This window comes from Spermophilus citellus (assembly GCF_964194105.1).
Source record: "Spermophilus citellus genome assembly, chromosome: 14".
Lineage (NCBI taxonomy): Eukaryota > Metazoa > Chordata > Mammalia > Rodentia > Sciuridae > Spermophilus > Spermophilus citellus.
In genome coordinates, this window is record NC_138194.1 from 52,665,048 (window position 1) to 52,804,120 (window position 139,073).

General features: G+C 36.9%; 4 protein-coding genes and 1 pseudogene across 7 annotated transcripts; 1 reads left to right on the top strand and 4 right to left on the bottom strand.

The window, feature by feature from the left end:
• Positions 1-21,227: 21,227 nt before the first annotated feature.
• Positions 21,228-40,418, bottom strand: IMPA1 (inositol monophosphatase 1). 2 transcript variants are annotated; one of them, XM_081266559.1, is made up of 10 exons: positions 40,336-40,392; positions 39,541-39,613; positions 36,801-36,876; positions 36,317-36,450; positions 34,092-34,196; positions 32,506-32,551; positions 30,721-30,829; positions 30,293-30,401; positions 23,822-23,973; positions 21,228-23,016 (listed from the first exon to the last, which is right to left on the bottom strand). In XM_081266559.1, exons 3-10 carry the CDS (start codon positions 36,861-36,863, stop codon positions 22,901-22,903), a joined length of 834 nt encoding a protein of 277 aa, XP_081122685.1. In that variant the 5' UTR covers positions 36,864-36,876; positions 39,541-39,613; positions 40,336-40,392; the 3' UTR covers positions 21,228-22,900. The 2 variants fall into 2 exon arrangements, with proteins under 2 accessions (XP_081122685.1, XP_081122684.1); XM_081266558.1 differs by lacking the exon at positions 39,541-39,613 and having other exon boundaries at positions 40,336-40,418.
• Positions 40,419-46,440: 6,022 nt separating this feature from the next.
• On the bottom strand, positions 46,441-47,751 carry SLC10A5 (solute carrier family 10 member 5; the record flags this gene model as incomplete). The annotated part of the gene is made up of 1 exon (XM_081266791.1): positions 46,441-47,751. One exon carries the CDS (start codon positions 47,749-47,751, stop codon positions 46,441-46,443), a length of 1,311 nt encoding a protein of 436 aa, XP_081122917.1.
• A 2,746-nt stretch (positions 47,752-50,497) lies between these two features.
• ZFAND1 (zinc finger AN1-type containing 1) lies at positions 50,498-67,427 on the bottom strand. Of its 2 annotated transcripts, XM_081266573.1 has the most exons (8): positions 67,336-67,424; positions 65,310-65,352; positions 64,139-64,178; positions 61,898-62,025; positions 61,719-61,810; positions 60,855-60,976; positions 51,705-51,860; positions 50,498-51,613 (listed from the first exon to the last, which is right to left on the bottom strand). In XM_081266573.1, exons 1-8 carry the CDS (start codon positions 67,388-67,390, stop codon positions 51,443-51,445), a joined length of 807 nt encoding a protein of 268 aa, XP_081122699.1. In that variant the 5' UTR covers positions 67,391-67,424; the 3' UTR covers positions 50,498-51,442. The 2 variants fall into 2 exon arrangements, with proteins under 2 accessions (XP_081122699.1, XP_081122700.1); XM_081266574.1 differs by lacking the exon at positions 51,705-51,860 and having other exon boundaries at positions 67,336-67,427.
• Positions 67,428-81,159: 13,732 nt separating this feature from the next.
• On the top strand, positions 81,160-107,220 carry CHMP4C (charged multivesicular body protein 4C; the record flags this gene model as incomplete). Its single annotated transcript, XM_081266652.1, has 5 exons — positions 81,160-81,364; positions 101,571-101,748; positions 104,157-104,271; positions 106,812-106,965; positions 107,156-107,220. Exons 1-5 carry the CDS (start codon positions 81,175-81,177, stop codon positions 107,218-107,220), a joined length of 702 nt encoding a protein of 233 aa, XP_081122778.1. The 5' UTR covers positions 81,160-81,174.
• On the bottom strand, positions 99,942-100,381 carry LOC308633177 (small ribosomal subunit protein eS24-like; annotated as a pseudogene). The gene has a single exon. The product of its transcript is annotated as a small ribosomal subunit protein eS24-like (transcript).
• Positions 107,221-139,073: the final 31,853 nt, after the last annotated feature.

Consider the following 139,073-nt stretch of genomic DNA (forward strand, 5'->3'; position numbering starts at 1 on the left):
GAATTACTCTCTAAAGGTGAGACAATAAAACAAGTGACTTTACTTTCAATCCAGAGCACACGCTACCATATTTTGCCAAATAGCAAAGTAAATGGGGTTGAGTTTGAAATGATGAACTAAACTGGAGACTATGTAAGCAAGCCAAAATAAAATCTGTGTACTCTGATAAAAAAAAAAAGTAGCCTAAGAAATCCATCATCTTGTTAAAATCATTCATGTGCAAAATACCCACTGTATAGATATTTTTCAATATATAAACTTTCAGTGCCACAGTTGTATGTTGATATAGCATCATTTCAGGCCATTCGTATGAGATATACATTGCTAGAAGGGAGTAATCTTAGTTAGACTTAGTCTTTGGAGCTTCAGAAGCTGGGTGCATCTGGGCTCTCCATAGATAGATATGTCAAATGCAGCCCAGCCCTTCTATTACCTGAACTTTACTTTGGACTGAGCATGTTTATGATGGAACTCACTCCACAACTGACTTCAATGGAGGCTGAGTCTATCATCATCATAATAATCCCAAGGCCAAGCTACGGAGTTCACGTATTGAATTTTGCAATATTGACAAAGTTCATTTTCATAGGTTCTGGCAGATGAACTCTTGTTTCCTCTGATTGAGGTTAGTGAAAATCCTGCTTGGTAAATAGCCATCCACGGCAGAAGAACAATTGTTTACCAAAGAAGGAGAGCTGGCTGCTCCTTGGGGAAGGCTCCTGAAATTCTGTCTCTGCAGACTTTCCGGCAGTAGAAAGTCTCAGAGGTCAAGAGTCCAGCACCCACAGAAATCCACTCATAACATTAAAGGACCATTGGGGCGGGGCTCTGGGCTGCTGTGGAGTTTGAAATTTGCAAGCTGATGTTTTCTGGTTTGGCTGCTGATTTAAGAGTTAGCAATGAGAGTTATGGCTTCAGGTCACCAAACAGATGCTGGCAGCACAGCAAGAGGGATGAGGGTCAAGCCCAAGGTGATGGACTGAGGCACCCAGACGGTCAGCAGTCACCAGACGGTATCACAGCTGAGGGTTGCTCTTTTCTACTTCTAGGAAGTGGATCTCTTCAAGGAGACTTGGTCAACTAAATAGTAACTGAATGGCAAAAGATTACTTACACACACACACACACACACACACACCATGGTTCATAAGAAAGGGTCTTTGCAGGTGTGATTAAATGAAGGATCTTGAGGTGAGGGGATGTTCCTGGTTGATCTGTGTGGATGCGGAAGGCCATCATATGACTCTTCATAAGAGAAAGGCAGAGGGAGATTTTCATATCACAGAGAAGACCGGATGACATTAATACATGCTATTATCTTAAACAAATATATTTGTCTACACACACATATGTTACTCCCATACACTCAGAATTTAGGAAAAAACTGGTCCAAAAAACCACATCGGGGACTCTTCTTGTGCTGACCAAGTTTGTTTGAGAGCAGTTCTTTAAAAAATACCTTCTTGTGCTGTAATTAGTACAGATGACGAGAAGGAGTACTTTAAAATGGACAGTTTTACACACAAACTAAAGTGCTGTGCTAGGGGAAGGTATTCATTATTTAAAAGTTATTAATAGGAAATGAAGCATGTTGGATCAAGCCTGCAATTCCCCATTACTTAGAAGGCTGAGGCAGGAGGATTTCAAGATCAAGGTCAGCTTGAGAAACTTAGTGAGACCCTCTCTTAAAATTAAAAAATAAAAAGGTCTGGGGATATAATTAGTGGAAAAGTGCTCTGGGGTTCAATCCCTAGTATTGCAAATATATATATATGTGTGTATGTATATGTGTGTGTATGTATGTATATATACATATATGTATGTGTATTTGTGTGTGTATGTATGTATATATACATATATGTATGTGTGTTTGTGTGTGTATATATATATACACACACAAACACACATACAAAAATATTTTACCAGAGGATGGAGAGGGCAAAAATAGTAAGAAAATACCAGATGAAAGTGGCTTTATGCCTTTGAAGAGGGTTATTTTAATAGAATTTATATGGCACAGCTAACTTACCTTTGCTCCTTTAAAATGTCCATTTAAAAAATTTTTTTAGTTGTAGATGGACACAATATCTTTATTTATTTATTTTTATGTGGTTCTGAGGATCAAACCCAGGGCCTCAAATATGCAAGGCAAGTGCTCTACCACTGAGCTATAACTCAAGCCTTAAAACGTCCATATTTTGATACTGGGGATTGAACCCAGGGGAGCTTTGCTACTGAGCTACATTCCCAGCCCTTTTGGTTATTTTATTTTGAGACAGGGTCTTATCATGTTACTGAGAGTCTCACAAAGTTGCTGAGGCTGGCCTTGAATTTAAGAACCTCCTGCCTCAGCCTTCCAATTTGCTGGGATTACAGACGATGGGGAAGGTGTTTTTTAAAGAACTGCTCTCAAACAAACTTGGTCAGCACAAGAACAGTCCCAGATGTGGTTTTTTGGACCAGTTTTTTCCTAAATTCTGAGTGTATGAGAGTAACATATGTGTGTAGATAAATATATTTGTTTAAGATAATAGTATGTATTAATGTAATTAAGATCACTAAGGGTTTTACCAGATGGGAGGAAATCTGAGAGTTTTGCCAAGTTTGCATATCCGTTCTTACATCCTTTTCATTGAACATGTGGATCACATTTCCAAGAGCTGCCCTTAAACCTGGTCTCTGACCCCCTCTCTAGGCTTTTACCTCTAGTTGCTTTGTTTCCTCCAACAACAGTGTGAGGGCCATATTAGAATGGTTTATAATTCCTCAGACTATACTGATCCACAGAACAATCTCTATTGATCTATAGTTGCTTATATCATGATTAGAATGTTTTCAGGAGGTCCTCTCCACTTGAATCACCTACTACAATGCTAGTTTTATCAAATTAAGTGAATTCCTGTGTGCCCCCCCCCCCCTACACACACACTCATTTTACCTTATTTACTTAGTTTCCCAAGTTAGTAAACTGTTTCGTATGAGGTACACATTGCTAGAAGGGAGTAATCTTAGTTAGACTTAGTCTTTGGACTAAGTCTCCCAAGCTCCCTTGTGTGTTTTCTCTTCTCAGATTCCAAAGGAATCATGTTTAAATATAAGTATAAAATCTCGGATTGTGAAGTCCTTATCCATCTATTACCTGCTCACCTTCCTTCCTTTCTCTTTACTATCACCTGTCATTCATCAAATCTCCAGACCGGCTTGATTCCCACACCAAGAGTTCTGCTCTTTGTCTCTATCTACCTTTTCTTTATACCTCCAGTTGTTACTGTTTTTTTTTTTTTAAATCCTCCATGAAGCCTTCCCTAGTGCCCTTGACCAGAGCCACCACTCCATCAGTGAACAGTGATGTTTGTCCAGCGTGATTAGAAACTGCTGTTAACTATCAGGACCACCTAGTTCACTCTTCTCCTCACACGCCTTAGTCATTCTCAAAGAATGAAGTAGATGTTTATGGAGCAGTAAGAACCTTTCCAGGCCCCTCAACGTAAGTATTTACTTGGTGCCAAGCCCTGAACTGAAGGAACCAAGAATTCACAATAGGAATCAGATTCTACTTCCCCTATCAAAATGGTGTCTATAGAGAAGTTACCAGTGGAAATCAGGTGACAAGTATAATCAATAATAAGGATTTATTAAGCACAGTAAGATACTAGCACAAACTAGTATCTTCCCCCCAAACAATGGGAAATTAAAAAAGAAAAAGGCACATAAGTTGAAGCCTTTGCCCTGAGTGACATCATAAACAATGTACATGAAGGTGTTAGAGAGAAAAATGATGTGGTATGTGGTACGAACACATGTTGGCAAGAGAAATCCAGAGAGGAGAGATCATTTGTGGGCTGATCAGAGTGTGCTCCACAGAGGAGCTGGGTGCAGGGGTACCGAGAAGTATCACTGTTGCTTTATTAGCATTCTTGTTATCTAGTAATTTACCCCATGTGAAGCCTGTTTTATCTTTTGTGCCTCTTTTAGGCACATAGCTCAGAAGTATGTTTACATTTATTTATGTGATTATGAAAAATGTCCACCTCTGTCCCAGCTCAGATGTAAATTCCCAAGAGGGGCTGTTCAGTTCTCCCTTGTCCAGGGATCATTACTTCTTTCATGCCTCCGTCCTCACCCAGGGTGTGTTAGACCCACACTGTCTCTCTGGGGAGAGAGGGCTTACAAAACTCTTCAACTGCTTGTCCAGAGCAATGGGATTTAGATTTAAGGACAATTCACTCTCCACATTTCTTTTGCTCTGCTTCTAGTTCTCCCTGTGGAAGGTTCTCCTTTGGGCCCCATACCCACCTCTCTCCTATGCACCCTTTCCTTACCTGAGACCCAGCCTTATTTAGTCTATGGATGAGGAATTTGGCCTCTCCTTTCCATTTTACATTTGGGCTGCATCTTCCTAGGTGAACTAAGGTCACCTCCACTACCATTCCCCGGCTGGCACACTCATGTGACCTTCATCTGTTGCCTGGACCCCTATACTCCCTTTGCTGTGGTATTCCCAGCAAGCTCATAGCTCTCAATCTCACCTCTCCTTTGCAGAGAGCTCTTGGGCTGACAAGGACACAAGGAATTTGTTGCCCTTGGTCTTCCAGAAACCACAAACAGCCCTGACCCTCCTTCCCTGGCAGTCTCTGAGATGCCCGGTTGTCCAGTTAGCTTTCCCCTGCTACGGAGAGTGGGACAATCAAGAAGCCCCTGACCAAGCAGACATCTAAGGGAAAAGGGACCTTGTTTCCCTCTCCTTGGGGCAGCACCAGGCCTTAGGAAGATTTCTTGGCCCCTCTGGTTCTTTGGGTTGCTTGGGAGCAAAGCATCCCTTCTCTCTCTGCAAACTGTACTTTCTAAGACGGGCTGCCTTCTCTCCTCTCTGCAGACAGTCATGTGCCCCAGGAGAGGGCTAGCTCTCACTGGTCTCCTCTAATTAGTCTTTTGGGAGGCAGATGGCTTGAAACACAGGTGCCTCCTCAAATTTACTATTTGAACCATAGCATGACTTTTGTGCATAGCATGGAGAGCCTCTGAAACTCCAAACATGAACAGTTCCATGCAACGTGATGTTATTCCCATAAAATAAATTCCAAAGGCATTTCTAAAATTGGTCTAATTATGATAAAAACCACCTGCATTTAAGCAATAGTGTATCCTACCTGAGAATTCCAGGAAGTCACATTAAAGTCATCTGAGGAAAGCATCCCAGATTTTTACCCGCACATTATGCAGAGGCAGTACTTACCAAGAATCCCCTGAGGTTAAAGGATTTTCAGGCTCTATGAGAAGATTACTGATCTATTTATATCTCTTGTCTCCTTGTTTTCAGCATATGTTCCACCCAGGGTTTATTGTGACCATTTATATTTTACAAAATATGTCCAAGAATATAAGACAGAAAAAAATGGGCTTTAATGAAAAGCAAAATATTGTGATCTTCCAACTGTCTCAATCAAGCATGCAAGAAAACATTGCCAAAAAAATGCAAATTGGCACACTTTGATTTTGAAACAATTAAGTGATAACGTTTCCATAGTGTGAGTGCAGAAAGATTTCAAAAACAAGCAGATATTTTGCCTTGTTTGTACTAAATTTTGTTCTTTTTGCTGTTAAATGAAATAAAAATGATTTTGTTTCTTTGATTTTTATTCTTCTGGTACAAAGTTTGAAAGACTTGTAGGAATCACATTTTGATTCACTTCTTTTGCCCACCACCTATTTTGATCTGAGACCATTTTTTTTAACCCACTCAAATACATGGGATTGGTCATTAGCTCCAGTTGTTGTTCAATTAATTCATTTTAAAGGGGCTGAGTGAGAGTCACATGTGCTTGGCAAAGTCTGACATGTTCAGTACTATACTCCCTCTAGTGGATAAAGACAGAAGTACTTGACTCTATTTGAAGATGAGTTGAGTACAATTTCTGAGCATTAACTGACTCAGTCTTTGGCTTGGCTTCCTCCGCAATGTTACATTTCCATATATTTAATTTACAAAGGTGCTATCAAACAGTGTATAAGTTTTCTTTATAGTTTAATTTTTTTCTTTTTCTTTTTTTTTCTGGTATTGGGGATTGAACTTAGTGGTACTTTACCAGTGATCTACATTCATAACCTGTTTTTATATATATATTTTTTAAATGTGAGACAGCATCTCCCTAAGTTGATGAGGCTGGCCTCAGCCTTGTGATCCTCCTGCCTCAGCCTCCTGAGTAACTGGAATTATAGGCATGTGCTATTGCACCCGCCTGAAGTATAGTTTTATTTTGGCTGTTGTCTTTTTACAAAATGTTTTTCCTAACAAGACTCTTTTTATCATTAAAATCTTCCATCCAACAAATATGTATTGAGAGTCTGCCATGTGGCAGGCATGGCTCTAGGCACCAGGAATACAGCAGTGAGTGAACAAAACAAATTCCTGTCATTGGGAAACTTGAAACATTACCAGTCACCATTCTTTGTGTGCCTCCTACATGCCAGACTACAAGTTCAGTGATAGGCAATTATTATTTAACTGGATTGTCCCAACAACTCTGTGGAAACGAAGAAACTTGCCCAGGATCATAGGTAGTGAGAGACGAGAGAACCCTTCACTGAGCCTGACCACACAGTCAGTCAGACCCTGCAATGACCCTGAACCTCATGGCCTGTTTCGATTTTCATTGTGACATTTTTTTTTCAATTGTCCCCTGAAACCCAAGTGTTTATTTCATGAGAACTGGGACTGGATTTGCTTGTTCACCTCCATAACCTCAGCAGCCAGCACCTGATGTTGGGGCTCCAGAAACACTTGGCCAAATGAAGTAAGTAAGCAGAGAATTGTACACAGGACCATTTGACACCAAAGTCCTCACTGGTGTACTCTACCGCCCCCATGAGGGTCCAGAAAATAAGAAGCAACTCCGCACTGGTGGGCTTAATTGAATTACTTTGGAGCCACTGGTCTTCTTGGTTTTCTTAACGCACAGGTGAAAAAACAAACCTGAAATTAATGAAATCTGATTTGTTAGAAGATTCAAAATCTTTCAAATTTTCTTATTTGCCATCTCTCCTGAATTTCACTACTGGAGGATACAGGGAGACGTCAAAGCAGCCTCCACTGACTGCAGATTCCTCTCAAGGGGCCATTTGTACTTTGGGAGTGAAGGATGGGGATGGACCTAGGTGAGCTGCGCTTTGTGTGGCAGAACCTGCTGAGTAGAATCTAATGGCAGTATAAAGGAATCAAGTTCCACAGTATTATTTTGTTATTTATTTTTATAGTACCTATTTCTTCAATCATTGTATTCTCTCTACTGTTATTTGCCACTAACCAAGTGACTCAGGAGTGTGCTAGCCATCATTCACATCTATTAACGTTTCTTTGTGTGTTTGAAAGTCATTAGCAGTGTTCTGGCCTAAGCTGCCAATTGCCGAATAGTAAATATTGAAAGAGTCATCTTGCCATTTGAACTGCTTCTGGCTGGAATAAATGTTTGTTCGGGTTGTAGCACTGCCCAGGTAATTACTAGGTAATGAGGTGGGGTCACCTTCCACCTTCCATATATATTTTAACAAAAATTGGATAAACACAGGTTAGACTTCTCAATTTGTGATCATCAGGATTCCCCTGTTATAATATAACACTCAAATACATGGGATTGGTCATTAGCTTCAGTTGTTGTTTAATTAACTCATTTTAAAGGGGAATTATATAACAGGGGAATCCTGATGATCACAAATTGAGAAGCCTAACCTGTGTTTATCCAATTTTTGTTAAAATCCCAGGGTGGTTCTCCCTCCTTAAGTCTTTTGTGTGTGATGGGTTCCATAAGATGTTTGCCAATTTATTCTAAGCAGTTCTGCACTGCAAATATTTTTTTCTCCACCAGTTGTACTTACTTATAACTGATAACCAGCGGCCTATTTTGAGAGGTCAAGATATCAGTTTCCGATAGGGGTAAAATGCTTTGTTACTATTTTATTTTATTTTATGCATAGCAACTTCCTTGATAAACTTGTCTTAGAGAAGAGGAACCACTTTTAAAAGATCCTGCCAGGAGCATATCCTCCCCCAGGGCCACTGAGCCCTTTCTGGATGGACAGTTGACCCCAGCCAGTCAGGAGCAACAACTACCCCTCGTGGACTGTCCCAAAGTTCCCCTCCTTTTTACTGTTATCCTGCCCCCACCCATACACAGTGTAGGTTCAACGTAAACAACTTATGCTTTCCATCCCCAAAGTTCATAAAAATACTCTTAGCTTCATGTCTGGTAGACATTTTTTCTAACCGCTACCTGATTGCTGATAGTTTGTGTAAACTTATCCCAAGACCAGTTCTTTCTTTCCGGCTTTCTCTTTTAATGCATCTGTACTAAACTCTTTTATTTCAGAGACCCCTTGGTGTAGGGCAGACCCAAGATAGCTAGAGTTAGGCTCCCTTGCCCAGACTTCCAGCGGGCTATGTTTTCAGTATGCAGTCCAGGTCATGAACACCCCGATTCAGCTTATGTACTCAAGGTCAGAAACCTTTGCCTATGAGCATGAGTTCACTTATGTGATCTGTTGGCAGTGTGTCTTTTTTGTGTGTGACCTGCATATAAAATCAGCCTATGGAAGGACTGGGGAGTGGGTACTGGATGGGGGGCTGCTGCCACGTCTGAATAAAGCATGTCTACTATCCCAACTGTGCTCTCATCTTTCTTCGCTCACTGGGATTCCCAATCTGTTTCCCAGGGTCTGAATCATAGCCCAACACTTGATCTCAAGTATTGGAGTTAAACAATGGCTTTCCAATTCCTCCAGAGAGTTTTCCCTCCAAATCTCCATAGCATATTATTGGTCATACTTCCAATATACTTTCCTTATCTTCATATTCCTGGCATATAGATGTTGATATACATTTCTTATTTTCCCTTCAAACACACACACACACACACACACACACACACACACACACATACACATATTCCAATCCATGCTAGAAGATGGCACAGTAGTTAGGAGAAAGCATTTGCTTTGAATGGGTACAGCCACTTGTGTCCTTATCCACTCTTGATTTAGAACCCTTATTTGTAAGAAGGGAGTAATACACAACCTTTTCAAATTAAATTAAATGATGGACATTAACTACCAGGTACTCACTAAATGCTAGCTCCTCTTTGCTATAATTATCAGGAGGACAAGCACTCAGTGTTCCCATCCCCAAATTCTAGTAATGAACTGTCCATACTTACAGATAAACTGAGGACCTCCCTTGTCTATAGGTGTATCCCTCCTATTAATACCTCAAAATTGAGTAATGATTGGACACTGTGTTCAGTTACAAAGCACTGAAGAATATCTCCCAGCTGGATTTATCAGGCACCTGGGTTCTCAGCTGGATCAAAATGGCCTGATTTCTTTTTAAAGAAAAATTTTATTTGTTCTTTTTAGTTATACATGAAGTAGAATGTATTTTGACATATCATACATACATGGAATATAACTTCCTGTTCTTGTGATTGTACATGATATGGGGTTACACTGCTCAGGTATTCATATATAAACATAGGAAAGTAATGTCTGATTCATTCTACTGTCTTTCTTATTTTTATTCCCCCTCCCTTCCCTTCATTCACCTTTGTCTAATCTAAAGTACTTCTGTTGTTCCCTACCTGCCCCCTTATTGTGTGTTAGCATCTGCATATCAGAAAGAACATTGGACCTTTGTTTTTTGGGGGGATTGGCTTATTTCACTTAGCATGATAGTACTCTGTACCATCCACTTATTGGAAAATGCAATAATTTCATTATTCTTTATGGTTAAGTAATATTTCATTGTGTATTTTTATACCACATTTTCTTCATCCATTCATCTGTTGAAGGGTACCTAGGTTGGGTCCATAGTTTAGCTATTGTGAATTGAGCAGCTATAAACATTGATGTGCACGTGTCACTGTAATATGCTTATTTTAAGTCCTTTGGGTATATACTGAGGAGTGGGATAACTGGGTCAAATGGTGCTTCCATTCCAAGTTTTATGAGTAATCTCCATACTGCTTTCCAGAGTGGTTGCACCAATTTGCAGTCCCACCAGCAATGTATGGATGTACCTTTCCCCCCACACCTCACCAATATTTATTGTTACCAATAATCTTGATAATTGCCATTTGACTGGAGTGAGATCAAATCTCAGTGTAGTTTTAACTTATGTTTCTCTAACTGCTAGAGATGTTGAACATTTTTTTCATATATTTCTTGGCAGATTGTATTTCTTCTGTGCAGTGTCTGTTCAGTTCTTTTGCCCATTTATTGATTGGGTTATTTAATATTTTTTGGTGTTAAATTTTTTGAGTTCTTTATATATCCTGGAGATTAATGCTCTGAGGTGCAGGTTGGCCTGATTCTTATATAATTACTAAAGTTTCCTCTGGCAGGATGAAGTCCAAACATTGCTTATGTTTCAGGAGAAGAACAGTTATGTAACAAGTAAGTATCCACAGAGTCAAAACCCAACATAGGGTAAAACAAGCCAGAAAAATCTGGTATTCTCAGCATAACACATGACAGTCATCAGATAAAGAAAACAAATAGTCCCTTTGTGGTGTATTCTCAGCCTTAACTCCATTTGGAGGGATTTTTCACAGGCAGAGTGGTTGTAATATGGATAGAGGACAGAGAATGAATTTCCTTTTAGGGAAGCATTCAAAAGAAACTCTAGGTCCTCTTGACTCCCAGTAATTCACACGATCATGTTCTAAAGCTCTTAAAAATGAATGACTTTGTGGGACTTGGCCAGTAAGCAATGGTCAACCAAAAAGGGAGTAAGAGGAAATGTTGGAACCAAGCAAGAGAGGACACAAAAGAAGAAAAGTGGCATCCAATTGTGTTAGTCAGCTTAACATCATTATGACAAAATAACTGAGAAAAACAATTTAAGGGAGAAAAATTTTATTTTTGTTCATGGTTTCAGAGATTTCAGTTCCTGGTCATCTGGCTTCATTGCTATGGGCCTGTAGTGGGGCAGAGCATCATGGCCGAGATGGTGTGGTTGAGCCAAGTTGCTCACTTCATGGTCACCTGGAAGTAGAGAGGGGGATGAAGGAGGGAGTGTCTGGGGACAAAATATCCTCCAGGGCATGCCAATAAGAATCCCCCCCTCTAACTAGATTCTACCTCCTACAGCTTCTAGCACCTCCAAACAGTTCATTTAGCTATGACTCCTTCAATGGGTTAATCCATTGATGATGTCAGAGGTCTCATGACCCACTCACTTCCCAAAGCCCCACATCTGAACATTGCTGCACCTGGGACCAAGCCTTCAACACATGAGCCTTTGGGAAACATTCCAGATTCAAACCATAACAGCCCATTGAAGCATCCACGTCACTATCTAGATGAGACTTTTACACCTGGTACATGTACCCTGAGTACAATAAAGAGAAATAAAGAAGTAGCATTACTTGTTTTATTTTTTTTGGTGGTGGTGGTTCTGGGGATTGAGCCCAGGGGGGACTTTATCCATGAACTACATCCCCAGCCCTTTTTATTTTTTATTTTGAAAAAGTCCCTTGCTAAGTTGCCCATGCTAGCCACAAAGTTGAGATCTTCCTCCCTCGGCCTCCTAAGTATCTGGGTTACAGGTGTGTGCTTCACTCCCAGTTTGGTTCCATTACTGTTTGATATAAAAAGTCACTCACTGAGAAATAAGTGCAATGGTTCTCTAATCCACATGCATGACTTCTTCCTCCCTTACTCCCAGCAAGAGTGAGTGCACCTGTGCATTTTCTTTCTCTCTCTCTCTACACACATACACACACACAGCCTTCTCCTGGTCAGCCAAATGTGTTTACTCTGTATCAATTGCCAAGAATTTTTTTCTCTTCAGAATGTGTGTGTGTAATAATTACTTACATATTTGTGTGGTTATCTACTTCCTCCTTGCTATGTTGCAAAAAAGACTTAAGATGGCTTATGTGGCTATGTAATATGACAAGAATTTAAATTGGAAGTGAGGTCAAAGAAGCCAAAACAAACCAAAGATTAAAAACACAGGAGATAGTAAAAGAACTAAAAACATAATAGTCTACATGACTGCTTCCTTGAACCACAGATTTGCCTCTAAGCTTTGTAAGTGGCCAAGTTTGGTGAGAAAACTTGTCAATTACTTAATTACTGTCAATAGGAGGGATTCCCAAACTTTTGTGTGCATCTGAATCATCTGAAGAGTTTATGAAACTAGAATTACTGGGGCCCACCTACAGAATTTCAAATTTTGTAAAATGTAAAAATGAGGTTCCTTATATAAATATAAGGTGAGATCATGTTAACACGTTCCTGTTCCCACTGATTCCCTCACTCAAAATCTAAGGAAATATTCAGGTTAAGAACAATTATTGTGTGTGGGGTGTGTGTGGGGTGTGTGTGTGTGTGTGTGTGTGTGTGTGTGGTTCCAGGCATTGAATCCAAGGATGCTTAACTACTGAGCCACATCCCCAGCCCATTTTATTCTTTATTTTGAGACAGGGTCTCACTAAGTTGTTTAGGGCCTCGCTAAATTGCTAAGACTAGCTTTGAACCTGTGATCCTCCTGCCTGAGCCTCTGGAGCATCTGGAATTACAAGTGTGTGCCACCATGCCCTGCAAGAACAGTTAACTTTGATATTAAAATCAGACATTCTAGGAAGTGACAACTAAAACCTTATACAATAAACATTCTCACAGAGATGTAAGATGTTTCAGAGGTCTGCAGGCTGTTGCTTTTATTAACTTCAAAATGGGTTTTTTACAGACTTATATGTTATGTTGTTATGAGATTCAGTAAAAATTGGGGAAAGGTAAAAAAACTGACAATAATAATATAATAATAATATTCTTCAAGAATTCATTTTTGCCAATTTGGCTTGATCTAGGGTAGGAATTAAAAAGAATTCTATTCAATTCCATGTTTATTGTTTTGTTTTGGGTTTTCGATTTTTCTTTCTTTTTTCCAATGGTGGGGAATCAAGCTCAGGGTTTCACACATGCTAGGCAAGCCCTCTACCACTGAGCTATACTTTTAAGTCTTTCAATATTTTTAAACCAAGAAAAAAGTAAGAGCCCCATAGTAAATAGATGAGCAGAGTATACAAGCTTCAGGGTCTCATCAGTACCGAGGTTTATCTACAACTCTAATGTGGTTTTGAGGAAATGTAATCTAGTTAATCTTATCTGTAAAGTTTATTCTTCTCCCAGGCTTCACTTGTGATGGAGGGAGAAGGCACAGGGAGCAGGAATGGAAGGAGACTCATCCTCACCCTGGAAATTGCTCTCTGGGAAGGTCTAAGTCTGTTTTTAGTGGGCTCAAATTACCTGAAGTTCTCAGTGTGGTGAAGTACTTTCTCAATATACACAAACTTTGCATGATCACATAAGTTTCATTCATTTCACTTTTGTGGCAGAAGAGACTTAAATTTCAACATGTTTTCTTTTTCCATCTATCTTTCCCCTTTGAATTAAATCCATCAGATTTTGGGGTGTTCCCTAGGGTTTGCTCATTTTGTTTTTTAGCAAATCAATTACTAGATGGCTGGCCCTTTGCTTTTCTGAGAAAGGAACAGTTTGCAATGTTCTAGACAATCTGTTATGTGCAGGTATATGTAGTTACTGCTCTCAAACTCGAGTACAAAATTGCTTAAGGTGCTATTGGATATTGAGCTCTCATTCACTTATTTAACAAACACAGAAGATTTTGTATTTGCCAAGCATTGTGCCAGATGAGGGTAGTAACAACCGCCATCATGAGTTTATGGTCATATCCTTCCAGACATGACACAGCATGCCAAGTGTTGGAGCCCGTGTGTGTGTGTGTGTGTGTGTGTGTGTGTGTGTGTGCGCGCGCGAGCGCGCATGTGCGCGGACTGTGTATGGAATCCAGGGCCATCTACTGTATTCTGAGTGAAGAAACCACAGAACATTCAGGAGAGGAAATAAACCCACACTTGAATGTCGAAGAAAGGCTCATTTGGATGAAGTTGCATATGAACTAAAACCAAATATGTAGAAAATATACAAGCAGAAGTTAAACATGTGAAGGTGGATTGAGCCTGAGTTTGGATGGAGTTCACAATGGAAAGTGGGAGAGAGTAACAAACCAAAGACTGCTTGCCATGAATGTTTATAGAAGAAGATGCACTCAATTCACAAATGTCAAACTACGGAACCAGCCTAGGTGTCCATCAATGGGTGAATGGATAAAGAAAATGTGGTACGTACACACATGAGATTTTATTCAACCATAAAGAAAAAAATGAAATTATGTCATTTTTTCAGGAAAACAGATGGAACTTGAGACCATTAAGTTGTTAAATAAGCCACACATATATATATTTTTTCTCATGTGTGGAAACTAGAAAAGAAAATGGAAAAGAAAGTTGGGGGATGTCATGAAAAAAGAAGACAGATCAGTAGAATAGAGGAAAGGGATCAGGAGCTGGGAGGAGAAGGAGGGGCAAGTGGTGGAGAGTGATATTGGCCAAATTATATTGTTATATTGTGTGCATGTGCTTACATGTAACAACAAATCCCACCATTGTGTACAACTATAATGCACCAATAAAGAATTGTGGGTGTGGGAGAGGTTGCACTGCCGAAACTCAAGGAAAGCCTGAATTCTGGATGGAATATGTGAGATTTAGGTGAGGGTGCTGACAGAGCTGGAGAGGAGACCAAATCTTGAATGGCCTTGTAATCCATAGGAAGAAATTGAGGCTGGACTCTAAGAAAATGGAGCAGCTAGCAAACCGGTGATATTTGTCTGCATGAAGAAAGATGCCTTGAGCACCTGTGTTCTCAGACCTTATCTGTCATCTTGTGTAAAGTTGAATACGTGCTATGAAGGATTTAATACTCAAAAACCTAAGGACATAAAAGACATGTAGAACAGAGAGTGCTGTTGCAGCCTGGAAAAGCCCAAGCAGCTGCACAGGTGCACCTGGCCCTACCTGCCAGAGCATGCCAACGCGGGTGGCTGGACAAGCTGTGGCCACCTGGAGGTCTGAAATATGAAGGCACCTTGTGGGTTATGAGACTAAATCTAATAATGTTGGTATACTTTCCCTCAACATGAGTAGTATGTTGTATACTTACTTTGTTCCTCACATACCCCACCTCTACATCTCCATCATTCAAGAAGCTTCTAAGGAAAAGGAAAAGGAAACCCAGACACACGGTAGTGTCTTGGTGCCCCCTGTCTTGTACTGCTAGAAATGCCACAAACTTCCTGAGAGGTAAGCAAGATATTGGGTTAATGTTATTTTTAGTGGATCAATTATTTAACAGGAATGTTGAAATATGTTAGAGGAAAAATATCCTCAAGTATAATAGAAAAAGACAAATATTTCATTTTATATATATGTTTCATTTCATTATGATTAATGAACCACTTTTACTAACTGAATCTAGGAGACAAAACCCAGGCCATAACACATGCAGGGTACATATAGCTCTGCTTAGGGGAATGTGAGTCAATCCACAATACAATTTTAAAAGAGTTACCTTGATTTTAATTTTTTTTTTTTTTTGCAGTGAGTAGGATTGAACCTAGGGTCCTGCCCATTCTAAGCACATACAATCACTGAGCTATACCCCCAGCACTCAATATTATTAAACTAAGTATTTAGTCATGAGGTTATTTGAGAGGAACACAAAATGTTTTGAAAATGAAAATGCTGAACATAAAATTATTTCCTATGTGCCGTTTGCCATCTAGTGTTAATTTTGGGAACTAAAAAAGACTAATAACAATAATTTCCCAAGCAGGATTACCAAGTGGCAAAGGGCCCACTCAAAGTAATATTCGATTTTAAGATATCAAACTGTACCACAAAAGTCTCTGATCTGAGGATGTGGATGAGTGGGTGAATGGGCAAGTGGGCTACTTTTAAGAAATGAGTTATTTCTGGGAAACAAAATGCTTCTCAATCCTGGCTACCTGGTCATTTTACCTGGCGTTATGGTTTTGATATAAGGTCCCTCAAAAAAACTCATGTGTAAGATAATGCAAGAAAGTTTAGAAGTGAACTAATTGAGTTGTGAGAACTTTAATCAGTGGATTGATCCACTGATATGAACAAATGGGGCAGCAAGTGTAGGCAGGTGGGAAGTGGCTGGAGGGACTGAGTCACTGAGGCAGTCTTTGGGGTTATATTTTGTCATTACTGAGCAGAGCTCTCCTACTTCTTTGTTGCCATGCCCTGAGCTGCTTTCTTCCACCATGCCCTTCTGCCATGATAGTCTGCCTCATCTTGGACCCAAAGCTATGGAGTTGGCTATCTACGGACTGAGACTCTAAAACAGTGAACTCTAAATAAACTTTTCCTCCTCTAAAATTGTCTTTGTCAGGTCTTTTGATCACAGTAATGATAAAACTTCTGAGAAACTTAGAAATATAGAGAGAGTTGGGCCATACTCCAGACCTAGGAAATCAGATTGGCTCAGATGGGACCCCATCAATGGCATGTTTTAAAAGCTCCCAGGCAATTCTAATGTGCAGCCAGGGTGAGGGCCACTGAGTAGTGGATTCAGACTGTGGACTCTACTGAGCTTTATCTCTACGGGAGTTCATCACTTAGCACATTACCTCATGCAGGGAAATGGGGCTAATTATATAACACTCGTGTGCCTCAGTAAAATGAGGAAGACAACTTCTCTAGGGATTTATGTGAGAATTAAATATGATAATGAATATCAAGTGCTTAGCATAAGTGGCACATTGTACTCAATAAATGATAAACATTATTGAATAACAATAGTTATCATTAAGGAAAATATTTTATGAGCTATCTAAAAAAATAAACTTTAAAGGATATGAGCTTGTTACACAGACTGATTAGAAATTAGAACACAGTACCTGGCATTTTCTGTGGCATATTTTTATTCCTTTTAGTTCTCGGCGGACATAACATCCCCGTTGGTACGTGGTGCTGAGGATCGAACCCGGGCCGCAGGAATGCCAGGCGAGCGCGCTACCGCCTGAGCCACATCCCCAGCCCTTTTTATTCCTTTTAAACAAGTAAAAACATAAAAAAAAACAACAAATAACCTCATCAATACATGAGCCAAAGAGCTGAACAGACACTTCTCAGAACATGATATATAATCAACAAATATATGAAAAAATGTTGATCATCGCCAGCAATTAGAGAAATGCAAATCAAAACTACTCTAAGATTTTATCTCACTCCAGTCAGTATGGCAGCTATTAAGAATACAAACAACAATAAGTGTTGGTGAGGATGTGGGGAAAAAGGAACACTCCTACATTGCTGGTGGAACTGCAGACTGGTGCAACCAATCTGGAAAGCAGTATGGAGATTCCTTGGAAAACTGGGAATGGAACCACCATTTGACCCAGCTATCCTACTCCTCGGTTTATACCCCAAAGATTTAAAAACAGCATACTACAGGGACACAGCCATATCAATGTTTATAGCAGCACAATGCGTAATAGCTAAATTGTGGAACCAACCTAGATACCCTTCAGTAGATGAATGACAAAGAAAATATTATATGTATATATATATATATATACATATATATATGTATATATACATACATACATACATATATATATATATGTTTGTATATATATATATATATATATATACACACATACACACACACACACACACACACACACACACACACATACATACTCAGCAATAAAAGAGAATAAAATCATGACATTTTCAGGTAAATGGATGGAGTTGGAGAATGTTATGCTAAGTGAAGTAAGCCAATCCCAAAAAAACCAAATGCTGATGTTTTCTCTGATAATATGAATGCTGATTCATAATGGGGATGGGGGTGGGGAGCATGGGAGTAATAGAAGAACTTTAGATAGGGAAAAGGGGAGGGAGGGGAAGAGAGAGGTCATGGGGTAGGAAAGACAGTGTAATGAGAGGGACATCATTACCCTAAGTACGTGTATGAAAACATGAATGGTGTGACTCTACTTTGTGTACAACAGAGACATGAAAAAAATGTGCTCATTTGTGTAATATGAAGTGAATTGAATTCTGCCGTCATATATAACAAATTAGAATACATTTTTTTAAAAAAGAATAAAAAACAGAGACAAGAAAATGGGAAAAACTGCAGGTCAATTAAATTAAAGGCAGAAAAGATTTGGCTTCTGTAAACAAAGACATCACTGGTGACTTCAAAAAGAGTAGAACCATTGGAAAAAGAGGTTGAGCCGGATTGGAATTCATTCACATTATTGTGTAGCTATCATCATCTTCCAATGCTGCATAGCATTCATTATGTGACTATTCCACACCCTTTTAAATCCATTTTGTTGTTGATGAACTTTTGGATTGTTTTCTGTTTGGGGCCATTACAAATAATGCTGCATGAGTATAGTTGGTGGACAAAAGTATGCATACGTTAGGTATGTACCAAGAAGTGAAGATACTGCATCATTGATTTTGATGTCATCAGGGGGTTATGTGCTGCTGCTGGGATTTTGTCTAGTTTAGCCATTCTTGTGTATGTAGTCATACAACTTTATTATTTTGATTTTATGACTGATAATATTTTAATATATTGTTTATAGAGTATGAATACATACTCTATATGTATGTATATGTATCAAATACATATTTGCTTTGGAATTGGATTATCTTTGTTAATATGTGGAGGTCATACATTCAGTAGTTTGTCTCTATATTGCAAACTCTGTGGGTTATGCTTCTGAATCTCTCTCTAAATGGTGTTATTTTGATGACAGAATTATTAATGTAGCTTAAATCATCAACCCTCCTTCTCTCCCTCCTTTTTTCAGTATCCCTAAATTGCCAAGGCTGGCCCCAAACTTCAGATCCTCTTGCTAAGCCCTGAATCACTGGGCTTACAGGTATGGACCGCCATGCCCATCTTAATCCTCCTTTCATGTTTTTGTGTTTACTGTTTACCAATTCTTTGCCTACCAAGTTCAGGAAGCTTTAGGAGTCCTTTTGGGAAAAATAAATATTTTGCAAATGAAAATATTTTTAGAAGTATTGTTTTTATCTTTAACTGGCACTGGGGATTGAACCCTGGGCCTTGGGCACAGTATGCAAGCATTGTACCTCTAAGCTACATCCCCAGCCTTTTTAATATCTTGAGACAGTGTGTCACCAAGTTGTCCAGGCTGGCTTCAAACTTGCAAAGCTGAGATTACAGGCACACACTACTGTACCTGGCTTTTTCCCTCTTTGATATTTAGGTTTTATGGTCCATCTAGAATTGATGTGCGTACATGGTGCAGTAGGATCAATATTTTTCCTCCTTTAATATGGACATCCACACCATGTATTGAAAATACCAGCCTTTTCTTTACTGCACTGTGCGGCCACTTTTTATAAACTAGGTGGCTGTGTATGTATTTTATTGACATGTTTATCTAGATTTGTGCTAGTGTCACTATTAGAGTTCTGAGTCTTGAAAAGCAAACATAAAAACAGCAGTCATAACATTACTAGAATGAAATGGTGTTTTGTATAAGATGCAACAGTCTTCTCACTTTGCTCTTTTGCTTTCAGTTATATCTGCTCTGGCTCTCCACATTTCCATTAGTTGTTAACCTTCTCATTTTTTTAAAAAAGTATTTACTATTTTTTTTTAGTTGTAGGTAGACACAATACCTTTATTTTATTTTTACGTGGTGCTGAAGATCGAACCCAGTGCCCCACGCATGCCAGACAAGCGCTTTCCCTCTAAGCCACAACCGAGCCCTAACTGTCTCATTTTATCTCCTGCTAGTTTGAATGTTGACTGTCTCCCAAAGGCCCATGTTAGACACTTGGTCCTCAGGATGGCATTATTGGGAAGTGGAGGAATCTTCAAGAGGTGAGGCCTAGTGGAAGGTCTTTCTACCACTGGAGATGTGTTCTCAAAGGGGATTTTGGGAGCCTGGACTCTCCCCTTTCCTTTTTTTCCTGGCCACAGAGGTGAGCAGTTTTGCTCCAACATATCCTTTTCCCTGATGTGCTGCTTTGCCACAGACCCAAAGCAGTGGGGACAACCATTCATAGATTGAACGTATAAAACTGTGAGCCAAAATTAACCTTTTCTTTTGATGCTAATTATCTCAGATTATTTTGTTTTAGTGACTGAAAGATGCCTAACATACCTAACTCCCTCAAACATTATTGAGAATTTGACTGGGAATGTACTGAATCTTTAGATCCATTTAGCAATAATTGATATTTGAGCAATGTAGAGTTTTTCAAACCATAAACATATTATTTTTACTAATAGTAAGATCTTTAAATTTTTCTTCTCAGTAATGTTTGCTAGTTTTTCTGTGCAGAGCTGGAATGTGCACCACTGCTAAGTATCTGATGGCTTCTTTTTATATTACTGTAAATGGTGTCTACATTAAATTCTCTTATGTTTTGCCAGTTACACAAATGCAGTTGTAGTAACCTTATCTATATTGACATTACTTATTCTAAGAGATTGCTTGGAGATTCTTTTGGATTTTCTAGTTACATAGACTAAAAATGACTATATAGTCATTTTATTTCTACCAGTCAATTTTACTTAGTTTCCCTGCCTTGAACTTAAGGCTATAGATCTCAATAAAACCTTACATGCATCCCACTCATTTGAATATATATTTCAAGACAAGGGACCATCATCAGAAAGTTGAAGATGCTCAAAAATGTAAGAGACTGCCAGGTGTGGTAATCCCAGCAGCTTGGGAGGCTGAGGCAGGAGGATTGTGAGTTCAAAGTCAGCCTCAGCAATTTAGAGAGGTGCTAAGCAACTCAGCGAGACCCCGTCTCTAAACAAAACACAAAATAAAGTTGGGACATGGCTCAGTGGTCGAGTGCCCCTGAGTTCAATTGTGGAATCCCTCCCCCACCCCCCAAAAGAAAAGAAACATACATTAAAAACATCTGAAAATGAGTAATTTGAAAAGGAAAATGCAGAGGACAAAATATTTATATTATAAAAAAATACTATGAAGAATAACATATTCAGTCAATGAATAAGAACAAAGTACCTAAAAAAGTTAATGGATACATTGGAAGATAAAAATACAGATAGGTAATATACCCTGCTTTTAACATAGATGTCAGGTCCATCAAAGAAGTTCTGCTACTCAAAAACATCTTCCAATTATTATTGGATAATCCACTTTCAAACAATCCATTTTTAATATCTAAAAACTTCTAGTCACTAAGAGTATACATTCAATCATAATGGCAAATTTCAAATAATTGTAATTTACCACAGAACTCCTAAAATTAGTTTAAACTATAAACTTTAATAATGTTAATATCAGCTACATCTTTAAAGTTTTATCCATGTCATTTTAATTAAAATAAACTTAATTGAAAAAACAACCTGTCTCAGAATTACATAGTATGAGATGTTTTAAGTGCATGTAACAGTATAAATACAGTAATTATAATACCCAAAGGTTAGTAGCATACAGATTTAATGTATCATATGTACCCAACAATGAGATTAGGCCCTATCTTGAAAATTGTATACAAGCACTTTTCATTTTATCAATTACAAGGTTCATATGCACCTGTAACAAAACATAACAATCTGTTAAATGCCAAGGGAAAAGACTAAACAATAAATTAATCCTTTAAATATGTCTACGAACCAATATAATTTTCTTGTTGAGTTTGATAGGCTAAAGGCTATTAAATATTTAGAAGCAATGAAATTAAATAGAGAGTTTGGGAAGGAATCAAATAATTAAGTATCAACAGTGTATTTGTTGGCACAATCAAATCGGTGTCTACATCTTTATAAGAATATTAAATATAGTAAAATGTTATACTATATCTACTTGGATACCTGATGAGAGCTTTCTAAAGTTTCTTGTCTCTTTCACAGAGAATACATACAGGGAATCCAAGCATATGATATAACATGTGCTTTGGAAAATACATTAGTTGCAGAAATGCCCACAATAAGCAACACTATCTGATGGTATAGCAAAATGAAATGATGTAGTAATACGAAATATAAAACAGGATAATAATTTTTACTCCAACTTGAAGCAAAAATAAACAATGAGCTCATTACTTATGTATCTATTATAAAAAGGAAATGCTGCTTGAAAACATTCATTCTTGCTGGGCATGGTGGAGCACTACTGTAAATTCCAGTGACTTGGGAGGCTAAGGCAGGATGATCACAAATTTGAGGCCAGCCTCAGCATCTTAGTAAGACCCTCACCAACTTAATGAGACCCCATCTCAAAATAAAAAGTAAAAAGGACAGGGTATATACCTCAGAGGTAAAACATCCCTGGATTAAATCCCCAGTACCAACCAAAAAAGTTAAATATACGTTTTACAATGTTTATTTTGGATATGCTAATATTTGACCGGTACTTTGCTAAGTACTACAGGTACAGTGATGATAAAACAAACAAGGTTTTCTGCCAAGAAAGAAACAAAACCTAATCTAAGTAGTTGTTATATTCTTAAGGTATGGCTTTTGAAAAAAATAGAATTTTTTCCAAAAAGGTAACTTTTAATTAAATTGAGTATTTATATATACAAATAGTAATTCAAATTAGGCATGATGGCACACACCTATAATCCCAGTGACTAAGGAAGGTGAGGCAGGAGGATTGCAAGTTTGAGGTCAGTCTAAGTAACAAGAGGATCATAGTTGGAAACAAACTACTAATCGACAATTTTAATTGATAGTTCATGAACTAAAATCCTGTTTATTTTTCCCAAAGTATATTCTTACAGGCAAAATTGTTCAAAACAATGAAACAAATATTACATCTATTTTTGCATACTTATTCTATGGAAAAAGTTTCCATTTTTAATCAGGACATCAAAGACAATTTAATCAATCATATCCTCCTATATCCGAAACATATCCATCAGTGCATCGGCAAATCTGGGGAAAGCAATTGTGACTGAATACAAGGCTATTGTAATCAATCTTCATCATCTCTTTGTAAAGGTATTATCTGAATTTCTTTGGCTATCCTTTCTGCTAATGCTTTACTATTTGCAGCAATTATTCTTCGTGACATCAAATCAAATGGTCCACCTAAAATCAGATTGAGAAAACAGTTATATCCTGTATAAAAATAATTCAGAAAAAACAAGTATAGTTATATGTATCATGAACAACCTTGACATTTTAATATGTTCAGTTTTCTTAAAAAAATTACTGTCAGATAATTATAATGTTTAAACTTAACAGTATATGACTGAATCTCTAAGCATTTTGAGTAAATACCAGGGTAAAGGTGGATCTCAATTCATACCAATCTGAAAAATGTCTTCTTTTCTTTCTCTTTTGTGCATGCTTATTACCTTTTCATTGTTTGAGATCTATGAAAAAGAATCTGACTTCAATACATTTTCATACTATTGTCCTTTCTCATTTCCTATTTCTTTGCTGCTTTTTTCCCCAGGTCACTGGGGAACTCCTTAAACCCAAATTCATTCCTTAAACATTTTGCTCTCAGCTAAAAGGAGGTATTATTAAACCTCTTTAGGCCCAAAGTAGAAAATGATAATGAAGGAAGTCTACTGTCAACTATCACCATGGTCACCATTCAGAAAGCTCTTGGTAGAGCCTCAAATCCAATGACTGCCTAGACTTTCTCTACAGCCTCTCAAGAGTTCCTGATACACTTGAAGGGGTGTAGCCATTTGTCACTGTTAGTCGAACATTACCATTAGTTCTAATCCTTGCTTCTATCTACTATTTTTTAGACTTTGCATCAAATTGTATAGCTTGTTTTTGCCTTAAAAGCTGAAAATTTAACATGTATCAAACATTTTTTAAAAACCCTATATGGAGAGGAAAGTACACAGAAAAATGCTTTATTGTCCCATAATTTTACCTGTTACATCCATTAGCACTCCACCAGCTTCACTAACAATGATGCCAGCTCCTGCCATATCCCAGCAGTGAATTCCCATTTCATAATATGCATCTGCTCCTCCAGTTGCCACAAGGCACATATTAATAGCTGCCGTTCCAACGCTCCGGATTCTAACATTTGAAAATAAGATTGGAAAAATCGTCCTCTCAAATACTGTATTCCTCCTTACTTTCAGTTTACTTTAAGTGTTGACAGACAACCTGAACCATCTAGAGGATGCAAGTAAAAAACAGTGGTCTCTGATTTTGAAATAGAAGACATAAAATTTAATTATCTTGGTGTACTATATAAATCAAAAAACTAATCCTCACAAAGCAATCATTTAATAAGATAAAGATAAAAACAAGGATTTTTTAAAAAAAAATTCTGAAGAATACACTGAAAGTCTACTATGATAGCATTCATGTGTATTCACATGTGTAAACCTAGGCACTAGTTTATTTTACATACATACATACATACACACACACACACACACACACACACTCGCTCTATAGTGTAAATAGTCTTTAGGAGATATAAAACATCATGCTATTGGTCATCCCAACTGGGTGTGCATCACACATGTATCTGAAGGAATAATATTAGCCTTGTCTGGAATCTGCAGAGACCTCGGCCTGTCATGGAAGATTACTTTGGGTTTGTCTTCTCACAGTAACTCTTCCTTAGAAATATACCAAGTTAAGATATAAGTACTGGTACTACTTGATAGCCACTATAGTATTAACTGAGTCATGACAGAATCAAAAAAAAGCTAAAATTAATGCCAGGAGCAGTGGAGCACACCTATAATCCTAATGACTTAGGAGACTGAGGCAAGAGGATTACAAGTTTGAGCCCAGCCTGAGTAACTTAGTGAAACCCTGTCTCAAAATAAAAAATAAAAAGGGTTGGAGATATAGCTCAGTGTAGAGTGCTACTGGGTTTAGCCCCCAGTACAAAAAAAAATAAATAAATAATTTAAACAAAAGAAAAACTATGCCAAAATTAACGGGCAAGTTTGATGTTTATGTAGTATCAAAGTATCTTCCCACAAGACACATAATAATTGCAACAGGAAAAATATCATTTTTATAATGTTCTACAGTTCCCAAGGTATCAATGTTAACATTCACAATGGAAAACAGGACCATGTACCTCCTGATAAGATGCCTTAAGAAGAAAAGAAGATAAAACTTCTGTGGCATTCTTGCCAAAAAATGCAGAATCTAAACAAACAAGAGGAAATCAAACCCACCCAAGCAAGGAGACAAACTACAAAACATGTGGCCTATAATTCTAAAAATATTCAAGATCAAAAAGACAAAGACTATGCAAATGTTCTACACTAAAGAAAACTGAGGAGAAAGGACAACTAAATGCAATGCATGCTCCTGAAATGGACCTTGGTTTAGAATTGTTTCAAATTTTGAATAAGACTTCTATATTAGGTTATGTATCAAAGTTAACTGATTTTTTTGCGGGGGTGGGGTGTACTGTTGAACCCTGGAATGCTTAAGCACTAAGCCACATCCCTAGCCCATTTTATTTTTTTTTTATTTTGAATCAGGGTCCTGCTAAGTTGCTTAGGTCTTCCATAAGTTGCTGAGGCTGGTTTTGAACTTGTAATCCTCTCCTACCTCACCTTCCTAGTCCACTGGGATTACAGGTTGTGTACCACCACACCCAGCCAAATTCCCTGATTTTTATAAAAATTTTTACCGTTTTTATGTTACAGAATGTTCCTTTTATTATTAAAGAAATGGATATGTTTGTGTGTATTTAGAAAAAGATTCATCATGTCTGCAAGTTACTTTCAAATTTTTTTACTGAAAACTCTTTTTAAATCATTTAACATCTGGAAATAAGGCAGTGAGTTCTATCCACCAAAATCTTTCAAAAAAACTTTAAAAAAATTCATAGGGCTGGGGATGTGGCTCAAGCGGTAGCATGCTCGCCTGGCATGCATGCGGCCCAGGTTCAGTCCTCAGTGCCACATACAAATAAAGATGTTGTGTCCGCAGAAAACTAAAAAAATAAATATTAATTAAAAAAAATTCATAAAGGTGTTTTTTTCCCCTTCTCACATGGGATATAATTCATAGTAAAGGTATTGTTATCTCATGCTCTGAAAAGAACACACCAAGATCTTTTACAAATAATCCTTTGATATTCCATTAAGGGACTGACCCCAAGTTAGAAGAACAGCTATGATGGCTAAATCTTGGGTCCTCTTCTAGTGAACATCTGAGTTCTCAAGCAAGGAGTTTAAGAGTCAAGAAGAGTATATTCTTCTATGGACAAATATTTTCAAAGGATTACCAAAAAGGTTACATGATTATCAAATAATAAGGCCATGACCCCAATTCTTAATTTTGTGTCTGAATCCTTAGTCTGGCAAAGAGTAAGGACTGTCTATGGTATCACAAAGATTTGAGTTTGCTCCCATGCCCAGCTGCTTAAAAACTAAAATTGTGAAAAAGTCTGATTTTAGCTTTCTGGATATCAAAATAACAATACCAATTTACCTTGGATGACTACTGTAATGACTACAAATACCCTAAGTTAAGCACTCACAGAGTGCCTAGCACAGAAAAGGTCTAGTGAAAAATAGTTATGTTTATGAAGAAACTTTCCCTAAACCATTGTCAAACACAATCTAAAAGAGACACAGTAAATGAATTCCTCAAAATTAAATAAAGTAAAATGACTGTGGGCCAATTACCTTTATTTCTCATAAATAGTATTCCCTAGTTAGCAACCTATTAGACTATTCTTTTTGTTTAAGACATTCAACCAGATTATGATTCTCTTGGTCTCATTTTGTTTTGTATTAGTAATTCTGAAGTCACATTCAAGAATCAGCTAAATCCACAGACCATTAAAAATATAAAAATAAAAATAAAGAAATCAATCTATATCCCTGGTAAATCAATATATACCCTGGTTAAACTATTGAAAACATCCTAAAGTAAAAATTGTATTTTACTTAAGACAATGGCAAAATAAATGGTCAAAGTTGTAAACACTTGCAGCTTTTTTATGGCTAACAGACATTTTAGTGTTCAATGTTAAAGTGCTTCCTTCAAAAGAGCTGTGGCAATAGATTTTTAAAATCACAGTGTTCCTGCCTGAAGGAAAACATTCTGGGAGGTTCTACAGCCACATGACAGTGATTCTCTTACTCATTACCATTATGGACCACAGATTTACAGCCTACAATGACGGTTTGTACCATGGTCAAACTATATTTTTAATGTCTAGACTCCTAAAAGAGAAGTCGAATTCTGGAGAAAGAGAAAGATCTAGAGGCTAGGGTTGTAGTCTTATCTCCATCTAGCTGTCTGATCTCAGAAAACCACTTCATCTCACTGTGCCTCAGTCAACTAGACCTACAAAATAATGGCTTATTTAATGATCTTTTTGACTAGTGCCAAAAGTTTTAAAAGTTAGTAACAATATTTTCAGGGAAAAAAAGGTAGAAAGGTAGGAACAGTTGGCAGTAAAATAAAATCATAAAAACATACTATTATTCCATAGCTTTTTACACATGATTTTTCATTCAAACTAACTACAATAAATGTCAGAGAAATGCTACTTAATATAGTCATAACCTATAATAAGTTAAAGAACGTCAAACCTCCAGATCTGCCCAAAATATTAAGGAAAAATATAAAAATAAATATCTTAGAAAACTAAAGCATCAATTCAATTTGAATTAAATATCCTATCAATATCCTCAAATACTTATAAATATGAAAGGAAATGCTAAATCATAAAAACAGAAACCAAGAGCAGAAATGGACCCAAATAAATAAAAAGTTTTTTTTAAAAAAATCTAGATGATTAAACTTATATAAGAATCAAATAATAAATTACAAGGTTCCCAAAGAAAAACTTAGCGAGTAAAATAAGAAAGAATTTAAAAAGGACAGAGAGAAAATGGTGAAATGTAAGACACAAAGGATGTAACATTCCTACTGGTGTCTTAGAAGAAAAAAAATGGGAACAGCAGAAGTGAAATGGCATTTAAAACTAACTCAAGAAAATGTTCCAGCAATAGACATAAATCTACACACTGAAACAGAAAACTAATCCAGAACGAGCTATTCTAAGATAAATCCTTGCAAAAATATTAGCCTTCAAGGGTTTTTTTTTTTGGGGGGGGGGGGCTGGAAAGGGTGATTCTCAGAGCCTCCAGTGAGATGAAATAACTTAAAAGCCAAGAAAATTAGATTGACATCTTATTCAAAAACAATACAAAAAGCAAGGCAACAGTGAAATAGCATTTTCAAGAAATAACGTAGTTCATACTTTCATATCCAGCCAAGCTGCCTTTGATGTTTCAAGGCCACAGAAAAAGTGTTTGGAAAATGTCAAAATTCAAGAAATACTCTGCATACATGCCCTCTCCAAGGAATCTACTACAGGATGCACTTCATCTAATCAAAAGGTGACTGGAAAACTTTACCAAGTTTTATGGAACTGTGAATTGAAGAATCCATAAAATTGATGTTTTGACAAAGTAGAAAGAATTCCAACTTAAAAATGGGAAGAAACTGAGAAAATGGGAAAAGAAAGTAAATTTCTGTTATATATGTAACAAATGGAAGTAAAAAAATCTTGGGACCTATACAGATAGTTAGTGGATAAGTGAAAAAAAGAATATTAAAATCACCATAAAAAGTTTTAATGCCCAAGAAGTTCACTAGAATAAAATTTAATTTTATACAAATACAAAAAGAAAGTTAAAAAAAAAAAGGAGAGAGAACTTACCAAATAAACATTGTAACTATAAATAATATACACAGTAATTACAACATTAGATAATACAGCAGAATTGAGGTCAAACAAAATAGTCCTATCAATTCACCAATAGTACTCACTTGTCTATTCAAAAGATTTTAAAATTGACTTATAAATAAAAGCTCCACTTATGTTGTATAGAAGATATACATTTAAAATGCAGGAATTTAAGAGGGCTAAAAAGAAATGGGGGTGGTATACAAAGATTTAAAAGGCAAATGAGAACAGTAAAAAGGCAGGGATGGCAATTCTGATGTCAAAGTAGACTTCAAGCTAAAAAGCATAAAATAAGACAAAGAATACTTTACAATATTAAAATTATAAAATGAAGGTATAACCATTACAAACAGGCATCAAATGACATCTTCCAACTATATAAAAGCCACAAGAGTCATGAGAAATACAGACACACACTAACAGAAGGCTTTAACACAACACTCTCAATGTAAGACAATAGACAAAAATACAAATAATATGATTAAGATAGACCTTTGGCTATGCATTAAATATTATACCCTGAAAATAGAGAATATACTTTTTTTTAAAAGTATATATGGAATCTTCACAAAAATTGATCACAGACTAGGGCACAAAGAACTCTAGTGGGTCCTTTAATGAAAAATTACTACAGTTCAATAAAGCTACTGATTAAAAATGATAAAAAAAAAACCCTTCTCCTTATGGACATTTAACAATATAACTCCATGCCAGGTGGGTGGTACACCCAGCATCTGGAGCCTGAGGCAGGAGGATTACAAGTTCAAAACCAGCCTCAGTCACTTAGCAAGACCCTGCCTCAAAATGAAAAAGAGAAAAAGGCTGAGGGGATGTGGTTAAGCAGCCTTAGGTTGGATCCCTAGTTAGATAAAAATGTATTTATTAAGAAAGTAACTAGGGGCTGGGGATGTGGCTCAAGAGGTAGCGCGCTCGCCTGGCATGCGTGCGGCCTGGGTTCGATCCTCAGCACCACATACCAACAAAGATGTTGTGTCCGCCGAGAACTAAAAAATAAATATTAAAAATTCTCTCTCTCTCACTCTCTTTAAAAAAGAAAGAAAGAAAGAAAGTAACTATACCTATTCCTAGGAAATAAACTGAAAAATTTAGGAGTAAAAAGCCACAATGTATGTAACTTACTCTGAAATGGTTCAAGGAAACACACACACACACACACACACACACACACTCTCTCTCTCTCTCTCTCTCTCTCTCTCTCTCTCTCTCTCTCAGGATAAAATGTAAGGCAAGTGGGATAAAGTGTTAACAGGTGAATCTGGGTAAAAAGTATACTATTTTTCTTTGTACCATCTTACTTCTACTTTTTGTTAAGTATAAATTATTCAAAAGAATTTCAAAATTATATTACAAAAAGTTTTCAAAATTGTATTACAAAGGGCTGAGGCGGTAGCTCAGGGGCAGAGCACTTGCTTAGCATGTGTAAGACACTGGGCTTGATACTCAGCACCACAGGAAAATAAATAAAATAAAGACATGCTGTTCATCTAGAACTACAATATTTTTTAATTGCATTACAAAATTAGAATTATGGTACTGATTCTGTGTTTTAATAAAAATTATTAATTTCTAAAGAAAAACACTATTTTAAAAAAATACTACATTGTCTGGAAAATGAAAAGAGCTTACCCATGAATGGGAATGGAAAAAAGCTTTTCCATGTTAGAAAGAATAATTCGTACAGTCTCTGGTGTTCTGGAAGAGCCCAACTCAGTCACCAAGAGTGATTTGGTAATATCTGAAAAGGAAATGTTTCAGATAATCACTAGATTTTAATATTAGAATTCTAGCAAAAATGTGACATTTCCAATCCAAACTATAATAGGACATTTTAATACCTCTTCCTAGCTTTATCAAATGTCTTTCTAAGCCTTAAATGTTAAAATACTGATATACTTATCTTCAAGTGATGATTTTAATAAGCAAAGATTCTAATTTCTTAGACTATTACCTAAAATGTATAGAATATAACCGGTTTACGTATGGGTCTGAAATAAACATTTAAAAAATATAAGTACACAAAATCAACTCCACCAAAAATTAGAAGACAAATCTACCTTCTTGTTTTGAAACCTGCAGTTTTTGGCCATTACAAAAGGCACCTTTTCCTTTCCTGCCAGTATACATCTTATCTTCTACACAACTGTACACAACTCCAAATTCCATCTGTGGAGGAAAAAACAGTTTTCTTTATCAACCTGAGTATTTTTCTTTATTAAATCAGTATTTTTTTTCTAAAAAAGGAACTGAAAAATTGTAGTATAGTGTAACAATGTATTCAAATGACAAAACTGTGGAATACTTAAAATGCTCATTTCCAGTCTAGATAGAAAAAGAGGTTATCAAGCCTGAAATCCTCAACTTTCCTTCCACCCAAGTCTAGACAGAGCCCCTACTTTCCCTCTCTCCCTTAGTTTTAAATGCAGACAGCTCTTTCCAATTTGCTAGGGTGAAAATGCTCTCCTGTGTTTCTACTTTCTCGTCCATTCTCTGAAAAACTCCTCAATCAACTGATCCCTAATCTTATTCTTACTGACCAAATGCCTTATCTACAGAATTGGAGGTTGCTAGCTATCATCAATACTTCGATACTTAGTCTGACACCTGTGTGCTCCTGGCTCTCTTGTTTGTACCTCACTCACAAATCCATCCCAGTGTCATGATTTTATAATCTTCTCCCTAAAAGCTGTGTAACTGGGGTGTTTCCATACCTAGGGTATTTCCCCAACTTCCATTACTTCCTTTGCCCTTTTAGCTCTCCATATTCTTGCAGATTGGTCCATTTCAATTGACAAATTCAGCTACCACTAAAAACTTTGGTTCCCATCAACCCATCACTATAGACTGAGAGCATATGCTTTCACACCTTGTCTTACAGAAACCTCAGGGGTCAAAAAAATCACTTAAAAATCGCTTCTTCAACCTCTCCAAACTATTGTTTCTGATTGAAATGCTTTCCTTTTCTTTTTTATTTGGCAAATTTTTAATTTTCTAAGTAGCAACTCACATAACTAACTACTAAGACCCCTTCTGGTAGAAATATTTCCCCAACCCACAACATGCAGAATTGTTCATATCTTCTTGTGTGTCCCACTGCCCTGAAGTATGAGTTCAATAGCAGGGTCAGCATATAGCCCCAAAGCTAATTATATGCTCTATGCTCAAATAGTTCCTTTGGGATGTTCTCACTTTTTAATACAATCCTGTAGCTAAGATTTCAACTAATTTGTGTTTTTATTTTCAGAAATTTCTTAACTGTTTTATACATGCTGATATAATATACAAGCTCCTTGAAGATAGATGTCAGTACATATCCTTTACTATTTGGATAGTCAAGGAGTCAATCAGCAAAGAAAGGCTATAGCTATGGATTTTACTCAATTGAGTTCTGGATGTAGGTATTCAATGATGTTTAGGTCCACATTTTCCAACCATGCTTTGGCTCTTGCTCCTTTCTAGACTTTGAATATCTCTATTCACTAGTACCTACTAAAGTATTCCTAGCTCCCAAACCTCACCTCTTCCAGGCAGCATTTAAGATCACATCAACTGCTATCATTATCTGATTCTATCACACATATAATGGTGATTAGATACTAAATTGAATTTCATTTACTTGTGTCCATTTTCTCCTTACAATTCCTGCTTCTAAGAAAACATTAAATTTTCTTCACTGGAAATGGATTATGAAAATTTTAATAGTTCTATAGTTTACATTCAAAGTTAAACAATTATATAAACTGAATCTAGAGACAAATCTGAACTATTAAAGAGATACACTGACTCTTCCTCAGAATATGATAGCAAGGCATTTTATGAATGGTACATTTAAAACAACATACCTTTTTATTTACAACAAAGCCAATCGAAACAGCTACAAAAGGAAATCTTAAAAAAAGAGACAAAACCCACAAATTTACCAAGACAGAATTTAATTTTAATAAAATCTACCTTTTTCATAAGTGCTTACAAAGTTTTTCATACAAAGGCTCATCCCTCTTTCCCCAATTAAGTTTATAGAGTATGTAAATAGGAGGAAGGGAAGAAGCAGTATATATACACATATATTTATATTCATACATACAGAAAGCCTCTGCAGGCATGAAACATATCTGTAAGGAATCACAAGAAACTGATGATAACTGTCATTTGCAGAAACAGATATTGAGAAATCAGGGAATAAAGTGTGAAGTACACTTTGCACTGCATGCCATTTTCCATTTGATGAAGGTCAAATACCATGAATATAGTAAGTATGTAAAATATTCTTTTCATAAAATAAAAATAAATTGGAAAAAAGTTTAAATTGATCCTGGTTAAAAGAAGGGGCTGTATGCTCAGCCCTTTTTTTTGTTCATTTCCCTCACAGCCTGAACCTGTGATAAAACCAATTCTACAGAATAAATAGTTGTTGCTTATCTGTAATCCAATGCCAAGCTCAGAGCTTCACGTTTAAAAAATAAACTGCTGGCCACAGTGATTACTTATGGCTGCTAACAGTTTGAACAGAGGGGTTCTAATATCTTACTCATAAGAGAATCAGAATTAATAACAAAATAGGTTCAATGTAACTACTGAAAATAAAAACTCTCAAGTATTAAATACTTGAATCCCATTGTATGCACTGTATTATCTTCTTATGTTACATTATATTATGAGCTGCTTTCCACATTTTAAAGATACAACATTCTATCACATTTAGATTCTAGACCTTAACTTTATATTTAACAAGATTCAGTATGTGGTACAGACACAGCAGCTACAAGACAAGTTCAAATACAACATTTATTTATGTGCAATCCCATCAAACTAGGTACTAACTTTAACTCTCCAATTTCATCAGGCTTTCTTCTAATGATAATACACTAAGCTGCAAAATATTTACTAAATTCTTTTATAAACGAACTACTCAGTGAATCCCAACAACAAAGAGGTGCCATTAATATAAAAAAGGAAATCTTTAAAAACTGAGGCTTACAAAGATTAAGAAAGATTTAAAAGAAATCTTTTAAAAATTGAGGCCTACAAAGATTAACTATCTTGCCTATGGTCATAAAAAGAATTTAAAAAGCACCAGAATTCAAGTCCAAGTCTGTTGATTCTAAAATTTGTGCACTTTTAACACTGTTTTCCCTCTTGAACTGAATTCATTCTATACGGACAACACTCCATTAATGACCTTTCATTAGTTTTCTACATTGCACTTTCTACAAGTCTACAAAATTTTTACTGTTTCTTCATCTCCTCTATATATGATTAAAAGTCCACATAATACGTTTTGCTCTACTATTAACATATACATTTCTTTAGAATAAAGAAGCATAAACAAATTATACAACTCCCTAAAGTATGTATGTTTCTCAGAATATTCTGAAGTTCCACCCAGTTAATATACAAACAGTAATTATATTAAAAATTAAAAACATACCTATGTACAAAGTTAGTTGTTCCATCAATAGGGTCAATGATCCATGTGGGGTTATCAGTCAAGATACTTTTTTCCCCAGCTGCCACAGATTCCTCACCAATGAAACTAAAAGTAAGAAAGACAAACTTCTAATCTCTACATTGTTTCCAACAGTTATCAAACAAGAATATTTCTTTAGCACAAGAATGGACTATAAAACATAACCAAAACTGTACATTATTTTTCCACTGTTGCTTCTTTGTTCTTTCTGTGAAACCTAATAAAAGTGACAAAGCTTTATTTCTCCCAGAGCAAAGGCATATGAAGTTACAGATTCAATAGAAGTTCATTGGATTAGACAAAAGGGAATGAAGGGAAGAAAGGGGGGGATAGGAATAGGAAAGACAGTAGAATGAATCAGACATAATTTTCCTATGTTCAAATATGAATATACAACCACTGTAACTCCACATCATTTACAACCATGAGAAGATATACACCATGTGTGTATAATATGTCCAACAATACTCTACTGTCATGTATATCTATAAAGAACAAATTTTAAAAAAGAAAAAAGTTATATTCAAAATTCTAAAATAAAATGGCAGGGTATATAATGGCACACACCTGTACACACACATAAGCACCTAAAAAGGACATTTATTTATTTATTTATTAAAAGAGAGAGGGAGAGACAGAGAGAGAGAATTTTAATATTTTATTTTTTTTTTTAGTTTTCGGCAGACACAACATCTTTGTATGTGGTGCTGAGGATCGAACCCAGGCTGCACGCATGCCAGGCGAACACGCTACCACTTGAGCCACATCCCAGCCCCAAAAAGGACATTTATTGCAGATGAGAAATCATTAGGAAATATAATTTTACAATTAAGTCTATAAATTCTCTACTCATTTTTTTGAGTGTGAGCTGGGCACAGTGACTTGTTTCTAACTAACAGAATAAAGTAAAAGTGACAGTGAACAACTTTGAAGACTTCTCACAAAATGGCCCTGTGATTTCCATCTTTGAGGACAAACCTGTTGTGTTATGAGCTGCTTAGAGAAGAGGCCCACATAGTGAGGACCTGAGGGAAGCTGCTAGACAACAAACCACAAGGCGCTGAAGTCTGCCAACAACCACAGAAATGAATGGATCCTTCAGCCCTAGTCCAGCCTTGCGATGACCGCAGCTTTGACTGACACTTTTGACTGTAGCTTCATGAGACCTTGGCCACAACTTAAGTACAATAGGATAAAAATGTCTAGAGCTTTAAGTTTTTAGAGTAATTTCCTCTGCAGTAATAAATATCAGAGGATATTAAATACATTAATGAGAAAGTAAATCACCCATAAAAATTGCTGTGTATACATGCCTTCTTAAAACAACTATACAAGAAATCTTCGGTAAATTTCACAAGTGATGTCTGAATTTATTGGTATACTTTATTCCTATTTTATTATTTTCCATTTTTCAATACTGAACTATCCTAACAATCACTTGTCATGTTTTCTTTTTTAATCTTTTTCTGTTAACTGTAAACCTTTTTACTGGAGACATTATCTTTAGCCACAGCTTTAATGTTTAAGAGACCAGGAAAGGCCAATAGCATGACTAGGAAAAAGTACAGAAGCACAGTGGACTTTAAAGTAAGTACAGTGCTATAACTTAAAAATGATGAAAATGTCTCTACTATATTTCTGTACCTGAGAGCCCTGATTTTAGGATTTTCTTTTAAGCTCCCACAAGCTACCACTACTGTAACATATAAAGAAGTTTACAATATAGAAAACATAACTGAGCTTTAAAATCATGCCTATAGCAGATTTTTGCCTCCTAACATTCAAATGTTCCTCTTATTATGAAAGAATCCAAATTTCTTCCCTTTTCCCTGATCTCTGGCACTTAGAGCACAAACAACCTAAGCTTAATAATCACATGCTGCTGCCCAGAATTTGTAATCTTAAACCAATGAGGTAAAGACATAAGACTGGGTAGAAAGTATTCAAAACCATCAGTCAAGGGTAAGGCAAGAGATACCCTAAACAATGGTTGCTGTATTATCTGTAAGTATGCCTTCTTCCCTCTCCACGGTCCTGGCCTGAGCTGCCCAAAACCCTCAAAATAAATTCCTTTTCAGATTAAATTAACTAAAGTCAGGTTCTGTGTCTAGAATTAAAATTTTTGTCTAATATATTAACTCCAACCTAGGCTTCTTATTATCATTGGAAATTGATATAAGAAATACCTGTGAGATGGATACTTTTCCTTTATGGAAGAGATAAGCATTTTTTCAACTTTTTGGTCTGTAGCAGTTACCAAATCAGCCGGAGAACTTTTAATCATAACATTCATTTCACATTTTAGAGCTTCACAGATCACCTAAAAAGATTTTTTGGAAAGCAAACAGAAAAGTCATAAGTAATTTTAAATCAAACAAAAAGATAAAATACTGTAATAGGATTTAAAACATTCACTTACAAAAATTGTTATAAAATAACTCTTTAATGGCTATGACCTTCTCAGCACAAACTTATATAACCTTACCTCCTATTTTAGATTCATAACTGTCATCACAGAATGTTTAATGATATAAACTGAAATAGTCTCTCTATTTAAAAGAGTTCATTAAAATGAAAGCAAATGTAAAATAATCAAAATACATGTTTTATCTAACAAGGCAATCATGCTCTACTATATCTCATTTTGGTAGACAAAATTTTAATTTGTACCTCTCCAGCTTGTCTTGCTAGGGTTACTGCATAATCCATGCATTCCTGCCACGGATCAGCCATCTTCTGATTATATCTAACACATAGAAAGACATAGTAGTTACTAATCTCTGATAATTTTAATCATATAACAGTTAGTTTACAAAAGCATCTCAATTAGCAGAAGATTTTCATTCCAAGATTCACCCCCTCCCCTATTTTAAAGTTCATTTTTTGCCAAAAATTTACTTGTAGGTCCAGTAAAAATCATTTTTTATCTAACACTTCACATCTATCATAGAAACATTTTTATCACAAAAAACAGACTATGATACCATCTCCCTAGGTGTCCATACCATATTAGATTTAAAAAAAAAAAAAACAAACAAAAACCTTAAAAAACCTACTGGTTTGGAGAATGAAAAAGAGAGGTATATGGTTGGGTGGAGAACAAAAATAAGAAAAAAAAGAAAATACTTAAATAAAAGAAGCTTTGAAAATAAGGAACAAAAGGCACACGTATTAACAAAAGCCAGACAGGTGCTTAAAACAACAATTTTTTAAAATAAGGTTTTTGTAAAGATAAAAAATTTAAGGTTCAGAGGTGAGAAATAATTCTTAAGACTATATAGAAAGATGATAAAGACAGAAATTGATTTCAATTCTGATTTTAAAGTCGACTTCTCTATTTGGATTCTGAGAGAAGATTCCAGGACTAAAAATATAATTTAAAAAATTAAATTTATTTCCCTGAGTTTTACAGAGAGGAAAAAAAATCACATAGTTTTGTATTGTGACCTGTCCAACTTTCCACTGACTTCTGAAGATTCACTACTGCTTGACCACACTCCAAAGTGGTCAAGTGGTCTGCCTAGCACAGAGAAGCATTTTAAGCTGACATACTCAGAAAATCTGGCACTCATTATGAGCAATTTTAAATTTTTCCTCTTTTAAAATTGAGAACAGACTTAGTTTCATCTTGAATACTACTCAGAAATCCATATTATATTGTTTACATTACAGGAGAAGTGTAACAAGAACAGGGGAAGGCAAGGGACATATAGGGCTTCTGCTGGTTGTTTTTTCTTCCTGAGATAAACATTTAAAGAATTTTTAAAAGGAGGTCACTTTTTGAGTTATATAAGTAACTGCTTAGAAGTCAAGAAAAGTATCCAAACTTTATTCCACTCCCCCTCCCACTCTCTTTTCTCATCAGAAGTAGAATCCTTGGGCTGTGTGTGTCTACTTCCTCCCATTACTTTGCTCAAGTCTCCCACTTCACCTTCTGATTGCACTAATATTGTATCAAGAGCTCAGATTCTTCACTTTTGTCTGCAAATGCTGGATGGGTTGCTAAAAACAGGATTAAAGAGTTGGAATCTCTGCCTCCATTTTGTATCCTTCTTTTAGGATGAGTCACCTAGGATTCCAGGAAGAAGTTCAGATCAATAAACACCTTGTGAAAAGATGAAGCCACAAAGCCCTCCCTGATCAAACCTGATGTGTTGGTGGACTAGACCACAATCCCTTTAGCAGCTGTGAAAAGGCTCCAGCTATGCAAACCCCCAACCCCTGCCCTCATTCCCCTTTCTATAAAACCTCAAAGTTAGCCCCTAGGAGACAGGACTAAACACTGGTTACATCTGATTGGTTGAATCCCCAGAAATAAGTCTCTGGCCTTGGACTCTGGTAAAATCTAATTCTTATTCAATTCCTCAAGGCTCACTTAAAAAGCTACCTTTTCTTTTAGGAATTCTCCACCCAGAAGTTGTTTAATCATTCCACAAACAATTGATGAATACCTATTATATGCTGTATACACACTATGGTGAGTAAAACCAGGTCCCATTCATTTACTTTCTAATGGGGAGTCAATGTCAATTTAAAAAATCACAGACTACATGAAAAATCATAAATATTATACAAGCTAAGCAGAAGAAATAAAATGAGAAGCATATAACAGGGGGGCTTTGACTGAACTTAGGTATCCAATAAGGCTTCCCTGAGGATATGATTAAACTAAGATATAAAAGACAAGTGAATAGGCATCAACTAACTCAACTCAGGTCTCTTGATGCATGAAACATGTACCCAAACATGACAGCTCAGAGATCCAAGGAAATAAGAGCTAAGGCTAGGGGAGGCAGTAGAATCACTCCTTACTTAATATGACAGCCATGAAGAATCATTTCAATGTGGCTACTAAACAGAATGAATTGGATGGTAAAGGGAAAAGCAAAGAATGAATGTGTACAAACATGTTAGGACTTTTAGTTTCAGGATGCAAGAGTCCAGAGGAGACCCAATGGTTGGCTTAAACCTAGGGAGAGAAGTTTTACAGGCAGAGAAACTGGAGAATCAAGAGATCTGCTTTGTGGAATAAAACTAGGGAGACTTGGTAACAGATCAGACATGGAGTGTGAGGACAGAAGAGCTGAAGAATGTCCACTTTTCACTCTGGCAACTGAATAGATAATGAGGACACCTACTGAAAAGGGAAGTCAAGTTCAGGAGTTAGGAGACCAGAAGATTAAGAGTTTAATTCGTGTGGCAGAAGCACTTCTGTGAAATCCAGTGACAATGACAATTAGCTAGTTAAACCCTGAGCTCAGAGAATATGCCCTGAAGATATAAATGTAAGTCATTTGAGTAAGCAGCAACTGAGGTTCTGAATCTTAATGAGAATCCTGGAGCCTTGGCCTGGAAGAACCCACAAAACTTTGTATATCATTTTTAGGGCACTCAACAATGTCTTCCTTACATTTGTATGCATACTGTATCTTCTCAACCAGTTTGAGTACATTTCTTGGTGCAAAGGGAAATTCTGAGATGACCTAAAATTTATTAGAAGAGCCAGAAAGGAGAAGAGATAATCACAGTTAATTAGTAAACGGTTTGGGGATGTGTGTGAAAACAACAATCTAAAAATTCTCTTAACTCTAGGTCCCAGGGAAGTTTTTTCCAACCTAGCCTCGTTGCTGGTAATTTTAAGAAACTTTTCCCAGGTCCTGGTCCTTTTTCCGGTGAGCAACTATAAATGGCTCAATAAATCCTTTTGTTTTAGAGATCTCTGGGTTTCAAGAATACTGGTTTCACAAGGGCTGGATTTTATGACCCTTCACTTTCTCAAAGCTTTATATACCTGAAACGTTTCACCACACCAATTTACTGCCACCTGTCCCCAGCAGCGCGACCCTGGACAGCACAGGAGCTGTGGCCAAGCCCCCCTCGCTTATGCTCTTGACTATACGACTCTGGCAATGTGCCAGGTCTGGGAGCTCCTTTGAAGTCCGTGAAAATGCGAACTGAGCAATTACCCTACATAAAGTGCCTCAAGGATTAAGTAAGATTGCGCAGACGAAGCCACTTCACTAATGGTGTGGCTGTTTCTGCTTTCACTCAGAGGCGGCCCGGGATAACGGTGCAGCAAAGAGGTGGCCTCAGCTGCGGCCTTCGCCTGGGGCGCTGAACCCGCGCCGGAGGCCGGGAGAGAGAGGCCGCTCCGAGTCCTCCCAGCCCTCAGCGCCCACCCAACCCGGAACAAAAGCGGTCTCACCTCGTAAGGTGGTAGGGCGATCTCCTCTCTCAGCAGCCGGCTACCTTGGACGCGGCTCAAGTCTTCCGGATGTGGAGTGGCTGCCCACGACAGGAAGTCCCGCCTTCATAAGGCCTGCCCGTGGGGCGTGGTCTCCTTGATGCCCCGCCCCATCGCTGCAGCTCTGCCTCTAGCTACGCCCCCGGGAGGCCAGCCTGGGAGCGACGGATCTGGCCTCTTCTAACTGTATCCTGCTTGCCCCATCCCCCCCCTTTTTTTTTTCCTGAAAACTCCTTTTTTCTTTGCTTCCCACTCATTCTTTTCGTCTTCTGTTCGTTCACATTTTCCCACTTCCCTTTATTGCTCCTCTCATTTATTTCTTACTACTTTGGCCAAACATAAATAGGAGCTGTGACTCCACTCTTATTTGCTACACCTGTGCTTGGTAAGCCTACAGATTTCTTTTGGTTTGTTTTAAATAACTGATTACCACAACCAACTGCGCTCCTGTTCTCAATAATTCGTTTAAATACCATTTGTTGAGGACTTACCATGCTTCGGGCAGTTGTGGTTTTGTATGTGTTGTTTAATAAATTTTAAAACAGTTTCATAAGCAGTTTCATAATTTGCTTCATCATACAAATGAGGGTTAGCGTTGTTAAGTGATTTGTCCTCTGGTCACACAGTAGAGACAGGAACACACTGACTCCAAAGTCCACCATACAGGAATATATACAGCACAATGAGGTCCAGGGCTAATCTGTGGTCTTTGAAATGCTTCCTCTTCTTGAAATAACAAATTTAGTACCATTTTATATGTATATCACTATGATGCAAAAAGTGTTGCAAAGATAGAAATCATCCTAACTACATCAGGACCAGAGAAGTGAATTGTCTGGCTCCTTGCTTGTGAAGTGATTGTTTCCCTTAGTTTAATCAAAAGAATGTTATCACCAGTGTGAAACAGTTCTCAAAGAATGATTTGAATGGTGGATTCAATTCTCAAAGCTTGTGAAGAGCCAGAGACTTGTCTTTGTTCTTCTGAAGAAGATACCTTAGGAACCTGATTTGAATACCTCTATTTGTATATGAAATGATACTTTGGGCTTCTTGATTTTAAAAACATCTTCAGAAACTAGGGAAAAAAATTGGTTCTCCATTGTCAAGTTAAAATTAAAATCTTGCCTAGTATATATGACAAGTATTGATTTGTAACTACATAAAATTTTCCAGGCATGTGCAGAACTATCATCAGAGTCATCTTTAAACCTTTTTTAAACAAACATGGTCCCACCAATTTGGCAAAGCTGCTAAAATCAGTATAAGCAATTCAAAGTAAGATGAAGGATCAATATCTTTCTCCTTCAAATTAAAACCATTTCATGCTTCCTAAGCCAGATGAGCAAAAGTCCAATTTTTTTCTAGAGGCCTCAGCTGCTACTTCACAATTGAGTTGTTCTCAGGTAACTCAGTTTTTTTCTTTCTAGAAAGGCCATTCTGCTTCCAAACGCTTTCTGAAACTGAAGTAATGAATGTGCCAGGGCTAGGGAGTCTAGCGTTCAGATTCATTTGTGGCCCTGTTACAAACTGGTCCCACACAGCCAAAAGATCTTTATTGGGTACTGTGAATGTAGTTCAAGTGGCAGCAAGACCTCAGTACATAACAGGAGGAAAATTCTGAGATGTTTAAAAAAAAAAAAAAAAGGAAGAAAGAAAAAGAAAAACAAACAAGAAAACAAAAATTGCTCCACGCTTCTAAACAAAGACTGATAACTCTTGAGGTCTAACTTCCAGGTGCCATCACATTCTGCCTATAGTGCCAACCAATCAGGGAGCAACACTAACTCCTTAAACACTATCCTCCTATGCCAAAACTTTGCCTGCTTTGCTTTGTCCCATCCTCTTATCTATGATCAATGTAGGTTCATTGTAAGTAATTTATACTTTCTTTGCCCCCATTTTTTATTATACAACACTCCCACTATTTAGATCTGGTAGACATTTTCCCGGCTGCTATCTAGCCTTGTTGGTAGTAGCTCAAGGCACTTAATCTTAAGACTGATCTTTTCTTTCTGACTAGTAGCTATGTAATGGCTCAATAAATTTTTTTTTTCAGAGATCTTTTGGTCTCAAGAATTTTGATTTAATAATGAGTCTTCACTCTTAAGTTCTCAAAAGGGCAGTTTTTCAAGCTGCAGTCACATCTGCAGTCCGTGCTTCCAATACCAAAGAACGTGTGCTGTGCGAGAGTGGTTGGTGAGGGGCAAGGAGGAGACAGGGTCCAGTCTCAGCTATGCACTGTGACAGGGCAAAATCTGCTTCCTGGTATTGTCCACACCATCATGTTTCTATTCTTGATCTCTAAGGACAAGTTCCCCCTTGGAGGCCTTTAACATTCTTTTCCTGCCAGCTGACTTCCATCTAGAGAGGTTTTAATTATGTCAAACCTCAAAATGGAAGAGAAGTGAGGTCCAATATACCTGACTCTACACAAAGGAATTCTGGAAAAGGATGGCCATTGTCAAGCCAGGCAGTAGTCTGGTCAACTTTCACCATGGACAATAGGTGACCATTTGCCCTATATTTGCATAATTAAGAGGGGCATCCCCTGGGATACCTTCCCCAGAAATTGAGGGCACCTTGCTAGTTAGTTTCTGGGACTGATTTCCTTTACATGGCAACTTTTTTCACTAAAAACAAAAAACAAACAAACAAACAAACAAACAAACCTCAGATTCAACACACCAAGACTTTGTTAACTAACAGTTATTTCCTTAGTAGTAGTTTTTGATTTTAAAATGATCAAACTTAGAACCAAGCACAGTGGTGCATTCCTGTAGTACCAGCTACTCAGGAAGCTAAGAGGGGAGAATCACTTGAGCCCAGGAGTTTGCAACCAACCTGGGAAACATAGCAAGACCCCATCTCAACAACACAACAACAACAACAACAAGAAGATATTAAAAAATAATCAAACTTATGTACACACTATACAGCTGCTCAGGAGCAGTCTCCATGCTACTTAAGAAGATTTCATGTTAGAAGTTGGAGTTGCAAACTTTGGTTAAAACTTCTAACATTCTCCTATAATACTAACACTTTCTCAGTTATAAGAATATGTATCAGATGATTGTTATTCTTAGAATAGTTTATCATAACATCATCTCTCTAAAGGACTGAAAAAAAACTTTAAGAAATAAGTCCAACAAACTCTCATTCTTAAAAAAATAATAATAATAAAATAATGGGTGATTTCATCCCCATCTCACATTTCAGGCAAGTTTTATTATGCAAAATCTATCTTCCATGACATATATATAAAATAAATAAAATACACTTAAAATTTTATCCATGTACTTCCAATGGCTTTTTAAGTTAATATTTGATATAAATAAGCATAGAGTAACATTAATAATAGTAAAATTTACTAAGTATTAGACACTGTTCTGAGGATCTTGTTCATATTAACTTACTTAATCTTCACAACAAAACCAGGATATGGCACTATCATTTTTAATCCCCATTTCCCACATAAATTTAAACAGAGAGAAATTAACATAACCAGTGTCACCCAATAGTAAATTGAAAGGGCTAGGATTGCTGACATAGGCATAGATTTGGCTCTTGAGTGTGGGATTCTGACCTTTACAGATACTACTGATAAGTGATTTAATAAATGTTTAGTGAATACCTACTTTGTTTAATGCATCATGTAAACACTGTGGGTAATTCAAAATGTAGTATGTGGTTCCTGCCCTCAGGAAGCTCATATTTTGGTTGTTCCTTAATCAGAAAGCAGCAGCATTGTGTACCTATTCTCATCATCCTGAACCTTCTACTCTACCCCATCATCCTACCCATCATGCAAGGTTTTATTCCTTAAAATCAGATGCTATTTTTTTTGCTAGAATCATTAACTTGAGTTGAGTGAGATCTTAAACCTCAACTACATCTCTATTTTACAGATTTGAGAACTAAAGTGTGGAGAAGTGTCACAAGGTCAATGATAAAATAAAACTAGAAAGACAGGCTTCTTGTTTCTCAGTTAGTAAAATATGCTCATTAAAATATATAGAAATTAAATTCATGCACATTTACTTATAATGTAAACATGCAAATGAAGATTTTTGTTTAGAGGAGGAAAATAGTCCACATAGCCAAATATTGTTTTAGAGACTGGGATATGTCATTTATCCACCACCAGGTCAGTTATGAATCATGGTATCCATACACTAGATTGGGTGACATAAAATAATACAGTTGTCTTTTCAGTTGGTAAGTAAATAAAAATTCCTAATAGTATGGGCAAAATTGGATGAATAATTTCAAATCAACAAATCAGGATCAAAATTTGAGGCTTTGATATAATAATAGCAGCTAACATTGTGCTTGCTATGTGGCAGGTGCTCTTTTAAGAACATTACATTTAATTTAATTCCTCTTTTAATTCCCAGACCAATCTGATGGAGGTGACACCATTATCTATATTTTCAGGTAAGACAACTGGACTGTAGGGAATCAAATAAATTTCCTACAAACAGAAGGCTAGGAAATAGGAAATATAGGATTCTTAAGAGTCATATTTCCTATTCTTGGTGCTCATACTTTGTTTGGAGAAGAACATAGACTGGATGTAGATAGAGGATCATAGTCTATGATTCAACACTTTATTTAAATAACTCATAGGAAATGTTATGCTGGGCATTTCAGGGAATGTCAAAATGAATAAACATAATTCTTACGTTCAAGGACTTACAGCAAAATAAAAAGGATAAAATAGGAACAGAAATAGCTGTGAAACAAGCCAAGTTGGCTCATTGAAAGGCATATTTTTATGATATTAAGTCCTTCTGCTCAATTGGAGCAAAAATTTGTGTGTAAAGAAGTGGAAAAGAAGAAAAACTGGAAAGATAAGTCAGAGAGTAAAGTGTAATAAATGTCTCATTAAGGAATATAGAGTTTATTTAAAAGGAAAAAAGGCTTCCTTGAAGAAAAATTACATGATATGTTAGATATTTAGAAGATTAATATGAGAATGACTGGAGGGTGAAGAGACACCAAAAGTCAGTTTGGTGAAGTTTAGGGAAGGAGCAATTGTAGGGTAGAAGAAAAGGGCAAAAGGGATAGAATGGGGAGCAAAAAGGAGATTGATGAAAAGGTACAGGTAATTATTTATTTACAGGTTATTATTATTATTTGGTACCTGGGATTGAACCCATGAGCATTTAAACCACTGAGATATATCCCCAGTCCTTTATTTTTATTTTTATTTAGAGACAGCATCTCATTGAGTTGCTTACAGTCTCACTAAGTTGCTGAGGCTGGCTTTGAACTTGCAATCCTCCGGTCTCAGCCTCTCAAGATGCTGGGATTATAGGTGTGTGCCACCTCACCTGGTTTATAGGTTATTTTTTAAAAAAACTACAAAGATAAATAAAAAGAGGGAAGACAGAATAAGAGGGAGAAGAAATGATCCTGTGTTTCAAGGCAAATGATAATGCTACTGTGGGAGGTACACAGGACAGAAAGATGTACAAAAAAATATGTTGCAGGGTGCAGGGGCACACACAGTAATATCAGCTGCTTGGGAGGCTGAATCAGGAGGATCACAAGTTGGAGGCCAGCTTTTGCAATTTAGGGAGACCATCTCAAAATAAAATAAAAAGTCTGGGGATGTAACTCAATGGTAGAAGATCCTGGGTTCAATCCCCAGTACTGGGGGTAAAAAACAAATAAACAAACAAAAACAAATGAACAAGCAGAGATGTCACATTTAGTTTAAGACATGTGTGTCCATTAACTTTGCATTTACCAAATGTGTACCATGTGGACATACCTCCCTTAATATTTAGTCTTGATTATATTTATTAGTGAAGGAATTTGCTTTTTCTCAATGTGAAGTATTCTATCCAAACTAACACAGTGGAAAATTTGTCTCTGTCCTCTAAATTCCTGCATATTTTGCTGTTTGTACCACACTAAGCATGTGATACATACAAACTCCCCACATCCCCCGGTCAAATTTTAACCAGATCATAAGTGGCTTAAGAGTAGGCATTATTTTGTGTATTTTTTAATCTCCCACAGTACCTAAGCCAGAGTGGGAATTGAGTAACGCTTTAATTTTTAGAGTAGAAAAGATTTTTTGTCTTCTCTGATAGAGATACATCTTTTTTTAGCCTTGTAGACCAGAAGGATCAGTAACATTTCACATCCAGAACACATGGCTACTGTGAAGGGAGCTAGCGAAGCTAAGTTGGCCTTGGACTGTGATAGAGACAGCTGAATGATGGCAAGGGCTAAGAAACTGTTTAATATCCCACTTTCGATAGCAACAGTTTTACAAACAGGAAGAGGCAGCATACAAATTTTACTAAAGGAGTACCCGAACAACAAACCCAAAGTGGGGACTGAGAGACCCAAAAGAAGCACCTCTAAGTTAGCTGTTTTTAGAAACATCAATCCCATTCTGAAAGTCAAATAAATCCCTACAAACATTAAAATAAAACTCAGAGGTCGAATTATTTTCTCTAAGAGGTTTGCTTTTTCAGGTATTCTACGCTTGATGATTATTCCAACTGATATTGGTATAAGGATGAACAGGAGTGTGGACACAATTTTAAAAACAGGAATATGAAATATACCTGATAACCCTAATATCTTACTGTATATATAAGAATTGATAGGCATCATTATCAGGGCCAGTAATGTTGACGTGCAAGTCATCAGAATGGCCAAAGTGACATCTCCTTCCAGAAGCAGAGCAAAGAAATAACCCCCACCCCCTCCAGGGCATGTGCAGGTCATTATAAATCCAAACGCTTGTGCCTCAGGCAAGGCCAAAATCTGAGACAGAAGAAAACCGCAAAAGGGCATAAGAAAAAACTGTGTAACTGCCCCAAGAATTACGGGCAAAGGTCTCTTCCATACTGTTTGAAGCACCTGTAATTCAATCTTGCAACCAAAGGCACATTTATTTAGCAGTATCAGTGGTAAAATAAGCATTAGGATCTTTTTATCGACATGCATTGATGCCTGGAAAAGATTCTTTTTTGTTTGTGTGCAAACTTTGACTTTGATATTCTTTATTTCTTCGATGAGTCTTTCTTGCCTACCTTCAGAATCCCAGAGTTGAATGGTCAAATTGGTCTCTCCTTCTTCATCTGCTCTTAGGTTTATGGTAAAGTTGGTAGCATCCGAGGAGGTCTTGGTCACATTCACCACATGCAACATTTTAGGATCTTCTAATTGCACAAAGAGGTAGCTGGAGTTAGGCCGTTTACCTTTGTAACTTGACTTTACAATAACAACTTCTTCAGTCTTTGTGAAAAATAGTATTTCAGTCTTTTCTGTGTTCTGAAAACTGAGAAATGACTTCCTTGCTTCTCCCAGAGTCACAAACAGCGAAAGTAGGATCATAAAATTTTTTCTAATCATTTTGAAGCCGTAAGTAAATCACATACAGCAAATCGCTTTTTAAAAATGAAAGAACATTCTTCCCACTGGTGTTCAGAGATGGTATAAGGTTCAGTTGGGTGAGTTGTTTTGCTGGATCAAAGTCCAGTAGGAGGGACTGCTGTACTTTTCAAACTGATATAAAAGCTCTCTCTTGAGTGACACAACCTGTTTAACTTGTAGTTAATACAATTTATGGCATTTACCAGGTTCAATTTACCACAAATAGAAACCTAATCTCCTTCTTCCTGACCTCCTTGTTTCTGCTAATAGGGAAAGGAGGGGGCGGGAGCTCAAAACAAAAAACCAAGTCCTATTTATCTGAAGTTAAAAATCTTGGTATCATCAGTTTTTAGTTCTTTTCTATACTAAGAAAAATTCGCCAGACACAGTTGTGCATGCCTGTAATCCCAGAGGCTTGGGAGGCTAAGGCAGGAGGATCGAGAGTTCAAAGTCAGCCTCAATAAAGCTAAATTACTATAAATAAAATACAGGAAAGGGCTTCATGTGGTTCAGTGGTTAAGTGCCCCTGAGTTTGATCCCTGGTACAAAAAAAAAAAAATCTAAAATGTATATTGAAGAGGCCTGAAGGTCTGTATCAAGTGAAAACCAAACAAGCATTTACTGAATACCTTGCTGGAGCACTGAAATAAGACCTGGTTTACACCATGGTGATCAAGCCAAGTGCAGTTTCTGCTCATTTAGGCTTAGAGAAAGAACTACAGAGCCCATAGCCTGGCCTTATACTACTGATAGCTTTATGACACCTGAGAGTGACTGTATGGGTCAAGCAAAAAATGGAAACTATTTTGATGTCCTTAAATACGAAAATAATTTCCTAGAGGGTTAACAGATAACTTGGGAACATAGGGAAAATAGGTGGCTGCTATTATTGGTAAAGGGTATATCCTAAGGGGCTGCTGCTATTGGGTACTTGAAACCTTATACATAGGGCAATGGAAAAACACTGACACTAATTCTAAATGTCTTATTCCTTCTTTTTTAACACTAATCCCTATCAACAGTTAGGGACCATGGACATTAACTAACCTAACTTAGGTCATGTCTGTCCCTCAGTTGCCAGGGATAAGGAAAAGCATCAGTCTTTTTACACTTCAACCCACAGACACACACAATTGTGTAATTTCCCAAACAAGGTGATGAAGTTCTGATTCTAAGCAGGCAAGAAACAAAACAAAAACAAACCCCCAAACACTACAACTGTCTACTATTGAGCCTGCAGATCTAGTAGTTGCTTGTGGCCATTTCAGAAGATGCTTAATGTAATTATGATGCAATTTGTTAAATGAAGACAATATGTATAATTTTAGATCATTTATGATCCTCAAAGAACACCAAAGCCATTTTTTAAAATTTTGATAAATTTTTTTAAAAGTCTATCATTTATATAGGTTAATCTTTCAAACACAAGACTTTAGATGTCATAAATTTTATTTCCACGTAGAACACTAAGAAAAACAAAATTCTCAATGTTGAGAATAGAGAAATGAACAAATCTGTTCCAGACACTTCAACTAAATTGCCAAGGAACTTAGTTTAATGACAAAAATAAAACAAACATAAAACAAAACTATCTTTATAGTTTCCTGATCAAATATCTTAGTTCACAATTTTTATTGCCCAGGTCCAAGATGTGTAGTATGTAAATTTTCCCACTCCAATGCCTTTATATACAACCTTCTTCCTTCTTCTTCAGGTTCTCCCAAGTTTTCCTATTTGAAAACTGTGGAGTACAATATCTGATAAAGCTAGAAAAGATCTGATAATCTCCCATTTACGTGTATATGCTGTCTGATTAAACTGAAGCTTATTTGTATTGCAGAATTATTTTACCTATTTACCTAATTTTAAAACACTTTTTTTCTTTGTGGATTTTCAGTCATCTGTAAGCAAGTGAAGAGAAACTAGGGTGAGATGTGAACAGTGTAATACTAAAATTATATTAGGTGTATAAAATTCTCACCAAAAAGTCTGAGAAAGTTGAACTCAAGTAAATTGGAAATAGGGAGCTAGAGAAACTAGATTCCTTCTTTCCCACACTGGTTGTCTTTAGAGAACAGGAAAGGGCTTCACATGGTGCTGGAGCCACCAGTCCCTAGTACTGAGGATGCTGGTACCTATGCATCCTCCACAATAGTTCTACCATCTGAGACCTGACCTAATTCGCCACCAGTATGCTTACTGATGTCTTTTTTTCTCTGTTCATTCATTAATAGGAGCATTTCTTATTTTGCCTGGATTTGTATCTATCCCTGCTAGCCTTATTTCCCTCTTCTCAATAGTTGGGTTTTTTTTGGGCATATTTAGTTTTAGTTCACTTAAGTGGCTGACCACCTACTATGTGTAAGTAATTATGACAGACACTAAGGTACTGGTTTGCATTACAACTTTCTGGTATCTTTCTATTATTAATCCTTTAATTTAAGGATTATTTCTACCTCTGGTTTATGGTTTCTGATAAAAGAGCTGTTGGAACATGGCTATACTGCCTACTAATCTGCAACTTGCTATCCTACTTTGTATTACCATTAAAAGATTGCATAAATATCTTCATTGTATTTACTGTGACAATTAGAAACCAATCCTTATATTTAATAGGTATTCAAATAATTATGTTAATAGATAAATGCATAAGCTCCTGATAAAAGCTGAAAATTATTGTCATCCTTCATATGAAAATAATATGAATAACACAGTAGACCAAATGAACATTGTTTATTGTTTTAATTAAATTTAAAGTCAGTGTATAGGTCCATGATAATTAGCATAGAAAACAAAGAACACAGAAATAATTTATATTCCTTCTGCATAATAGTACTTTGTTAAGCGTAACAGAAAACATTAGTTAGAAACATTAAATTCAATTTGTTGGCAAAGTGTAGTTATTTGTGGCAGGTGTTTTGCCATGGTACAGAGACTATAATAAAGTTGGGCTATTCCATCATCCCTCTCATTTGTAATACATTCATACAAACAATGGGGGAGGTTATCAGAAACATACCCTAATGCAGTTAGGTGATACCAAGGCAACAAGTTTCTCTTCTTAGGTCTGAGATTCCTCATCCAAAAATTTAGAAGACTGAGACTGAATGAGGTGATCTCTAAATCCACATAATTCATGTATACACATCAATGTATACATCATGATGTAGGCAAACAGTAAATCTGTACTTTTGGGCCCTATAACACCAGGCGTAAGCATGTGACTTCTTAAAGCCAAAATAACACAAGAATCTTTTAAGAGCTGACCTCATATCTACCATCTCCTTCTGCCATAAGAATGGCAAAGTCCCAAAAAGGGGGTTATTACTTCAGCTTGGATTCTGGAGTGAAGATGGGATGGAACAGTGTCACAGCCAATCAATAGCTGACATTAACCAAATGGGAAACACACTTCTACTGATGTTTCTACAGTATAAACTAATAAATCTAATTTTTAAAAATTGCTAACAATTGAGTATCAGCACATAAACTTTAAAACATAAAAACCCCAATTAAGTAGAAAACTGATAATATAAATTATGACAGAATGGAAATAAATTAAAAAGCATCTTTTAAAAATTGAAAAAAAAAGTATCTATAGTAAAAGAAATTAACTTAAACATGCACATAAAAATTTTCCTTGTGATTTCTGGTTTGAATTCTTGAGTGACTATTCCAAATAAGAATCAACATTTTTTAAAGACTGTTCTTCATCACTAAGATATTCCAAAATAATATTTCCACCATTATATAAAGGACAATCCTCCTTAGTAATCCAGGTTTCCAAAGCATGATCCAAGGGTAAGGCTTCTCCTGAAGTAATATGACATAGCCTTAATTTCTGTTGAGAGAGAAATTAATCATGCTGTAATATACGCTTGTATAGATTATCCTAAAACTTTTAGAGAAAATTAATCATAACCATATGTTACCTTAGCTGTTAATTTGTTATTGTCATTTTTAAGACTGGCTAGAGAAGCTGCAAAGTCTATGACCTTTCCAATGCTCCATCTGTGGCAAAAGAACATGGGTTTGCTTTTTTCTTTGCTCCCCTTAGGCAAGAAAACCTGAAAGTAAATTCTTTCTGTCTGTAAAATAAAAAGTTAAAATACAGGTTATATATATGAAGTAAAACATTATGTTTTAGTCTGGTGATATCCTTTCTTCTCTTCCTCTGGTTAGAGGATTACCCTCTAATGAATTAACTCTTAATGGGAAGACAAATTATGGTAGCTTCAAATCTAACTAATTGTATGGGTATGGCCATGGCTATCTATGCATAACTTAGGCCAATCGGGCTCTTTTTCTTAAGATTTTATGTTCAAAAGCTGAGGGGGAGTTCTTCTTTTTTTAATTTGCTGATTTAAACATGGAGCTGCTGCAGTGAGTCCTCATACTCCTTTAGTCATTCCTGAACCAATGTGGTAAAAGAAGCCTTAAAGAGAAAAATCAAGAAAATGGATGAAATGGATGAACTCTTTCAACATAATTTGGCACTCAATGAGATAATACATAACTCTCCGTTACATGAGAAGGCTAAAAATTTTTTTCTTTCCTGTTTCTTGGGAGGTACCAGGGATTGAGCCCAGGGGTGCTTAACCACTAAGCTATATCCCTAGCCCTTTCTAATTTTTTATTTTAAGACAGACCAAGCTAAGTTGCCAAGATTGGCTTTGAATTTGTGATCCTCCTGCCTTGGCCTCCCAAGCTGCTGGAATTACAGGTGTGTGCCACAGTCCCCAGCAACAAATCTATTTTACTTGTACTACTTGGGAGTCAAGTTTCAGCCACTTGCAAGTAAAGGATTCTTTGAACACGAAGCATTTCTTTTTGTGTAAAAGACCCCACTACTACATTTTTAGAGACAGTAGGACTTTTTAGAACAAAGAAACTTAAAACCAAAAAATTAAACTATAAAACCCCAGAAAAAATTTATTAATAAAACAGGAATTCAGAGATGGTTTCTCTAGTATTCTATATACTACTTACCTCCTTATACTCTATTTTCTTGCTTAATTAGCAAATGAAGGAAAGAAAATAGGATCTTTACTGATTAGTTGGAGCTTCTCTATGTTGTTGGAGAAAGTATTTAAAATAACACTTCCCATCTCAACACTAGGGAATTCAGATTTGTTGAAGATCAGTGGAGTGTGTTAGTAAGATAACAAGCACTCAAAGAAAAAAACAAGAAATCATTGGAAATTCCAGTGGCCCATAAAGAAAGTCTCTGCTTCAAAACAAAGTAGTAAGAGAATAAGTATAAAATGAGATTAACTAAAAATATATAGCCTTGTTGGGCACTGTGGAAAACTCCTGCAATCCCAGCAATTCAGGAGGCTGAGGCAGGAGGATTGCAAGCTTGAGGCCAACCTAAACAATTTAGTTAGACCATGTCTCAAAATGAAAAATCAAAGGACTGGGGGATATAGCTCAGTGGTAGAGCACTGCTGGGTTCAATATGCAGTACTATAAAAAAATAAAGAAGGAAAACGAATAAATATATCTGAGGATCAAAAATGAAATGCATGTTGTCATGATACTCCAAAAGGAAGGAAGAGGTCATTCAGAGTTGAGACTGAGGGTGAATGGGAAATACTGGTGTTGCATAGAAATAGAACTAAAACTCCCTGGTCAGGTTCACTGGTTAAAAGCAGAGGCTGGAATGGGGCTTGGGCTCTAGGAAAGGAGGCTAAAGAAGTGATTGCTAAATCTTAACAGGGCTGTTGCTTATACAAATCAACATTCTGAAGGCAGCAAAACATGATATAACCTAATGACAGTGAACAAAGCTCAGTAAATGCATCTTTAAAATTTTGAAAATCTCTGTAGGGCAGAAGCACAAACTTCCAGTCTCAAATATGGATTTGATATGGAGGTTCTGGAAGTGTGGGTCAGGAAGAAGAAAACACAAAATTGCTAGACAGGGATTAACCATGTAAGGAGAGGGAGAGAGATACAGACAGAATCTCTTACTCAAGATGAACACACAGAGTCAATCAGCTGAAATTTTAAAACAAATTCAAGGTTCAGCTATTATAGACCATTGAAAATAAGTGAACTTAAAAGACATTAAATAAAGAAATAATATGCAAAGGAACAAAAAGTAGTGAAACCAAAACAAGTAGAAATGAAACAGGAAAAGTTATGATGATCCAAACAGAAAACCAAAAATAAGATTATTGAAGTAAGAAACTCAAACAAGGTAAATTTCTACATTCCTCAATAAAAAAGTGTATTAACCAAGAGTCGGCCAGAATATAGTATAAAGACATACAGAGAGAAATTATAAATCTCCAAAACATGTTGAATAAGAACTTCAGAGACTCTACACCTACCAGTGAAGTGACAACCAGAGAGAAAATGACTATAATTTTTCAAAAGTGAAGAGAAAAAATTAACAATGTATTTCAACTGTCCAGTTGGATAATTTAAAAATACATATATTACTTCAGTTTTTTTTTAGTACTGGGGATTGAACTCAGAGGCACTCAACCACTAAGCCACAACCCCAGCCTTATTTTGTATTTTATTTAGAGACAGGGTCTCATTGAGTTGCTTAGGATCTTGCCATTGCTCAGGCTGGCTTTGAACTTGTGATCCTTAGCGTCTTGAGCTGCTGGGATTACAGGCATGCGCCATGGTGCCTGGCAGATAATTAAAATATACTGAAACCTGGAACACTGCACCAATATTTGAGAATATCACAGATAAAAACCTTAAAAGCTATCCAAAAAGGAGAATTACAAAATAAAACAAGAATGAACCACAAAAAGATGTTTCCCTAATAACAGATGGCAGAGGTCAATGAAGAGTATGAGTTGAGAAAGTCTAATAGCAAATCAAGCTAAAAGTGAGAACAACTTACATCCTTGTGGGAAAGGGAGGAGATAGGAAGACATATTTCTAAGACCATGTTGTATTATCCCTGTCTCTTAAAATATTTTTAAACAGTATATGCTGAAGCCTATCATTTGCAATTATATCCCAGAGTTATAGTATTGAAAATCCTGAGATGTTTTTAAAAATTTGGATATAGTAATTTTAAAGTTCATATGAATGAATAAATGCTAAAATATTTCTTAGAAAAAAATAGAGACAGGACTTAGGTTACAGATATAGAACAGTCTATGAAGCTACTATTAGGTATTAACATGAGAAAAGAACAGATAGATGGTGAAATAGCTTGGAAAGTAAAAAATAATTCTGTATATGTAGAATGTTAATTTACCATGAAGGTGATATTTTGGTATTTCAATTCAATAGGAAAAAAAAAAGACTATTTAATATCAGTGATGTAAAACTAGCTAACCAACTGAATGAAAATAAAATTGAGCCCATAGCTCATAACATCTACAATAACAAAATCAGATTGATTAAAGACAAATGTAAAAATATTTAAAAAAGACAGATCCTAGAAAATTTAAATATTATATCAATGAGAAGCATAGTGAAATCAATATACCTGATTTCAAAGAAAGTTTGCAAAGTAGATTGATTATAAAAAGATTAGTGACTGTTATAGTGTAAGAGTTTCTTTCCATAAGCTGACAAAACAAAATAAAAAGCCCCAAAGAAAAATAATCAAAGGATATGTATGGGCAATTCAGAAAACACAGTTTCAAATGGCCAAAAAACATATTAAAAGAAGTTCAAATCCAACAGAAGTCAGATAAATGCAAATTACAGCCATTATGAGCTATCATTTTATAGCCAACAAACTAGAAAACTTTACTTTAAAAGAGTGATAACAGCTAGTGGAAATCACAGGAGAGAGGTATTCTCATGTAAGAGTGACAAGTGGAACATACTGAACTGGTTAGGAGGGCAGGCTGTAACTGAGTAATTCTTTTCTTGATTTTCCTTTTCTTTTTTGCAGTACTGTTAAAATTTTATTTTAAGGCTGGCTTCAAACTTGTGATCCTCCTGACTCACCCATCTGAGCTGCTGGGATTTCTGAGTGATTCTTAAACAATACTTAACTTCATTTAGATTACTGTATGAAATGAAGAATAGTGAGAGAGGAAAAAAAAATCCAGTCACAAAATAATGCTTGGTATAGTCAATAAAGGTTTGCTATTATAATTACTGTTGGTAGAAATATGAATTGTTACAACTCCTCTGTAGAGTTGTTTGCCAATATTTATTAGATTTTAAAATATATATAACCTTCGGTGCAGGAAAAACATCATTAGAAAACATCATTACAAATATAAAAGTATCAGACTGATACTTAAAATAGTGGAGGAAACTAGAAACAACATGAATGCACATCAATAGGAAAATGGCAAAATAAGTTACAGTGTATCCACATTATGGACTATGATACAGCTTTTAAAGAAAATGATGGAGAGCCATACTTGTGCCCTTGAGGAATCTTTAATAGGCAATAATGAGTAGTGTATGTAGAGAAAAAAATGCATAGCCACTGAGCCCTTTCCCCTGCCCTTTTGTATTTTATTTAGAGACAGGATCTCACTGAGTTATATAGGCCCTCGATAAGTTGCTGAGGCTGACTTTGAACTTGTGATCCTCCTGCCTTAGCCATCCAAGCCACTGGGATTACAGGTGGCACCAAAGGAGAACTGTTTAATTTTATTTATAGACCTCAGCACCATACACCAGACGTGTGTGTATGTGTATTATACATACACATAACAATATCAGATTCAATAGCATATAAACGTCATAAGAGCAGAGACTTTATTTTATTCACTGCTGTATCCCCAAGGTCTCATATATAACAGGTGTTCAAAAACTATGCTGACCAAATGAGTACATGTCATTTTTGTAAAATAATGATCAAAAAACACTCTTCAAGTTATTACATAAGTAGAATACATTTCATTTTGTGTAAAATCAAAATCACACATGTATAAATATATATGTATGTACAAAGAAATGTGTGCATTATATATATATGCATGTGTATGTGTACACATGTGTGTACATACATATTACCTATGAAATGTGTGTATGAGAACACATACACCAATATATCTATATATTTATATTTGTACACACATACAAAAACATTAATAGTAAGCAGAAAAATTACATCTATAGATTTGTAGAATGCTCCATAATATATTAAGGATGTAAGAAAAGAGTCTCTGAAGCCAAATTGGCTTGTTTTAATTCACAGTTCTCTTACTAGGTATGTCACTAGCAAGTTACTTAACCCTTTTGTGCCTCAGTCTCATCTGCAATAATGTATACCTCACTGGCTTGCTGTAAGGATGAAACATGTTACAATAGTGCTTGGAACAAAGTTAGGTGATATTTAAATTTTAACTATTATTCTAAGTATTGAAAGAATTGAAAAATAATGTGAATGATATTATTGGATGCTTCAAGATAGGTATTCTCTCTCTCTCTTTTTTTTTTTTTTTTTTTTTTTTTAGAGAGAGTGAGAGAGGAGAGAGAGAGAATTTTTAATATTTATTTTTTAGTTCTCGGCGGACACAACATCTTTGTTGCTATGTGGTGCTGAGGATCGAACCCGGGCTGCACGCATGCCAGACGAGCACGCTACCGCTTGAGCCACATCCCCAGCCCAAGATAGGTATTCTCAACTTTACAATACTGACATTTATTCTTTGCAGTGGTGGGGACCAAATTTACTTAGCATAAGCTAAGTAAGAACTCTAACTCCCTCCAGACCAGTACTGATATATTGGCCCAGAAAACTCTATTGTGAGCACTGTCCTTTGAATTGTAGGATGTTTAGTAGCATCCTTGGCCTCTATCCATTAGATATCAATAGCACCACACCCCCAGTTGTGACAACCAAAAATGTCTCCATTGTCAAATGTCCCCCAGAAGGAGAAATCATCCTTAGTTGAGAATCACTGATTGCGGGGCTTGGAAATGGACGAGGGACATAGGAGGGTATATTTAGTTTTTAAATATACACTCTCTCAACAGGTATACTATAAAAGTATGGACTACCTTTGTAATTATAAAAACATCTAATAAATTTTTGTAAATGACACTATTAAGGATAACCACAAAAATTAGAAAACTATAATCAATGATTTCTAAACCAGTAGAAAGTAAGGGAATATAGAAAATTTAAATAAGAAAAAAGAAGACGGGAAAGACAGAAGGAATTATAAGAATAAGCAGAAAACACAAGATGGAAGAAATATGTTCAAATGCATCAGTGATCACAATAAATAAAATGTATTTAACTCACCTATAAAAGAGACACTATCAAACTGGGTTAAAAAAACAAACTCCAGCTATATGCTGCTTACAAGATACACCCTAAAATAAAACAACACAGAAAAGTTGAATATAAAAGAATGAAAAAAGACATAATAGTTAAATGTTCACTAAAATAAAACTAATAAAAATATATTATTATAAGTAAAAATAGAATTTAAGGCAAAATTCATCAAAAAATACAATGAAGAAATTCCATACACCTTATAAACACAACTCAGGAAACCATTAAAATTACAAGAAGAATCTCCATGGTTGAAGATTTCACTAACACACTTGTCTAAGAAACTGACAGATCAAGTAGACATAAAATTAACACACTTGTGCACACACAAACAAAGAGAATGCAAATGTTATAGCAAACAGAGAAAAATATAAATAACTGTTGCATTTGGGTAAAAGGATATGAAAAATTCTTTGTACTATTCTTGTAACTTTTCTGTGTTTGAAATTGTATACAAATAAAGATATAAGCTGACCATTTAATTTGAGAACTTGGGAAAAGAATGTCAGACAAAAATCTAAACACAGTAAAGACAAGGAAATAATGTCTGAGCAGAAATTAGTGGAATACAAGACAAAGAAATAATATAGGTGAATAAAACCAAAACATGGTTCTTTGAAAAGATGAAAAAAACAACAACAACAACAACAACAACAACAAAAAAAAACCCTAGCAAGATTATTTAAGGGAGAAATAAATAAAAGTACAAATGAAAAATATTAATGAAATGGAATATGGAATAACAAAAGACACAATAGAGATTTGGCTTCATAAGAGAATAACTTGAACACTTTTGTAACAATAAACTAGAAAATCTACAGCTAATAAGAATTCTTTAGAAAAATACTGCTTACCAAAATTGATTTCAGAAGAACTAGATTCACCAAATAAGCCAAGAATTATCTAATGAAGTAGAACAGTATTTAAAATTCTCCTCTTAAAAAATATTAGACTGGGTGAGGAGGGAAGAATAGAAGTTCATTGGATTAGTCAAAGGGGAATGAAGAGAAGGGAAGGGGTATGGAAATAGAAAAGACAGTAGAAGAAATCAGATATAACTTTCCTATGTTCATATATGAATACATGACAAGTGTTAATTCCACATCATGTACAACCACAAGAATGGGATCCTAATTAGAATAAATTACACTCCATGTATGTATAATATGTCAAAATACATTTTACTGTCATATATATCTAAAAAGAACAAGTAAAAAGATACTGGAAAAAAAATATTAGATTTAAAGGTTATAAAAACTGAATGTTATAATCACTATATTCTCTACAACTATCTCAAAGTGTAGAAGAGGGAAAGCTACTCAACTAATTTATGAATATACTTTTATTACTAATGTTATTAAGAATATATTAGCAAATCAATGTAACAATGCATTTTAAAATAATCATCTACTAGAGTCAAGTGGTTTTTCCTGGAATATATGGCTGGTTTAAAAATGAAAAAGATCAATCAGTATAATTTTTTATTGTAGTAAGGAGAAAAAAAGATGATCATCTTATAAGATACAATAAAAAAAAAACTTAACAGTAAATTTTAATACCCATTTATGATATAAATTCCTAGCAAACTAGCAAGAGAAACAAATACTGTTAGGCTGATAAAAGCTATAGAAAATATAATATTTGATGAAACTTTAGAAGTATTTGCATTAAAGTTAGATGAATGACAAATGCCTGCTACCATTCATACTATCAACATTTTTGTGGAGCTCTCAGCACAAGGACAAATAATAATAACAAAAAGAAGGAGTTAGAGGAAAGAAAATTTGGGGAAAAACATCCCACAGAAACTGGTATTTGCAGAAGATATGACTGCACAGAAGACATTTCAAAAAATCTACAAAATATAGTATATTTGCTGCATACAAGGCCAACATATAATAAATAACCTGCAATGACAGAAAAATGTGACTTTAAAAAAGGTATTTGTGATGACAACCAAAATGATAAAGAATGTAAGCATAAACCTAAGAAAAGATAAAAAATAAGGTAAGTATTACAGAATGTTGTTTACACATATAAAGAACACCTGAGGGTTGGGGGATATAGCTCAGGTGTTAAAGAGTGCTTGACTTGCATGCACAAGGCCCTGGGTTCAATCCACAGCACCACAAAAAAAAAAAAAAAAAAAAACAGCATAATTTCTATGAAGATTGAAGTTTCAGGGGCTAGGGATACAGCTCAGTTGATAGAATGCTTGCCTTGCATACACAAGGCCTTGGGTTCAATCCTCAGCACTACCAAAAAAAAAAAAAAAAAAAAATGCAATTTTGCAGAACAGGACAAAGTAATTCTGAAAGAATAATGGCCAGGAATGGATACAATTGAAAGTGCTTTTGGAAGGAGACAAATCAGTACAATCACAGACAATAGGAAATTGATAATGTCCAACTACCTATGGAAACTCTACCACACATACATAAGGGATAACAATTTATATAGCAAAAGATTATATAACAATTATATAGCAAAAGATTGGAAAAGTCTGAATTTTATTAATAAAAGAATAGATAACTTGGAGTATATTCACATGATGGAATTAACATGCAGCTACCAGATGAACTAGAACTAATCTAAAAGTACTGGCATGGATAAGTTTTAAAAATATGATGCCAAAAGGTGGGGGACAGTTGGAGGATTTATATGGTTCACTGTCATTTTTATAAGTGAAAAAACTCATAAAACACATACTATTGATGCATATCATATACCATGTAATATTAAAAATGATACATATCAGATGCAGGTTAATTGTTACTTCATGGGACGGAGGAATAAAAAGGAGACTTCAACTATATTTAGAACACCTTTGTTTCTCCAGATTTCTAAGACTAACCTGTGGCAATGACTTGTCCCCATCAGCATGCATCTTTAACTTCATCAATGCAACCTTTGCAGCTGTTTCACTATTTTTGGCACCTTTCCGTCGTTTACTTGCTGTCTCTCCTGTCTTGGAATCTAAGAAATAAATGTTAAGCATGTAAACACATAAGAACTTTTACATTACATTTCCAGAGTTTTATTTTAAGGCATTTATTCATTATGGCCCTAAAACATATACGAATTGCATACTATAGAGATTCAGGCACTATATATGACTAATGGAAAAGTATCACTGAGGTTGATCAAGCAATCTCCACATCAAAAAATTTCACTGTTTCCAACTTAGCCTGTTTAATCTAAAGCAGTCACTAATGCTTCTACAAAAAAGTTCAGGATTTTATTATGGAAGATTTTAATACAGGTACTATCCTTAACGCAAAATGAAAATTCTGCTGAACTAACATACTGGCAGAGATAACAAATCTAAGTCACAGATCTATTCTTTCTTGGTATCTTAGCAGCATTTATAACACAGCCAAACAGGCTTATTAGAGTTTGCTCTTAAGAGAAAGCAAACAACTATGTCAACCTCATGAATACCAACCAAATCTAGCCAGGATGGTTAACCAGCTGATCTGATGGGCAGCCCAGCAAGAAGACCATCTTGTGTGGTACTTTCAAATAGCTTCCAGATTTGGTCAGGTAGGCCTTGTAAGAAATAGTATTGCAAGAATGTCCTCAAAATACAAGTTATTACCATGGAGCTGTTAATGATACATTCCATAAATGGTAAGCAGAAATAAGAGGCAGGAGCTCTGGAACTAACAGAGAATAAAGAAACAAGAAAATCAATAGTACAAGTTTTCTAGATACCTACCAATAATGTCTTTAACAAGTTTCTGGGTGTTAGCCATTCGGGGCTTTTGGATTTCCAGTTTTTCACACTCATGATCTGACTGATGGCGATGTCTATGAACAACAGAAGAGTTTCACTAGCACATGTATTTGTATACAACTTAAACAGATATACAAAGCTTGAATGGTCTAAGTAAATACCTCAGGCAAAAATTCTTCTCACAGTAAGGACATATAACTGCCACAAGCTCTTTTTCAACACAATTCTTGAATGAGCATGGGTAAGATTTATGTGTATCAGTCTTCAGTCTCTCATTGATTATAGTTACCTGAAAATGTAAAAGGGGGAAATGGCATTATCCTCAACATTTAAAGTATATATGCAAATCCATTTTAGAAGGCAGAATTCACATCATTTTGGTTTTAACTCATTATATCAAGTTATATACTCTCACATAAAAATATAATGATTGTTTAAAAAATGATTACTGGGGTTGGGGATATAGCTCAGTTGGTAGAGTGCTTCCCTCACATGCACAAGGCCCTGGGTCCAATCCCCAGCACCATAAAAAAAAAAAAAAAGGGAAATTATTACAGTGTTGAATTTTCTATTTTCATAATTTTCCTACTATGGTATATTTATCTTCTAATTTAAAATGACTGTTCAGTTATTCTCTGCAATTTTAATCTTCTATTTCAAAAAAGTCCCTCATACAAATGCCCCCATAATATGTTCAGGTGATCATCTTGTCAATCCGTAACTGGCAAGTCATAAGTACTTTCTATACAAGTTTTGGGGAACTAAACAGTTAACTTAGGGAACAGACTACTTAAAAATTACCTATTTACCCATGAGACAAATGGCTAGACATAATTTTATAATCATACACTATTTTCTATGCTATATTTTACATTGTCAAAAAATATTATATCAGGTGAAGACAAGATTTTTGTAAGAATTAAAAAAAGAAAATCTAGACCAGCCAGGCTGTTTGGCATTAAAGGAACCTAATTTATAGAGTTGAGTAAATTTAGGGAATTGTGTGAATACTATACAGCCTAAAGAAATTCTTTTACATTCATGTTGTACATTTTTGTTGCAATTTACTTCTTAAATATCCTTCCAAATTTGTTGCAGTAATCTAATGATAAAATTAATTTATTTCAATATTTATTTAATAAAATCCAATAATTTGAGTGACACTCATAGAAATCAAATGATACCCTTTTTAAAAAAAAAAGCACAGGACAGATATGTGAGCTGCATTAGAAACATTAATAAATTTTACTATAAACTCTAAAGGAGTATTTCCTTCCAATTAATCCTATAGAAAACTGACATATTAGATAATTTTTATTTTCCTCATTATACAGATTACTTAAACTTTAAAAACTGAGATTTTAAACTTTAAAGGTTCAGATTTTTGCAGGGATGGGCACTAAGGGAAGGAATCCAGAGTCTCACACATGCTAGGCAAGTGCTGTACCACTGAGCTACATCCCAAGTCCCTAAAAGTTCACATTTTGACTTAAGTTCATGTAATTTTATTTTTCTATAATTGAAAGAGCACATGAAAAAATCCTTGGAAACCTTGGAAATGTACTTGATAAATGGTGGGTAAGAATAAATGTTAACTGAAAAGTATTAACGACAAATGTTGTTTTTCTAAATGGTGTGAATTCAGTCTAACTCCCCATCTTTCTTTGTCCATAGGAACGTGGGACAACTTATCTGACTGCAAAATTGAAGATTATACTAGACATGGTAGTCCTAGCTTTCTCTTTTTCAAAATGGAATTCATCTGTTTCTAGTGAGGAAGCCTAATTTGGTCCAGTGCTGCTGTGACTGGTGAGCAAATCTACCTAATTCTAGATTTCCTTTGCAGACCCAAATGTCTCTATATTAAGCTTCTTCATTCAACTAAATAACAAGGGTTTTTTCATTTGTGTCTGCCAGCCCTTCCTTAGTCCATTAACTTGTTCAGAATTAAGGTAGAGATTCTGCTGGATAAAAAGTTTGTTCCTGGTGTATGAAAGCTGATAGAGCCCAAACAATTTACTATCAAAGGATTCTACTACAAAATACCAGTGAAAATGAATAATGAAGGAAACAACGAACTGGAAAGACTATATACTGAGAACATTAATTTCAAGGTATATTTATAAATAGAAAACCTAATGTTGTAAGTGGACTACCTAAACAGAAATGTTAAGGAATAAAAGTCATATGAGGATAAAAATTTATAAATACCATGTAGAACAATTTTTCTTTAAATCAGAAAAAAATAAAAATAAAAATGAAACAAAAGCTTCTTTACATATTCAGTTCAGTCTGCCAAACTTTAATCTGTAGGGTACTGACTGGCTTTAAATCTAATCAAATTCTGAATGAAAGTGCATGGTTACAAACATGTTTCATTAAATTGGAGAAAATTAACATACCTCAGGACAACCATGTGACTCTTTGCTTCTGTGTTCAAGGCTTAAATAATTTAAAAAAGTAGTGTTTAATTAAATGCAATCAAATAAAACACTTAAGATAACTACAGCAATGTGAGATATTTTAATGGTTTTAAATTAGTAAGGACGATCAATAGTGAAATGTAAAGGAGTACTGTCTTCTTTGGGGCAGCACTAGGGATTGAACCCAGTGGTACTCTACCACTAAGCTATATCCTCAGCTATTTATTTATTTATTCATTCATTCATTTCAAGACAGAGTCACACTAAATTGTCCAGGCTGGTTCCAAACTTGTAATCTTTCTGCCTCAGTCTCCCAAGTTGCTGGGATAAACAGGCATGTACTACCACACTTGGCTCTATTTCTGAATAATTTAAATATACATACAACTTTTATTTACCTATAATTCTTCCTGAATTATATTCTAAATATGCTTTTCCCCCCCTGTGTTCTATTTCATAAATACAATACTTAAAATTTAAAAAAATTAATTGTAAAAAAATACATTTTCCAAAATTCTTGGTTAGTTTTTGGGTTTCACTATACATGTGATATGTTGAAATGACATGTAATGCCCATATTAAAAAAATGATAGTTGAGTTCTTTTCATCTTATTTTTAAAAATAAATAGTAGTAGCCGGGTGTAGTGGCACATGCCTGTAATCCCAGCAAGTCGGAAACAGAGGATCATGAGTTCAGAGCCAACCTCAGCAAATTAGCAAGGCCCTGAGCAACTCAACAAGACCCTGTTTCTAAATAAAATATTAAAAGGGCTGGGGGAAGTGGCTCGTGGTTAAGCATCCCTGGGTTTAATCCCTGGCACTAAATAAATAAATAATAGTGATAACCATAACTGGATTGCTTTCCATATTCTTTGTATTTATGTATTATTTCCTCCTTGCAATTTAAAGATACAAATATATTATTTTATATAAAATTCACATATATAACCCCAATTCTGGAAGTTGACAGGTTAACCATACATAGGTGTAAGTAGTTAATAATTAGTCAGTCTTTCTCAAGTGATTAATATATTGAATATCAAGTATCAATGGTTAAAGAAACAATTATTTTAAATCGTTATATTTTTCAGAAATAAAGCATATTACAAATACCAAAATTACTCCCAAATCCTGCATAAGAACAACTTACCAAAATATTCCTGAACAACCATCACATACAAATGGAAGAAAATCTAAAATTGGGGGAAAATGTTGTAGGTTCTGATCAGTATCCAATTTTTATTTAGTTTTCTTACATAGAATCAAAGTATTCATTTTCTACAGAACATTTTTAAAATTATTAATATACTAGCGTTGCAAGTCACTACATAATCACTGCTAAACAGAGGTCATCACAATTTTAATAACTGAAAAAAAAAAAAAGAATTAACAGAAGAATGCAATCTGTGGCATTTATCTTTTTTGTTTTGTTTCCAAGATTTACTAGATGCAGTTTTTGAGGATTGTATACTGCAAAAATTCCTCATTTGGAGTAAAATATCTGGACTTTAATTCTGATTCACTGTTTACTGATCTAGTAACATTAAGTAGAATAGCTTTGGAGATATATATGTATACACACATGATATAGTGTACATGTGCATGTCTCTATGTCTCTACATACACAAAAACAAAAGCTCTATTATTAGGTAAATATAAACAGGTAAATAAAATTATATATACAAAATATAAGTATATAATATTTGTATATGTACACATGTGTATGTGCATATGCGTACGCATCTACAGCTGGATCTATGCTATATGCCACACTCACTCCACAAGGTAATTGTAAAATCAAATGAGATAAGCGTGAAAGGTCAGAATAGTAATGCAGTAACTAAAATTAATAAGAGCAATATAATAATTAGCTTCCTTTGCGTATGCTCAACTCCAAAAAATATTGTAGTAACTGGGTGGAGATGCTTTCAGTGAGATTCCAGAAATTCAATAAATGGACTGATACTTTAAAATTAATTGCTGAATTGTTTCTTTGTTGGTGAGGAACAAGTACACCAGGACCAAATAACAAGAACTGAACTGAACTTTTGGAAAGTACATGAAAGTATCCATTCTCAAAAATGGCAACTAACAGTTAATTACTATATTCAATGAATCACTTTCTAAATTTTTAATATTTTCTCATATTACATTATACAGCCAAGTGAAGCTGGATATACCCAAGCTCACTACTTTTAAAAAGTGAAAATCAGAAGGTACTACTGAGTCCTTCTTTAGAGAAAGCTACAAATGCCTTGAAAAGATCTTATTCTACAGGTATTTTCATTCCAAATAGAAAGAGGTTTTACTGCAACCAAAAGGGACCCTTGGATCATTATACTTTTGGAATAAAAGGGCCTGATAATTCTTCCCTCACCAGAGAAATGGGCTTGATGAACTGTCACTATTGTTATTACAATATTCTAAGATTTGGTTTCAAACCAAGAAATTATGGATACATTTGTCAATAAGAAAAAGAAAGTACAGCACATAATATTCTACAAACTTTAGTTATGTTTTCAATATGAAAGATTGTACATATTTGTTATTTTGACTTTTTATAACAAAGTAAACATTAGATGCACCAAAACCAATGCTTTCAGCTCCAAAACCAAAGCTTTGTTCAATGATAATCAGAATCAAAGAATGACCTAGCATAGAGAATATAATCAGCAGATGGAATAGTTTGAAGATAAGGAGCTCTTTTAGAACATGACAAAAGTCTTCTCCCACATGCTCATCTCGCCCAAGTCCTTCGTTTGACATGTAAGTAAATACAAAGGCTGGGAAAGTGGTTTGAACAGGTCTCAAGGGCCAAGGCCGGAGGGGAACTTGAGTGTTCCCACCTAAGCATCCTAGCTCCTGGCGCTAAGCAGAAAGGAGAGGGCGCTCCGCGAGCCAGCAGTGTACTCTCGGACTTCTTGGAGAAAACGCACTGGAAAACCATAGTGAACTCTGCAAGGTTCATTTTCAGGAACTGCATGGAGACCGCAAATTTCTTCCCAAGACACACGAACAACCATTAGCACCAATACATCTCACTGCCCACTAAGCAGGAACGCACCCGCCCGCTCCTCAGCCAGCTCTGCGGCCTCCCCTCACCCGCCGCCACCTTCCGTGGCGCCAAAGCAGAGCCTGGATCTACCGCGGCGGGGGAATGGGGACTCCCGGGTCACCTCGCTGCCGGCAGTGTTCCACCTGACAATGCTGCCCGATGTCCAACTCCGCCATGTTTGCAGCGCCCACCAGGCGATAGGCGGAACTACAGCGGGGCAGGGCAATGTTTCGCTCGCGGCGCCTGCTGGGAGCTTGGAGCTCCCGGGGGCGGAGCCTGCAGGTGAGGGAAGGGCGAACACCGGAAGCTGCCGGCATCCTGGCCATCTAGGCGTGCACCCAGGCGGCACCGAGTAAAGGGAGTGGCCTCCTGAGTTCTTTTCCTGGAGCGGAAGTTCTGTTCGCCCAGTTTCTACCGAAAGCTCAGCCGCAGTTCTGGGATTTTGCAGGCGGTGGCGGTGTTTTGAGGGTGCCACCACTAGGATCTGGGACGCTCTCATAAGGAGAAAGTGGCTTGTACAGGTCGCCACTTTTTTTTTTTTTTTTTTTTTTTAATTAATAAGACCCCAGGAACCAGCACAGTTCCTGGGACAAAACATTTCAAGAATCAAGTGAAAGGGACACTGATTATGCAGCTCCTGACTTATCCTGTTACACTGTCTTGATATATGATTTGAAGTAAATGCCCCTGATAATGGAGTCACTAGGCCTTTTAAGAAGTAAAGGTTCTTTCTCTTGTCTTTTTTTTTTTTTTTTTTAATTCAAATGGGGGATTTTTTTTCCTGAGGTCTCCAGTGTGTTGGCTTCCTCGGTTTCTACAGCACACATTCATTTAACATGACGACCCGAGAGTTAGGAGGATTCCATTGGGAAGTAAGGGAGTTGTGTGCCTGATGAGCCACCTCAAAGGCTTTACTAGGTGGGGTAAAAAGAATGCCATTCCACTAACATGACATCAGACACCACACAGAGTGGAGTGACCACTACACTCGTGACAGGATCTGGAAAAGCATCCAGTGCTTGCTTGGGATCCTTCTGCTTTAGCGTCCGGAGTTGCTGGGATTACAGGTGTGCACCACTGCACCCCACTCAATTATCTTTTTGCTTAAAAAATTCTTAGCCGGGCCCAGTGGCCCACGCCTGTAATCCCGGAGACTCTGGAGGCTGAGGCAGGAGGATCATGAGTTCAAAGCTAGCTGAGCACAGCAAGGCGGAGGCGCTGAGCAACTCAGTGAGACCCTGTCTCTAAAGAAAATACAAAATAGAGCTGGGGATGTAGATCAGTGGTTGAGTGACCCTGAATTAAATCCCTAGTACCAAAATAATAATAATAATAATTATATATATATATATATATATATATATATATATATAGAGAGAGAGAGAGAGAGAGAGAGAGAGAGAGAGAGAGAGAGAGAGAGAGGAATTCTTTGTTCTCCCTGACTGGAACAAACCTTGCTGTTATACAATTCATTTTGCATCTTTTTCAAAACTGTAAGCTTCAAGAAGACAGAGATCATGTATTTTTTTTTCTGTCCATCGTATTGTAATTGCCCTAAGCCTGTCAAACATAAAATAAATATTTATTGAATAAATGAGTAAAAAAAAAAAAAAGACTTTAGATGTTTTATGCACTGGTCAGCTTTAGTTACTACATGTTTCCTCTTCCAATCCTCAGATGCTTTACTCTGTGTCTTTGTGCTATTCCCTTGGCTTTAAAGTGTCCTTTCGCTATCTTTACAAATCAAATTTCTACCTATCCTTGAGAGTTACATTCAAATGTTATTATTTCAGGGCTTTCCTTCATTCCTCCTACTATCAAGGAGTCAATCTTTCTTCTAGACTCTATTGTGGTTTATCTGTACCTCTTTATTAAACTTAGTTACTTCCGAATTTTTATAGTTATTTTTATGTATATCTTCTCCTTTACTAGGCCATATTGTTATAGCCTGATGGTTCATTTGATCTTTTGCCATTAGACCACATAATAAATATTTGATATAAATCTATGAAATAATTAGCTGAAATTTAGATTTTTTGATTCATACCTAATATTTTGATTCATACCTAGAGCCCTTTTCTCCAAAATTTAGAATGGAAAAATGATCATAATCTAAACACCTGAAACAGTAATATTGCTATATACTGGAGGATATTTGAGCATAGGAGAGACACACAAGAATCCTGAGAGCAGCACCAGCTTAATCTGAAAATAAAACAAATGCTTACCAATAGCAGAAATGCTAACTCGTGGAATGGCTAAACAGTTTAATCCTTTACAACAGTGAAAATGAAGGAGATACAACTGTGTATGAGAATGTTGATAAAACTTAAAAATAAAGTATTCTGTGGTAAAATAAAACCCAAAGAATGTATGTCATATCATTCCACTTACATAAAGTTCAAAGAGGCATCATTAAATTGTTTAGGGATCAGTACATAGAGTTGTGCCTATAAAGAAAATTAAGATAACAGTGCAGTACAGAAGAGTGAATACCTGTGGAGGTAAGGAAGGACTTTGATCAGAAAGGCACACATAGGATGGTAGTGGGGAAAAATGCCCTATTTTGAACCACATGTTGTGTTTATATTGATGTTCTCTGTACATTTCCTTGTTAATGTGTGTCTGTGAACTTCTCTGGTGATTTGTTGTTTTGCAATGAAAATGTTTTTTCAAAGGTGATATACTGGAGAATGAGAAATTAATTCTGTTTAAAGGTTTGGCATATTTAGACAAGTAGGGAATGATGTATGATCCCACTTAATGCTACAGCGATGTTAAAACTCATTCATAACAAATGTTTGGAGTACTGATGTTCAATTTATTTATTTAGGTACTGAGGATTGAATCTAAGGGCACTTTACACTGGGCTGTGTCTCCAGCCCTTTTATTTATTTATTTTTTATTGGTTGTTCAAAACATTACAATGCTCTTGACATATCATTCTTTATTCTGAGACAGGATCTCACTAAGTTGACCAGGCTGGCTTTGAACTTACTATCCTTCTGCCTCAGCCTCCCAATTAGCTGGGATTATAGACATGCATCACTGCACCTCATTCTACTTTATTTCTTAATTAGTTAAAATAAGAATTCACTTTTGCTTGAATTTTCTGGTAATACCAAAAGGTGGGAATAAGAATAAACTTAGTCCCTGAAATTATGATTGCTTAAAAACACTGAAAAGTGTCAAGTAAGTGTGAAAAGCACTTATCCTATTGTTAAACATTTGAAAAGAATGCAATAATGTTTTACTTTTTAAAATTCCATATTTATTTTTAAAATTCCACTTTGCAGGCATGGTGGTGCATACTTGTGATCCTAGTGACTTGCGAGGCTGAGGTAGGAGGATTGCAAGTTTAAGGCCAGTCTCACCAACTTAGACCCTGTCTCAAAAATGAAAAGGGTCAGGAGTGGCTGAGTGATAGTGGGCCAGTAATTCACACCTACACACAAAATTCCATATTATTAGCAAATAATTACTATTGTTTACTTATATTATCATATGCATGTTTAGAATCCCTCTTTGTTCAGAATCTCTGCTCAATGTAATATTAATAAACATGAGTAAGAGAAAAAATATGTTGTTAATTGAAGTTATTATTTTTTGATACAGAGTCATATTATCTGTTATAAACCTGCAGGTGTGACAGTTTGAATTATTATTCTGTTCACTGCCTTTCTCCCCAGTGAGGGCAGGTGTGCTTTATCAACTCATACATATTTGGTTTGGCCAGCCATATGACTTTCATTGCTTACGGAATGTTAGCAGACCTTGCGTAGGTAGAGTACTTAACTGGGTTTCTGTGGTTTGTCTTGCCTGTTGTGCTTTCATGCTGCACCACAAGAAGAACATAAGCTACAGAGCTGCTGCCTTTCAGTCCTGGCCCCAGAATGAACACATGTGGAGCATTTCCGAAACCAACCCACAACCTGGATCGGAGCTTCAGCAATTGACAGCCATGCCTTTTCCAGCCCAGATAAATCTTGATAGACCTGTAGGTCTGTAAGCATGAGTATGGAAGCTTATTGTTAAGATCCTAGAATTTGAGGGTGTTTTGTTACACAGCATCATCGTGGAAATAATTGAATAATATAGTTGATAAACAAAACAAATGAAAGTGAGATATTCCATAATTCACAGGAGATTATTTCCACTCAAGATCAGTTTTGTTTTTTATTGTAGGAAATATCATTTAATCAAAGTTTTTGGTTTTATTAACACTCACAGGAGAAACCAATCTGACAGAGAATGTTTTAATGAGAATATAAAAAAAAAAGTAAAGCACTTTCAAAAAGCTCAAGATATTTTAAAAAAAAATTTTATCTAAAATGGAGCAAGGGATATATTTTCAAAATTTATTTTCACTTTTTTGTCAATTAGTCAGTATTAAAATTTGTCTTGTAAGATATAACTAACTTAAATAATATTTTTTATGATAACATTAGTTATTGATTTTGTCTCTTCCCTGCACTAGGAAAAGTACAGTTATTTTCTTGACTAATTATCTTCCATTCTCTAAAGATGTCACATTACCTTTTTTGTTTTCCCACTTTTTAATTTGTTCTTATTAGCTATACATGATGATAGAATGTATTTTTAAAAAATATTTTTAGTTGTAGATGGACATGGTACCTTTATTTTGTTATGTGGTTTTGAGGATCAAACCCTGTGCCTCACATACGCGAGGCAAGTGTTCTACCATTGAGCTACAACCCTAGACCCCTAGAATATATTTTGACATATTATACATATAAGGAGCACAATTTCCCATTCTTCTGGTTGTACGTGATGTAGAATTACATTGGTAGTGTATTCGTATGTGCACATAGAAAAGTAATGCCTGATTCATTCTACTTTCTTTGCTATTCTCGTCTCCTCTACCTTCCCTTCATTTTCCTTTGTGCAATCCAAATTCTAATTTTTCCTACGCACCCCCCATTATGATTTAGCATCCATATATAAGAGAAAACATTCGACCTTTGGTTCGTTGGGATTGACTTATTTCACTGAGCATGATAGTCTCCAGTTCCTTCCATTTACTGGAAAATGCCATAATTATGGCTGAGTAGTAATCCATTGTGTAAATGTATCACATTTTCTTTATCCATTCATCTGTTGAAGTGTACCTAGGCTGATTTCATAATTTAGCTACTGTGAATAAACATTGATGCGGCTGTGTCACTGTAATATGCTGATTTTAAGTCCCTCAGGATTGGGATAACAGGGTCAAATGTTGGTATCATTCCAAGTTTTCTGAGGCATCTCCATACTGCTTTCCAGAGTGATTGCACCAATTTGCAGTTCCACCAGAAATCTATCAGTGTACCTTTTTCCCCAGAAAAGATCAACTTTTGAATAGTCTAAATTCAAAATTTAGTAATACTAACAGTTTAGACTTTTTGATTACTTACTATGTGCCAGGCAATTAAATCCATTATTTCATGAAGTTTTTAAAACAGATACCATTATTATTCTCATTTAATAGACTGGTTTATAAAAGTAACCTACCTCCTGCCTTATTGTGCTCAGCACCTAAGACTACTCTACTCTTTAAGTCCACATGTAGACTCTGAATCACTTTTACTTACCAGCTTTCTTCCTGTCCAGCCTCATGAACCATTCCATTAGTTTGAAAAATTTCTCCCTTCCCTCTATTTACCTAGTAATCTCTTTCTCATGTTTTGGCTCTCAGGAGAGGGTTCTAGGACATGTCCCAGATTCAATCAAGACCTTTGCTGTTTGTACTGGTTTTCTATTGTTGCTTTAATAAATTAGCATACATATAGTGGCTTAAAATAACAAAAAATCTATTATTTTAAAGTTTTGTAGGCAAGAAATTCTAAAATCTATGTATCAATGTATCAACAGTTCCTTCCAAAGGCTCTAGGGGTGAATCCAATTCCTTGCCTTTTCCAGCTTCCAAAGTCGGCCTGCTTTGCTTGGTTTGTGACCCCTTTCTCCATCTTTAAGACTTACAAAGTGGCATTGTTTTCTGTCAGTTTTTTCACTGCTGTGACTGAAAAATCTGACCAGAACAATCGTAGAGGAGGAAAAGTTTATTTGGGGCTCACGGTTTCACAGGTCATAGTCCATAGAAGTCCAGTTCCATTCCTCGGGAGGCTTGAGGTGAGGCTGAATATCATGGCAGAAGAGTGTGGCAGAGGGTGGGGGTGTAATCTCCATCTTCCAGATACAAATATATACCCCAAAGAAATGCCCCCAAGGCCCCACCACCTCCAGCCACACCCAACCTGCCTTCAGTTATCAATTAATACCATCAAGTAATTAATTCACTGATTGGGTTAAAGTTCTCAAACCCAGTCATTTCTCCTCTGAACCTTCTTGCATCGTCTCACATGTGAGCTTCTGGGGGGGAGGGACACCTCACATCCTCAAATCTCTCCTTGCCTCCCCAGCTCCTCCCATCTCTTCTTCTGCCTCATTTCCTTCCCTGGCTCTAACCCTGCTGCTTTCCTTTTTTAAATATCCTTGCAATTACAATGGGTCCATTGGGATATATCAGGATAATCTCCCCATTTTATGAGCTTTCATTTGATCACACCTTTGAAGTACTTTTTGCCAAAGGTTTCAGGGATAAGGTCGTGGATAATGTCAGGGACCATTCATTTCAACTACCTCAATGTACATTCTTATTTATCTCAAATTTCCAAATATTTCTTCACAACATTTGTTATAATTTTCAACCTTATATTTCCATCATTATTGATTTATATGTCTCCTCTTTGTCATTTGAGGACAAAGATGTTGTCTTATGCATTATATCTCCAGCTCATTAATCAGTGCTTGACACATGGCAAGGCCTCAAAAATATCTGTTCACTGAATCAATGAATAAACAAGTCAACATTGACATATAGCTGTCCCCAAAACTGTTATAATATCTCTCTCTCTCTCTCTCTCTCTCTCTCTCTCTCTCTCTCTCTCTCTTTCATACAAGGGATTGAATCCAGGGGCACTTAACCACCCAGCCACATCACAGACCTTTTTTGTATTTTATTTTTTATTGAGAGACAGGGTATCCATGAATTGCTTAGGTCCTAGATAAGTTGCCAAGGCTGGCCTTGAACTTGTGATCCTCTTGCCTCAGCCTCCTGAGCCTATGGGGTTACAAGCATAGCTGTTATAATCTTATCAGTATTATTAAAATACGATTTTCAGAACAAGGAACACAAACACTGTAATTTGTTTTATGTGCTTGTCTGATCAAAACACCAGGACTATTTTTCTTGGTTCTGAGCATATACTTTTGATGTAAAAGAAGATAATTGGAGCATATTAAAAGGAAGGTAACAGGATTGTGAAGAAACTAAAAACAGTAATGTGGCCAGGCTTGGTGGCTCATGCCTATAATCCCAGCAACTCAACAGGCTGAGACAGGAGGATCAAAAGTTTGCAGCCAACATGAGCAATTTAGTGAAACCATCTCAAAATATAATTTAAAATGGCTAGGGTTGTAAGTCAGTGGTAGAGCACTTGCCTAGCATGTGCAAGGCTCTGAATTAGATTCCTAGTACCAAAACAAACAAACTAACCAAACAACAACAACAACAAAAACATATTATGTAAAACTCATGGAGTATTTTTAATGTTTACAGCTCAATGAGTAGAGAAGAGGAAGGAATGGTGTTTGGTGATACAGAGACAAACCTATCATCATGTCCTCAGCCCTATCATCATCATGGCCATTTTTGTGAGGGTATTTTTATGTTTGTGTGTGGGCGTGGGCAAACCTGTGTTCATGCATGCTGCATGTGTGTGAGCATGTGTGTGCATTTTGGACATCTTCATCTTTTTAAGCAGTAGTCTGCCCACACAGGTAAGTTTATAACATTTTCTTAGGTAATTATTCTTTAGAGAGACAATTTTAGTAGTCCTGACCAACACACGTAAAATTATTTTGAAACATCAGCTTAAATTGCATTTTGGCAGGAGGTGGATATTTAATTAGTCTAACTAGGGAAGTTTCTTGATGATACAGTAACAGCTACTATTATCTTTACTCCTTGAAATTCCTACCAATGCAAAGGAATAACAGATCTAAAAACCTGAATGATTTTCTAGAGAAAATATTTTTATTTTGAGAAAGTATTTACCTCTCTTTCTAGTGCTGGATGCTGTACCATCTCAAGTGTTTTCCTTTGCCTCAGATGGGCCAAATATTCTGTCAGAACTTTTGCCTACTGGTCTCAGAGATTTGATTACTAGAACTGTGGGTGGATCTTCTGTATCGTCAGAGTGATGACACAGGTTGTAGGATCTAGGAAATGAGTTTCAATTTTTTTTTCATATGTTGTTCCATCATTTGGATATTTTATCATCTATGTTGTCTTCCTTCCTCTCCCTCCCTCCTTCCCTCCAGCCCTCCCTCTCTCCCTTCCTTCCCTCCTCCCTGCATTCAATGAATATTAATAGAGATCTTACAATGTGCCAGGCTTAGCTCTGGGGACTGGGAAGGTACTGGTGACCAAAACAAATAAATACTGGTGACCAACCTCTGCTCTTGTGAGGATTGTTCTGGAAGCAATGGAGATGGAAAATAAACAGAATAAAAAAAAAAACCCAAACAACATATAACAGATGGTAGTGAGTATTATGAAGAAAAATAAAGCCAAGAAAGGGGATAGATATTCGGTAGGCAATAGGGAATGAGAGGTTAGGGAGGTGATTTAAAATACAGTGGGGTGACAATGTGATTTCATAAAAGGACCCAAAGAAGATGAGGAGTGAACAAATTAGATGTCTGGGAGTAAGTCAGAAGGCAGAGGAGCAGCTTGGGCAGAGACTCAGCTGGGAGATCGTGCTGGTGTATTACAGGCCAGTGGGGCTAGTGCAGAGTGGACCAGGGAGAGGAATAGGATGTATGGACAGGGGGGCCCTGCTGGGGTAAGGCTGGGGGTCAGTATTACTTCATGTGAGGGTTTGAAGACATTCGTGAAGACTTTGGCTTTTAACTGGAGTGAGATGGGAAGTCATTGGAGGGTTCTGACGTAGCTCACTCTGGCTGCCATCTAGGGACTATGGCAAGATCAGGGTGTTTATAGGGAATTTAGTCAGATGTCCCTCCAGGGATAATCCAGGGAAGACATGACTGGCTCACAGCATGAAGTGTGATATTAGCAGTGTTAGTAGTGACAAGGAGTCAGGTTTCTGTGTTAGAGTCCCCGGATTTGCTGATGGATTGATTGAATGTGCTTCAAGGATAATTCTAAGGATAATTTCTTTTGGCCTAAGCAAAAGGAAGCCCGGGGTTATCATTCACTGAGAAAGAAATAAACTGGACTGGGGAGAATCTGTTGTTTTGGGATTAGGTTCAAATCTCATGTGATTCTATTCAATAATAATTAAATTCTGGAGGAAAAGGAAAGTGTAAAAATTAGCTTTTAGAAGGTTGTATAATAAGGGTGACATTGAGCTGTGTGCGGGGCTACATTTTACATCCATTAAGTGTGGTGTAGAAAACACTTTAAAGCCAAGTCTGATAAACCTTAGGATTTTTTTTTTAACTTCTCTCTGATCAAAGATGGACAAAGATATGAGAAACATGAACAAAGAGCAACACAGGCGAAATTCAGTCGCAAGAATCATATATTTTCATTATGAATTAGGGTAATCAAACTTGTAGTTTTGCAAAATTATTATTTTTCATAATGGCTACTTTTGTACTCATTATTGTGATTGAGTATTACATACAATGAGTATTTGGTTCTAAGAAGCTAAAAAGAACTGCTGATGAAAAGAATGTGTACATGCTTGTTGAGCTGCTTAATAAATAACTATTTGATGATTATTCTGCAGTATGTTTAAAGGATAATTCTTCTTCTGTTGCTTTAGAGAGCTCATTTGGCATTCTAAAAATGGATGCAATTTCAAGGGGTGGCCAAAATGTATCAATTAGCCTGACATCTAGGTCTTTTTAACAGATCTATAAATTTCCAATTTCCTTTGCTATCTTAACCATGGTAAATCATCCTGAACAAGATCATTCTTTTGAACAACAGCCTCCTTATTAGCTGAGATCAATTGAGATTAGAAAATGAAAAATACACTAGATGCTGAGAACTCTTTATGAAATCACATTTGTAGGATGAGTATTGAATGAAGATTAATGTGTTATTTTCAGCTTCTAAATCATTGATTTAAAAATTTATTTTCTACATCCTGCTGCTGGATTAAACACTAATACATATCTGGATGGTTTACTTGCTTGCAAGTATTATCTTTTCCCCATTGAATTTATGTATTAATGGAAGGGAATGATTTTTAATTTAAACGTGTCTTGCTTTGCATACCACATGTTTCTGAAAGTGCTACACATTAAATTGGGTAAATTACTTTTTCCACTGAATTTACAGATTAATAACCAGATTCTTTATTTTACCTTCTGATTGACTTTCAGTTGCTCTTCTGATAAAATATTGGTCCTTAGCACATGGTGTGGACCCTCTGTGATCAGGATGCTACCTTTGAAGGCAATCTTTCCACATTCCGCTCTTCTGTCTCCAAACCCCACTTATACTGGCCTTCCTTCAAATGTTAATACTACAGACCTGAGATATTTGTATGTATTATTTATAATTTTGATTCTCAAATAGTCCCCATTTTCCCCAAAAGAGCACATTTGGTACATTATTTTCTTATTTAATTAATTGTCTGTCTCCCCTTATCTAGAACACAGGCAACAAAAATCCATGGATTTTTGTCTAATTGCTACTGAATCTCCCCATCTAGAACTGCTTTGGCTATAGAAAATGCACTAAGGAAAAAATGATAAATGAAAGAAGGAAGGAGGAAAGAAAGGAATGAGTGATTTCTTATACTAGAACACTGATTTCCCTTCTGAAAACTTATGGAACTTGTATTTATTACTCAAATTCTAGCTTAAGTGTCACTTTTTCAGACCATTTTTCTTTGATCCCAAGACAAGACCAGTTTCCTCTATTATTTACTCTTATAGTTGCTGTCCTCTATAGAACTTTTTATAAAATTAACTTATAAAGCTCATTATTTGTGAGATCATTTGTTCAACTTTTGACTTCTCCACTAAGGTATAAACTTTCTTGGAACAAAAAAAAATGGTTCTTATTCTTAATAATATGACACAATACCACTGGCACAATTCCTTGGACATAGAGATATTCAATAAATATCTGAAGAATGAGAACATAGGTAAGTGGATAATTATGTAGCTCCCCTTATAACTTTCAGTCCCTCTGTTCCACTTGTTCAATATTCTTCTAACAAAAAAGTAGAATGAACTACAAAAAAATTGGTAAACTGGACAGTTCCTATGTAAATGTAGCCCTCTGTGAATTCATTAATACATGTAGGAGTCTTTAAGTTGGATGCTTTTTCATAACCTCTTCACATCATATCATTTAATCAAACAACTACATAATGAATTTCTTTTATGTATCAACTCAGGGAAAGAAGGCCATATAAATCGTGACAATACCATAAGTTTTAAAACAGAAAGCTCTCTTCACTCTTATGTGTGACCAATTGAGCCTTAGGTACTTCCTTTGTCAAACATAAAAGGGAATATTTACCTTGTGAGGTTATATAGGGGTTATTGATAATGCATGTAGCATTCTTGCCACACAATGGCAGTCAAAAGATGGCAGCTACTACTATGATACCTAGACAGTAAGCTCCCAGAGAGTGAACTATACCTGCATTCTCAGTCTCTCATATGTAGATTATACTCAAGCAATTCAGGAGGCTGAGGCAGAAGGATATCATGTTCAAGGCCAGCCTCATCAGCTTAAGGAGACCCTGTCTCAAAATTTAAAAACTAAAATTAAAAAAATAAGCTGGGAATGAAGCTTGTCAGTGATACAGTGCCTCTGGGCTCAGTCCTCAGTACCAAAAGAAAGAAAGAAAATAGAAGAAGAGGAAGAGGAGGAGAGAGAAAGGAAGGAATAAAGGAAGAAGAAAAACTTTTTTTTTTTAAAGAATATACTCATAAAGTTTGGGCCAACTGGTCATTAATGGGAAACATAATAGGATATGTATACTACTCAATTTTTAAGGGGTTTAAAATCTAATTAAGAAAGCAAGGGGCTGGGGATATGGCTCAAGCGGTAGCGCGCTCGCCTGGCATGCGTGCGGCCCGGGTTCGATCCTCAGCACCACATACAAACAAAGATGTTGTGTCCGCCAATAACTAAAAAATAAATATTAAAAATTCTCTCTCTCTCTCTCCTCTCTCACTCTCTTTAAAAAAAAGAAAGCAAGTTTAAAACATATTTATGAATTTTTTTGTAGCTGGCTGCAGTTACTGGGAAATGGTAAGCTCGTTTGTGTGTGTGTGTGTGTGTGTTGTATGTGTATATGATGTATATTGGTAGTTTCCTATGAAAATGTTTAATTGTTTTAGCAAAATTTGATGCTAGCTATTCCAATGTTGGATAAAATGGAATAATTTGCTTCTTCTGTGTTAATATGATGGCAGACAAAATTAGGATCTTGATCTTGGGTATCAAGGTGAATTTGTTAGAATAATGGATGCTGTTTTCCCCTTTAGCAGTGGTTTGCTAACAGTTACAAATAGGTTCTGATGATGTTCCGTAATGTTGCTCAAATAGGGCTGCATTATGCAGTGGACCTTGCTAATCTTTGAAAACTGGAACATAGACAAAATTTCACATGCCACTTCTTTGTAGCATACTCAACACAGGTTTTTTTTTTTTTTTTTTTTTTTAAAGAGAGAGTGAGAGAGGGGAGAGAGAGAGAGAGAGAGAGAATTTTTAATATTTATTTTTTAGTTCTCGGCAGACACAACATCTTTGTTGGTATGTGGTGCTGAGGATCGAACCCGGGCCGCACGCATGCCAGGCGAGCGCGCTACCGCTTGAGCCACATCCCCAGCCCCAACACAGGTTTTTGATTGCATTGTATCATCCATAATCATTACATATATTTTTTCATTTTACCAAAGTCTTTGCTTGCAGCTCTAATAGATGGGACAAAGATAATGAGCATGACCTAAATAATGTATCTTTTCTCTAGGTCGTTTTCTACTTTTTGTTACTTAAGTGTTTATGTAAAGGCATCTGACAAAATTCAAACAGAAGGGAAGCTCCATTTAAGGTTATTGATATACTGCCAATCACACAGAAAGCTTCAGATTTTTAATTATAGACATCAATGCAACCACTAAACACACTGAGAAGTCCTGACTTTGGAAAACAAATAGCCACCATCTCTCACTTGAAAATATGGAAAAATAATTTAGATACACTCATGCCAACCGGCTGGCGCTTAGCCGCATACCAACCTACCTGGACTACACAAATGCTGACCAGCCAATCAGAGCAGCTGCTCTTAACTTGCCCACACACCTTCATGATAAGGGCAGGTAAATGTCCCGGAAGCCACACACCTCTACCTACACGACACACACTTGGAGGAAAATATCCGAGTATTCTTATTCACAAGAACAGAGACCTGAGCGCGCGCGCGTACACACACACACACACACACACACACACACACACACACACACACACGATCTTATAGTCCACGTAGGCTGAGCGCACTTGTTATATCCGCGATCAGGTACCGCACAAGCTCCCTGGAGCCATTCGCATCCCTGGGTGCGTCCCCAGCGTGGATCAGGCAGCAACTTTGGCGCAGTCTTCCTGCCCCTTTCAACTTTTCTCTGCTCTCCCACAACTCCCAGAGGGCGGGTGGCGCCGGCTGGCCGCCTCGGAATGGGGTGCCCTCCCCTCCCGGTAGCTCTGAGGGGCGGGGCCGAGCAGGCAGCCAGGAAATGCCCAGGAGTGTGTGTCACCTGCGCCCGCAACTTGTTGATTCCCGGGAGCGTCGTCTGCTGGCTCTGGACTTTCTCGCCCCCTTGTCCCCTGGGCGCAGCCCTGGGGAGATACGGAGACGCCCCGGAGACCCCCGGCACAGCACTACCCCCCAACTCCACAGCCATGAGCAAGTTGGGCAAGTTCTTTAAAGGGGGAGGCTCCTCTAAGACCCGGGCTGCTCCCAGCCCCCAGGAAGCCCTGGCCCGACTTCGGGAGACTGAGGAGATGCTGGGCAAGAAACAAGAGTACCTGGAGAACCGAATCCAGAGAGAACTGTCCCTGGCCAAGAAGCACGGCACGCAGAATAAGCGAGGTAGGCTGGGGTCGCGCCCCCAGGCCGCAGCTCTCGCACCTACCTCTGGCCCCTCCTTCCCTTGGGGACCCTGGGGAGCAGAGCACCCTGGTCCCCCAGGCGGCAGGGTTTGTTTTACAGCCTTTCTAGGAACTCATGCTGGACCCCAGGGCCCGGTGATGAGGGTAAGCTGAGCAAGGTACTTACTTGTATGGCAAAATGTAAGAGAGCTTCCAAAATCTCGAAATGAGCAATGCTTTTATGCCATATTTAAAAGACTCAAATTAAAAAAAAAAAAAAAAAAAGAATCCATGAAGGACCCCAAATCAAGTGTTCAAATCAAGTCATGATAGATATTACTGATTCTTTTTCTCTGGTATCTGGTATGTTATTCTATATGGCACTTCTTTATTTAAAATTCTTTTTTTCATGGGATATTTTGTTTATTATGAATTTTTGTATTAATTTTGAGTTTTAGTACATATTGCAGTAAATGTTATTTATCTCGAATACTGAATTTTCTGACACTCTCTTCAATTTTTGCTTCTGGCTTCCCTCTCCCTAGTCCAGCCCTTCCACTCCAGTATTGCACAATTAAGTTTTCTGCTGTATGTTTGTATACCAACACAAATCACACATAAATCTCAAGTGAAGCATATTCTAGTTTGTTCTGGCTTACTTTGCTCCTCAGACATTGAAAACTTTGGCTGGCTGTTGTGTAGTTGAGATCTTTAAAAAAAAAAAAAAGTTGAGGAATTAAATATTAGATTTCCTATCACTGGCTTTTACCACACACAAGGGACTTTGAGTCAGTAATGATTCTTGGTTCTCCTGTTGCACCTTGAACTCTTTGTTCTTTGCCAGAGTTAATTGGTTTCTACAGTATATGGCTTTCTCTCTAGGACTAGATCCAAATGGTACCCATGGCACATATAAAAACCCAATGAGAAGATGAAGTGGTTTGCTCTTATAATATCAGGCAGACACAGAAATAGAAGTGATAGAACTGGACTTTGCTTACCTCCAAACCCTAAACATCTGCATCCTCAAGTTGGGCTTCTTTAGTCATGAAGAAGCCCTGGGAAGATTGAGCTCACCCTAATGATGCTGCCATTGTTTAAGGCAGGAAAGGAATGGTGTCTTATGGAGTTGAACTTGACAGCCTGCTTCTTCTTGTAAATGTAGGCATGATACTTTTATGGCCAGTTATTACTGGCAATGGAAAGGTCAAGTTTCATTTTTCTCTTCTATTGCATATATCTTTTAGTCATATTAAAGCTTGTTTTAGAGCTAAATAGTGGTTTCTATTTTTACTTTATGTCAGAAAATATTTTAGGAAGTTATTAAATGGCAGTTTCCAAACTGAGACCATATCATTATGGGTTGCTAAAATGTCACTGGTCAAAAATGTCACTGGTCAATCTGTTACTCCTCCCTTCTTCCTCAGTTTGATATGTACTCTGACATTTGCTTAGTGCCTGTCAAGGCATCTTTCGACTTTGTCATCTATTTGGATTTGTGTGTAGTTTTGTCTGCTGTGGTTGCTTAGTAAATATTGGTTTAAAATGATCATAAAAACTGAATATCTCCTTCAAGGAACTGGTAAACATGTAGGTTTGCTTTCAGAGAATCACATGTAAAATAATATGTGTTTTATTACTTCTTTTCCCCCCCAGAAATGTCCTCCAATTGGCAATGCACTAAAGTGTGTCAAAAGCTAACTTTGTAAACACAAAGAAAATTAAAGACATTGTTAAGAGCCCCAGTCTAACTTCCTTGAATCAGGGAAATTACAGATGCAAGTGTAAAGAACAAGTCACCAATTGGTGTTAAGAAATTCATCCATTCTTTGCCATTTGTACTTGGAAACTTCACAGGTGTTATCCCAGGCCTGGTTCTGCAGTAGCCCTTGCAAGTAAGCAGCAGAGGCTGATTAGCATCAGGCCATTTATTGTATAAACTATGGAAAGAATTCAGTCACAGCCCTGTGCATTAGAAATGCTGTTAATATCAATATCTTCAAAATGTACAAGATAAAACCAAATGCTGAATGTTTTCTTTGATATAAGGAGGCTTATTCATAGTGGGATTGGGAGAGGGAGCATGGGAGAAATAGATGAACTCTAGATGGGTCAGAAGGGTTGGAGGGGAAGGAAGAGGACTGGTGTTATAAATGATGGTGGAATGTGATGATCATTATTATCCAAAGTACATGTATGAAGACACGAATTGGTGTGAATATATTTAGTATACAACCAGAGATGAAAAATTGTGCTCTATATGTGTAATAAGAATGTAATGTATTCTACTGTCATATAAAAAGAAAAAATGTACAAGATAACTTCATATACATCTAATTACCTCTGTTAGCCACTATTTTCACACTCATAGTAACTTAAAACTCTGTATACTCAGTACTAAATGGTCCCCATGCTGCTTTATGTCATTGTTAGAATGGCTGTAATTTACATTGTAACCAGAGTGAGATAGTGAATGTGCAGTTAAACCTTTGCTTCTAGACTTGGTTGGTCAACTAACACTCTGCCAAGTTTACAGCTAGCATTGCATTGAAAACTAAAAGTTCTTCAATGAACTGTTTCTGTACAACAGAAGCCTTGACACAGTCTAAATGCCCACAAGGAGTTTTACTGGAAAAACAAGTAACTTCTAAGTTAGCAAGTGTTAGAAGTGGGATCTCATTGGTGAAATTGTAGATTGGCTAAGGTAGATTTAGAGACACTTCCTTGTCCCCCATGTACGAACTCGTGAGAAGAATCTACTAGGTACATTACTACTTAAAACCAGGTGGTATCTGAAGTTTGATCTCAAATCAGTGTGGCATCCTGTCATTGGTTCTGGTGGATTTCTGATTTGAGTGCATCTCCCATAGGGCACAGCACCTTCTAGGAAATGTCACTGTCAGCCTCAGTGAGCCTTTCAAACAACGTGTGTTGGAGCATCTGAAGGACATAGAGTTGGGAATTCATTGAGCTTGTGAAACAGATTGACAAACTGTTTATGTTTGCTTACCAGTGCATGCTTATTTAATAATGTATTTGCAGATTTTAGTCAGAATCTTGTTTGCATGATCACTTGTAGAAAGGCAGTGCAGAAATATCTAATTCTCCTCATCTTAAACTTCTTTTGAGGTTATCATAAATATCTGTCAAAAAGAATCTAAGTATGTATAACCAAATTGACTTTGTGATAACCATAATATCATGATATTCAAGGTTCTATTGGAGGCTAGGGATATAGCTCAGTTGGTAGAGTGCTTGTCTCACATACACAAAGTCCTGGGTTCAATCCCCAGCACCCTCCCCTCCCCTGACACACAAAAAGGTTCTGTTGGTCCAAAGGAGTGTCACTTAGAGTTGGGTAATGTGGTGCATGTCTCTAATCCAGCAACTTGGAAGCTGAGGCAAGAGAACTGTAAGTTCAAAGGTTAGCCTCAGCATCTCAGCAAGACCCTATCTCAAAATAAAAAATAAAAAGGGCTGAGAATATAGCGTAGTGGTAAACTGTCCTTGAGTTCAATTCTCAGTACCAAAACAAATGAAGAATAACAATTGGAGCAAGATTCATAATTTAATTTTTTAGTTCTTCAGATTACTATCACATAACACCTGCTTTTACAGCTAGTGCTCTTTTTTATACAAAAGCCAACTTACACGTGGCTTAATTTTTTCCCCCTTTCTGAACTCTGTCACCTACAGCAGTTTTTAGTCTTGGCTACATAATAAAGTCACTTGGATGCCTGGAGTCCGCTCCTGTAGTTTCTGATATAACTCTCAGGAATGGGTTTAGGCATCAGACTTTAAAGAAGTGCTTCCAGCTGATTCTGCCCTATTGCCAGGTTTCAGTATCAGAACTCCAAATCCATAGTAATGTGAATGAGATAGAAAAAACAGGTCTTTTACTCTCCCAGTGCTTCCTGACCCCTTTCATATCATGTCCCAAATGGCAATGATTATTTATACGCCTCACTGGGATATGGCAAGTCACCTGGAATTTCCATGCCCCAGGCTGGTGGGCCTCCAGAGTGTCAATTATCTTAGCCCACTGCAAACCTCTGCTGCCACATTGGTTTGGCAACATACCTTAGAGGTTACTCTTCTAATTCCTTTTTGAGGTCTTTTTTTTTTTAATAACATCCCTGACAGATGGCTGTAGGGATTTTGCTCAAGTGCAATTTCATGATTTAATTTTTATAATTTAATATAAAGGAACTTGGTGTCATAGTTAAGAACCTAGCCAGGCCTGGGCTTAATTTCTAGCCCTGTCTGTCACTTAGCAACTCTGTGACCATAAATCTGACACTTGGAACCTCTCTCATTTTCCATTTCTTCATCTACATAATGCAGTGATAACAGATACTTAGAGTTTTGAGGATGAATGACATTTCTGTGTAAAGCACTTGGTATACTGCTCTATAAATATCTGCCTTGGTATATCATAGTAGCTTTTTTTTTTTTTTGAAGCTGAAGTCAGCCCATTTACTGGCCCAGATTTTTGTCTCCTTGAATAATGTTGAATCAATGTACTGTATCTCCTTTGTGGGACAACAATCTTTTCTCTGAGAGTCCTTTCCCTCATTCTCCTTATTTTTATTCCCTTAGCAAACCTCCTTTACTGTGCTGAGGTTTGTCCCCCAGGACCCAGTTTACAGTGCAGCAGGTGAGACACCCAGGACACACCTGTGTGACCTGGGTGAGTGCTGCCTAGCATTTTGTACCTTACCTGCTCCTTCTCTTCTCACCCTAGTCATGGCCCTGTTGCTTGTCTTGTTGAGGGCTGAGCAACAACTCCAGATATGTAATTAGATGAAAGAAGTGAATTCAATTTGTGGCTCTCTGTAGGCTTCAGCTTGCTGATCTCATAGGTTAATAGAAAGAAAAAGCTGAGACAGACAGGAAGTAAATTTGTCCCAAAGCTCTCCTTGGTAATATTACATATGATTCAAGGGAATATCTGGTGCTGAGGCTGCTCCCCCAGTTCGTCAGGTTGTATGGTGAAGTGAGTCGCCCAGGCAGAGCGTCCTCTACTTGAATGAGCTATCTTGCTTTGGAGTCTGGGCTGTGTGGACTGACAGGGGTGGATTTGCTTTCAGAGTCATGCTGCAGACATGGTCTGCTGCAGAGCAGCAGAGCAGGGGTGTGTGTACAATCCCACTCTTATGTCAGTGATAGGAACCTCCTTGGTCTCTTGATTTTGCTTTTAACTGTACTTGTCATAGGGCTGAATTCTTCCACGCTCACTCACCAGTGACCAGAAGGACTTCAGTGTGAAGAGAATCACAACACAGCCAGCTAACACTGAGGGCAAAAGCATGGCTCAGGTAACCACAGGACCCTGGCAGAAGTCCCCTGGGTGATATAGCTTACCTGGTGACCTCCTTTCTGAAGAGTTTCTCAGAATGTGGCTCTCCAGTTACCTGCATTAGTGTTCCTTCTGGATGCTTATTAAAATGTTTGCTCACCAGAACTTGCTAAATTTATTAGGTGTGTAGTCCACATATCTGAACTTTGAGGAAGCAGCTCAATGATTCTGATCCCCACCACACTTGAGGGCCTGTGAAATATTATTCAGTGCTCTGTTCAACTGCAAGAAACTAATCTCTATTCTGTTTTCTTCCCTTATCCTAAATCTCTTGATTTTCTCCCTCTCTGTTGTCATTCAGATACCTGGATGAGAAATATTTACCTACCATCCCCTCTGTTTACTTCTGAAGAAACAATTGAGGAGCTTCTGGCAGATCCTTATAGCCATCTGACTCAGTTTCTTTTCTTTTTTTTTATGACCCAGTTTCCTTAGGGACATTTATATGTCTATAGGTGGTACAACTCAACCAGTTAAGGAGGGTTTCAGATTTATCTAGTATTCAAATTACAACTGGGCATTCTCATATATTGCTCTGTTTGCCTTTGTTTATCTGATTATCTTGTACTATACTCAATATTCCAGTGCCTGGAGGAGAATTTTTTTTTAACTGGATGATTAATTAATACCTAGGGTAGGTCTTCCTCCCCAATCAACTGTCCCTCTCTCTTCCAGAAATACAGATTGTAGAAATGTGAAGAAATGTGATCCTTCTCACAGCCTCTACCCCACCCACGTTTCTCTTCCTCACATAGACAGTTACCCCATAGTGGGGGACCCTAAAACATCTGCCCCACACCTGAAAATCCTCCTTGCTTAAACTATGATTTTAAAACTTCTCACCCCCCCGCCCCACTGCCTCTGTCTCCCTCTGATCCTGACAAGGATCCTATTTTGACTTAGGCTTCACTCACACACCTAGGTACGGACCAGCACAGGGTGCCCTGGGCTTGTTATCTCTTTTGCTCTGTCAATACATCCTCAGTTTGTGAATACTTTTTCAGGTGCCCATGTGACTTACTTTTTTAAACTAGATTTGGAAAGAGTTAAAACTCCTAACCAGATGAGGACCCTCTCCTTTTATGTAAACCAACATGTCAAGCTTGCATTTAGTGCTTCACATTTATTTCTATTAAACATTCTATTTTGGGTTAAGAATTTTAACTGAAATTAAATTAAATTCATAACTTAAAATTTAGAATTTTTAACTCCAATTTTATTGCCCTTTATATGAGCTCTTTTAGTTGAATCAGCCATAATCAATCTTTTTGTTGTTACAGAGATATTTGTTAAAATATCAAGTAAGACAGAAAAAAGGACAGAACCTTATGGCTTTCTACTGGAGACTTCATTCCAAGATAACTTCTGCATGATCCCGACAATGTTTCATCTAAGATTCAGCTACCCCATGATAGATCAGCACTCAATGAGTTAGCTCATTGAGTGATCTCACCCACAGCTGTTCTTAATGGTGCAGACATGTTTCTCACTGTTTAGAGCTATTCATTTTAGATAATTTTCAAAATAACAGGAAAGGAAAAAATGTATGCTATTCTAGACAATGAGATAGAAGGTCAAATATCTAATACTCAGGTTTTGAAACTTAGATATTTAAACTCAGTTATTCATCTAGCTATGAATACACCTGACCTACATTTCAACCCATTATCATTTTGCTTATCCCACTTTTTTCTCTTTTCTACACAAAATGCTCTTAAGTACCTTGTGAATCTCATACCTAAAACCAAACTATCTTCACGTGCCTGGGGATCATGGAACTGATAGTGTGTTAGATTCATCACATTCACTAAAGAGCTCTTCAGAATGCCACAGTAGGAGATTCTATTTCAAGAGATGAGGTTTCAAGACTGTGGTCCTCAAAGCTTTCTGTATGATTTTCTGTGCTAGTTTAGAAAGCCAGCAAGTGAACTTTCCTTGAGTCAGCATCCAAAGAAAATGTGCCCATAAGGTTAAACAGTTTGGCATTTTTCATTTTTGGTAACTCATATGGACTTGTTAGTAATCACAGTCTTATTTTCTAACTTCTCAGAATTAAAGTGTACGATATTACAGCTCTAAAATTGTTCTGTCATGTACGTGTGGCACAGATTTTGACAATTCACTGATGCATTCTGGACACTTCCAGAACATTTGGGACTCTTTGTAATGTTGCATAACACTACACCCACTTTTCTAAAACATTAATGAATTCGAAACAGTATTATGAATATTGAAACATTCATTATTATTCTTTATTTAAATTCCACCAGAGTGGGAAGACACTATATTTGGGGAAACATGTGTGTTAAGAAAAGAATGTGAGTTTTCTTGTTGTCTACTATTTTTTTTTCAGCTTATTGAATCAGACAAAATAAGATAAGAGTAACATAGAAAATCTGTATTAACCTGTAACTATACCAGAGTCAGAGGACTTGATACAGTTTCAAGAAACTATGACAGAAGAGAACTGTGAGCTTACCCACATGTGTCCTTTTTTTAAACTCTTTTTTTAAATATTTATTTTTTAGGTGTAGATGGACACAACACAATGCCTTTATTTTTATGTGGTGCTGAGGATCGAATCCGGGTCCCACCCGTGCTAGGCGAGCGCTCTACTGCTGAGCCACAATCCCAGCCCCCCACATGTGTTCTTAGGTGTTGACATGTTTCTCAGTATTTAGAACTATTCATTTAAGATAATTTAAAAAATAATAGGAAAGGAAAAATGTATGCTACTCTAGCCAATGAAATAGAAGGTCCAATATCTAATACTCAGTTTTTTAAACTTAGAATTCTTTGCTTGGAATGGGCATGAGTGAACTGTGCTGTTGTTCTGTTTGTATAATAAGCTTGATTGCATGTGAATGTACTTTTTTAATTATCCCAGATACTTAATATAACAGATAATATTGAGGACTTATTATTTTAAACCACATTCTTGATCTTCCCCCTTAGTAAATGTAATCAGGTTAATGCTTTCAGTACACATTACCAGTGATTTTAGTCTCTCCTGCTTCTACGGATTATCCTTTGGTAGAAGTTCTAAGAAACACACTAGACAACCAATGAACTAGCTCCTCAGGTAGGGACAGGCCCCACTACCATAGCTCTGTGCAATCTCATTGATCTCTTACTCAGTCTAGCAATCTAGTGACTTAAAATACCAACCCTGTAATCACTACCCACAGAAGAAAACTCACTCAAAAAGGAAGCAAGCAAGAATGGTGATTCTAAAATTACAGGCAAAGAAAAGGAGCTCATTCTCCATGAAAAGTTAGGAATCCTGCATTAGAAGTGAAATTCTTGATTAAAAATTAAAATTTAATGTCAAGCATCTAGCTTAAAGGAAATGAAGGCTTCAAAAGAAGTTTAGAGAAAAAAAATTATGCAACCCAATGTTTGACAAGCACTTTGGACATTTTGTTCTCTCTTTAAATAATTCCCAGTGAATCTTTTTGACTTTTTCACAGAGTGTTGTAGGCTACATAGTCATAATGGGTGTGTCTTATTTTCTGTGGCTGTGACATTGTTCTGTGGGCCTTGCTCAGTAAGCATGCTGTTTACATTACCACTTATTTTGAATTTTTATTTGTTTCTTTTGAAATAGAGTCTTGATATGTTTACTTGGCTGGTCCCAAGACATCTTCCACCTGAGCCTCCTAAGTAGCTGGGACTACATGCACATAGTACCACTCACAGCTATACCATTTCTTTCCACATATTTAGCACATACAGAATGGAAGTAAATAAAACCTTGGAGTTTGAACAAGAATATTATCCTAATGCAAAAGTTACACTCTGTTAACTGCAGAGAGAGAGAGAGAGAGAGAGAGAGAGAGAGAGAGAGAGAACAAAAAAATTATGATTATGTTAAACTAATTTGTATACTTTTCAAAGATTGTATATGCAGCCAGGTGTGGTGGCCCATGCCTGTAATCCCAGCAGTTTGGGAGGCTGAGGCAGGAGAATCACAGTTCAAAGCCAGCCTCTGCCATTTAGCAAGGCTCTAAGCAGCTTATTGAGATCCTGTCTCAAAATAAAAAATAAAAAGGTGTGGTGGGGATGTAGCTCAGGGGTAAAGTGCTCCCTGGGTTCAATCCCCAGAAGCCCCCCCCCACACACACACATGAAGATTCACACATATGAGATCCCATGTTATATCTTTTTGTGAGCTTTAAATATTTAATAATTTTACTCATGAAAACTATCTTGATTTGTTGAGTGTTACTTGTCTTTGAAGAATTAGAGAATAGTATAGTGTGATATTAATTTCAGGATAAGTATATTTCTAAAGAGTTTAAAATACTAATACTCATCTTGAGTGACTCCAAAATTTGTTGACCATAAGTTCTCAAAGGAGTGGTCATAAAGTCATAGACAGTGAGATCTAAAAGGAATATGGTTTGTTGGTCCTTGAAAGAATTTTTGAAAAGAATTTTTCCAACAAGTAGAAAATAGAACCACATTAAATATATACATAACATTTAAATAACATATTACATACATAGATGTATATATTACATCCCAAGTACACATATACCCTGTAAAATTAAGCATAAGAAGCTATTTCTGTTTTTTCTGTTAACAGTTGCTGATTTCATATTCATACCATTTTTCTTATATTCTAGGTGACAGGAGGTCCACAAAGATTACCAATTTGTGAAGTTATGAATAATACTAGTAGCAAGTAAAATATTCAGTCAGTTATGTATTCTGCCTAGTGTTAAACAATTAATTAGGTTTTCACAAAGAATATCAAGTAGATTTTAATTAATGTATTGGTATGTTGTTCCAATAACAGATCACTTCTACTTGCCTGGCAATTGACCTCTGTAGCAATTAATTATAAGGGATGAGAGTTTCACTGGGTATTTAAAGTAAGTCTTTTTTTCTACATTTCTTCTTTTTCTATAGTTCAGGGTTGATAGCATTTTTGGATCATGAACTTCCCCTTAGGGTTTTCCTCCTCTAATATTCTCCTGTATGCTATCCTGACAGCAAGAATGGCCTCATCCTCAAAAGCAACTGTGAACCATTTAGAATGAGGTGATGAGCATTTTTTCTGTTGGAAAATCACTTTAATTGTCCTTGTCTATTTGTTCTGTATCTGGCGAAGGAGGAGGGCACTGATCCACTTATCTTTTGCACTTTGTAATATTAATCAAACACTATGTTTTCAAATACAAAATGAGGTCCAAAGTTGTGGGATTGCTCACTGCAATATTCCACTTCCAAATGCTCTTTCCTCAGAAAACCTCTGATTTAGCTTCTCCAATCTCATTCCCTTTTACTGTTTTCTCAGGCATCTGTCTTGCCATTGTATAATCCCATATTTCATTGTTGTGTTCCAGGCTTTTTTTTTAGTTTGCTATTTACCCTTCTTATGACATTTAATATTGGGAGACCTCTGAAAATATGGAGGTTATATATAAGATCCATCTGGTGTGGCAAGCTGGTGTGATTTGCTCTATTTGTGAGGTTTATAGTTCCTGGTGTCCAATATATCTCAGCCAGAAACTTCATATTGGTATGAGATTTGCAGTAGGAGAGAGGTCATGTTTTTTTTATCGATCAGCGTATTGAGTATACGTGTAGATAGTCACTAGGTTTTATCTACATTGCCTCCTCTCTGAAGCCTTCCCTTACCCCTGAGAGAGAGAGAGAGAGAGAGAGAGAGAGAGAGAGAGAGAGAGAGAGAGAGAGATTCAAATATCTCTGTGTATCCACTGTACTGTGTACATGTTTCATTCTCACTACGACTTGAGATGGAGAGAGAGAGAGAGAGAGAGATGGAGAATGTTACTTATGCATGTTACTGTCCTTGGGGGCAGTGACTATAACATAGCAGGTGCTTAATAAATGCTTCTTTTATTTATGTGGTGCAGGAATCCATCCCAGGGTCTTGTACATGCTAAGCAAGTGCTCCACCACTGAGTTGCACCCCCAGCCCTAATAAATGCTTACAGCATATAGAATAAGCAACTGAATGCCCATTTTGTATTTTGCCTTTCTGAGTTTGTCATCTTGTTCCTTTGTTCCTCTAGTTTCTAAAAGTGCCAGGCATGTGGTAGATCCTTCATAGGTATGTGTTAGGTTACTGAAATAAATGAAAAAAGAACATTCTTTGAATGTGCACAAACCGAGGAAAATTCATAATGGGATGTCCCTAGCTAAATGACTGTTAAAATTTCCTAGTATTTTCTCAGCTGTTTCCAATCTAACCTGTGACTTTGAACAGAAAGATTTTATTTTTATCCCACTTGTAAAATGCTTGTGACGCTTATTCAGATTGTGCTTTCTGAGAACTAAAATCATGTACCACAAATGGAAGGCACTGCTTAATTTACGAGGTGATTTGTATGTGAATATGAACAGGGCTTACAGTAAACTTCCTCAAATAAAACCCGATCATGAGATTCCCCAGTTATAAACAAAAGATGACATAACCAATCATCTGTGACATAGCTCTCTTAAGAACTCTCATAACTGGCTTAATCTTCAGACCCTCATCTGTTAGTTCTTCCTTCCTTAGAGCTCATCCATTCATAGAGAAGAGCTGACGTAATGCAGTTTCATATTTCATGACCAGGGTTGTCTGAAGTCACTGGATAAAATGGCTCCTAAAAGGTTCTTCCTGTTTGCCAGGATTAGCAATGCACACATTTATACATCCTAGATGAGAAAACAGACCGACCTTTAAAACCAACATGTCCTACCCATTATACAAGCAATAAGGCTACAGCCCTTTTTTGCTATTTTAAGTTATTTGGAGCAGATGCTGAAAGTCTTCCTCCTTTGGCAGCAGAGTTGCATAGGGTGGCTTTTATTTTGACTGAAGTGGATAGTTCTTGCATTTCATTCTCAATCTCCGGTGGACAGCAGTCAGGACTCTCCTGTATTGCCTTATGTTCTCCTAAACATAAAGCACATTGTTCTGTTTTCTGCTACCTTTCCTATCCTTGTGGATGTGTAACCGACGTGATTCTGCTATCTGCATTTGGGGTAAAATTGGGGGTTCATAACCCACTTCAATCTAATGTATGAAATATCATATGTCAAGAGCTTTGTAATGTTATGAACAACCAATAAAAAAATAAATAAAAAAAAAAAAAAAAAGCACATTGTTCTGCAGCTCCATTGCTAAAGGGACGCCACTATTATGTGAGAAGACGAAACTCTTGGCTGTTGCTCCACCACAGAGGGATACAATAGATTTTTTTGTTTTAGGAAGAAAGTTGCCCAGGTCTCACCAGCTGCTTAAAAGCACATGCTGGGAGTCTGGAAAATGTAATTATACGTTCCAAACAGGTTAAACTACATGGTTCCAAAAGTGTCCTTTGCCATATCAGGAGCTATGCTTGACTTGCAGCATTTGTTGCATGCCTTTGCAAAAAGTCATAGTAGTAGGGCTGGGGTTGTGGCTCAGTGGTAGAGTGCTTGCCTAGCACTGCATATAAATAAATAAAATAAAGGTCCATTAACAACTAAAAATATTAAAAAACAAAAGTCACAGTAGATGTGAGATCCAGTCATGTAGGAGTCATTGGTTTTACCTATGCAGGATTTATAAATATTTAAATCAGTATTTAAATACTTAAAAATTGGGAGTCTTTGCTTGCAAATCCAGATTTCTTGCTTCTTTGGAATATGTGGGGGGCTGGGCCTATTGGTCTGCAGGGCAGCCACAGACAGAAGCCCAGGGGTGCTGCTTCTATTAAATCATGCTCATGCTCCCTGGTCTCTTGGTCCCCACTTCTCTTGAGGTCCTGAGTCTGAGGCTAGTGTCTAGTGCCCTGGCACTGTTTTTTTTTTTTTTTTTTTTTTTTTTTTTTTTTTTTTTTTTGCACTAGAGGTTGAACCCAGAGGCGCTTTATCACACTGAGCTACATCCATAGCTCTTTAAATATTTTTTATTTTGAGATAAGTTTTGCTAAGTTGCTGAGGCTGGCCGTGAACTTGGCAATCCTCCTGTTTTAGCCTCCCGAGTCATTGGGATTAGAGGTGCGTTCTGCTGTGCCTGTCCTGGCACTGTTTTTTAATGTTACAGTAGAGAAACATTTCTCTCTCTCTCTCATAGGAGAGAAAAGAAAGAAAGCCCCTTTCCTGACCCTCTCTCTGCTTCACTTACTTTCATTACCTTCCTGGCTCTGAGTTTGGGACTCTGATGTTGGCCAATCTGTAGTTTGCAATATGGGAATTAGAGTTGAGGTCCCAATCCTGGGTGAATTTCACATTTCTCCTAAATATTTTGAGAGGCAGAAACCATATGTGTTAACATAGGCATCTATACACAATGGAATATTATGCAGCACTAAGAAATGACAAAATCATAGAATTTGCAGGGAAATGGATGGCATTAGAGCAGATTATGCTAAGTGAAGCTAGCCAAGCCCTAAAAAACAAATGCCAAATGTCTTCTTTGATATAAAGAGAGCAACTAAGAACAGAACAGGAAGGAAGAACATGAGAAAAAGACTAACAGTAAACAAAGACGAATGTGGGGAGAGAAAGGGAGAGAGAAGGGAAAGCATATGGAAATGGTAGGAGACCTTCAATGATACACAAAATTATAAGAGGTTATGAGGGGCAAGGGGGAGGGGGGAAAAAGGGGAGAGAATTGAACAACAGCAGAGGAGGTAGAGAGGGAAGATGGGAGGGGAGGGGAGGGGAAGGGGGATAGTAGGGGATAGGAAAGGTAGCAGAATACAACAGTCACTAATATACCATTATGTAATAATGTGAGTATGTAACAGATGTGATTCTGCAATCTGTATTTGGGGTAAAAATGGGAGTTCAAAACCCAATTGAGTCTAATGTATGAAAGATGATATATCATGAGCTCTGTAGTGTTTTGAACAATCAATAAAAAAAGAACTCTATTTAAACAAAAAACAAAAACAAAAAAAAACATAGACATTTAAAATCGTGTCCAAACCAGAATTTATTAATAATTACCATTTTTCAAATGGTGAGTTCATGTTGTGTGTATTTCCCTGTTGGGGTTCCGACAGCCTATGAAGGAAATGGCCATAAGGACAAAGACCCCTAATATTTAGTTATTATGCAGTATGTGCCAGGCATGGCACTAAGCATTTTACTTGTGTTATTTCATTTAATCCTTAACAACTGAGTGAGTTATATTCCCATTAACCACGAGGCTAAGCAAGTTATTTAAAGCCATATAGTTGTATATTGAGGGAGCCCAGGTTTGGAAGCAGGCAGCTTCTCAGTTCTATTGTTGTCTTCTAGATGTTGTTATTATTCCAGTGAGGGAACATCAGTAAGGAGAGTTAAGGGTGCACATTAAGATTATTATGTGCAGTTATTAAGTGGTAAAGATAGGATTAAAATATAGGTTTGGAGACTCCAAGACTTCTTTGTACCAAATTATATTTCTTAATTTTAAAAAATCTATAATTTTTACTAGGAAATATGCCATATTTCTTCATGGAGAACTTTTAAAATTTTCTGGAAGAAAATGTTCTTGGGTCAGTAGGTACCACTGCACAGAACAGCCTGGCAAGTGAGGGAGGAGACCCCCTGGAAACATTCCAGAGTGCTGGGGGAAGAGATGTGTATTTGCTAGTCAGCTTTTTAGGATTCTCTGCTGGAAACCATGGTTTGCTGTACGTATTGAAATGCACAGCTGTTTTGTAATATTGTGTTCCTATTATGGTGAGTTATACCGAAAAAAATAAGTAATTTGTTTTCAAGGGTTATCAGAATTGGGATAGACAATCTTATTAAGAATGTTATATAAATCACTGTCATTGATAGTAATATTTAATGGCTATGCACCTGTCATTCACAGGAGCTATATAAATGATCACAGTTCTTATAATGCTCAGGCCTGATTTAATCCCCAATCCCAGAACAACAAACTGAAGCTCAAAGAAGCGAAGTGACACATCTGTTAAATTGGGCAAGAAGGTCCACACTCCATACTCTTTTCACTGGGCCATGCTGTTATTGTACTGTGGGGCACAAAATCATGAAATTTATTCATTTAATATTAATTTATTCCATCATCTTTAAAATGGCTTATTGTTGTATGTACTCTTGTGTTTTTTTGTGTGTGTGTGTTAAGTGGCATAAATCGTATCATGCACACAGAGCACTTAGCACCAGTTTGGCATATAGAAAGTTATTCAGTAAATGTTACTTTTTTTTTTATGTATTTTATTGACCCAGTCGTAGGAACTGGACAAGTTGCTGGAGAAACAGAGATGTAAGATGCTCTTTCATCAAAATGTTTATAATTAGGCACAGGAGAGATGGAACAGAACAGATTTTACAAATAATTATAATACAGTGTGGTAGATTCAGCAGCAGCTGTGGATCCACAGACAGAGGGGGTAGCCCAGGGGGTCAGCTGGCCATTCTCCCTGTGCATTGGAGAAAACCTTCCTACAGATTGGTCATTAATGTGGTAAGGCTGTCTTAAGTGTGATCTTGTAAGAAGGTCGTTGAGCCAATTGACTTAAGAAAAAAATGTTTTAGTTCTTTCCTAAAGGACAGATTAAGCAAATAGGAGCTGTTCTATAATTAAAGTGTAAATGCTGTTCAATAAAAGCTTAATTGTGATACCACACCCAAAGAGGAAAACAGCAGAGCCTGAGGTAACCCCGGACCCCACAGTGGGTAGGGAGGGTGGGAAGGAAAGTCACCACTGCCAGGAGGGAGAAATTTTCCACACTCAAAGCAAAGCCTTTCTTGGGCAAAGGAGTCCCCAGCTGTGTGCTCGCTCCCTCCTGTGGAAGGAAGCCTGCCTGCATTCCCACTTGTTCCACAGAGCTGTGGGCAGCCTTCTCCTTCCAGGAGAGGCTTCTGTAACTACAAGACACACAGCAACTTACCCGAACCATTCTAGCCTTTCATTTATAAATATGAACCTACAAGAGACAATCAGAAGCATTTTGAGGAAGGGCAGTTATGCAAAAGCATCAAGGTAAGCAAAGCAGACAATGGAACCCAAGAGAAGAGAGAGAGTTTCAGAAATGAAAGGTGGAAATAAACACCTTGTATTGAATCTTCAGAGTTCAAGAGGCTATTGCATCTTTGAGACAAGAGAATGCTGCCATCAAAATCTGCAGGTAGAAAACAAGAAGTTAGAAATTAAAAACATAATTTAAAAACCAATTAAAGGGCAAGAAAAAGGTAAAATGAATACAGGTGAAGATTTACTAGTAATCAGGAAAATCAAGAAATTCTCCCTGGATATAGATCAAAAAGATGGAGAGACAAACTAATAGGTTAGAAGATAGAGCCGAAGAAGCTGGTATCCATCTCACAGAGGTTTCAAAAGAGAGAAAACAGAATGTTTATGTGGGAACAGGTGATGGTAGAGATAATTAAAAAATAAGTGGGGATTTCAGAAGAAAGTGACAGAAATATTGGAGAGAAGAAATAAAAGAAATAATGGAATACTTTTTCCTCAAGCTAAAAGAACTTTTTATTCTAATTCTTCATAATAAAAATGCTTATTTGGAAAAAACAAAAGATAAAAGGCACATGCCTAGAATTATCCTAGGGAGATTTCATGACTTTAATATAAAAAATAGAATCTCAAATACTTTCAGAGGATAAACAAAAAGGCAAAGCATTTACAAAGAAATTAGAATATTTTTAATCAAACTTTTGAGATGTTGACTACTGCAAAACAACAGAATAGAGTCTTAAAATTTTAAAATATTTGGCATCTAGAATTCTGGAAAAGTCTAAATTTTATGCGTTTGAAACAAAATAAAGATGTTTTCAGACCTATAGGTATTCAGAGTTTACATCTATGCATATTTATATAAGTATATCTACAGTATTTTATCTATATGCTAAAAAATACTTTGCTGAAAAACAAAGATTCACTTCAGTAAAATTTAAAAAGCCATCAAAGAGAACAATGTAGAATATAAGAAGCAATAGTAAGAAAATAAGCCACTAAATATACAGATTAGTGTAAATAACTAGTGAAATTGTGCATATGAAGCTTATTATTGAGAAAGAGTCCCTTAAAAAATTGAAAGAATAGCAAGAAATTTGTTAGTCATCTCGAACTAAAAAAAAAAAAATTGCAGATTATTTAGACATGTGGGGTCTGGGGTGGGAAGTGAATCTTGTTTGGGAATAGTAAATCATAGACTGGTTAATTTTCAATAGGGTTACAAAATTATTTAATTATATGTGTATATTTTAAATACAAGTGTATTTGTTAGAATAAATTTAGTATATGCACAAATTATAGTGAAAAAAATGAACAAAAATACTTGACTAATCTACATAAAGAAAAGAAAGCAATGAAGACAAAATGTACAGCAATCAGAAAACTCAAAGTTTACAGTAAAAAGACCATATTTTGTAAAATCAATTATTGTAATAAATGAGGCTATGGCCACATGCAGTGGAACATGTCTGTAATCCTAGTGGCTCCTGAGGCTGAGACAAGAGGATCACATTTAAAGACAGCCTCAGCAACTTATTGAGGCCCTAAGCAACTTAGAAAAATCTTGTCTCAAAATAAAATATAGAAAGGGCTGGGGATGTAACTCAGAGGTTAGGTACTCCTGGGTTCACTCCCCAGTACCACGCCCCTGAAAAAAAGAAGACCAGAAGACCCAACAATAAAAATTTTAGAAGAGGAGAAGTTCATTTGGGATTCACAATTTCAGAGGTCTTAGTTCAAGTACCACCAATTCCATTGCTCTGTGCCTGAGGTGGGCAGAACATCAAGGTGGACAGGTGTGGTGCAGGACATGGCCACCAGGAAGCAGATAGAGTGAGAGAACTCCCCTCACTATGGACAAAATATAAACCCAAAGTCATGCCCCCAGTGACCCTCCTCCTCCAACCACACCCTGCATGCTTACAGTTACTACCTAGTTAATCCCCATCAAGGGATTAATGCACTGATTAGGTTAAACCTCTCTTGTAATCTGTTCATTTCACCTCTATGCTTTCTTGCATTGTCTCTCAGGAGAGCTTTTGAGGGAATTCCTCATACCTAAACCATAACAACATTCGAGTATATGCTATTTTTAATGGGCATTCTAAAAAAGGGCAAATAAAATTTTGAAATAGAGGTCCATGAAAAAGTTTATTAAAAGCAAACTGTAACCAAAAGAAGGCCAAAATATTATTATAAGACAAGAAGGAATTTAAGGAAAAAAATATAAGTGGGACATAGGATGATATTTTGTGCTGATTTTTTCAAAGTTCTTGCAGTTTATTAACCCTCTTGTGAAAAACTGGCACAATTGCCACAGATAGTCATGGTAGAGTCTTTACTCTGCATTTTGCTGGCACTAATACTGGCCTTTGCAGTTCCCCTGACTCCCTTTGTTCTATTCTTCTGTTCCTTTCACTGTTTTCTTGAGGTCTTTTTCTTCTTGTGTATGTCATGTCTTGCAAGCCTATATTTGTATTCACTTTTCTTTGCATAACCCAAGGAATTATAAGTCATGCCAAAGCCATCACCAAAATGGGTTCTAAATCCAAAACCAAAGATGATGTCTGGGGTGGTCTTGTACATTTTGGCTAGATTTTCCTGAGTATCTGTCTTATGTACTGTTGTCTTCTCAAGGTGAAGGAAATCAGTAACCATTTGTTCCCTCTGAAGTGGTCAGTTGGTCATGGACTTCCTGGTCTGGATATGAATGTGTCATTCATGATGGTGGCTGAGCCTCAGGTAGCCAGAGAGGGTTGAAAAGAGCTGCACGGATGACTAATAAAATCTATTAAGAAAATACAATGCCTATGAGTCTGTGTACCAGTGAAAAAACAATGGAATAAGTAAATTTTGTTGGAGTTACAAAAAGCAATTCCTGCAAACAGAAGGAGTTTTCTCCCAGAAGTATGTTGTAATAACTCATCTGCTTCTGTCCAGATCCACAAACTATTTGAGTTCTTTTGTCAAATCCATTTAATTATCTTTATGCTAACATTCTTCTTCTATTCTTTTCTTGCACTTCCCCCAAATGCTTTATCAAAAATGAACATTTTAGGGGGCTCAGCAGTAGAGCACTCGCCTTGCAGGCATGAGACCCTGGGTTCAATCCTCAGCACCACATAAAAATAAATAAGTGAAATAAAGGTATTGTGTCCAATTACAACTAAAAAATAAATATAAAAAATGAACATTTTAGGGCCTGATAATGTTGCCTTTCAAAATGCTAAAGTCAAAGGACTCTTAGTTTTGTGGTTTCAAATTGATACAGGTAAGATTATCTTGCTAAGGGGTGAATAAGAAGGTTATTTGGATATTGTTTCTCTGAAGGCAATGTTCTTTTATGACACCCATATGCCCTGAGGATGACTCTAACTGCTCTGATTTCACGGACACTTGGTTAGATGTAACCTTAATGGCCATTTCTTAATCATTTCAAATCAAGACATGTAGGTCCACACTCCAGGATTTGGTTCCAGCTGCCACCCATTAGTGGTCTAGCTTTAAGCAAGTCACTTAATTGATCTGCGTCTCCATAAACTCGCCTTTAAGGAAGCAGGACTAGAATTGACAACCATTCAGGTCCTTTGCTCCTCTAAAGACTTTTTTTTTTTTGTTTTGCATAGTTTTACTCATATTTTTATCTTTTTAGAAAAATCCAATATTGACAGAATTTTTTTCTGTGTTATATTTCATGGAATATTATAATTGACTTTGCATCCTCTGTTATACCTTCCAGATCTTTGGAAGAAAGCATAACACAGTGTTTGAGAGCTGTCACCCTTTAGTGTCTCCGGAGTGTTTGGTGTGTGCTTTGTCTTAGGTATCAGCAGTTCTGAGTCTGTGGGTGGTGTGTGTAAATGCCTTGAGTAGTGTCTCTTCCCTTATAAAGGTGGTCTCTCCCTTGTTTAGCTGCATTGCAGGCGCTAAAGAGAAAGAAGAGGTTTGAAAAGCAGCTCACTCAGATCGACGGCACCCTTTCCACCATTGAGTTCCAGAGAGAAGCTTTGGAAAACTCCCACACCAACACAGAGGTGTTGAGGAACATGGGCTTTGCAGCAAAGGCAATGAAAGCTGTTCATGAAAACATGTGCGTGACTTTGTTCTCCCTCTGAATCATAAATGCCCTCAGTGTTGGGAAAAGCCCTTGAAATTATATGATGATTTTAGCAGGAATCTCTTTACTCATTTGAGGCTCTTTGGCATATTGAATGGAATGCTTTCTCAGAGGTAAATCAGAGGTTGCCATGACAAAAAAAAGACCAGGACAAACCAACCAGCCATGAAAAAAAGAAGGGTGTACATTTTTATCCTTCATGTTTCTTAGTTCTCTATGATTGCTTGAAATTCCATCGCTGTACATACCTTAATTCTGTAATTTTAAAAAAACCTTTCAATGTCAACATCTGTGCAGACATTAGAACTGAGGAATAGTGGTTGTCCAACTTGGGTGGGAATCTGAGCTGTTAAAGGGAACAGATTCCAGGTTCCTGGAAGTAGGATAGGATTTTTTTATTTGTTTGTGTTTAACCAACTTCCCAAGTGATTCTGATACCACCCAAGGTTTGAGAATTTTGTAGAATAGATATAGAATATAGAGAGAGTAACAGTTATGGGAATGAAATTTTATACTTTGGGGCTCAAATTTGCTGGCTTATCATCCTACTGCCCAGGGACAATCCCTTGGGCAGATTGCTTTCTATCTCTCTGATTCAGTTTCCTTATCTGTAAATTGGAAATTTCAGTGAGATACTAGATGAAATGCACTTAACACAGTTTTCAGAGTAAGCACTCAATAATCATTCATAGTGGTAGTGGGGCTAGTGGCAGTTTGGTTTACACCCACATTGGGAAGTAAATGCCAGTGACCTGACCCTTTCCTGGTGTTGGTCATGACAGTGGAATCTTGGTCAAAGATGCATAAGAGCAATGAATGCCTGAGGGATGTAGACAGATTTGCAAGGATAGAAAGAGTGGAGAAGGCAGAGGCTGGGGCAGTGAAGACAGCCTGGTGAACATTTTCTTGCCTTTGTAGTTCATTAACAATTAGCCACCATTTTGGCAGCTTCAGAGAGGTCATTAGATTTGTTATCAGACTCTAAATTCTCTATGGTTGCTGTAAGCTGGGTGCTGAAATGTACAAATTAGTCTCTCCCCAGGTAGCTCAGCAGCATCATACCATTGTGTTCCTTTTGAGAAAATTTCACACCCAGCCCCAAACTTTAGCAACACATTTCTCATTCTCCTTTTAATAAATATATTCATTATAGATATAATAGTAAGGATTGGAGATAAAGGGTGTAGGAGAGTGATAAAAGTATTCTTTTTGATTACTGCATGGAAATATGTCAGAGTACTCTGTGGTCATAGCATATAGAGAGAATCTGATAAACTCAAAAAGAGTGATTCTACTGGGACACAAACTTTCAGTGTTCAGGTTACTTAATAATGAGAGACACAAGACAGTGTCTCTCATTATTAAGTAACCTTGTATCCAATCAGCTTGGCCTAGTTTTGGAGCTGAAGGAATGATATGGAGACAGAGTATTAGAGAGACATCTTAGACCCTGGGGACACCAACAGCTTACGCTGTTAGGTTAGCGGCCAGTGGGGCTCTGGTGCTACAAAGTGCCTTTAAGCCTTCTTCACCTAGGCCCATGGCCACCTGGATTCCTTTGCTGTAGTTGCTGATTCTTCTGGGGGACCCATAGGCCAAATCCTTTTCCCTTTAATAATCTCCTGGGGCATCACACTATGGGAAAACCCTCAGGGCATTAGGATCTGAGGTATTATAGAAATTAGATCTCTAGTCTCAGAGTTCAGCTTCTACAAATGCTGCTTTCAGAAAGTGGCTATTGAGAGCTAACATACATATCTCCATCTTGGTGGTCCCTGGTGGTTCGTGGTATATCTCCTACAGAAGTAATATATGGTAGTATATATCTAAATTTTTACAAATGCCCTTTTAGACAAAATTTCAGAATGGCCCATAAATTCTGTTATAAAATAATTTGATTTATAGTAACTCCTAAAGGTAATGGATATTTACTTAATATTTAAAATATAGGTGCATATAAAGGATTGTTAAGTTTTTTTAAATGCAAATTTATCAACTTTATATCAGTGGGAATTTTTGTTATGTTACTGAAATAATTAAGAGTTTATATTATGGGCTTGGGATATAGCTCAGTTGGTAGAGTGCTTGCCTTGCATGCACAAGGCCCCGGATTAGATCCCTAGCACCACACACACACAAAGTTTATATTAAATTGACTCATTGTGGTGGGGTTTGGTGGTATATACTTATAATCCCAATTACTTAGGAGGCTGAGGCAGGAGGATCACTTCAGCTCAGGAGTTTGAGATCCGTCTGGGCAACACAGCAAGATTCCATCTCAAATAAAAAAAAAATCCACTAATTTTTCATATGGGATCATGCCTAAATTTATAATTTTAAGGTAAAATCCTAAAATATTTCAACAAATTATTATTTGCTAGGGATCTGAACAAAATAGATGACTTGATGCAAGACATCACAGAGCAACAGGACATTGCCCAAGAAATCTCAGAAGCATTTTCTCAACGGGTTGGATTTAACGATGGCTTTGATGAGGTAGGTAACACAATGGTAATGTGGTTTGTGGCTGCTATACCACAATAGGGTAGCAGCCTAACGGTATGTAGTGGGTAGATTCTTTTGTTCCTTAGAGAATAAATGATATTTGTTGAAAATGTACTTCTTTTAAGAGGGAAATGAAGACTTAGTAGCTCTGATTTAAAGGAAAGATTAATCTAGTTTGGCAAACAGCCTCCTAATTAAGTTTTCAGCTATTAAGGAAAAGCGGCATGTGATTATGTAAAGTTACTGACTTTTAATGGTTGGAGTCTGAATAGCCCCATTAGGAGGGATCGAGTGCTCACACATCTGGGCAAACAAAGCAGACTGTGTTGCTTTGCAAAATGCAGGCATCATGCTTTGTAGATGTTAAATTAGAGGTCTGGCTGCTTCTGTTTATTAGTCAGATTATGAAACAACATAATGTGGGGTGGCATTATTAACACATACATTCTGTTTAGATTAATCAGTCTAATAATACAGAGAGGAGGTAATTATGTTGGTGGTGTTTGCACTGTGAATTTCAGCTGCGCTACTCAAAGCATACACAAGTAGGACTAGGGCATGTTTAAAAACATGTCCACATACTAGAGTAGCATAGCAAAGAGTCCAACCTCCTTCTATGTGATACTAAAAACGATACATCTAACAAGTACAATGTGGCTCCATGGAATCCCAGAAAGTGAGAATTGAGTGATAACTGAGTTTTAAAAATGGCATAGACCAGAGGTTGGCGAAATATGGCTTGAAGACCAAATCATTCCCTTTGCTTGTTTTTGTCTGGCCTAGAGCCAAGAATGTTTTTCAGTTTTGTAGTGTTGTAGAAAACAATTACAAAGAAGACTATGTGATAGAAAGATATGTGGCCTGCAAAACCTAAAACATTGCTATCTGACCCTTTATAGGAAATATTTGCCAACCCTGGTGTAGACTAACAAGTATCTAATGCATGCATTGTGGCATGGTGGAAAGGGCCTTGGGCTTATGAGGACATCTTAAGTCCCTTTACTTTTCTCACCTGTAGTTTTCTCATAGATAGAATGGAAACTCTTGGATCACTGGATTATCTCCAAAGCTTACTAAGTTCTAAAAATCTTTTCATAAATGATCAGATAAGAGTTTGGAACTGAAAGGCTGAAAATGATGGAGGAGATAGCTACTGTGTCCATCATATTTCCTGAAGAAAGCATCAATATCTTTCTGGTGCTGTTGGTAATTGTCAAGTACCCATGGCATTCTGGGCATGCATTCAACATAAAGCAGCTCATTCTGCCATTACTACAGTTACTATGTTTGTTTTTTGAGCAGAACTAGGCATCAGACTATTTATTCTATTGTCATTTTATTTATATAAACTGAGGAGAACTGTAAAGCACCTAACCACACCATCATGCTATTTCACATTACCTGATGGTATACACCTTCTTATTTTATTTTTTTAATGTGCAGTCAGTTTAATAGAGGTCAACTCTCTGCAAATCTGATACTCATGAATTTGATCAATGAGGATTTGGCTTAAGTATCTCCTCTCTTGCTCCATGATGTTATTAACCTCACTTTAATACATTTGTTTACATAGCTTTCTCCCAGATTTATGCATGCACTCCTTGAATGTGGTGAGTGTGGATTCAATTTTGCATCTCTAGTACTGAGTTCAAACTCTGTCCTAAATTTGTGGAATCAAGAGTGAATGAATGAATAAGGAATCTACCTGGTTGATTATAAGGGTGTCCCAGGTCATTTCTAATTGTGAAAACCTAAAAAATTCAATGATGGTAAATTTAATTTTGACTCTTGACTTTTTCCTGAGGGGAGCTGATCTCCATCTGAGACTTATGGAGGCAGGTAGATGTGAAATACATCAGGTTATCTCAAACCTGGTACAAGGTGACGTACATCCTTAAGATCTCAAACTAATGTTGCCTCTCTACAGCTTTTGTTCAGGGAATAGTTTAAGATTAAACCAGACTCTCTTGGACCATTGTTAAAGAAATACATTATACCTGTCTTTGAACTGAAGTTGTATTAACCCAAGCACACACATGATTTATGTTAACTTTGATGATTTGATAAAAGTACCACAGTATCTCTGATTCTTTTTATTTTTATTGCATTATGGTTTTTGCTATGCTTACTGTTCTATTTTCAATAGCATTAACCCAAATAAAAATATTTATTTCTTCCAATTAAAGTTTCATAGCTTCTCAACAGGAGAAAAGAAGAGAGCATATTGAAAAAATGACAGGCAAGGTGTAAGTTTCCCAGAAACTGAGATTATATATTCAGCTAGCACAAATTACTTGAATGGCTGTTTACTGAAGTATTATAAGATTAACTACAACAAATTTGCACAACCCAAAATATTCATTTTTTAATCATTGCTCAGTGTTGCAAAAAAGACTTAGTTTTAAAATAAATATTCCATTTCACTGGGTTCTCACATATCAATTGGGTAGCAGATGTTCTTGTTATTGTGTTTAAGGAAACCCACTTCTTGAAACGTTAACTCTGTAATTCTTCCTTTCTCCTACGTTCAGGATGAGTTGATGGCAGAACTTGAAGAACTGGAGCAGGAGGAATTAAACAAGAAGATGACAAATATCCGGCTTCCAAATGTGCCTTCCTCTTCTCTCCCAGCACAGCCAGATAGAAGGCCAGCCGCATCCTCCTTTGCACACCGATCTCGAGCAGGTCTGTTCACCATCTCCACTACCCGTGTTCTCACAGTTTCCTAAAAATAATAGCCAGGTCCCTTCCTTTAGTACTCATTTACATTTGATTTCATAAATAAACACATTTTATGTGTAATTCATACCTTTTTGTAGGCTGAAAGTGGGAGTGATGCCAATGACTAATTTTTAAAATCACTTTTATGTTCCAGCCTCTTCCAGGAGGGTAGAAGACGAAGACGATGGTATCAAGCAATTGGCAGCTTGGGCTACTTAATCTAAAGTGGAATTTCCTGAAACCGAAATCGATGAACTACGCATGAGACATAAAAAATATTTTTGTCAAGTTCAGAAGTTAACAAAGACCCTGCTTTATATTTACACTGGATGAGTGAATAATTGCCTTTTAAGCCTCATAAGTAAATGTTAGGAAAGGAGTTGTGTGTAGACACAGAATGAAGGAGGGAGAAGGACCTCCTGGTAGCTTCTGAAAGGATCCCTCCATGTTGATGGTGGGGGACACACGTCTCTCTCCTCTGTTGGCTCCTGTATTTCCCGTCCTTGAGTTGATGTTCTCTCTCTATTTGTTGAAAGCTGAATTCCACTGACATGTATGATATGTAATAGTTTACAAGCCATTTATGAAGGACACATTTAGGATAGCTGGAGAAACGTCTTTTCCTATGTAAATGCAAGGTTGTGTGTTGTCTATCCTTGTCGCCCATGGTAAACCTAAATATGCGGAGTCTCTTTTAGGAAAGACTTCTGGTGGGGAAGTCTCCGTATGAGTCTATACATACATAGTTGCACTTGAGTCTTGCAGTTTAAAATCTTAAAGGAGCTTTAATTGACATTTATTATGCCAATTAAGCTTGGAATGGGGCAATGGATGCATTTCCCAAAATGTCTGAAAGCACTAAAGGCTTACACTGCTGAGTGAGAACCTCTGGGGTGTAATTTAGCCACTTAGGGAGCTGCGTTAACACTTCCAGGCCATTATGATGCTGTTGTGGCTTCTGTGTGCTAAATGTGAGTGTTCATTCTTTTCTGTTTTGTGCTCTCTTGCACTTTTTTTTTTTTTTTTACAAACTTTGTAACTATATAAAAATATTGACAATTCAAAGTATGTCCTGAATAAAATTTTGGCCATAATTGTTTTTAAATGAAGATAAATTATAAGATTATGTATTACTCATAAAATGCCATAAACCATAAAATGACAAAATCATTATATAATGTGTTCTGGTATTCTCTACATTTATTTAGCAATATCGTGAAATGGGAAGAACACTAGATGTGAAGGTAGGACTCCTAGTCCCTCTTCTGCAAATGGCACATGTCATAAATTCTCTGAGACCTTGTTTCTTCATTGGGAAATCTAAGGGCTGGGCTGGATGATCTCTAATGGTTTCCATTCTGCCACAGGCCTTTTGCATATGTTGCTCTCTTCAGTAATATTCCTATTCTGTAGAATACTGACACTAAAGCTCCCTTATTCCTTAAATCTTAGTTAAAATGTCCTTTGTTTCTTGATTTCCCAAACTAAATCAGGTGTTCCCATTATATACTTTTATAGTACTCTGCTCCCTCTCATACATATTTACTTGAATAATTTTTAGTTATTTTCTTTCTCCTGTTGGGATGCTGTAACCATGAGGGCAGGGACTGCATATTTTTTTTAGTTCAACAGTCAATCTCCAGATCTTTGCATGGTTTCTAATATACTGTAGGCACTGAATCAACATTTATTAAATGAATGGCAATTAAATTTTTATATCCTTTAGACCATGATAGAATAACATAAGCTAGCTTTGCCTTTTCTCCTCAAACACTAGAAAACTGACATAGAGTACATGCAACAACAGTTTTCAGACACTGGACAACAGATAGCACTGGGTAGAGATTCCCACAGAAAGGAAACCAATCACATAAGCACTTCCATGGCCCTGGATCATTCCTCTATGGGGAAAGGGAACCCAAACAACCTGGTAGTCCTGCTGAGCTTAGGAAATTTGTGGAGAAACATTCTGGAAAGGAAGTCACTATGGAGAGAGGGGAGAGAGTGAGAGAGTGAGTGCACATACAAGAGGGTAAGCGTGCCTAGCAGGCAGGCAGCAGCGATGGCCTGAATGTTTGCATCTCCCCAGAATACACGCATTGCAGTTCTAACCCTCAGGTGAGGGTAGTAGGAGGCAGGGTCTTGGGGAGGTGATGAATTTATGAGGGCAGAACTCTCAGGATGGGATTAGTGCCCTTATAAAATGGGCCCAAGGAGCTTGTTTAGAACTTCTTCAGTCAACAGAGGACACAGTGAAAAGTGCCAACTCTGAACCAGAGTGAACTCTCATCAGATACCCTATCTGCTGGTGCCTTGACTTGGACTTCTTTGCTTCTAGAACTGTGAGACATGAATTTATGCTGTTTTTCAGCTCCTAGGCTATGATATTTTGTTATGGCAGGCCCCAGCAGGGATGTACAATCTATAACAAAGAGAAAAGTCAAACAGTAGGAACAGATCCAGAAATGACATAGATGATAGAAGGGGAGAACCTGAAAGCATCTCTTATAAATATACTCCCTGTCTCCACTAAACCAACTAAGAAATGTACTCCACGATTTTAAGAAAGGAGAGGAAATCCTCATAACAACCAAAAGAAAAAGAGAAAAAAAATAGGCATAGATCAAGCTATTTCTATCTATTGTGGGGGGGTGCAGAGAAAGAAAAAGTGCATGATCTGAAAAGAAAAATATAGAATACGATGGATGGTATTAATAGCCAATTAAACACTGAAGAAAAAAATGTGTACTTGAAGAAACTACACTAAATAAAATTGAAGAAACTACACTAAATAAAATAGTAAAAAAAAAGACAGAAAAAAAGAAAACAACAAAGCAAAAGTGAGCTATGGGACCATATTAAGCTGACGATCATGTAGTAACTAGAATCCTGGAATGGTGGTTTTAGAGTGGTGGGTAGTTTAAGGGGGCAGTTAGAGGAGGATATAGGACAGAAAAAAAAACCTTTGAAGAAAGAAGGACCCTTAAAATTTCTGAATTTGATGAAATCTATAAAGCTGCAGTATATATATATATATATATATATATATATATATATATATATATATATATATATATATATATTAGTTGTTGATGGACCTTTCTTTTTTATTTATTCACTTATATGTGGTGCTGAAAATCAAACCTCATGCATGCTAGGCAAGCGCTCTACCACTGAGCTACAACCCCAGCCCTAAAGATACAGTTTAATGAGGGTTAACATACCAGTCTTAATCTGTTTCCTGCTACTAAAACAAGAAAATCTGAGACTGGGTAATTTATGAAAAAGTTCATCCGAGTAACGGCTCTGGAGGCTGGGAAGTCCACAGCATGACAGCGGCATCTCCTCATCTCGTGAGGGCCTTCTTGCTGCATCATTGCATGGCTGGGGGCATCACATGGCCAGACAGCAGGCAACTAGCTCAGGCCTCTCTTCTTATAAAGCCACTAATGCCATCCTGGGGACCATGGTAGAAGGAGAGAATGTTAAAGCAGCTTTTATAAATATACTTCATGTGGTCACTAAATCAACTGTAATAAATAAATATCTTCAAACTTTTAAGAATGAAGGAGAAATCATCATAATGACCAAAAGAAAAATGGAAAAAAAATACACATAGATCAATTGTTACATACCTGTTCACATAACTGTATCCACCATTAATCTGGTTATGAATGTATAGTCCCTACATATAATCCCTATCTCTCAAAGGTCTCACTTCCACATGCTATTAGTACAAGTAGGGATAAAGTTTCCAACACAAACTTTAAGGAACAAATTTCAAACCATAGCAATACCCAAAGATACAAGTAGAAATCCTTGTATTTTTCAATAATAAAAGTGATTGAGAAGTGTTTAAACTGCTAATACCTTGAGTGGGATCTGATGAATGTTTGAGCACCTCTCCTCACCATCGTTGAACACATGTGCCTAGAGAGTTCAGCTGGATTTGTGAGGTCTAGAGTATTTGTAGCCAGGTGTTCATGACTAATCCCAGCAACTCAGGAGGCTGAAGCAGGGACATCTCAAATTCAAGGCCAGCCTCAAAAACCTAGTGAGGCCCTGAGCAACTTAGTGAGATCCTGTCTCAAAATAAAAAATAAAAAGGGCTGGGGATATAGTTCAGTGGTAAAGTGTTGCTGGGTGCAATTCCCAGTACCCAAAACAAAGTTAAACAAAAAAAAAAAAAAAAGAAAGTATAGATTAGCCACATGAAACATGCACTTGAAATGTGGGTAGTGCAATAGAGGAACTGAATTTTAATTGCATGTAATTTTAGTTAATTAAAAAATTGATACTGAAGTCATTTATCAGAAACTTTATGTTTGAGGAACTTGGGTATTTGAATCTACTTTTTCAACTCTAAAATTTATAAGATCTATATATGAACCAAATATTTATAACGGAAATTTGCATCTGATTTGAGAAGCACTCTAAGTGTTAAAACACACACTGATTTTAAGAACTTAATATATAAAAAATTGTAAATATCTCAATAATTTTATTTTGATTACATGTTGAAATATTATTGTAGATATACTGGGATGAAAAAAAATTATCATCTATATTCATTGTACCTATTTCTTTTTACTTCCAAAACATGTGACCATTGGGAAATTTAAAATTTCTCTATGTGATTCTCATTATATGTCTATTGGTTAGTCCTGGGCAAGACCAATTGCTTGCCATCAATGAGTGTACAGATAAGTATTAAAGAAGTTCTAAAATGTTAAGTTTTAAAAATATAATAATAAAATATTTTCTTACGATAGGTGATGTTTTACCCTAAAAAGAAAAATATTTCTATATGAATCATCATGCTGCCCTTCTGTTGAAAATAAGAAGCAAAATGAATGAGAGAACAGTTGTAAAAGTAGATCATCCTTGAAAGGTATGAAAAAGAATAAAGTATTAATTAGACATCTGTTTCCAGAAAAGCATCCTTAGTATGGGATGTTGTTTAAAAGTTAAAAATTCTGAGAGGTTTGCTAAAATTTGGTCCCACTGCCTTACAAGGACGCTTTGGTGGTGGAACTCAGATTGAACAGTGCTAAAGAGTTAGTGTGTTGGGGTTTTTTTTTTTTTTTTTTTTGCATTTTTAAGATGTTTTGTCATATATCAATTTCAATTTTTTCTTTGGTTGTAAAGAACATATTCAAAATAATTTAAGAGACAAACTTGAATTTATTGGCAGTGATTTGCATAATGATCAGAATCAATCTGCTTACAATGCAAATCTAAGGGAAGGTCAGAGAGATGGAAGGCTCTAGAGCTCAAGGCAACCAGATATAAGAGATTTATTTTCCTGAGTAGTCAACTGTAGGGAAAATTAAGCGATCCCAACTTTGAGCAGCTGTTCCACTCAACAGTTAGATTCCAGTGCCAGGACATTTGACTGACCAGGCTTGGCTCAGGTACCTACCTCTGGAGTCAGCCACCTGGACCCTCATAACTGAGAGACAGGAAGTAGGGATAGTTTACGTCCTGTAATCAAGGTGATCCTACATAAATCAGAGGGGATGGATGTTGGCCACCTAAAACCCAAACATACCAGCTCAAACCATTGGTATCCACTTAGCAACTGAGAATAATTCCATGTTAAGTGCAAAATTTTCTCATTCTTGGTAAATGTGGTCTGAGCACTGACTTATTTTGCAGAAATTGGAGTAGGAAACAGTGGTATACACCACAATGGTATGTGTCTAACCGAACAAATTGGATAATGTGTTAAAGTTAGCAAGCCTTACAAAAAGAAAGAAAAATCCAAAGAAGCTTGGGCTAATAAGGATATCTTGGTAGCATTACATTACAGCCCCAGGAAACAAACTGATGAAATGTTAGTCAATTTATGTTTCATCTCTCCCTTTCCTTTCTCCTATCTCCTTGATTTAAGACAGATATTGATGCTTCTTTTGGAGAAAGCATTTCTTAAAATAGCTAAAATCCTCCTCTCACTTCACATTCACTTTACATCATTCGTTTCTTTCCTAACTAGAAGCTTTATTGCACTATGTAGAAGACACTCAAGCTATTTTTCAGAAGAAAAAGACTTGGTATACATCAAGAAAACACAGACAGGACAAAGCAATAGAGTTGTTACTCAGAAGAGAGATTTACAGACACTGAGAAGTAGGAATGCCTCTGATTAAGAATGATTCTCTGGACAATTCTAGTATTTACAGGTTATTGAGGTTATATATACACTATTTATTATGTTGAGGGGATTTAAATGTTTCCTTTCAGCAGACTGAAAAATCAAAAGACAAAACCCTCCAGTTGAAGCTTCTCTGTGGCACCCTCAAGGAGTGACATGTCTGTAGTTTTGATCATTTTGGTAACAGAAGTAGCTTTTTCCTTGATTTTATTTACCTATGGTTAATATAATCCAAAAACATTAAATGAAAAATTTGAGAAACCATTCACAAGTTTTAAATTGTGTGCTGTTCTGAGTATCCCGATGAGCTCCTACTGTGTCGCTCCCTCTTGCCCAGATGTGAATCATCCTTTATCCACCATTCATGCTGTTATGCCACCTGTCTGTTAGTCACTTACTAGCCATCTTGATTATCAGATGGACTGTCACAGTATCACAGTATCCTTCATTTACTTAATAATATCACCAAAGGGCGAGAATAGTGGTGCTGGCTATGTTATTGCAGAACATTCTATAATGGTTCTATTTTATTATTAGTTCTTATTGTTAATCTTTTGCTAAGCTTAATATATAAATCAAACTTTAACATAGGCATGTATGTGCAGGATGAAACATAGTGCATATAGGGTTTTATTCTCTTCATGATTTCAGGCATCCACTGGGGATCTTGAAACAATCTCTGCAGGTAAAGGGGGGCTGTTGTAATGTGTGTATGTAACATGTATGTATGAAACACAGATTACATATGTACTCTATATTAACACAATATGTGTGTCCTGCATTCTTGAAAGTCTGCTCTTCTTAGCCCTCTATTACATTCTTGTATTTCCTTAATTATAACTCTTTCTTTTTTTTTCTTTATAATTATGAACCATTTAGGTATTTTCTATGATTCAGTTGTTGCTGTCTCTCCTTTTCATACTCTCCATAGGTCTTATTTAAAATTTCGGCTTTAACTATCACTTCTATGGGAATGATTGAAGAGATTTAGAGTTCATATATAAATTCATTTATGTAATCAATATTTATTAAAGACCTATTATATAATATCAATATCTTTGTCTTAAAGGTTCTTTTCTTCTGAAAATAGTTCAGCCACTCCAGTTCTCTTTTGGTTAAGGTTTGCATGGAATACTTTTGCCCATCTTTTTATTCTCAATCTAAATATGTACTTGATCCTAAAAAATCTCTTGTAGACAACATATAGTTGGGTCATTGCTTTTTTCTTCCCTCAATTTGTCAATCTCTGTCTTTTAATTGGAGAGTTTAATCCACTTAAATTTAATGTAATTACTGTATCTGCTATTTTGCATTTGTTTTTGTATGTCTGATATGGTTTGAATATTTGTGTCCTTCCAAAATCCACGTTAAACTTAGTTTTTATTTTGATAATATTAAGAGGTGGGTCCTTTTGGGAGGTGTTAAGTCATCAGGGCTCTGCTCTTAGAATAGGATTCATGCTCTTATAAAAAACTTTGGAGAGCTGCCTAACCCCTCCAACTCTTTGCCATGATCTTGAATTTTTTAAGCTCCAGAACTCTCTTAGTGCTTTCCTTGGGGATCACAATTAACACAATTTTTAAACAAATTACGTTGAGTTAGTATAAGCTTAATTTTAATATTAAAAATCTTGGCTTCTACATAGTTCCATCCTTCTCCCAAACTTATGCTATATAAATTACATATTTATTTATACATGATGTGTCTATCAAGTAAGACTTATAATTATTGTGATATATATTTGGGTTTTAAATAAAATTGAAAAAAAAGGCATTATAAACAAACAGAAAACAAATTAAAATGGTCTTTTATGGTTACCTATGTAGTTACCTTTCCTGGTGGTTTAATTGACTTTGTGTGGATTCAGATTATTGTCTCAGGTCTTTTCATTTCAGCCTGAAGCATTTCTTGTAAGGGAGGGAGACGAGCAATGAATTTCTTTCATTTCTGTTTATCTGCAGGTATTTTCATTTCTTCCTCTTATTTTGTAGAAGTTTTATTCGCCAGTTCTTGGTTGATCATTTTTTTTTCCTTTCAGCAATTTGAATATGTTATTCTGCCTTCTGTTGTTTTTAAGGAGAAGTTAGTGGTTAATTTTATTGAGGATCCCTTGTACATGATGAGCATTTGCTTTTAGAATTTCTTGTCAGTATCATTGGCTTTTTTTTTTTTTTTTTTTTTTGCTGGGCTAGGCCTGGAACCCAGGGCCTTGAACACACAAGGCAAGTGTTCTACCACTGAACCACGTCCCCACCCAACTGTCAACTTTTGACCATTTGATTACAATGTGTCTAAGTGTGGGTGTCTTTGAGTTCATCTTTCTTAGACTTTGTGGAGCATCTCAGGTATTTATATTCATGTTTTTTTTTTATCAAATTTGGGAAGTGTTTGGTCAAGTGTTACAGGCCCAGGCTCCCTGGGAATCAGACTCTGAAATGGAAAGGAGAGTAGAGGAAGTTTGTGAAGAAGTGCTTTTGGCATCAACACTCAGTAAAGAAAGGGAAGGAAGGGAGGTTGGATAGAAGTTAAGTCTCCAAGGAGAACTCTGCTGACTCCATAGGATGCTCAGATGTCCCCATAGGACATCTGAGTTGAAGTGGTCCCTCACAGAAATCAGTCATTAAATGTGGCTCTACTGCAAAGAGGGCATAGCCTTAGGTGAGGAGTGCCATAGACAACAGTCCACACAGAGGAGGCAGCAAGTACATTCTTTTTTTTTTTTCAGAATTTTTTTTAAATTTTTTTAAATTTTTTATTATTAGTTGTTCAAAACATTACAAAGCTCTTGACATATTTTATACATTTGATTCAAGCAGATTATGAACTCACATTTTTGCCCCGTATACATATTGCAGATTCACATCGGTTACACGTCCACTTTTTTACATATTGCCATACTAGTGTCTGTTGTATTCTGCTGCCTTTCCTATCCTCTACTATCCCCCTCCCTTCCCGTCCCCTCCCATCTTCTCTCTCTACCCCATCTACTGTAATTCATTTCTCTCTCTTGTTTTTTTTTCCCCTTTCCCCTCACTTCCTCTTTTAGGTAATTTTGTAAAAGAAGGGTCGCCTTCCTTTACCATGCAATTTCCCTTCTCTCTCTCTTTTTCCCTCCCCCCTCTCGTCCCTGTTTGCAAGTACATTCTTAAAGAGAGATTTGGAAGGTTACATCGCAGCTTCTGCCGCAGGGACATCAGGTAATTTAACCTTGCTAAGCAACATTCAGAGGAGGATCAGATCTTGGTGGGAGGGAGAGGATAAGTTTGGTATTGATCATCAAAGCTGAGGTGTTTAATGCCAATTGGTTACAGGGCTGGAGTGTTGGAGGATGATCTGTGGAAGAAGCCAGAGTTTGGAGACAGCAAATTACAGCTATAGAGTGGGTGGGGGGCAAGTACAGAGAAGGAGGACTGGTTAACATCCAGTGAATGTGAATTGCAATTGAGGAAGAAGAGGAGGATAAGCAGAAATTCTTGGTTTTCTAGTTTCTATCATGTGGTTTCAAAATTGTGCTATTAATACATATTAATTAATGAATATTTACTTAATTTAGTGTTGAATAATGGGTATCATTGTGGCATATTCATATAACATATGACATACTTTGATCAGATCCACCTCTTCTATTGCTCCCCTCTCCTGCCTCTCATTTCTATCATTTCCTAGTCTTCTATCATGGGTTTTGACAATATGGAAAAATACCCACCTACAGCTGATCAGGTGTCATCCTTTAAAACTCTGAATAAAGCAACTTCTCTCAGGTGTCAAACCCCAGCCTTCCCTCCAAAAAATGATAAGGAGTAAATAGGAGAGATTTTACTTTTTCAGATAATGTGACAGCAATTTATCTAATAACATACCATTCTTAGGAAATTAATTAGCTTTAGAAAAAAAGAAAAAGGAAAGAAAAAGAAAAAAAAAAACAGAAAAACAAAGCTAAAGAATAAGGAACAGTTTTCAAAACGGAATACAGAGAATGTGAGAAAATGAAAAGGGTAATGTGGGAGTAATTCTGGAGTGGAGTTATTAAAATCTGTTAGAAACAGACATACCTTGACAGAGTGCACCTGACATTCTGGTGAAATAGGTAAAATAATAGAAATGAATAAACTGGGAGTTTATTAATGCTCAAAATTGGGGATAATAACCATTAGTATGTTGATATAAGATAGCTAATTTAAAAATCAATTTCATGTTCCTACTTTATGAAGTTAAGGGGAAGAATTCACCAAAAATATTCTACAGTAAATGAAATACACTATTGAGGCTATTTGAGAGCTAGAAAGGATGGATACCCTTATTTAGCTAGTACACTTGCTTAGACGAGGTACTTACCCATCTAAGAGGCATCTCCTTGGGCTGTATCTTATTTAGGTCAAGTAAGCTCATAAAGTAGCAGCGGGTCACCGAGACCTTGGTTTTCTATCTGTAGTGTGCCTGACATTTCCCTTGGTAGCTCTTTCCCTCTCCACGTGTGCTGTTACACATCGTCCACACTAGGCGGCACTCTAAGCCCATCGTAAATGCGAAGACCGCGCCAGCTAAAATCTGCTGCCGTCGCCACCTTTTGTGGGAAATGGGTAACAGTTTGAAGGTTATTAATTGAAACTTTGGAAATGAAAACGGTCATTTCTAAACGAGGCAACAAGACTGGCCATATGTTTGAGTCTGAAAGCATGCAGTCTTCGGAAACCCTGATTTGCTTTCTTTCAGTTTCAGGTGCTTCTTTGCAGACCACTAAGGCGAGGCTGCAAGTGACAGTTGGTGGATGGCAATGACCCTGGGGAGTGGCCCTCTTTTCCTCAAGGTCAGATGACTGGGATTGTGGTAACCGGGAGATGCCTCGTTCTTCTGGGAAACCTAAGCTGCAAGGAATTTACATAAAACCCAATAATCAATCTTAGCCATGCACAGAAGAATAGCAGTAGCTTGTTTAACAGAAAGCCTGGGAGGAATGGTTTTCATTACTAGCTGGCAGAGGCGCGGGGAGCCATGACTATAGCAGGGATGTGGGGGCTCACTCTGTAGTTAATTCAGAGAAACAGCTCTCTTCACTTCTGAGGTTCCAAGCACTGTATTGCATTCCTTGTATTTCGAAGTCCTGTTAGGTGACCTGTAATTGTCTCTACTTTAGTAAATGAAGAAATGGAAATTCAGAGAGCTTTGCTGGCTTATAAGCATCAGGTACTGCACTGTGTATTAGTTTCTTTTTTTTTTTAATTTTTTTATTGGTTGTTCACAACATTACAAAGCTCTTGACATATCATATTTCATACATTAGATTCAAGTGGGTTATGAACCCCCAATTTTACCCCAAATGCAGATTGCAGAATCACGTCGGTTACACATCCACAATTTTACATAATGCCATATTAGTAATTGTTGTATTCTGCTACCTTTCCTATCCCCTACTATCCCCCCTCCCCTCCCCTCCCATCTTCTCTCTCTACCCCATCTACTGTAATTCATTTCTCTCCTTGTTTATTTACCCACTCCCCTCACAACCTCTTATATGTAATTTTGTATAGCAATGAGGGTCTCCCTTCATTTCCATGCAATTTCCCTTTTCTCTCCCTTTCCCTCCCATCTCATGTCTCTGTTTAATGTTAATATTTTCTTCCTGCTCTTCCTCCCTGTTCTGTTCATAGTTGCTCTCATTATATCAAAGAAGACATTTGGTATTTACCAGTTACCACAAACATAGTAGCTTAAAAAAACACAAATATATTATCTTACATGTCTGTAGGTCAGACGTCCAACCACAAAGATCTTGGGAAAATCAAGATGTTGGCAGGGCTGTTTTCTTGAGCAGAGAATGTGTTTCCTGACTTTTTCCAGCTTCAAGCAGCCACCTGTGCTCCTTGGCTCATGGCACCTCTTCTACCTTCAAAGCCAGCTGGTGGTGGCTCTCTGATCCTTCCTCCATCCTCACAACTCTCTATTTTTTTTATTGGTTGTTCAAAACATTACAAAGCTCATGACATATCATCTTTCAACATCTTTCATACATTTGATTCAAGTGAGTTATGAACTCCCATTTTTACCCCAAATACAAATTGCAGAATCACATCAGTTACACATTCACAATTTTTACATAATGCCATATTAGTGACTGTTGTATTCTGCTGCCTTTCCTATCCCCTACTATCCCCCCTCCCCTCCCCTCCCATCTTCCCTCTCTACCTCATCTGCTGTTGTTCAATTCTCTCCCTTGTTCCCCCCCTTTCCCCTCACAACCACTTATATGTAATTTTGTGTAACATTGAGGGTCTCCTACCATTTCCATATGCTTTCCCTTCTCTCTCCCTTTCTCTCCCCCCACTTGTCTCTGTTTAATGTTAATCTTTTTCTCATGCTCTTCCTCCCTGTTCTGTTCTTACTTGCTCTCTTTATATCAAAGAAGACATTTGGCATTTGTTTTTTAAGGATTGGCTAGCTTCGCTTAGCATAATCTGTTCTAATGCCATCCATTTCCCTGCAAATGATTTTGTCATTTTTTAGTGCTTCCTAATACTCCATTGTGTATAGATGCCACATTTTTTTTATCCATTCATTTATTGAAGGGCATCTAGATTGGTTCCACAGTCTAGCTATTGTGAATTGTGCCGCTATGATCATTGATGTGGCAGTATCCCTATAGTACGCTCTTTTAAGATTCTCAGGGAATAGTCCGAGAAGGGCGATAGCTGGGTCAAATGGTGGATCCATTCCCAGCTTTCCCAGGAATCTCCATACTGCTTTCCAAATTGGCCTCACCAATTTGCAGTCCCACCAGCAGTGTACAAGTGTACCCTTTTCCCCACATCCTCGCCAACACTTATTGTTGTTTGACTTCATAATGGCTGCCAATCTTACTGGAGTGAGATGGTATCTTAAGGTGGTTTTAATTTGCATTTCTCTGACTGCTAGAGATGGTGAGCATTTTTTCATGTGCTTGTTGATTGATTGTATGTCCTCCTCTGTGAAGTGTCTGTTCAGGTCCTTGGCCCATTTGTTGATTGGGTTATTTGTTATCTTATTGTCTAATTTTTTGAGTTCTTTGTATATTCTGGATATTAGGGCTCTATCTGAAGTGTGAGAGGTAAAAATTTGTTCCCAGGATGTAGGCTCTCTATTTACCTCTCTTATTGTTTCTCTTGCTGAGAAAAAACTTTTTAGTTTAAGTAAGTCCCATTTGTTGATTCTTGTTATTAACTCTTGGGCTATGGGTGTCCTATTAAGGAATTTGGAGCCCGACCCCACAGTATGTAGATCGTAGCCAACTTTTCCTTCTATCAGATGCAGTGTCTCTGATTTGATATCTAGGTCCTTGATCCATTTTGAGTTAACTTTTGTGGATGGCGAGAGAAAGGGATTCAGTTTCATTTTGTTGCATATGGATTTCCAATTTTCCCAGCACCATTTGTTGAAGATGCTATCCTTCCTCCATTGCATGCTTTTAGCCCCTTTATCAAATATAAGAAAGTTGTACTTTTGTGGATTGGTTTCTGTGTCCTCTATTCTGTACCATTGGTCCACCTGCCTGTTTTGGTACCAGTACCACGCTGTTTTTGTTATTATTGCTTTGTAGTACAGTTTGAACTCTGGTATCGCTATACCTCCAGATTCACACTTCCTGCTTAGAATTGCTTTTGCTATTCTGGGTCTTTTGTTTTTCCATATGAATTTCATGATTGCTTTATCTATTTCTACAAGAAATGCCATTGGGATTTTGATTGGCATCGCATTAAACCTTTAGAGAACTTTGGGTAATATTGCCATTTTGATGATGTTAGTTCTGCCTATCCATGAACAGGGTACATTTTTCCATCTTCTAAGATCTTCTTCTATCTCTCTCTTTAGGGTTCTGTAGTTTTCATTGTATAAATCTTTCACCTCTTTTGTTAGGTTGATTCCCAAGTATCTTATTTTTTTTGAGGATATTGTGAATGGAGTGGTTTTCCTCATTTCCATTTCAGAAGTTTTGTTGCTGATATACAGGAATGCCTTTGATTTATGCGTGTTGATTTTATATCCTGCCACTTTGCTGAATTCATTTATTAACTCTAGCAGTTTCTCTGTAGACCATTTTGGGTCTGTTAAATATATTATCATGTCATCTGCAAATAGCGATAATTTAAGTTCTTCTTTTCCTATTTTTATGCTTTTAATTTCTTTTGTATGTCTAATTGCTCTGGCTAGTATTTCAAGGACTAAATTGAATAGAAGTGGTGATAGAGGGCATCCCTGTCTTGTTTCAGATTTTAGAGGGAATGCCTTCAGTTTTTCTCCATTTAGGATGATGCTAGCCTGAGGTTTAGCATATATAGCTTTTACCATGTTGAGGTAAGTTCCTGTTATCCCTATTTTTTTCTAGTGTTTTGAACATAAAGCGATGCTGTACTTTGTTGAATGCCTTCTCTGCATCTATCAAGATGATCCTATGGTTCTTGTCTTTAAGTCTATTGATGTGGTGGACTACATTTATTGATTTCCGTATATTGAACCAGCCTTGCATCCCAGGGATGAATCCTACTTGATCGTGATGCACAATTTTTTTGATATGCTTTTGTATTAGATTTGCCAGGATTTTATTGAGAATTTTTGCATCCAAGTTCATTAGAGATATTGGTCTGTAGTTTTCTTTCTTTGAAGTGTCTTTGTCTGGTTTCGGGATCAGAGTGATGTTGGCCTCATAGAATGAATTTGGAAGAACTCCTTCTTTTTCTATTTCTTGAAATAGCTTGAAAAGTATTGGTATTAATTCTTCTTTGAAGGTTTTGTAGAACTCCGCTGTATACCCATCCGGTCCAGGGCTGTTTTTGGTTGGTAGTCTTTTGATGGCTTCTTCTATTTCTTCTTTTGTTATTGATCTGTTTAAATTGTGTGTGTGTCTTCCTGACTCAATCTGGGCAGATCGTATGACTTAAGAAATTTATCGATAGCTTCATTATCTTCTATTTTATTGGAATATAGGGTTTTAAAATACTTTCTAATTATCTTCTGTATTTCTGTAGTGTCTGTTGTGATATTGCCTTTTTCATCCCATATGTTAGTAATTTGAGTTTTCTCTCTTCTTCTCTTCGTTAGCATGGCTAAGGGCCTGTCAATCTTATTTATTTTTTCAAATAACCAACTTTTAGTTTTTTCAATGTTTTTTTTGTTTCAATTTTGTTGATTTCTGCTCTAATTTTAATTATTTCTTGTCTTCTACTACATTTGCTGTTGTTTTGCTCTTCCTTTTCTAGGTTTTTGAGGTGTAGTGTGAGTTCATTTATTTGTTGTTTTTTTCTTTTTTTGAGGAAAGAACTCCAAGAAATGAATTTCCCTCTTAAAACTGCTTTCATTCTGTCCCATAGATTCCGGTATGTTGTGTCTGTATTGTCATTTGTCTCTAAGAATTTTTTTATCTCCTCCTTTATGTCTTCTGTAACCCATTGATCATTCAGTAACATATTGTTCATTTTCCATGTGATGTAGGATTTTTCCTTCCTTTTTTATCATTGATTTCCAGTTTCATTCCATTATGATCAGATATGGTGCATGGTATTATTTCCACACCTTTATATTTACTGAGAGTCGCCCTATGGCATAATATATGGTCTATCTTTGAGTAGGATCCATGTGCTGCTGAGAAGAACGTGTATCCACTTAATGATGGTTGATATATTCTATATATGTCGGTTAAGTCTAGGTTATTGATTGCGTTATTGAGTTTTATAGTTTTTTTGTTCAGCTTTTGTCTAGAGGATCTGTCCAATGGCGAGAGCGGTGTGTTGAAGTCACCCATAATTATTGTGTTGTGGTCTATATGACTCTTGAACTTGAGGAGAGTTTGTTTTATGAACGTTGCAGCACCATTGTTTGGTGCATACAAATTGATAATTGTTATGTCTTGATGGTGGATGGTTCCTTTTAACAGTATATAGTGTCCTTCTTTATCCCTTTTGATTAACTTAGGTTTGAAGTTGATTTTATTCGATATGAGTATGGCCACTCCTGCTTGCTTCCGAGGGCCATGTGAGTGGTATGATTTTTCCCAACCTTTCATCTTCAGCCTGTGTATGTCTTTTCCTATCATATGAGTCTCCTGAAGGCAGCATATTGTTGATTTTTTTTTTAAATCCAGGTTACTAGCCTATGTCTCTTGATTGGTGAATTTAAGCCATTAACATTTAAGGTTACAATTGAAATATGGTTTGTGCTTCCAGTCATGTTTATTTATTTATTTATTTTAGTTTGGCTAGTTTTAATTTTTTGGTTATTTTTCTCCCCCTTTACTGAGATACCTCCCACTGTTAGTTTTGGGCACTATTTTTCAATTCCTCTTCTTGTAGTATTTTGCTCAAAATGCTTTGCAGTGCTGGTTTTCCGGCTGTGAATTCTTTTAGCTTTTGTTTATCGTGAAAGATTTTAATTTCATTGTCAAATCTGAAGCTTAATTTTGCTGGATACAGTATTCTTGGTTGGAATCCATTATTTTTCAGCGTTTGAAATACGTTGTTCCAGGATCTTCTCACTTTCAAAGTCTGTGATGAAAAATCAATCGTTAACCTAATTGGTTTACCCCTGAATGTAATCTGCCTCCTTTCTCTCATAGCTTTTAATATTCTCTCCTTGTTCTGTACGTTGGCTATCTTCATAATTATATGTCTTGGAGTTGGTCTATTACGGTTTTGGATGTTTGGGGTCCTGTAGACTTCCAGGATTTGGCAATCCATTCCATCTTTCATCTCTGGGAAGTTTTCTAGGATTATTTCCTTTAATAAGTTGTCCATTCCTTTGGTTTGAAACTCTGTGCCTTCTTCTATCCCAATGACTCTCCAATTTGGTTTTTTTATGAGATCCCATATCTCTTGGATAGATTGCTCGTGAGATTTAAGCATCTTTTCTGTGTTGACTATATTCTTTTCAAGTTGATAAACTTTGTCTTCATTATCTGATGTTCTGACTTCTACTTGATCAAGTCTATTTGTAATATTCTCGTTAGAGTTTTTAATCTGGTTTATGGTTTCTTGCATTTCTAGGATTACTGTTTGTTTGTTTTTTTAAATCTCTATCTCCTGGTAAAGCTCATTCTTTTCAGTTTGAATTTGTTTGTTTAGTTCGTTTTCAAAATATACTTTCAATGCTTGGACTTGCTGTCTCATGTCTTCTCTAATATTCCGTTCCACCTGAGTTAGGTATGCCTTGATTTCTTTCCCTGTCCATGTTTCTGATGCTTCTATGTCCTTCTGTAGATTTAAGTTGTCTTGCATTGTTTGTAGTCCTTTTTTCCCTTGTTTTTTTTCATGTTGTTCACGTTACTTTCCAGCTCTGTTTGACTGCTTTGTAACTGCTTTCTCCTATACATTTGTTTTGGCTTTGTATATCTCTGTTGTCTCTCCTTTGTGGTGGGAGATTATGCCTAGAACTGTTGGGCTTTATTGTACTTTAAACCTGATTCATTCAATTCATAAAAGGCTTCCAGGTTCTGTATGCATATAGTGATTTGTTGTTTGTTCTTAGGACTATATGTTTAGGTTAGGTGCTATGATGGTACGAGGGTTAGTATGTCTTGGCTACTTTAGAAGATTGCTCTAATGAAGGTGGATACTAACAGGCAATTGGATCAGGGTGTTGGTAGTAGCTAGTTATTTAGGAGCCCTATGGGCAGCCTTGAGACATTCACCTATTTGCATTTAGACAATTACATGTAATGGAAGACGTAATGCTTGGGATGAAAGTTGGGGGGTAGGGGAATGAAGGTGCTCTTAAAAAGAAAGAAGGAGAGATAGATAGATAGATTAGAGGAGAATGAAAAGAACAATAAACCTTGAAACAGGAAAGAAAGAGAGAAGGAAAAGGGGAGAAAGGAACAGAGAGAGAAGAAGAAAAAAAATATTGAAGTCTTAGAGATCCATTTTCTTCTCTTCCAGTAGGTGGAGCTGTGTCCTCCGAGCGGAGCTTTGCTCTCTACCTGCCCATAGCAATCCCTGTAAGGCGTCTCCTGAGTGTCTCTCAGACTTGTCAGTCCAGAGCCGTTTCACTTCTCCGGCCCTCACCCCCCTTCCTCCTGTCAGCCAGCCAGCCAGGTCCTGTTCACCAGAAGCGGTTCCCCAGAGATCTAGTTACACTTGCAGCCCCACCACGTGTCCCATTTAAGCCCCAGGGCTGTGGTAAACTGGAGGCTAAGACCTTGGGAGTCACCGCTGGTGATATGTGGGGTTGAGGGTCGGGGATCCCCTCTACTTCCCTACAGACACGACCCCTGAGAGGTCCATGAAGTTTCCTGGCTGCTTGTATCTGGATGGGGAGGGAGTCACACACCTGCTAAAGTGGATTCTGCTGGGAAGGAATTCTGTCGGCTGAACTCTGATGACGTCACCTCTCTGCTATGGCGGGCCCCAGGCTCCTTGCCGGAGTGTCTGGGAGGGGTGGGACTGGTCCGACCCCGGTTGGCTTCAGCTCCCAGCTCGCTAATTCAACCGAATTAGCTTGGCTAAAGACTTGGCGAAAGACTTCTTCCTGCCAAGCTGAGTCTCGGAGGCTCAGGACCCAGTCATGTTTGCTGCGTTTGCTTTTGCTGTGGGCTGACGGGCCGGCAGCCCCGCACCTCGGCTCACGGACTGTGGCTGGCGGATCTGGACCTCTGTGTCTGGTGGGGCAATCTGTCGCTTCAAAAAAAAAAAAATCCTAGTAGCATCTAAGTGTTATCTATGCGTCTTTATGATCCCATCACTGGGGAGGTATTGAAAACGCTGCCTCTCTGCCCACCGCCATGTTGGATCTTCCTCACATCTCTCTATGATGATAGCCAGGAAATATTCTCTGCTTTCAAGATAAGATTAAATAGGGCATGTCCAAACAATCCAGGATGATCCCCCACCTCTAGGTCTTTAATTTCATCACATACACGGAGTCCCTTTTGCCATCACATAGTTTCAGATCTGGGGAAGAGGACGGGGACACTTTTGTGAGTTTAGACAGACATTCCCTTCATCATTTATAGTCAGCTCATGGGAGGAAAATTTTGTTCAATATTTTGATTTTACATGAACATGGAGACAAGATGCAAAACTTATTTCTTGTTAATGATCAAAGCATCCGGGCTGGGGATGTGGCTCAAGTGGTAACGCTCTTGCCTGGCATGCGCGGGGCGCTGGGTTCGATCCTTAGCACCACATACAATGAAATAAAGATGTTGTGTCCACTGAAAACTGAAAAATAAATATTAGAAAAAATCAAAGCATCCAAGCAAACCCATGCAGTAAGTCCTAGAAACCTTGCTAAGCCTGACTCAGATTTATTTATAAACTCCCAGGCATCATATTAGGTGGTGGTCATGGATGGTAAAAAATAAAGTCTTTTTCATTCAGTGGAGGGAGGGGAGTTATATGAACAAAAAAGTGGAGTTAAGTGACATTGTTTTTGTGAGAGAAACCCACACTAAAGAAGCTTACAGTGAAGGAGAGCTTTAAACCATGTCTTCTGAGTTCTAAAATAACCAGCCAAAACCGGTGGTTGCTTAACTTTTCACTTGTGGATCCTGCGACCAACAGGACCGAAGCTTCCCTGGGATAGATTATATCCACATTAAACCCTTGACTGCTACATTTCTATCCTGAGTGTTAGAGGTCTGTTCTGCCCTCAGTTTGGAAGGAATCGCTGCAGGTTGATAACAAGGGGGAAGTTCATGTTGTTTGTCACCACTGGGAAAGGGAAACAGCTCCTAGGTTGATTCCTTGACGGATATGTCCTGGCTTACCCAAGGTGTGTCTCCCTGTGCTTGCACCTGTTGAGTATGTACTATTCATCAGAAGTGTCAACATTCCCATGGGGCAACTAGATTAGCTGCTTCAGCCTCTTTCAGGTTCCAGTGTAGAGATGAAGAGCATTTGTCTCATTCTCCACTTCTGGACCTGAAGAGTAGGGACCAGGATCCTCCTAGGGGAACCTGAATGGGAAGTGAGTGTGGCTTCTGAAGACAGCAGTCGAGAGTCGAGAGGGGCTCTGTTTCCTTCAGTGGAGGATGTAAGATCTTGTTGTGCTCCATCTTCTTACCTCTGACAGTGTGGACACGGTAGTAGACATTCCATTCTGTAGACACGCCCTTAAACTCCAGGCCTTACTCCAGACTATGCCAGTGTCTGTGGGGCTACCATCACAGTTAAGGACATAGAGCTCATTCCCGTGGGATCAGGATGATACTTCCTGTAGACGCAGAGAGGCGAGGGTGTACATGAGTGACACTGGGGTGGGCAGAGATTTTCAAAGCCTGCAGGGGGGTGGGTGTGACACCTGTAGGTTGGTGGCCTTTTGTTAATGGCATTAAAAGGTGACTCATGACCCTCCACCCAATCTATCCCAAAAGGTAGAACTGAAACTGGAATTAGGGACAAGATTGAGAACTCCCCCTTCCCTGGCTCTGGTGAAAGTATAATTCACAGATAATGGCTATGATCCATCATCCATGAAATCTTTACAGGTTTAACGAAATGCAGGAGAGACTCTAATAAAGCACGCTAGGCTGAGAGCCAAGGAGTCTTGTCTTCTATAATGCTTTATCACTCAGTCCCCGTGTTCATGTAACCTCTCTGGTTTAAGGTTTCATTTGTAAAACCAGGGATTTGGAGCAAAGGGTTTGACAGGTTCCCTCAGGCATAAACGTTTTAGGGTTTGAATTTAGTGGGGTGGAATGTGTCTGCAAATTGCCACCCTACAATCACTGCAGGAGAGCTTTCCAAGTCACAGTTGCTTCTGTGGCAGTGACAGGTTTGCTGTCGGGGGAGCTGTGTACTGAGGGTCAGTTTGGATCAGCTGCTTTCTAAGAGTTCAAGATACTCTATTTTGTAACGATATTTCCAAGGTGAGTCACACTCTGTGCATACACAATAAATATCGTTTGAGCCCTTGAAAGCGTAGTTTAGACTGGCATTTTAGGGTAGTAAGCAGGGAAGGGCTGCTTTCATTCTCCTGAGGCACTAAGATAAACAAGCATATCCCAAGGTAGTCAGTGGCCAACAGGAGGAGCACACAAGGTGCTGTGGGGCTGGCTTCCTGTGCGCTCTGGAGGGTACAGCATAGGTGGAGTTGGGATGAAGCATGCCCAAGGTGTGGGCCTCAGGGTGGGGACTGATCAACAGAGGAGACCGAAGTACTTGGGTCATTAAGGTCCTTGCTCACTGCACGCAGGTCCTACCACACAGTGGATGGTCCATAATCAGTGCTGAACAAGTGCTTCAGTGTATGGAGATCGCAAAATGGGTAATTGAGGGGAATACCTAAACTGTCTCTGAGATCTTACTGTAGGCAGAAACTGTGCCTAGCATGCATTGCATTTTTGTGGCCATTTATTTTCCAGAAACTCCATAGACGTAGGCAGGAACCTCAATAAATATAGGTCTAGTAGTTAAATTGAAGGAAATTCTTATTTCTCATCTCAAGATTCAATTAACTTAGAGCGCACCCTCCTGTTTCCACAGAAGCTCGTGAAAAATGAGTGGAATATATTTGTTCAAATAATGTTTACTTTTCAATATTTTTGAGTTAAAAACTCCCTGTGTAATTAAGTGAGGAACCAAAGCACAAAGGAAGATTGTTTCGTCATGGTGACCATTTTGTGCCTTGAAAATAAACTCAGGACGTGCCCTCCATATCTGCTATTTATGCCTTGACAGCACACACAATCCCTATCATTCCTTGGACAAGTTGAAAGGTGAGACTGAGCCAAAAGAAAAAAAAAATGTTTCCAAGATAAAGCTTAAAAGAATTTGATATCTGATCATGAATAGGTCAATTTCCTTTATTTTCTTATTTGTGTCCTTAATTTGTTTGGTACATTGACATGGGAAGTTTCATTTTAAATTCTAGTGTCTATGAAACAATTTGTAAGCATCACTCAGTGAAACAAGATTTTTTAAAAAAGGCTGCAGAAGCAGGAAGTTGGGATTTCTCTGGCTAAATTCTGGCATTATTCTTCTATGGAAAGAAAATGTGAAGAAAATATTGCATTTGAAGGTTGTGAGGTGAGGAAGTGTTTAGAACAGTCAATCAACAGCAAAGGTTAGAATGGCCTGGGAACCAGAAGAATGAGGAGGATGAGGTTGGAAAGGAGAGCTGCGAGTTATTGTCAACTTGGTGCATTAGAAAATCTATTTCTAGCGGGGTACATTGGCACATGCCTGTAATCCCAGTGGCTCGGGCAGCTGAGACAGGAGGATCAGAAGTACAAAGCCAGCCTCAGCAAAAGCAAGGCACTAAGCAACTCAATGAGACTCTGTCTCTAAATAAATGCAAAATAGGGCTGGAGATGTGGCTCAGTGGTGAGTGCCCCTGCATTCAATCCCTGACACCCCCCACCCCACAAAAAAACTAAAACCAAAACCAAAACCTACTTCCATGAAAATGTCTATTCAAACAGAGATTTTACCAACACCAAGTGAGCCTACAAAAGGTGAAAATCTGGATAATTCAGGGTTGCAAATAGCTTTCTTGTCTCCAGACTGTGAGTGAACGGTTATCTTTCTATAACCCAGCTTAGTGGGCACTGGATGAAGCATGAACGGCTGACTGGGACAAACACATCCTTCATGGCACAGAAAGGAGTGCACCCTGGAGCATCTATGCAACCATGCTGACCTGGAGGTGGTGCTGTTTCCTGGGCCCAGCAGGTCAGGCACTCTGCTCAGGAGGGTGGACACTCCACACACACTCTCCTCTCTACAAACCAGATGGGTGGGGACTATTCTTGTCTCCATTTTCCATGAGCACCGAGGCTCAGAAACACAAAATGAGTTGCTCCACCTCATAAGCAGCAGAGTCCAAACTCAAACTTAGGTCTGTCTGTCCAACTTTGAAGGATATTCTTAATTAGACTTAAAAGGCATGTAAAATTAGAGGGTTCTGGGGCTCTAAGAACTAGAGCAAACGAGGAAACATTCTGCAGACATGAAATGCTCAGAAAAGTTAACCCAAAGGATTAAAAAAAAATGCTGAGCAAGGTGTGTAAGTAAATATCCACGTAAAGGGTATGAGCACTTAGTAATTATCATCTAGCTGAAAAATGAAAGTTGCAAATGCGTATTTTATGTCTTCTAGCACATACAATAAAGGTCTTAGTTTGAACCCAAAGTTGTTCACGTATTATAAAAACAACTTCTCCAAGATCCTGCTAAGTGCTTCATGGATCATGTGTTTGAAGGATAGGGGTCTAAGCCAGGGCAGATGATAAACCTCCTGGACGGAGAGCCCTTCTCTTTCGTCTTGCCCAGCTTCATCAGTCCCATTCTTTTGGTTGTCTTGCTGTCCTCTCAGGCACTGGAGTCCTCATGTTGTTGTCACATTTATTCTTTTCCCAGGCATACCTTAGTTAATCAGCTGGAGGCAGACTCACACTTCTTCTGTCTTGTCTAGCTACCATGAGAAAATTTTCATTCCATCTTAGGTGAAGGCACAGCTCTGACTCTGATTAGTAAGAATGAAACTAGGGCTAGTGATTGACAGAATTTATGTCAAAGAAATAGATCCAGTGCCATCATTTTATAAACCTTTGTGCAGCAGACTATGACCTGGTACTGCAGGCAAGAAGACACGTAAATATAACATTGAACAGGTAATTTGGTACTGCAAGGAATTCCCTGATGTGGCAGTAGATAGGCCCTGCAGAGCTGAGGTGGCCTCACCCGGCCGGATGGCACTTGCAGCAGAAGGGATGAACCAGTGGTTTCTCTGCTCCTGGGATCTGGTCCACTCATTGCCCTGTATTCCTGGCAAGAGCTACCAACCTTGAGGGTGGCCTCTGTGAGGAACTAGGGAACATTTGGATAGTTGTGTCTTCACTTGTTTGTGACCTTAAAGCATAAATGTTTTATTGTGTTCTTGGCATATTTAGTTGCAGTGGTCAAAGGTGTTGATTTTTTTTTTTTTTTTTAGTAAATTTCAAATCCGTATTGTCTCTTTGTGTTTGGTCTAGTTCACTCTGAAATCCCCCATCAGATTCCTTACAAAATCTCCACTTACCCTTCATCTCGAATTAAACTGCTTCCCTCAGGCCCCACGTGTCCAGATGTATTAATGCCTTATCTTGTTTAATATACTAGTTGAATTTTATCCTTTGTAGACATTGTATATATTTCCAGTATTTTACAGATGAAAAAAGCACTTTAATTTGATAACCACCATTTAATGAATGTGTCACTTGGAAATTCAGTGAGAACCCATTGTAAACTGGATACACTCTATTCAAGCCTTCAAAATTTAAAATACAGGGTACATGATTGGGATGATATGGGTTGTTAATGAGCAACATCAGATCTGTTCACCATTATTAGTTTAATAAAGCATTTCCACTGTAGTTTGGGTTAGAGATGGGTTTTTGTGAATGGTCAATAATGATGGTATTTGGTCTAAGGGGGTTGGATAGCAAACTCTGCCTATTAATGAGCACAATGTAAACTGAGCTTAGTATGTTCATACTTCATTTAGGTCACAGGAATGCTATACCTTTCTTCATTTTACAGGAGACAGGTTGAGGAATCTGATGTAAATAAATGAAATAGATGATGGGGCAACATATATTATTTATTATTAATTTTAAATTAGTTTATTATTAAAAATAATTTTCAAAAATTACAAAGTCGTATTTACTAATTATAGAAAATTGAGAGAATACAGGTTCATGAAAACAAAAAATGAATTCCTTCATAACTACATAAATAGAAATAACCATGGTTATTAGTTTACAGTATTTATTCTTTCTGTATAAAATGCTAAAAAGAATACCTTATTTTATAAAAGTGAAATCCTACTTTTTGTACCTGCTTGTTTCAATTAGTATTACATCATGAGCATTTCCATTATTCTTCTGGATCACCTTTTTTGTAGGCCACACAATGTTTACAAATCCCCTTAATATCAGAAGCTTTGTATGTTGTATTTGTGATAAATGTGATACATGTCTTTTGAGCAAATCTTTACCCATCACATATATGTCCTTAGGGGCTGAGTTTGTGGCTTATTGGTAGAATGCTTGCCTGGCATTCATGAAGCACTGGGTTCAATCCTCAGTACCACATTGACAAAAAAAAAGAAAAAAACACCCAGCTAAATAAACATATATGTCCTTAAGTTTCTGGAAGTATAGCTGTTGGGTTGAAATCTATCTATATCTATATCTATATATCTATATCTATATCTATATCTATATCTATATCTATCTCTATCTATCTCTCTCTATATATAGAGAGAGATAGATAGAGATAGATATAGATATAGATATATTTGGTACCAGGGGACTAAACCCAGGGGCACTTAACTACTGTATTACATTCTCAGTTTTTTTTTTTTTTTTTTTTTTTTTTTTGAGACAGGGTCTTGCTAATCTGCTTAAGGCCTTGCTAAATTGCTGAGGCTGGCTTTGAACTTGGTATCCTCCTGCCCCAGCCTCCCAAGTTACTGGGATTTCAGGCATGTACCCCATACGTGGTTAAAGTCATGAACATTTTTAATCGTTTTATATTGCCAAATTAGCTCTAATTTAATATTAATGGATTCATGTTAATTTTTAATTTAATAAATAGTAACATTATTCTTAATTATTAATATTAATGATTTAATAGCTTTAATTTAGTATTCTTAAAACAAATCACTGTACCACCAGCAACACACTGAGTTTATTTTCACACACTATACTGAAAACACCTTTAAAAAAAAATCTCAGTCCATACATTACCTTCTTGTAGTTGTAGTGGTTAGATATTTCTTTGATTACTAGATCAAACATTTTTCATTTTATTGTCTACTACATTTGAATTTCTTCTTTTTCTTAAGCTTCATCTAAAATACTAAAGATTATTAAGACAAAGGAGGAAAAAGGGTGTAACTTTGTGATATTGTGTTATTATTAGATTCCTTCCAAAGGAAGAAAAACAAGATCCTCTGTGATAATAAATTACTTATGGAATGAAAAACAAATTAACAGGATTAGAGACACCTGGGCGCACTAGGCACGTTTCCATGATGCATGTCCCCGTGGCACAAACAAAGTCATGACTTCTAGTCTTCTTCATCTGAGTTCTGCTGACACGAGTTCCTGCTATGTTCTAGATCACTGTACTAAGGGCAAGTGAAATGAAGATCACCAGGGGGAATACTCCTAATTAATTTGACTTCTGTTCTACTAAGGCAGGCTTTTCCTGAGTTTTGGAGTTGCATCTACTTGCCTACTGCAGAGCTCCACTTGGATTGGCTATGGAATTTCAAACCCAGCATGTTCCAAGCTCAATTTACCTGTCTTAAACCTCTTCCTTCCTCTGTCTCCTTGGTTAGTAGCACAATAGTCTACCCAGAGAGTAACAATCCCCAAGACTTAAATTTTCTTTCTCAAGATCTTTTACTATTGACCTCTTTTTTTTCTCTAATAAATTCTTTAATTCGGGGTTTTCTAATGTTAATCACTCAGTAAATATTGAGCCTTTACTCGGTGCTTGATCCTCTTCTAAGTACAAGGAGAGCAAAGATTGGAAGAAAATAGACGAAGTCTTGCCTGTTACAGGAAGCGAGAAGGAGGGCAGTTGACACAGATGATAAGTAAATAATAAACATGGATTCAGGGGACAATTTTGGGAGTGATTTAAGGCTGTCTGAAGAGGAAAAATTTAACCTAAGGCTGGCAGAGAAGAGGCCACTAGTGTGGGGTCTGAGGCTAGCTCTGGGATGGGGCTGTGGCAAGACAGGGAGAAGGCCCAAGGAGCAGTTGGCAGAGGTGAAACCATATTTGGATGCCATGTAAAGAAGTCTGAATTTTACATCATTTTAACCATAATGGGAAATCTATGACAGTTCCTAGGGACAAAGAAAAAATGTGATTTCAGATTTTCAAAAAGAACACTGTCGCTATTCTGGGAGAATAGGCAGTTGTAGGGGCAAAGGAGGAAATAGGGGTAGCAGTTAAAAGGCCACTGTGGTGGCTCATTTGAGATATCTGATGGTTGGGCCAGGATGATGGCAATGGAGATGAGAACTTGATTGATGCAAACTAGAAGGTAGATCATTCGCGTCAACAATCCTGTTGAAGTTTCCCATCCTCTACAAAATGTGATCATGGACGCTCATGGAACTCTGAGTGCTCATGGCTAGTGGGCTCCTATTTAGAGCACGTGGAGCTGTATGAATACTAAGGATGAGTTTTGTTTCCAAATTTGTGTATATTAGCTCTACTTAAAATAAAAAAAAATGTTTACTAAAGAAATAATTAAACAGGTACAAAATAGCAATTCTACTGAAAATCAGGTCAACTGATTTGGAAAAGATTTGGGAAAAGGATAGGCAAGAATGCCATTACAAGATTGGGGAAGAAAAGAAAAAAATAGAACATTCTGTCACAGATTCCTTCATGGGTCTCCAGTCTGCATTCTACAGACACCAAAGCTGCAATCTGAAAATGTATCAGGGGTATGGCTTTACTAAGACAGTCAGAAACTCAGTAGGGAAAAGATTCCCAAAGAAAGGCTTCAGACATCAATTAGAAAATGGGCAACGGAATATATATTTATGTACATTAGGTTAAAATAGAATGTTTAAGGCGTCAAGGTTTGTATGTTCCTGACTCGTCAGCATCAGGTAATTGAGAGGCTGCTCAATCTGAAACTAGAATTGATGGACCAATGGACTAACAATGACATATGTCACTTGCATAGGCTGCAGTTCACCCTTCAGTTTAGTATTCCCTCTGTTCCACCTCTAAGGAACAGGTAAAGTGATGTTTTGTTAATCTTAGTTGTTTCTGGCTCTCACATCCCTGTAATTCACCATGAATGCCCCTATTACCAGTTTTGCCACAGTGAGGCACAATCGTATATGTGATTTGCTGAAAAGAGTTTTAGAAGTCAAGGAAAACTTGATGCGTTCAACAGACATTTATCTTCCCTTTAGGTTCAAAGAGAAATAAATTTTCTCCTTTTCCTTTGCTAATAAAATGTAAGATACTGTCCCAGGCAGATGCCCCTTGTTTTATAGAGAACTACCTGTATAAAAACCAGTATCATTCTAAACTCCTTGAAGAGATCATGTATTTCTTAGTTATTTTTATAACTCAGTGCCACCACATAGCAAAGGCTCAATGTTTGTTGAATAAACAAATGAAAGAATAGGCTATCGAATCTTTTGAACTAAGAAATGTCTTATGTTACATCCATATTATACTATTATGTATTGTTTATGCACCCCACCTCACCCCACCACAATTCATATCTTAGTGTGCCTCTATTTGGAGATGGCATTTAAAAGGAATTAATTATGGCTAAATGAGGTCATTAAGGTTAAGTCTTTGATCTGACTGGATTGGTTTCATAAAAAGACAAACCAGAATGTTCTCTTGAAGCTCACACAAAAGAAATAAAACATCACTCGAACACACAGTGAGAAGGCAGCTTCTTATAACCCAAGAAAACTAGCCTTAGAATGAAACTTACCTTGTCAGGGTCTTGATCTTGGGACTTCCAGACTTTTGACCTATGAGAAAATTTTTGTTGTTTAAGTCACCCTGTCTGTGGCATTCTATTATAGCAGCCCAAGCAGACTCATATATGTTAATATATGTATATATAAAAATTATATACTTTGTCTCATACATATTGTTTGCCAAAAGAAGCCTCAAAAGTAAGGGACTTTTGGCATGTCTAATAGATATTCCTTCCCCTTTAGCTTTCATATAAATATCATCTTTTCTTTGCTAACAAAATGTACAATATCATTATACACAGAAAAGCTTTGTTTTGTACAATTTTTTTTCTCCGTTAAGTTCACAATCTGCAGTCCAAACTTAAGATGGTTTTTATCTTGGTGTATTTAATAACAAACCCATAACTTAGGGTGATTTAACAAATGGCCAGAGTCTTTGTGATTCTTTTCTCTCCTGTGTCACATTCTGTTCGAAAGATGATTGTGCAGGACCTCTGACCATCATCTGAGGTCAAAATGAAAAGGAAGCGGTGGGGCTATATCCATAGTATGCCTGCCTTCTTACAGGATGATTTCCTAGAAGCAACTACTAGATTCCCATTTGTCTCACTGACCATAATTTTAACAGCCTCAAATCTGTTTTTTAAGCTGAGAAAATGACATTTAGATTTTTATCCCTATCTTGGAGGTGGCAAAGCAGAAGAGGACTGGCAGCTGAGCTAATTCTGGAGAAAGTCTTCCAGGCTTAATAATCCAATGGAGGAGTTTTCACACTTTAGCAAAGGCCTCCCACTATATTGCGACTATTGTTAATACCGCTCTGATTACAATTAGCTAGGCTGCAAACATTATGTTAGGTATCTAAGGTTTATAGTCACTCTCACCAGTTGCTATTACAACAAAGAACTACCCATCATTTACTAAGCATATATTGGCTGCACTGTTTTTTGTTGTTCTGTGATTTTTCCTGCAAATGACAAACATGAGAAAGTGGCAAATGAGCTGTTGTAATTTGAGACTGGTTTAAACTATGGTCATATGACCATATTATGCTCTGACCAAGAATCTCCCTAACAGCTTATTATTCACCAGCATTTCTAAATTTGAACTCCGTATTCCTTGATCTCCCGGGCATTTTTGTTTTTCTTTTAAAGAACAGTTTACCTTTTTGCAATCACTGGCTGGTGATGGTAACTGTTAGATCAAGTACCAGCTGTGATGAGTTGTCACCTAAGTATAGTCCAATATGTCACTCAAGTCTTCATCAGGACAAAAATACATGTGTTCTAATGAAATAATTTAAATAAGGAAGATAATTGGAATTAAGAGAAAAATAACATAAAATAAAGCTACAACTATTACTATAAAAACATAACCCATAAAATCCCACAAAGTAGCTGTAGGTGAACTACAATTTGGCTCAGAGCTGTCCAAAAGGCATTGTCTATTTTATTAGTACTGGAGATTGAACCCAGGGGTGTTTTGCCACTGAGCTACATCCTCAGCCCTTTTGGAGAGAGGGTCTCTCTAAATTGCTGAGGCTGGCTTGGAACTTGTGATCCTCCAGCCTCACCCACCATTGATGGGAAGTAATAGCATCTTTTTTTAAAAAAAATTATTTTAATTAGGTATATATAACAGCAGAATGCATTTTGATTCATTGTACACAATTGCAGCACAACTTTACATTTCTAGTTTTACACGATGTAGCGTCACACCATATGTGTAGTCATATATGTACCTAGGGTAATGATGTCCATCTCATTCCACCATCTTTCCTACCACCATATATGTTGTCGAGGATGTGGGGGAAAAGGCACACTCATTCATTGCTGGTGGGACTGCAAATTGGAGCAACCAATCTGGAAAGCAGTATGGAGATTCCTTAGAAAACTTGGAACAGAACCACCATTTGACCCAGCTATCCCACTCCTTGGTCTAAACCCAAAGGACTTAAAATCAGCATACTAGCATCTTTAAGGTACTAGCATCTTTAAAATAAAAACAAATCAACTGTTTAGGAGAAGTATATGTTTCACAACTACTGAGACCAAAGAGAATTGCCTCCTCTGAGTCCTCATAAACGGTATACTGTGATATAATAGCTGCCAGCATTAAAAGCACATGCATTAAAAATATCAAGTTTTGATGATCAATTTCTCCTATCAGAAGTCAACAGCATCAAAACAAAGTGCAATGTAATAAAGGTATTTTCATGAAGAGCTAAAATGTGGATCAAATATGTAGCTCTCTTTAAGATCTTCAGAGGATAAAATTGAGATTCATCTCTTTACCAGTAGGGCACCTAAAACTTCTTTCTTGTAAGTAATAAAATCCATTTCAAACCAGGAAAATGATTTTTAGATTTAAGGCCATTCTTCCCTTCTAATGCCACATATAGCTCAACTAGATTACATACAGTTTTCTCAATTAATGTTTGTTAAGTGGGTACTTCAGTGGACAGGTGAAATACATTTTAAAATGTGAAGTTTTATGGTTGCACTACTATTATGTGAACTTAATTCTTAATAGTGTAAGTTTCAAGACTGCAAAAAGTATGTTTAATTTAGTTACATTTAACTTTTTTATTAATAATGATTACATATGAAGAGCATTGCACCTATTCACAAAGATTTTTCAAACATATCAGTGATATGAAGTATAAGCTCATAAGGAAAATCAGACTCATTCCACATCTGTAAAATGCAGCAGCCTTTAAACATAATTCAATTCACAATAATTATAGGGAATAGGGAGGTCACAGAAAGTGGAAGGGGAAAATGGTATTCAACTTCTGAACAACACAGCTACTGTTGTAATGAAAATATAATTTATTAATAAATATAATAATACTGGGAATAAAATGAATTATAAAAGTAAAAAAAAAGTCAATTCTAAATATAAATAATGGCGGTTTACCTAGTCAACAGAGTTACTCTTTACCCACCTAGAACTTTACAAAATTCTGAAAAGTCAGAATTTCTAAGTGTAAGGTTCCCTTTAAGATGTGTTACGCTATAATCTCTGGAATTTGGCAAACATCATCTTGCTTTATTAGCCTCAAAATGGTATGTATAAATGATTTAACTTTTTAAGCTTTAGGTAAACTCTAGAATAATAATTTTAAAATGAATAAGCAGTTGCATTTACTATATTCATTTCTGTTTCTAAGGATAATAAACACATTTCTAATACACTTTGTGGAAAATGTTCTGAGCAGAGCATATCTGTGCATTTTGAAAAGACTTTAAATTTTAAGTATGTTGGTAAAAAATAGTCTCCTTTTAAGATAAAAAGTTAACAAATAGCCATGGGATATGTTGATTTATGTCAGTAGAATTTTAAAAAACTACATCTTAGTATGTACATTAAGACACTAATAAACTTTTAGTTAGTAAAGAGAAACAAATGGAGACTTAATTCTATTTCCTTAGCAAATGTCTCTGGTTTGAGAAAGCTTATGAAGTTCCACATAACAACTGAGATTTCAAAATCCTAG

Bases quoted from the DNA above. Each gene is read 5' to 3' on its own strand.
- ZFAND1 (XM_081266573.1), bottom strand. From the start codon at position 67,390: ATGGCGGAGTTGGACATCGGGCAGCATTGTCAGGTGGAACACTGCCGG. The intron at 64,179-65,309 runs GTAAGTTGTTCT...AAATTATTTAAG, and splicing joins GGTTGTTCAGGAATATTTTG to CCTTGAACACAGAAGCAAAG. The intron at 51,861-60,854 runs GTTAGTCTTAGA...TTTATTTTACAG, and splicing joins GGGACAAGTCATTGCCACAG to ACAGAAAGAATTTACTTTCA.
- IMPA1 (XM_081266558.1), bottom strand. From the start codon at position 36,863: ATGGCTGATCCGTGGCAGGAATGCATGGATTATGCAGTAACCCTAGCA. The intron at 34,197-36,316 runs GTATTTCTTATA...TCTTACTTTTAG, and splicing joins GAAAAGTATCCATCTCACAG to TTTCATTGGTGAGGAATCTG. The intron at 23,974-30,292 runs GTAAGCTCTTTT...TTCAAATGTTAG, and splicing joins TTTTCCATTCCCATTCATGG to AATCCGGAGCGTTGGAACGG.